Raw genomic sequence first — 135,987 nt, forward strand, 5'->3', positions numbered from 1 at the left:
GGTATGGAGTAAGGCTTGAAACTCAGTGGACATGGCTTCACGCCACTCAGGAAATTTTGCAGCTTCAGTGTATGAAGTGGGATCCTCAGGAATGGAAGAAACAACAGACGTAGTGAGAGAAGTGGATTTACGATGTGGGTAAGGTACTGTGCCGTCAGAACGAAGGCGAGGGCAGTGGATGTTGGTTTTTGAGCGAGTAATCATGGGATGGAAACCATGAAGTTGGATGGGAGGAGGAGCCGAAGGAGGTTGGATGGAAGAAATTTGTCTGGAAGAAGATGACTCTGTCGAAGGAGAAGATGGGTTCGGCGAAGGAGAAGAAGGAGGGGAATCAGTGCTGGAGTGAGCAAGTACGGGTTGAGAGGAAGTGGATACGAGTTGAGAGGAAGTGGATACGGGTTGAGAGTGAGTGGGCCGTGAGGATAATTGAGTGGGAGTGGGCCGAGGAGATGAAGTAATATCTGGAGGCCGAATGGGGGGAGAACGGGAGTCGAGTAAGTGATGAGACTCAGGAAAAGAATTCGGATGATTTAAAGTAGACGTAGACCCAGTGGAGGCGAAGGGAAAACAAGACTCATCAAAACGAACGTCACGAGATATATAGACACGACCAGTAGGTACATGTAGACAATTGTAACCTTTATGATCAGGACTATAACCAATGAAGACGCAAAGATGAGAACGAAGATCAATTTTATGCTTATTGTAGGGCCGAAGATTGGGCCAACAAGCTGACCCAAAGACACGAAAAAAGGAGTAATCTGGAATTTGTTGAAACAATTTCTGAAATGGTGAGGTATTGTTAAGGATTGGAGACGGCAAAGAATTAATGAGAAAAGTGGCCGTCTGAAAAGCTTCTATCCAATATTTATTGGACATAGAGGAGTGAGCTAAAAGTGATAGGCCGGTCTCAACGATATGTCGATGATGTCGCTCAACACTTCCATTTTGTGGATGAGAGTATGGACAGGTAATGCGATGAGTAATGCCAAAAGTTTGAAGTAGTGATTGAAGGGGTCGAAATTCTCCTCCCCAGTCAGTTTGTATGGCAATTACATTTGAAGAAAAAGTATTACTCACATATCGAAGAAAGGCAAGAAAAATAGCAACCACATTAGATTTGACTCGTAAAGGGAAAAACCAAATGTATTTAGTATAATCATCCACTATCGAAAGATAAAACTGAAATCCCTTAGAGGACAGTACAGGTGCTGGTCCCCAAACATCTAAAAATAAAAGTTGAAAGGGAAATTGAGAACGGGAAGGGGAAGGAGGATGAGGGAGAACATGAGATTTAGCTTGCAAGCAAGCTTGACACGTAAAAGTAGAATTTGCAGCAGAAACAGGTAAATGAAATTGATGTAAAGTAAAGGAGGTAACACGAGGATTGGGATGTCCTAAACGGAAGTGCCATGTTTGTGTGGAGGTTCGTTCACCAATTAAAGCTTGTGGTCGAAAAACTGAAGAAGGACGAGTTGATGGAAACTGCAGTTGTTTAGCCTCAGCATCAGGTTGAAGTACATAAAGCCCATCTTTAACAGGTCCTTGAAGAAGCACCTTCCGAGTATGTAGATCCTTCACAAAAAAACCAGAGGAATGAAACTCAAAAAATACAGAGTTATCAACACAAAATTGTCTAACAGATAGCAAATTTCTAGTAATGGCAGGAACATGTAAAAGATTTTTAAGGAGAAATTGACGAGAAGAAGTGGCAAGTTGAGCCGTGCCAGTGTTCTGGATGGAGAGAGAAGAACCATCACCAAGACTGACTTGATCAGCACCATAATATGGAGTAGGATCTATATGAAGATTAGCAAAGTCATCTGTGAAATGGTTGGTTGCAGTAGTATCGGGAAACCAGTTGGACATGGAAGGATGTGGATTAGGAAGGGCAGTGTAGTGAGCTTGAAGAGAGGATGGAGGACCAGATTGATAGGTGTGGTTAAAACGATGATAGCAGGACAACGCCGTGTGACCAGATTTTTGACAGACCTGACAGGTTGGACGAGAAGCAGAGGAGTGATTAAAAAAGTTGGAATGTGAAGAAGAGCCTCAGCCCCTGCCACGAGTACGACCACGATAGAATTCACGTCCACGACCTCTATTAGATGAAGAGGAAGAAGACTGAGATTGAGTGGTAGTGGAATTGATAGAGATAGGACTGGCCGAGAGCAGGGAATGAGTTTGATGAGCAAGTCTAGACTCATGATTGAGAAGGTAGCTGAAAATTTGAGAGGAGGATAAAGGTTCTGGTCTGGTGGTGATGGAGGTCACGATGGATTCATAATCAGATCCTAAACCAGCCAAAAGATAGATTGCAAATTCAGAGGGAGGAAGAGGATGGCCAGCAGCACTTAAAGAAGAGGAAAGAGCAGAAGCTTTGTTGAAGTAAGCAGAGATAGTTTCGGATCCTTTCTTTAGAGTGGCTAGCTGAAATTTGGTCTGCATAATATGTGCAGAAGATTGTGCAGAAAAAAGAGGCTGAAGCATGGTCCAAGCATCACGTGAAGTAGTGCATTCAAGGATTTGAGCAAGCACCGTATCAGTGAGAGAAGAGTTGATGGCTGATAGAATAAGTTGATCTTGTAAAACCCACTGATTGTAGTCGGGGTTAGGAATTCCATTAATGGTGGAAGGTGGGGCAGGGACAGTGCCATCGATATAACCAAAGAGACGATGACCTATGAGAAATGGTTGAATCTGGGCTTTCCAGAGCAGATAGTTGTCAATATTAAGTTTGACAGTGATCAAATTGGTGGAAGGGGAGGATAGAGTGGGATAAAAGGATTTCGGTGGAGAGGGAGGAGGGGTGGGTAATGTGAGCGGAGAGGTGGGTGATTCGGAAGTCATGACAGGTACCGAGAACGACAGACGCAAGTCTGTTTTCAGTCTCTTGATACCATATTGAATGGGTAAAAAGGACTAAAAAGAACTTGCACATAAAGTGCTTGACAGAACGTCTGAAAGGAAAAAGATTCTCAGAAAGATGTTATTATTGCTTGTTACTTTCTCATACAGTGAGTACAGAGTATTTATAGACTACTTTCATAACAGAAAGATATAGAGATCAAATCTACACTGTACACCTCAGCACAATCAGTTTGTCAATTTCTTCGAGAGTCTTCCTTTCTCAGTTGGTTATGTAAGAGCTGAGTCATGCAGGGCTTTTTGGTATTTCATCATGACTCTTTGCTTCAATAGTATTTTAGCAAAATATGGCAAGATCAGAATTATCAATTTAAATATTGTACATATCAATATACGTACATATATAGCTAAATTAAGAAATCATTTATGGATATTAAAACTTGTAAATTCTAAGAAAATGATATAATGAAACAATTAGCACAAAGATTTTTGTTATAAAATGAAAACTTTGAGGTGAAATGTCGTGCTTGACAGGTTCTTTGGGAGATCTAGTCTAGCAAGGTCTTTATGCAAGCTTCGGCCGCGTGTGATTGTCCAGTAATATAATTGAGCATAACGAACAAAACTTGTACGTACGTACCTGCAACTTTAGCGATAGCAAGGCCAAGAACAATTACTGAATACAGTAGGAACATCATAAGACACAGAATGGAGAAACTCATGCGCAGCTGGAAACTTGGGAATTTGAAAGAGAATTATTTGAGCAACGGCGAAAGCCATGAAGTATGGCATGGGATTAACATAACATGCATCAGCTGCGTTGCAACAATTAGAGAGCCCGTACTTGATATCCCTGTTTGATAACAACCACCCAAATGTCCCATAATTAATTAGGCTCTAAATTAAAGGATTAATCAAAATGATAATTAAGATATTGTACACAAGATTTCAAACCTAGCTACGTGCATCATCATTAGGGCTGCAAATACAGTGTACTCGCTGGCTGCTTCAAGAAGGTTCAGGTATTTAATCACCAAGCAGATCTTGAAGTACTTTGCCCCATCTAGAAAGTATTAAATTAAAACCATGAAAAGAAAAGAAAAGATACTTCAAGATCAAAGCTGCAATTAACAGTATTGTATTGATCATGATCATGAACTTGTTAATTTGATTGGAAAAAAAAACCTTACCCAAGTTGGATCGAATGGCTTCCATGTAAGTATCGTTTCTCTTGGCAGGGACTTCAGGTGAACGGTAGCAAGCGCACAGCAAAGCGGAGGTGCAGTAAGTCAAGAGGGCGAAGAAGATGATCACGGCTGGACCAGCAACCCAGCCAAGTTGTGCAACGTTCCCAGGCAAGGACATGAGAAACAAAGGGCTAGCCACAATAGCCGTTGTTAAGGAAACACTTGCACTCCAAACCGTCCCTGCACCGTTGAAAAGTTATATTGATATATATAATATATATACATCAAGAAGTGGCGGAGCTAGGAATTTATTTTAGAGGGGCCAAATAAAACTAAAACAATATATATATAATATTTTTTATTCTACTTTTATACAATTTTTTTTATGATATATAATAATTTAATAGGAAAATTTACAATAAACATAAAATAGGTTTAATATAACTTACGTATTAAAAAAATATTTGATATATCAAGAAAAATATATCATTAAAATAATATAAAGACATTCATACAAATATATTAAACAAAAAAATACAAAGTGTTTAAAATTGTAACTCGTGTTCTTTTAAATAAATAAAATCATCAAGTATTGAATCTAAATCAAAATTCTTATCTATTTCTCTTTTAATATAGATAATGAAAAAAGGTTAGAAATACTATTAGTTATAATTAGAATTTTTTTTATTTATAATAAAAATTATGTATTTTATTTTATATGAAATGTTTTTTATTTATTTCATATTTATATCAGATTAAATTTTATGGAGGGACCAAAATAATTTTTAGAGGAAGGCCAATACATGATAAATTAATATTATTTTATTAAATAAAAAAAGTAACATATATATATATATATATATATATTCAAATTTGTCACCCCCCTGCCCCCAATGTGGAGACTGACCACAACTATGACAGAAAATATTATTTCGAACTCCAGCCTGCCTTAATTACCTGCTCGCTTTGGGCTGCGGCCATCGTCGTCGACGGACTCAGAGTTGCTGCAGCGTCGTGGGAGCAGATCTTGTTCGGAAAGCTGGTTTTTTGTGGCAGTGTTCTGACTCTGATGCATCTTTATGAACTGCATATATGGTATTAAAAACGCATCATGAACTTAAACAAGAACGCGCGAGTTTATATAACATCTATGATGCATTTTTATGTATCCTATATAAAAATTTATATGAAATGATCAAAGTGACTCGGAAGAGCTCAATACAGAACTCCAGCGATTTTGGGAATTCCAGAACTTCCGTTGTGTGTGTGTGTGTGTGTAACGTGCTCATGGGCATAAACAAGAGAGAGAGAGAGAGAGAGAGAGAGAGAGAGAGAGAGAGAGACTAACTTCAGCGCCATCGCATGAGTTCTGATCATGACTGGGAGCTTGAGTTCCCATGGCTGTGTTCGCAGCAGATAATTGCAGTGAATGTGCAAGTAGTTGATGGCTGCAGCTTACAAAAATATATAACGACGAGTGGGGGAGAGAGAGAGGGGGGGGGAGAGATGAAGAGGTGGAAAGTTGACAACAAACTAGATCAGGCGATATTCTATTTTAGTAGACAACAGATGTTTTTTTTTTTTTTTCCTTAGGAATTAAAAAACACATGATTTAATTCCTTGTCCCTTCAAGTAATTTCACGTTAAAACCAATATAGAACCCAGAAGATGATTTTCTAATACAAAGAAATTAATTGTTTATTTAAAAAATGGATATTCATTTTCCTTTAGTTGTTGAAAACTTGAAATTAACGTACTCCAAATCATTTTTTTTTAAATGTATTCCAAATCATTATTTTTTATATATTTTTTAATATTTTTATAAAATTAAAAAAAATATCAATATACTAATAATCACATTCTTAACTATTAAATAAAAAACTAACATAAAAAAGAAAAGTTGCATTCCTCTGATCTCTTCTCCAAATTAATATTGCGGGCAACTGACCGAATTTTCATTTTCATTCGTAGGGTACGTGCGTGTCTGTGGTCATGAGCATCTAGAGTCTGACAATATGCTAGAGAGGACAAATGCTACAGACAGGGAAGTTGGATCTAGAGTCTGACAATATGCTAGAGAGGACAAATGCTACGGACAGGAAAGTTGGCGCATGAATTGCGCACACCTTCCATTATCTCATTTTTTACCTGACGTTTCCTTTTGTACGCAATTTCTGCACCGAAACACTTGTATCAATCAATAACTGTATCAATCATTTTTCTTTTTTTCAAATTCCGTATAAGAAATAATGATACACCACCAACTATTTTATTATTTATCTATAATTTTATATTTAAAAATTATATTTTTCACTTTAAATCAAAATGATTGTCCTATCAACAGTTTAAAATACAATAAATAAATAATTATTTAATACACAATTGTAAACCAACTGTAATATAGTTGAAATTATATCATTTTCCTTGTAGAAGAGTCAATATTTATACAGACTTTTCTCGTAACAGAATTCAATCACAAATGGATCACAAATTGAATAAGAGGAGGCCGTTTAAGGCTTTGTTTAGTTATAAAAATGAGATTGGATGATATAAAAGTTAAAAATTAAATAAAATATTGTTAGAATATAAATTTTTAATATAAAAATTTAAAAAAGTTGAATTATTTACTATATTTTATGTAAAAATTTAAAAAAATTATAATGATTAAATGAGAAGACACAAACCAAATGAGGCCTAATTATTAAGTAAGTTGGTTCTAAGTCCTATGTTTTGTAGAGAGAGAGAATTACAATCCTACTTCTCTTGGACTAAAACAAGGAAATATACGGATGATGGGGCAATCATGTTTATATGTTTTTTTCTCGCACGAGTAGAAATTTAGCCGTTCACGATTCATGCCAGTTGATACCATCTATCCAACTGAATTATTACTTTTTCTAACCGAAAATCTTGAGTTTGAGGATGCAGTCTCTTCTTTAAATATTCTATAACAACAAATTGTAGTGAACCACAACCAATTATCAAATTGTAAAAAACTGTCATTTAAGATACTGCTCTCTTTGCAAGGAAAAAGATGGGGATTCAATTTTTAGTCACCCCATCGGAAGCCAACCAGTTCATGATAAAAGCAGAGAGCTTGGAGCTAGACGAAAGGGAAGGACTGATAAAGTGGTGAAACTAAAATTTTCTACCTACAAGGAAAAATAGGAAAATAGGAAAAATAGGAAAATTTTCTAATTGGAGTTCCAATCCGAAACCCTAATTTGGTGGTTGGGGTTTCAATAATTGAAAGCCCTAAATTGAATTAGGGGTTTCAATCAATGAAACCCCTAATTTGAGGAAGGGTTTCGGATTGGAACCCCAATTTGGGGTTCCAATCCGAAATCAATTGTTTGGGGTTTCATTGAAACCCTCACCCCCAAATTGATTTGGCAATTTCATTAATTGAAACCCCCAAATTGATTTGGAGGTTTCAATCAATGAAACCCCTAATTTGATTTAGGGTTTCGGACTGGAACCCCAATTTGGGGTTCCAGTCCGAAACCCAATAATTGGGGTTCCAATCCGAAACCCAATTATTTTTTTGATGTATGCAGTTTTGTATGCAGTTTTTGTTGATTGTGTTGAATTGCACTTTGAATTTTTTTTTTTTTTTTTGTTGGATAATTAAGAATGTCTTCAGATTTCAGTGATAGTTCGCCTTCCCCAGCCAACACCCCTACCCCAGAAACTAACCCTACTCCTATCCCTATAACGAGTACACCTTGCCCTGCTCCGAAGCCCACACAGGGCAAGAAACCTGTATCCATAGTTTGGCAACACTTTACCAAACTAGAGGGTGGTGACCACAACAACCCACAAGCTAAATGTAATCACTGTGGAAAAATGTATGGATGTCACTATAGGAAACATGGTACATCCTAGCTGAAGGTCCATCTAGACAAACAATGCAAGAAGAGTCCAATTTTAAAATCCTTAGTAGAGAAGGGTCAATCTAGACTAGATTTTAAAATGGCGGATGGAAGTAGTGGGGCCGGGGGGCCAACATTGAAGGGGTATATGAAGTATAACCCCGATGAGTGTAGAAGGAAGTTAGCTCGTATGATTGTCATGGACGAGCTGCCTTTTCAGTTTGTGGAGGGTAAAGGGTTTCAAGAATTTGTCCAAGAGTTGGAACCGAGATTTGTACTTCCTTCTCGTCACACTGTGGCAAAGGATATTAAGAAGATGTACCTCCGTGATAAAGATATTTTGAGGGGCCAATTGGCGGGTTTGGTAGTTTGCCTCACTACCGATACTTGGACTTCTATCCAAAATATGAATTACATGTCGTTGACTGTGCATTTTGTTGGTGCTGATTAGGTTCTGCACAAAAAGATTATTAAATTTTGTCAAATAACTGATCATAAGTGTGAGACGATTGGGAAGGCATTGGAGGCCGCAATAAAGGAGTGGGGGTTGGAAAAGGTTTTGTCTGTGTCAGTTGATAATGCGTCATCTAATGATGTCGCATTGGGATATCTAAAGAATTATCTTAAAGATGCAAATAAGACATTCTTGGGTGGTGAATACTTGCATGTTAGATGTGTTGCACATATTTTGAATTTAATTGTGACTGAGGGGTTGAAAGATGTTGATGACTTGGTTGCACGAGTTAGAATGGTTGTGAAATGGGTGAGGTCTTCTCCTTCTAGATTGGAGAAATTCAAAATTGCTACAAAAGCTGCGGGCATAACATCGAATAAGGGTCTTTGTACTGATGTTCCTACTAGATGGAACTCAACTTTCTTGATGTTGGAGGCGATCCAAGAATATAAGGCAGCTTTTCAATTATTGGGTGATGAAGACATCCAATATGTCAAATGCTTTGATGAGCACGTGGGGTCACGAAAGCCTAATGATGATGATTGGGTGGTAGTTTCTACTTTCGTTGATTTTCTTGGATTATTTTATGATGTCACATTGAATATATCTGGTTCTTTGTACCCTACATCCCATTGGTTTTGTCAACAAATATGTAGGGTAAAAGAAGAATTAGAAGATATGCGTATGGGTTCCATGAGTGGGATGGCAGTGACCATGATGCTAAAATATGACAAGTATTGGAGAGATTTGACTAGAATGAATATTTTCTTATATGTGGTTGTTATTCTTGATCCCCGTCTGAAAGTTTTAGACTTGTTATATGGGTTGGGACTTATTCATAATCAGGTATGGACTGAACTTATTGGTGAATTGGCCTGAGATACCCTGAAAAAATTGTATGATGAGTTTAATGCAATTAAGGGTGGTACTACATCGAAGACACATATACCGACCCTAACGCCTTCTACAGACACCGTGACCGGGCCTCCTACAAAGAAGCGTAGAATGCCATGGACTAAGACTCTCGCACAGAATCCCACACTAGTTCATCAATCTACAGAGGTCGTTTCTGAGTTAGACAACTATTTGTCAGCGGATATGGTCCAAGATGATGATGATCATTTCGATATATTAGGATGGTGGAAGAATACCTCAAAGAAATATCCCATCATTTCTGAGATTGCCCGCTGTATTTTGGTCATCCCTATTAGCACCGTTGCCTTAGAATCAGTCTTTAGTACTGGAGGTCGTATATTGGATCCTTTCCGTAATTCATTGTCTCCTACAACTGTAGAGGCATTAATATGCATACAGAGTTGGACGATAGGAAATGATATTCATGTTCCAGATATTTTAGATTTTAAGGAGACCGATGAGGGTGGTGATCAGTCTGGATTTAGACCACCTGGTAATTATTTTTTATTTTATTATTTTAATTTATTTATATTCATTTCTATTTCATCGTTATTAATTTTAATATTAATTTTTGTAGTAACACATGAGACGTCTAGCACATCTGCAACATAAAAATGTGCTCAAACCCGGGCCGCCCCAACTGTCACATCCCTTGACTCAAAGACAAGTCACAGCTGACAAGCCTCTTTAGAATATTCAATTTTTAATTATTTGTTCAAATTTTATATTCAATGATTTGTAATGTTGATACAATGTCCCTTAGACACTTTTATATTCACTACAACAATACATGCTTTTTGCGGCGCAACCAAGCCGCCGTTATAAACTCATGAACTGTCGATAATACCCTTCAGCCACGCTTTCTTCATCGCAGACAAAACACTGTTGTTTAGCCCTGACATTTGCTCTGCTTTTCGCCGCTGATTGAACCGCCGCAGATACCCCCCCGTAAGCTGCGATTTACACGTCGGGAAGGGCAAAAATTTTCCTGCCGCTATTGATGTCCACCGAATCGGAGTGGGCGCCGCTAAAGCACGTACATTCCTCCTGCGGGCTAAAGCTCGCCGCGACTCGGATCAATTTTAATGGCGGCTTTTACAACTGCCAGTGAATGTAACTGGCGGTAGAGTATACCCCCGCCGTTGAAGATCTGCGAGGCGGCAGAAAAAATTTGCGGCGTTTGCCCAAAACGCCGTTTCGAAGTTCCAGAGGTAAGATTAAATATTAGGGTTTCAGGTCCATTTTGTGGGATTTAATTTGCCCCCCTGATTTTGGAATGTCTAACGATTATTGTAGTGATTCCAAAAATTGATCTCTAAAATTCCATAAAATTTAATAAATTGTATAATATTTCTGATAATCATGATTTGTGGAAGTTTTGAGCATGATGATTTGCGCTGGATGGATAACAAAGTAATTACTAATTAGCACAGCACCATATACATTCAAGCTAGTACCTTTTAAAACATATATTTTGATACATCTCAGAGGCTTTAGATAATACATCTCAGAGGCTAGCTTTAGCAATTTACACACATAACATGATCACACGTATATTCATATTATATATATATATATATATATTTATATATATATAATATATCATCATATATATCCCCATTAATTGCCATGTTCTGGCCAGATGCAAGCATACCAAACCATGGTTTCCAATGCCTGCATCTGGTTTTGCCCATGATATATATAGATCAGATAATTATAGAACACTTGGTCTATGCGAATATCTGTATACATGATTCAACCAAATTGCATGCATTTATAAATATGATGGGACTACCAATAAACCAGTACAAAACAACCTTAAGCTGGCAAAGACGTGAAAGACTGATATATCTGATAAAAAATCTGGAGGGCAGTTTGTCATTCAAGTCAGAAGCTTTAGATATTACTCTTTCAAATTTCAGCAAATGATAACTTAATTCGAACTGTCCCACAGTTCATACTTATATCTGCTATTACAACATGCCAGCAGTCCTACTAGCTCTACATGTATATGTACATAATTCATAGGAATTTTTACACTTAGAAGTTGTTTGGGGTATTGGCTAGCACATCCCAAAAAAGCTTTGCCCTTGGAAGGTGAATTTACCTGTTGCAATAAACATCAATGTCATCTAATCAAAGCATATCATATCATGCTTACAATTCCATATAACCGCCATGAAACTTTAAGTTATGCTTATCCCTATACCATTAGCATGCATATCCCATGATCTACTGAATTGGATATGTGCTGCTAAACATATACATTAGCAGGTGTAGTCCCATGCACATCCCTACACATGACCATATATATCCCTATACCATTAGCGTGCAGTACTGAATTTATATTATCATGATCTTATATTCCTTCAGCATAAAACAATCTACAAAATTCCCTCCATCTACTAAAAAAATCTCCAAATTTTCCTCCATTTGCTATTGGGATTGGTTTGTGGTTCAGTTATGTTCAGTAGAAGCAAGTCCTTACGGCTATAACTCATTTATATAAAAGATAAAAATGAATGGCATTTTCTAATCCATATAATGATCAGATTATTTGAAAGTCTTGTTTATATTTACCTTATGTTGACAGGGTCATTACCAACCTCTTGTATACCACCTTGATCACTAGAATACTAACTTGTTCCTTATGTGCCTTGCTTATACACTAGACCTACAGTAAAAAAATGCAATTTGGTTTAGATGAGGATTTTACAAATTTTGGTCAACATACATTACCAAAACTATTAATCTAGACCACTATAACATTAGACCATGATCCAATGAAACATGTATTCCAAACATCAAAATAAATTTAACCAACCCTGCAAATGCTTGCACTCCAACTTTCAGAAATGTTTTCATACATCATAGGTTATGATTTCAACAATGGCCACGGTAGCTACCATCTATATATTTTAATAGCATGTATGAGATATTAGGTCATAGTTTAAAACCATGCAGTAGGTCAACCATGCAAACTCACAACCCACTAGAAATGTTGATGTGCATTTTAAACCGTATTCCATTTAGATTATACACCACGTTAGCCTATCAAAGTGTACAGCTATGAATCAGCAAGGAACTTAAAATTATACACTGGTCACTTTGCTAATATAGAACATATATGTCATCACTTGAATTCAGTCATACATCACCTCTCAGATTTTCCATATACATGTACTATCCCTATTCCTACTATTCCTATTTCATTCATCAAACACAATTCGTCTCTTTCCCTCCCTTCAACTTGCAAACATTTATAAATACATACTATTCTTGAAAAAACATCGTAACTAACAAATGTCATGTGACCAGAAATTTATTGAAACAAAATTTTCAATAAAAGCATGTTTCCACATTACCTCCATGAAGCTCCTTCACGCTCTACAACAAGAGTATTAATTGAGAACATTGTCTTACTTCATTCAAGGCTATGCTGCTACCTCATTATCCCCACTAACAACTTCATCAAAAAGCGTAGCAAAAATATATGTAGACAAAAAAACATAATTATAGGTACTGCTAGCACATGGATGATGCCTAAGGAACTGCAGCTTGAGTCTCTCTTTGAGACTCTAATTCTGTTTCAACTCCTGACATTCTCATGTTTATACGTGCTTCATATGCTTGCATATTCTCTTGGATAGCCAGGACACCATTTTCAAGCTCTTTCAGCCGATTTTGATAATACTCAGCATTTTTCTTATTTTGTTCATTTTCCTTAGCAAGCCGTTCATACTCTTTATTTCTGAATGCCAGGTACTTTAGGAGATTCAGGCATAACAGAGTGCCCCATCCCTCTAGAATACCCTGGTCTATGTCCCAAGACCTCCCTAAATATGTTTGCTGCTGCTTCATCTGTGCGAGTATCTGGCTCTTTTGCATTCATCTTTTCAACCATCTGGTTCTGTTGCATGAGATCAGATCCACCATTACTTTCATATAACTAACAGCTTAGAACACAAGGTTACATACATACTTATTTCTAACACTAAAACAGTTCAATTGTTACATAATTGTCCATACAAAATAGAAATCTCACATAATTGTCTTCTGTAGTTGGTGTGATAAATCTCCCCTTTTTGTTTGACCAATGCACATCTTTGTAGAAATCAATCATATTTTTGTCCTTCTACTTGAACATCAAAATACCATATTCAGACATTAGTTTACCCAATATTGACCATCTAGATTTGGACACAGCAACTAGGACATGGAATTAGTATCAATACCTTTCTCTCCATTAGTACAACAAATGATGTCCTTCCGCTTGTGTGGTTGACCATCTGTTTAGCCCTATTTTCTTTGTTTTGCCTGGACATTTTCTGCAACAAAACATGTTATGATTGTCTATAATCCAACATCTGTTTTCCTATCTATAAAAACAGTTGTAAGTATTCAAAGATTTAGACCCAATGACATATGAATCCTACATGTAGGAAAGGTTTGGAAAAACCTTGAATGAATCACTTCCCCACCGGTTGCATAACCACTCCCAAACTGTTTGCTCTACCGATCCCCCTACATTAGCTTTTGCTGCCTCCTCATGTGTTGCATAACTCAAGTACTTTTTGTGTAGCTTGTAATGAAACGCATTATATGCACGAGATAGCTGACTCATGACAGTTCGACGATGATTTTTCAATGTCCAATCCAAGACAAAGTCAGCCTATCAATGTCATTGAGTTAAAAACCCTTCATAGATTGTTGAAAATACTTTGCACAATTCTGTCAATAACTCATAGCAGTGTTTTACATATCTATTTCCTTAGATTCTTTGTCAAAAAGTAATGGGTTTATACTCATAGCTTCATTCACTTACTTCACATTGGAATATGTTAATAAATGATATTCCAGTTCTAATAAGCAAGGAAATTCAAGGCATGTATATTAAAGAATTAAATGACATACAGAATACCATTATAATGCCTCTACCATCAAATGACTTATTAAAATTATCCATGCCATTACAATTTGGACACTGCATAAGCAAACAGTTCAAGTTGAAAGCCATACTCGAACTCGATCAATAAGTTCTTGTTTCTCCTTTTCATCAACAACATTCCAGCTAACATGCCTCATGTCTGCATAGTGCTTCACGATCCATGTCACTCTCGTTGTGTAGACTGTTCTATTGTTGCATGATGGACCTATCTTCCCCTCTTTGATCTCAAGTGGTATTTTGCCATACTTTCGAATCCTCTCAAACTCAGTACCTTTGGCCACACCCCTACCACGTTTACTAGTATTTGGTTCTATATGATCCCCACAAACATCATCCTGGTCTGTTAATTAAACCATATGTATAAACGATCATGCCAATCAACATAAAATGGACCTTCAATATATTTTCTATGAAATACATCTGGTTTGATGTCTACATTATACTTACTATTGCATGTGGTATTCACCTCTGCAGGAATAAATGGAGGCAAAAAAGATGGATGTAACTCATCTGGGGGTTGAGTGGAATCATCAGAGTCCACGCCTGCTTCATCCCTCAATATCCAACCTACTGGTTCTGGTTGTTGGTTTCGTCCAATAAGAGGAAACACTGATCCTCGCCCTGGTCCAGAAGGTCCTCTGCCTCTCTCTCTTTTTGCCTGACTCATTTATACTGCACCTGAAACCAACAATATTAACTAAATGAAGCAGTAAACTACCAACAACTGTCAACATAAAGATGTATTAATGCTGGAGTTGTGCAACAAGCTGAGAAAGAAAGTGGTTCTGCAATACTCTAGCCAAGCAAGAGTTTGGAAATCAGTTTTGGGTTCTTACTTAATCAGATAGGTGAGGCTGTCCAGTTCTGCTAAGTAAAAGAACTGGAGTGCTCGCACCTGTGTTTAGAATCCAGCAAAAATGGAGCAAATAAACACTAGTGTTTGGCCAGAATGTTTTGAAGACTTTTACGTGTGCATTGGTAATGAAAACAGAAATCCCGCTCAAATAAATTTTCCTGCTCCCGCGCGTTCTGTTTTCCTAGCAGCAGGGGGGAGTAGCATCTGCTTTTTCATAGCTAAAAGGCTGTGTGCAGCAGTTTTTTTTTTTTTTTTAAATAGCTGTGTGCAGCAGTTAGCTAGCCATCATTGCGCAGTAGTATACTACTTTCACAGTATCATAATGTACTGTATTATCACTCCTCTATGTTTTCACAGCTGTGTTTGTATTTGATTGTGGAGAAGACATGTCAAACAGTTGTGATTCACAGCCATTATATTACTATATTTTCCCGTCTGAACATTTCGGTGATAATCCATGAGTTCACAGTATGTAATATTCACAAATGGATTGTATATAAACTTTTGCATTTTATTCAAATGTATGTTTTCAATGTTTAAATCATCAATTGCTTATATATCACATTTTCTAATCGATGCATTTACATGATTCACATATATATATACACACAAATTAGGGGTGTACGTAATAAAAAACTGGTGAATCGGTAAACCAAACTGGACCTGACTATATATTATAATATATTATAATATGACTAACACAAATACGTACTAGTGTTAATATTATACTATATATAATACTAATGGTTAGACTAATAGTTATATTATATACCTTAATATATCACTATTGTGTATAATATGACAATTATAATGTCAATAATATAGCATGAGATGACTAATACTAATACTAGTAGTCTACTTCAATAATGTATAATTAAAGCATGAGATGAGTTCTGCTAATATTAGTAGTATACTATATCACTAATAGTTATACTAGCTAATACTATATCACTATATACTATAATATAGTTTAAAACTAATACTAATGGTATAAACTATCACTAATAAGTAGCATGGCTCTATATCACTATACATTATAATATACTATAAAATATCACTATAGTCTATATATAATACAAGTATGATATATATTATAACATATATCAATATATTATCATATATAGTAACATATACTATAATAGTATATATTATATATATTATAAAATACATATATAACCGGAGTACCGGTTTACGAGGCCATAACCGGTGCATAATCTGTTTTAGAAAATGGAAAACCAGATCCAACAACGGTTCGATCCTAAATGTTGTCCAAAACCGATTGATTGAGGAAGGTATGATAGTTTTAATTAAACTGTTTTGTTAACCTTTTTTAACTACACAATTGAGCAACGTACGTTGAATTCAGGGCATGACCTTGATGAGTTGACCTTAATCAATCTATGCTAGAGAATTGCACTACAAATTCCTTCATATTTCACAACCTGTTTCATTACATGGGTATTGTACATCTCATCCACATCTTGTGAGGAGTTCTAACACAAAATATCATTAAAACTATTCTGTATATATGTCCAGTACAACATTAATCATCCAACATTAATCATTAAAACTATTCGAATTGCAGAAGGTTCTGCAGTACAAGCCTTCTTTCACAGTTACAAAACACCAACCCCAACCAAGCACCACCTTCCTACCAATTGACAAGATGATAACTGATCCACGTGTTTCAGTATGGAACAAACTTCTTTATTCATTCCCATGTGCTGGGGTTTCCTTGATGGCTTCTTTGCGAAGTCCTTATTCCCCTACTGTACTCTGTTCGAGATCAACTTGAAAAAGGAATGGTGGCTTTCGAAATCAGAAGTGGTATTTTGGGTCAATAGGTCAAGAGCACTTGCATCTCCATTGGTGGCAACTACTAGGTCCGCAGATCCAGCGACAACCATAGAGCAGATGCCTCCACAGCTAGCCCCCAACTTTAAATCCCTTTTCCCAGCAACGATGCTAGGAGTTCTTCAAGACAGCACTCTAACCTTGTAGTTAGATTCTCTAAGGTTGACATCAATCATCTGCCACAAACAAGATAGAACTTTAAGTACAAGTAGAACGATAAAAGGCAAAAACTCAGGAGCAAAATCATTGGAAACTGAAGTTCCAAACATATTAGCTGCAACAACCTCAGACATCTCAGATTTCAAAGTTTTTCACAATCACGATAGTCAATGGATTCTACTTGACTCCAGATTTCACGTTTATGCATTGTTAAAGAGGTCAAAAATACCAGTAAGAAGAACAAATTTACTTGAGTTGTCAAGGATTGAGAGAAACTTTTATTCTAAGTTTACTATAACTCAACTTTTTTGCACAATATAACACATTGGACATTAGGAACGTAAATTATATAAGTACTACTACAACTGATTCATTTCAACTGACAAATCATTAGTCTTGGTAAGTAAGGTCGATAGAGTTAGACAAAACTTTTGGGATTTTTGGATAAACATGACATCCAAACAAGTGGGGGCCATATAAGACAGTAGTATGGCTCATGCAATGCCACAAACAGCTCCAGTAAAAACCAAATTAGAATTTACAAGGGATTACTTAGTCAAACTAGTAGAAGAGTAAAAAATGATGCATAAATGTTCTAGAACATAAATTTAAACATCTAATAAGCAAAAACTAATTACACAGTGAATTAAACAACTCCAATAAATTGGCAGCAAGCCACAAGAATCATATTTTCGGATGATAAAAGACATTTATATATATTTATAGATTGGAAGGCAAATTCTAGTTCTCCGAAATAAACGACTAAGTACTCACACACATATAGAATAAAGAAAAGGCAGGATGATAAAAGCTGAAATTACAACTACAAGTCTTCAAATTAAGTTCATATATCTACTTTGCATTCAGGAGATCCTATTAAGCTATATAGCTTAATCAATATACAGGAATCAAAGGGGTAAAAAAAAATAAAAACCTTATTAACTGATGGGCCTCTGTGCTGCTGACGGAAATTGGTTTCCTCTGAGTAACGGAAGTTGCTGCGCGAAAGTGTGTCGTGATTACCCACAGAATATTGCCGGAAGTCAGTGGCTTGCAAGATGGGATAAATACGACCTCATCTCGGTCCGACATGGGACAGAGATTGATTACCTCTCGACGGCCTAACGCAACGCAATTTTCAGGAAGGGGATAATTGGGGCTAGCCTCAATAACAAATTGGGGCTTTTCGGATGACAGTTTAATTGGTAGAATTTTCGGTGAAGGAGGGTTATAGATGCCGGATGCTCAAATCTGAGGTGAAGGAGGGTTAGAAGTTGAGAAACGATTTGGGGCTATAGATCTATCTAGCTTCAAACGAAATTCTAATAATGTCTTCAAAAAATTCTGCTGGAACGTTCAAATGCTTCTACGGATCGAAAATTGATGGAAAATATGGTTTTTACGGTGAAAATCTGGTGGACTAGTCTCATACCTGCGCAACTTCCCGTCGTGAGAAACTAGCGATTTCGCAGCACAAGCTAGTATTACATCAGCGTCCATTTCTGGTACTCGCCGATGTTTGGATTATTTGGTCTTAGCTTTTACGTCAGCCCAAACTCGCAGCAGTACATTAAGTGTCGACGCAACTACTTGGTGAACTTATCATAACGCAGTAGACGTCTATTTAACCGCGGCATTTTTACTGCGTACGTATATCGCCGTTGAAATGCTGTTTTTACGGCAAACTCAAGTCTGTCAAAAAATAAACCGCGGCAAAAAGCCACTAATGTTGTAGTGATTTGTAATTTTGTAATTGTTTAGTCTTTCAATTTTGTAATAGCTTAGTTATTATTATTAGTTTATTACGTATTAGACTCTTAGATTAGTAACTTTTATTAGCCATAAAATCAATTACCATTCATAACACTTTTTTTTTTTAATTTGATTTTTAATTTTTTTTCCTTTTTACTTATAATTTTATGGGTTGAAAAATGAAAATGGCATACAAGCTTTTTTTGAGCCAAAAATACAACTTTGTAAGCCATTTTTAGCCTATTGCTGAGGTTTCTGGGCCCAAAATTTTTGGGCTATTTTCGACTCAGAAAATGCTTCTGGGCCCAGAAGGGGGGTGCAGGGGGCGGACGGATTGCCCCCGCACACCGTACCCGTCATGCGGGACGGGGTACCCCGCCCCTGCACACCGAGGGCGGGGGACGGGGAATCATTTCCCCATCCGCCCCATGCGGGGGCGGGGGGCGGGGGGGCCTACCCCACACCGTACGGTGCATGTAGCACCCCTATCTACTGATTTGATAGAAAGGAAAGGTTTGAAGGAGCATTTCCTCAAAATAATAGAAGACAAATAGTTTAGGAACAGGAATTTATACTTTGTAGTACATATATAATACGTAATATTATTTTTTATAATAAATCATAAAATTTTGTGAATTTATTTTAATATAATACGTTTGTACATGTAACACAATTTTTAGGTTTGTTGGGTTGGATTGGATAAATAGGGTTTCATAAAAGAAAACTTCTAGACAGCAGCCCACACTTTTTCACACCATTAAAAAAGTGATTTTACTCTTTTACCCTCTTTCATTTTACACTTCAAAAATATTGATGTGTTGGGTGTGAAGCTGCTATGTAGCATGCCTCTTCCTAAAATTGATATAGATTTCCTAGTATTTTAAATGTTTGGGTCTTGCATTTGGGTTATTAACTTATTACCCATTTAGGTTTTAAGTAAGATGAATGCTATACATCATCCTATACTACACATTTTATGTATTAAAATATTATTTTTTATTTTATTATTTTTTATTTCATTTTATTCTCATTAAAATAATTGAATTATTCTATTTATCATCCACACACTATATATTTATTATAAAAAAAATATAATATATGAAATTATTGAAGTGCGAGAATAATAAGAAAAATTTTCTTTTTAAGTAAATAGGCAACAAAAGAAGCACTACAACTGGGCGTACGCTGGGACGATTTAAAAAAATATATACAATTTTATTAATAGTCAATTTTTTTAAGTATTAAATAAAAAAATTAAGAAAATAAACTATATTCGAATAATAATTTTAAACGATAACGTTAAAGATATTAAGTAGATTTTTTATACGAGAAAATCAGTTGCTCCATCTTTCATGATGAAAAATGCTTTGGCAACTGTGGCTCTCCTCGGGAGCCACCGTTGGCCTTTTATTTTTTTATTTTTAATGATTAAATATTATTATAAATATTTTATATATCTTTTAAAATATTTAAAAATATTAAAAAATAATTTAAAAAAAATATATATTTTTTTTAAGCTAGCTGTGGCTTTAGCGGGAGCCACCAGTGCTAGCATCGTCCTTCCATCGTGGCCATCCCAAAAATCAAGAAAAGAGGGCTACCAGAGACCCACGAGCTTTTGTCTGAGTAATTCTAAAGAGTTTGATACGCATAAATAAAATTACGTATTAATTTATATATTAATATTAATTTTTTTATATTTAAAATTTAAATTATTATTTTTTAATAAGATTTATTATTTAATTAATTACATTAAATTAATATATATATTAATGTACAATTATTAAAAAAATAAATAAATAAAATTTTCCATTTTTAATATCAGCTAACCCCACACCCTACACTTCGTACAAACACCTCTCCAACGTATTATTTTATGGACGGTGCTATAGTCACTGTTGGTGGCTCCCGCTAGAGTCACCGTTAGGCAAAAATAATTTTTTATTTTTTATTTTTTATTTTAATACTTTTAAACATGTTAAAAAAATATAAAAAAATTATAATAATATTAAAAAAATTTCTTAATCATTAAGAAAAAAAAAATTAAAAAAAAAAAATTTTGAGCCAACGATGTTCCCAGCAGGAGCCACCAGCTGTGGCCTTAGTGTTTTTCTTATTTTATTCTCTCTCTCAACTCTCTTCAACCGTTTATAGTTACCGTTAGTAAAAAAGCATCTTTTATTTTTATTTTTTTATATGTATTTTTTAATATTTTTTAAAAAAATTGACAATATTATTAAAAAATGTTATTTTAATTACGAAGTTAGAGAGATAGAGAAGATTTCCACCCAACGCGTAGAAACGAAACACTTCTTTCTTCTAGAGAGAGAATTCCGGAGAGAAGATTCCGTCCCCCAAGTGGGACTGTAGGCCCCATTTTTCGGGAGAATTAGCATTTCTCTTCTTCCAAAGCTGCGGGACTGTGGAAATGGGGCCACAGGAGTTGATCACACAATAAAACAAAGAGTATTTCCTATGATCACCTCTATCCACGCTATTTATATTTCTTGAACACAGAAATTCAATAAATAAAGAGTAGTCTAATATATATATTTACAATTTTATGTATAATATTATATATATTAAGTAATTTTTTAAAATTTCATAATCTATTATATATTAGATAAATGATTGTATGTCTCATCATTTTGATCTTTTATATGTTTAATTTTTTTTACTTAATCGTTAAGAAATTGATTATTAGTATATTGATTTTTTTAATTTTTTTAAAAAATATTTAAAAATGTTCAAAAAAATGATTTGGACGTTAATTTCAAGTTTTCAACAACTAAGGGGGAAAGAAGAAAATAAATATTGATTTCATAAATAACCAATTAATTTCTTTTTATTAGAAAATCATATTCTGGGTTCGTCAATGCCACAAATAAAATAATAAAAAACCACTTTTCTCACAATTGTTCTATCATGTATGATTTGATTTACGCAAAAATAAAGTCACTAGTGCGTCTAAGGATTGCATTCGGAAATATAGTCTATAATTTTAGTACTTATAGCTTATAATTTAAATAATAAATTTTACTATTAAAAATTTATTTACTGTTCAGTAATTATATATTTAAAAACTCTCAAACATGTTATATTTGGTTTGAAACAATTTTTAAAAAAATATTTTTTTGAGGTAGAAATGACATTAAAAAAATCATTTGATTTAATTTTAAAGAATATGACTATCTTCTTAAAAGTTTAAAAATTGTAATTATTTTTAAGTTGTATGAATATTTTCGCTAATTGAGATTGTTTTTAAAATTGAAATTACATTCCACATTATTTGAAAAATGACATTAATTTGAGGAAAAATATCAAAATTAAATTTACTTTTTAGTTTATTTAAGATAAAGTATTTTAATACGTAACACCATATATATGCTAGAAGGCTGGGCATCTACTATATATTGTACTTTGCAGGATAAATTTTGATGGAACCACTAATTGCTTGTTGTGTCAAGAACTCGTAAATCATTATACAGGTTTTTAGTTAGATTGTAGTCTTGTCCAGGAAATTGCAACTGTTACTTGTGTTATAAATAGTTGCTAGTAATGCTACTTTAGGGTTTTAATTGATCTTGTTGTGATCAGCTCATTAACGGTGTCTTTCCCACCACAAGGTCTTTATAAACTTGCAGTTCGATCCTTTTCTGATCCCATCCACCAGTTTTAGTGCATGACCAACCATATGCACGTAGTTGGCAGTTAGAGCTGCATTTCTGTATCACATGCGGTACAGAAATGGCAGTCATATCAATTCAACCCCAAGAAACATACTAAAAAACAGACTGAAGAAATAAAATATATTTTGTACTACAGACAAAAACCGAGTAGGAACGTGTGCGTGGAAGGACTGAAAGCGCCACCACTTTGCATCACGCAATTAATTATAAAGTTCCTTGATTCGGTCAGGTTGGTAGGCCAATAGCATGAATTACCAGCTCGCGCCAAAACACCCCACATATATGATTCTTATTTCCATACATATAAATATATATATATATATGTATGTATTATGTATATGTATTTAAGTATTCTATTACCACATATTGCGAGATGCATTCCAAAATAATGCTGTTAATAATAAAAAAACGTACATACGAATTGATTATAAATGATAGAAAATATAAAACCTAACGGATCCGAGAGACTTTAATAACTACATATTTGTCATTTTTAATTGTAACTTAATACAAAGCATTGATATCCGGCCATGAATATATAGGAAAATTACATGAAGATACACACCTTAATTTATTATATAAGGAAAATCAAACCTAAGTTTATTTAACCTGCAAAGTGTTTGATTTATGGCCGGCTAGAATCGTACTCCCATAGACGAAATGAAGTTGATCATGATCTGCCTAGAAATACTTTGGCTTGAAGGGATTATAATAATTAGACCCAATACTAACACTAGAGGCAGCAGCTGTGGCTATGGTACCAATGAGGGACCCGACACTGAGGATTTGAAGGCAAATCCATCTTTTGCTCCACTTTGGTATCTCCTTTTGCACGATATACATCTCCACTGGGAAGTAAACTGCCATAGGCCAAAAGGCCAAAATCTGAAAGAGTTTAAGCAGGTCGAGGTAGATTGGTAGAAACATTGATAACGCAGTGGTTGTGATCACGAAAAGTGTCCTCCAAACCAGTCGAAATAGGTTGAGTTTGTAGGGACCAAAATGCCTGCAGCCGGTCGGGATTTTAATGTCTTTGGTGATGAGTTCATTATCCGGGAATCTCTTTGCTAGGGTTTCCTCAACCATGGCCAAAATGGGTAGCAAATAGATCTGGTATCCTCCAGCAAATTGGAGTACAATGGCAGCAGTTGCTATCATGTTAAGCAGCCAATATGATTTATAGAAGCCATGAAGGAGGAATACAGGAGAGACGTTATTTCCAAAAGCAGCATAAAGCAAGCAGCCATGAAGCATGGAGACAAAGGTTGTGAGTATAAGGCTAACTCGAGTGGCCTTTTTCATTGTCTCGGCTTCTGATGGTGGGGATTTAACTGTATCCTGTTTTACATGATTTGTTTAATTAGTTGATCAACATCATGATATTAATCATGGATGTAAGAAAACACAAAAAAAAAAAAAAAAAAAAAAAAAAATGCTATGAATTCAATATATACTTTGGACATGAGATATATATTATACCATGATTTCGATAAGGACAGCTGATAAATCGTATGCAAGAGCTATTTCCCCGACTGCTTGGACGATCTTCATTATTTTTTGGGCTCGAGTCATAGTATTATTACTATCCGTTAATGCAAGGTGATCTGCATAATATACCCCATGCACACCTGACAAGAAAATATAGGTATTTTAGCAAAATATGGCAAGATCAGAATTATCAATTTAAATATTGTACATATCAATATACCTACATAGATAAATTAAGAAATCATTTATGGATATTAAAACTTATAAATTCTAAGAAAATTATATAATTAAACAATTAGCACAAAGATTTTGGTTATAAAATGAAAACTTTGAGGTGAAATGTCGTGCTTGACAGGTTCTTTGGGAGATCTAGTCTAGCAAGGTCTTTATGCAAGCTTTGGCCAAGTGTGACACATGTACAAGTTGTCCAGGAATATAATTGAGCATAACGAACACAACTTGTAGGTACGTACCTGCAACTTTAGCGATAGCAAGGCCAAGTCCAATTCCTGAATAAAGTAGGAACATCATAAGACACAGAATGGACAAACTCATGCGCAGCTGAGGAAACTTGGGAATTTGAAAGAGAATTATTTGAGCAACGGCGAAAGCCATGAAGTATGGCATGGGATTAACATAACATGCATCAGCTGCGTTGCGACAATTAATAGAGAGCCCGTACTTGATATCCCTGTTTGATAACAACCACACAATGTCCCATAATTAAGTAGGCACTAAATTAAAGGATTAATCAAAATGATAATTAAGATATTGTACACATGATTTCAAACCTAGCTACGTGCATCATCATTAGGGCTGCAAATACAGTGTACTCGCTGGCTGCTGCAAGAAGGTTCAGGTACTGAATCACCAAGCAGATCTTGAAGTACTTTGCCCCATCTAGAAAGTAGTAATATAAAACCATGAAAAGAAAAGAAAAAATACTTCAAGATCAAAGCTGCAATTAACAATATTGCATTGATCATTGACTTTTTTTACTTTGATTGGAAAAAAAAACTTACCCAAGTTGGATCGAATGGCATCCATGTAAGTATGGTTTCTCTTGGCAGGGACTTCAGGTGAAGGGTAGCAAGCGCACGGCAAAGCGGAGGTACAGTAAGTCAAGAGGGAGAAGAAGATTACCCCGGCGGGACCAGCTACCCATCCAAGTCGTGCAACGTTCCCTGGCAAGAACATATACTTGGGGCTAGCCACAATAGCCGTTGTTAAGGAAACACACGCACTCCGAACATTCCCTGCACCGTCGAAAAGTTATATATATATATATATATATATACACACATCAAGCCCACAAACCTACCCATGACAGAAAATATTATTTCGAACTCCGGCCTGCCTTAATTACCTGCTCGCTTTGGGCTGCGGCCATCGTCGTCGACGAACTCAGAGTCGCTGCAGTGTCGTGGGTCTTGGTATGGAAGCTGGTTATTTGTGGCAGTGTTCTGAATCTGATGCATCTTTATGGACTGCATATATGGTTTTAAAAACGCATCATGAACATAAACAAGAATGAGTTTATTTAACATTTATGATGCATTTTCAAAGTGACAAGGAGGAGCTCAATACAGAACTCCAGCGATTTTGGGAATTCCAGAACTTCCATTGTGTGTGTGTGTGTTCATGGGCATAAGCGAGAGAGAGAGAGAGAGAAAGAGAGTAACTTCAGCTCCATCACATGAGTTCTGATCATGACTGAGAGCTTGAGTTCTCATGGCTGTGTTCGCTGCAGATAATTGCAGAAACCCGACTGGTAGAAATGGCGTAAGAAAGTGTGAATGTGTAAGTCTGCGAGGAGTTTGGGAGTCAGATATATAAAGAGGCTTGTGCCATTTAGTAGACAACAAACAGGCATTTTGCTTAAAGAGGCTTATGCCATTTAATTAGTAGCGGGAGCCACCGATAGGCAAAAACAATTTTTTGTTTTTTTTTTTAAATCATTTTTTAATATTTTTAAACATTTTAAAAAAATATAAAAAAATTATAATAATATTAAAAAAAATTCTTAATCATTAAAGAAAAGAAAAAATTGAAAAAAAAATAAAATTGGGCCAGCGGTGCCCCCTAGTGGGAGTCTGTCTGATCATGAGGGACGTACATGAATCTTTAAATCTGATCTGCGGGTTAATTTCTAAATTTATAATAAGAGAAATACTATTCTCATCAAAGTTTTCTACCGAAAACTTTTACCGAATTGTGTTTTTATTTTTTATTTTTTTATAATGATTAAGAAAATATATTTTAATAATTTTATTATTTTTTCAAAATATTTAAAATGATTAAAAAAATGTGTAAATAAAATAAAGTAAAAGATAATAAAATAATTTAGCCTTTTCGGTACCCATTCGATAAGCATTTTTCGGTGTGCAGCATCTCTCATGGGCAGAGATACGTGCCTATGTTCTTTCGTAACATTAATTGTTAAAAGAATAATGATATATTTATCACTTTTTTATTATTATTTTATTATTTTTTTTAATTTTTAAAATATTTTTCTTTTACTTAATAATTAAGTAAATGATTATCACTAAAATTATATATTTTTTAAATTTTTTCTTAATAATTAAAGATGTTAAAACTATATTTAAAAGAAAATAATAAAAAAAAATACACTATAAATAATAAAATAATAAAAAAAAAATAATAAGTGTATCATTACCCTTCAACAAATCCTTCGTTCCATAGGCTCACGAAATGATGATCCCAGATTCCCCACCCTTCTTTCCGCTCTCTGTTCCTTTTCCATGATTTTTTTGTAAATTTTTCTTTTTCAAGAAATCCATCATTCCATACGTAGCTACATTCATAATTAGCTTTGAGTGATCAGGATGATTTTGAGGATAGACACAGAGAGAGAGAGAGAGAGAGAGAGAGGCGGCAGAGGTTTTTATGTTTGGGGGGGGGGGGGGGGGGGGGGGGGGGGGGGGTGTGCGAGCTGTGAGACACAAAGGGACGTTTTGCATGGCTTTATTTCTCCCGTTTCGCTTTCCTTTCTTGCTTGGTTGTCTACCTTGTTTCTTTGTGTGTGTGAGGCGTGAGAAAGGACAGCGAATCCCACTGACGTTTTATCTTTCAGTGGCTTGGTTGGCGTGGGATTGTCGTTTTCCCGTCAACCAAGCAAGAAAGGAAAACGACAATCCCACTGATGGCTTGGTTATCTTTCAGTGGGATTGTCACTGATCCCACGCCAATCGAGATAGACTGACGTTTGTTGCTGCAGTAGTCACCTGCAGGTGGATTCTCTTTTCCGACTACTCTGGAGCCCAGGCAACAGTGCGCTGGCCACCGTAATTGACTTCTTCTCTATCCTGCGCTGATATAACTGTTCTTCTATATAACACATGATCATTAGAGAGGTTCGTTTAAATCTAGTTGGTCAAACTCTGGTTTATAAACAGGATGGAAAACATGAAGCTCTCCAAGTCCTTAATTTATATATAGGAAAAATATAGTTACAAATATAATTATGAATTATGTACTAATCTGTGTATCAATGTGATGTGATTGATTAAAAAGTAGATTTTATTTAAAACAGTGTTAATTTAAATTTTAAGTATGAATAAATCAATATTGGTACACAGATTAGTGCGAGACTGTTCTTATATAGCAAAACTTTAATATATATGTGGAAAAAAAATTTTAAATTAGTTTTTTCCTATATATATATATTATTTTAAAGCTGCAACACATTTATTTTTAATTTATATCTAGAAACAAATTAAAAAGAACGTCTATATACCTCGAGATAATGCGTCTTTCATTAGATAAATTAATTAGTCAATATATAGCATTGAGTCATATAAAATTTATTGATTAGTAATTAATACCATCCAAAAAAGAACTTAATTTATAAAATGCTTGAGATCGAAAAGTATTAGCGTTCAGTTTTGTATATTCATAATAAATTAGCTAGCTATCTCAATTCTCGTGTATGTACTTTTTGTTCAGTCCACATGCGAGATTTTGAGAAATATTGTAAATATTAAAAGAGACCAAGATTGATAATTAGAGAAAATATTAAGAATGAATAAAAAATATTATAAAATATAATATTTAAATAATATAAAAAAATAAATAAATTAATATATGATATATTATAAAAATTAATATATAAAATTAAAAAAAAATTAATAATATATTTTATAGGATAAAGATAAAAAAACTTACTGCTCTTTAATTAGCTGGCTACCTCAATTCTCGTGCATGCACTTTTTTTTTTTTTTTTTTCAGTCCACATGCGAGAGAGAGAGAGAGAGAGAGAGGGGGAATGAGTAGAGGAGGAGAGGGAGAGCTGTGGGGTTTTCGCGGGAGGTAATCATACAAGCTTTTCTCATCTCTTTTAGGTCTGTCGCTTGTCTTGTAACATCAATCAAATCAAACAAAGAAGGAATTTCATATACGCATCATAAATGTTAAATAAACTCATTCTTTATGTGGTCAAGTCGGCTGTCATTACCCAATTACATACTATAAATAATAATTAGATAGTAAATTAATAAAAACCTTATCATTACCCAAGTACAAGTCGGCTGTCAACCGTCAACCCGACATATATGCAGACCGGACATTTAGGGCAGCATGAAATAAGATATAAAATTCTAACTTTATATCATTTAATTATTATAATTTTTTAAAATTTTTATATAAAATATAATAAATAATTTAATTTTTTTAAATATTAATTCAATTTTTTAAATCTTAAATAATAATAATTTTAAAAAAATAATATTTTAAACTTTTATTTAAAATAAAAACTTTTTTTCCCACTCTCCAAATCTCCCCTTAGTCAAACTTTAGATCCCACATCAACATCGTTGTACAGAAACCTTAGACGCCACATCAACAGATCCCACGTCAACATCGTTGTACAGGTACTGGTTGAAATTAATAAATTTTTGTAATTAATTTAAAAAATTTAATTTTTTTTATAATTTTTATATCTGAAAATTATTTTCTTAACTTAAAAATATTATTAAATTTTATTACTGAATTATTAACATTAAATTATTACTGAAAATATAATTTTTTAACCAATAATTTAATTAGAATATAATTAGTAATTAATATAGAATTAGTAGAATTATAAAATATTTAAAAAAAATTAAATTAATAATATTTTTTGACTAATTTGACTATCTATATTAGTTTAAGCCAAAATGGGGGAAGATTACGTACGTTGTTTAGCCTGGCATGTATAAACGTCAAATGGACGAATATTCGTTCATTTTATAAAACAACAGATTTCGTAGGAGTGGTCAAAAGCTTATTATCTGACTCATTCACTTAGATTTATGATATTATGGTGAATTATAAATCTCTGATAAAGTATTTTCCGCGTGAAGTACACTTTTCTGCATTGGGTGATCTTGGTCATTTCAAAATTTTCAATGTACATTGAAGCGAATATGAATATGTTGTCATGGGAAAGAAACTCGGTGCTGCATTTAAATTTTATCAAATTTAAAGTTTCCAGCACAGAATATGTTGTCATGGGAAAGAAACTCGGTGCTGCAGATGCATGTGCCTCGGGAGGGGTGGGAGAGGTGCCTTAGCAATAATATAGGTTACCATTCGTTAGAAATACAAGATTGCAAGATGCCTAAGAAAAACAAAAAATAACAAGAAAGGTAAAGACAAAAAAATCATGATTGCTAGCTATAGATTTTGCTTTTCATTACAACCAATTTAAGATCGGTCTTTTCCTCCCAGGGGATCTTTTCATTCTACGTGGTTTTAAAAAGAAAACAAACACAAGAAAACAAAAATGGATAACTAATAATTTTGACACATAAATGATTTTATCTAATCTTATTATTATAATTTTTTTTTTAATTTTTATATAAAATATAATAAAAAATCCAAAATCATGAAATCGGTCTTATATTTTTAGAATGCATTACACATAAGCTCATCAGCAGTCTTATGCTCATCCCTCCGACTAAAATTTATTAGAGGACACATTTTCTCGTCCCAATATATTATGTTTGAACACAAAATTGTACATTCAAATAGATAACAATATCTGTCAATTTTTTGAAATAAAATTTGAATTTTGTCCTTAAAAATCATATTTTGGAATGATTTTCATTTCGTCCCAAAAACAAAAATTTATTGTAGCGTATAGAAAACCTTTGACTACCTAATTAAGACAAAAATTTTAGATTAGTTTAATTAGACCTTTGTCTTTGTTGTCATTAACATTAAATTAGTACTGAAAATATAATTTTTTAACCAATAATTTAATTAGAATATGATTGTTAATTAATATATAATTTTTTTTATAAGAAACAAAATATCATTAATCCAAGGAAATAATGATTACAGACAATCATCAAGCTATACAGCTTGTGAAATACAATCTGGAATACAATCCCACCAAAGAGCAATATTATCAACCCTAGAGACATTCCGAGCCAACATGTGAGCTACCTGATTGCCCTCCCTATAGACATGGGAAAATTCACAATATTCAAAACATGAAGAAAGCTGTTTAATTTCAGAATATTTCCCAAGCATAGAATTATGCATACTATTATTCTCAAGAGTTTCAACACATAACAAACTATCACTCTCCACAATAAGCTTAGGAATCCCCATGGTAGTACACAATTGTAGACCTCTGAAAATAATCATTAATTCAATAGTTTTCGAACCATCCATATCCACTTCAGTTTTACTAAGCTTGGGAATCCTCATGGTAGCACACAATTGTAGACCTTTGAAAATAGTCATTAATTCAATAGTTTCCAAATCATCCATATCCACTTTAGTTTTACTAATAGCCATTAGAACTTTATCCGAATGATCCCTCAAGACAGCGCCCACACCATTTTTGCCCAAATTAGAAAAAACAGCCCCATCAACATTTAATTTCGATCAACCTAGGTCAGGGAGTTTCCATTTATGGTGAAGACGCAGCTCCCTTGTCGGCCTCTGGACCTGATTGAAACTACGCAACATAGCCAAAGCATGGTCTGCAACATGTTTGGGATGGAGTAATAACTGATCATGCACAAACTTGTATCAAAGAAAACAGAGAGTTTATCATGCAAAGGATTTTCACAGGTATCCAAAGCCATGTCAAAAACAGTGCGATTACTATTAAAACGCAGACCAGGAAAATATGTAGAGAATAAGCCATGCATAGAAGTACAAGTCACCAAAACATGAGTAATAGTTTCGGGGGCTGCCAAACACAGTTTACAAGTGGCATCTGTTAAAACAAGTTTCTGCACTAAGTTGGTCCCCGTAGCCAGCCCATTTTTGCATGCACGCCATGCAAAAATTTTAATCTTATTTGAAATCTTCATTTTCCATAAATGCTTCCAAAGGAGTTGCTGCCCCTGCCTATTTGAAGATTCAGGAAGAGGAATGCCTAGCTTATCATGAATGGCTCGATAACAACTTTTAACACTGAAAATCCCATTTATTTCATGTGACCACACCCTTCTATCTTTCATATTAATAGAACACAGTTGCACTTTAAGAACATCTTGCACCACATTTGGATCGAAGAAAGCCCTAAGCTTGGTTATATCCCAAACTCTTTCATTCTGCAGAAACAAAGAATGGACTGAAGCCATGCCAACTTCCTCCCTCGCCACTACCCCTTCAGCAGCAAGGGACTTATGCCCAGGAATCCATTGATCTCTCCATATATTCATAGATAAACCATTCCCAATTCTCCACTTGCAACTAGTCACTAGCCATTTCCTCGCCTCCCAAATACCTCTCCAAGTGTAAGAGGGACATCGACCCAAACCAGCGTGCATGAAAGTGGTATGAGGAAAATATTTAGCCTTAAGTGATCTGTGCAATAAAGAGTTCTCATCTTCAAGTAAACACCACCCTTGTTTTGCCAATAAGGCTAGATTAAAACTTTGCAAATCTTTAAAGCCCATCCCACCTTGAGATTTCCTTTGACATAACCTCTCCCAACTTAACCAATGTATTTTTCTCTCACTCTCCCGTTGTCCCCACCAAAATTTTGACATCATCCCCTCCAAATCAGAACATAAGCTAGAAGGAAGGAGAAAACAACTCATGGAATAAGTTGGAATTGATAAGGCTACAGCTTTCAATAAAGCTTCATTTTCACCTTGTGACAACAACTTTTCCTTCAAAGACTGTAATTTGTTCCAAACTTTCTGCTTAATAGACTCAAATGCTCGTGCTTTGGACCTCCCAACAATCGGATGCAACCCAAGATACTTTTCATATTGCTGAACCTCCAAGTTAGACCACAAATTCTTAATCTCAGTCCTTGTAGCAGCACTAACATTACCACTAAAAATAATAGTAGTTTTTTCCCTATTAATTTTTTGCCCCGAGACAACTTCAAACCTCTCCAACAACTGCTAAACCAGTCTATTCTCATCTACATCAGCCCTACAAAAAATGAGACTATCATCTGCAAAAAGAAGATGATTAATGGTAAGGGCCCCCCTGCATATCCGCAATCCTAAGATATCCTTTTCCCTCCGAGCAATGCTTAAGAGAGAAATTAAACCTTCAGTACATAATAAAAAGAGATAAGGGGACAAAGGATCCCCTTGTCGCAACCCTCTAGTTGGTACAATAGGACCTTTAGGCTCCCCATTTATTACCATAGAAAAAGAAACCGAACGAACACAACACATGATCAGCTCAATAAAGCGATGATGAAAACCCATAAACTCCATAACAGATTGTAGAAAGCTCCATTCGACCTGTTCATAGGCCTTACTCATATCTAACTTTAATGACATATAGCCCATCTTCTCATACATTTTCTGTCTGAGATAGTGTACCAACTCATATGCAATTAAAACATTATTAGAAATAAGGCGCCCGAGGACAAAAGCACTTTGACTCTCACTAATAACACTTAGTAAAACAGTTTTCAGTCAATTGGTAAAATAGTTGTCCATTGCAAAAAGTAAAAAATTGCCGCAAAAACTCAGTCTACATATTGTGATGAAATGTTTTGTTGCAAAAAATGAAAAAATCGCTGCAAAATATCAGTTTTAAAACTTGATGTTAAAATGTCGCATCAACATCAAAATCACGGAAATTGATGAGTTAATGCGGCGATTTTATTTTCAACAATACTAAAATTGTAGCAAAAAAACCTTTTTCTTGTGGTGTCTTTCTGTGCTAGAAACCTTCCTACCACTTCCTCCACCTCTACCACCCCTCCTTCCTCATATACCTTAGTCTCCCCTTGTAAAGCTCTTTGCTCACTTCCTTTCCCCATCAAAACCTCCCCCTCCCCCACTCCCCCTTCACCACTCTTCTCACTTGCTACAATTTTTTCCTCTGTTTAATGCCTTATTATTTCTTCAATTCCTCTTCTAGCCTCAAACCCTTTCCTTCTATTTTCATTAAAACCTCTCTCCTCCTCACTTCCTTCACTAGCACCCTCCCCGAACATAACTAATTTTTCCCCTTTAACTCCTACAAACCCCCTCTCTCTACCACCCCCTACTTCCTCACCCATCTTGCCTTTGTATTTCCCCTCCTCCCCTATTTGACTACTCTTCACATATCTCACACGAGGCCCTTGACTTGCTCTTAGCCATGTACCAAATTGATCTTCCCCTTCTCATTTACCTCCTGATTCCTACACCATTGATCTCCATGAACTATGTAGCCACATGAAAAACAAAAGCGAGGCAACTTCTTATAGCTGAACGGAATTCACACCCCTTTCCCTTTCACCATCACTATCCTACCTCTCGCCAAAGGCTGAGTAAAATCTAAATTAATTTGGACTCTAAGAAAATTACCCCATCCACTTCCATCCTCTTGAGTCTCCACCTCCTCCACTCTTCCTACTGATCCACCAATTTGTTCCCCCTTGCTTTTGTCATATATGCTAATGGTAGGTTATGCATTCTAACCCAAAAACTTTCCCGCTCAAAAATCATCTTCTGTGGTGGAGTAAATCCATCGAATGCCTTCAGTGCAAGTAGATGGCCATCAAAAAGCCACGGTCTACCCCCCCCCATACCTTAATTTTATCTGCGTGTGTTTCAAAAGTTATCACAAACACATTGACACTCACCTCTGTGAAAATCACAGCCTTACTCACCCTCCATACTTTAGCCATTGTTGATCCCAGTCTTCCTTATTGATACTTCTTGTCAAGAACACCTTCCCCACTAGGCTACGATCCTCCATGTAATGTAAATCATCTGCATCCTCTTCATCGAACACTATATTTTCTGCTTCCCCTTCTGATAGCCAAAATTTCTTCCATTTCTCTTCCAGAATGTTCATTTCCACCACCATTCTCCACCGTATCTAGCCATTCTTCCTTTCCTCGACTGCAGTCACTTCCACTAACCGCCTACCAAAAGAATCTTTTTTCTTTTTCCGTTATAACTAAACCCTCGTGTCTTTCACACACTATAGCTTCACCTTTTCCTTTTCCAAGAGAGAAAAGAGAGAGAACAATAACATTTTCCAACATGCAACTATTATTAAGAGAGTCGGATGCTGCAATCACCTCATAGCTCCACCCCGGAATCTTCATTCGTTGGGTACGTACGTAGGTGATCTTTTTTCTCTTTAATTAGGGGCCTTGGTAAGATATAAATATATATATATATATATATATATGTGGAAAAAGATTTCTAAATTAGTTTTTTCCTATATATATATAATTTTAAAGCAACACATTTATTTTTAATTTATTTCTAGAAACAAAAAAGAACTATCTCGAGATAATGCATCTTTCATTAGATTAATTAATTAGTCAATAGCAATGATTCGTATAAAATTTATTGAGTAATTAATACCATCCAAAAAAGAACTTAATTTATAAAAGAGAAATGATATTTGCAGTCGTGGTTGTACAAGCGTTACGCAGTCTCTTTGAAAAAAGTGAATTAATACGGGATCCATATGAAAAAAAAAACTAACTTTTTAATCGTGGATCCCACTCTTTCTCAAAATGATTGCGTAGCGTTTGCATACTTCACGACTGTATGTAGCATTACTCTTTATAAAATGCTTGAGAAAAGTATTAGCGTTTAGTTTTGTATATTTATGATAAATTAGCTAGCTATCTCATGCATGCACTTTTTGTTCTGTCCTCCCCATCGGAAGCCAACCAGTTCATGATAAAAGCAGGGAGCTTGGAGCAAGACGAAAAGGAAGGACTGAGAAAGTGATGAAACAGCCAGGTTTGGTTACCAAAAATTAAATAATCTCATCTCATCATTACAACTTTTTTAAATTTTCTTATAAAATATAATAAACAATTCAATTTTTTTAAATCTCAATACAAATTAATAGTAAAATAATTATATTATAATAATATTTTATTCATTACTTTTTAAAAAATATTTTATTTTATCTCATCTAAACTACATAATCAAATGGGAAAGGAAAAATAAGATTTTCTAGCTCCAAGGAAAAATAGGGAAAAAATAAACAGAAAGACAAAGAAGATCATTTTCATTTAAGAGCAAATCCATCTTTTGCTCCACTTTGGTATCTCCTTTTGCACCATACACATCTCCACTGGGAAGTAAACTGCGATAGGCCAAAAGGCCAAAATCTGAAAGAGTTTAAGCAGGTCGAGGTAGATTGGTAGAAACAATGATAACACAGTGGTTGTGATCACGAAAAGTGCCCTCGAAACCAGTCGAAATAGGTTGAGTTTGTAGGGACCAAAATGCCTGCTGCAGCCGGTCGGGATTTTAATATCTTTGGTGACGAATTCATTATCCGGGAATCTCTTTGCTAGGGTTTCCTCAACCACGGCCAAAATGGGTAGCAAATAGATCTGGTATCCTCCTGCAAATTGGATTACAATGGCAGCACTTGCTATCATGTCAAGCAGCCAATATGATTTATAGAAGCCATGAAGGAGGAATACAGGAGATACGTTATTTCCAAAAGCAGCAAAAAGCAAGCAGCCATGAAGCATGGAGACAAAGGTTGTGAGTATAAGGCTACGTCGAGTGGCCTTTTTCACGATTGTCTCAGCTTCTAATGGTGTGGATTTAGCTGTGTCCTGTTTTACATGATCTGGTTAATTAGTTGATCAACATGATATTAATCATGGATGTAAAAAAAATAAAATAAAGCTATGAATTCAATATATACTTTGGACATGAGATATATATTATACCATGATTTCAATAAGGACGGCTGATAAATCGAATCCATGAGCTGTATCCCCGACTGCTTGGACGATCGTCAATATTTTTTGGGCTCGAGTCATAGTATTATTACTATCCGTTAATGAAAGGTGATCAGTATATAATATCCCATGCACACCTGACCAGAAGATATATATAGGTATTTTAGTAAATTCACTACAACAAATAAGCGTATTTACGGCGAAACTTAGTCGCCGCAAAAACTCTATTTATCGCCGCAAAAAGACACTTGCGGCGGATAACATTTGTCCCGAATTCGCCAGTAATTTTGAGCCAAGATAGACTTTTTCCGGCTAGTGAGAGGAGGGCAGAAATCTATCATTATTTGCGGCGATATTTAGTCGCCGAAAAAAGCCTATCATTTCGCCGCAAATACATCTGTCATACCCAAATTTTTATTTTTATTTTTTTTTCTCCTCTCAATTATATTGATTTTTATCCACTCAAATCAAATGAACTTCTTTTCTTTCTTTTATGCAAATAAAATATTTCTTTTTCTCACAAATACTCTAAAATTAATTGAAATGTTGTAAATTTCATTTCAAGTAAAATTATTTTGGGCCAACAATAAATTTCTCAACAAAATAAAGTTCTAAAATTGCTCATCTAAAATCTTTATACACTTCATTTTTTTAAGTCTATAAACCATTAGCACTATTGTTAAGGTTTATTGATGTCATTAAGAAAAGTAAATGGTTTAAAAAAACCCACAAAACTACAAATTTATTTAACGATAAGCACTATTGTTAAACTACAAATCTACTATCCCTGAGTCTGCCTCTCTGACTCATATCTCTATAAACTTGTCGTATTTGGCTTGTAGTAACATGACATTCTCTCGTAAGTCATCAAGTTGTCCCTTATAATCTGCAGCCTCTTTCTCATGTCTTTCTGCACGTTCAGTTAATTCTGCTATTTGGGCATCAGTTGCTTGTCTAGATGATTCGGGAATAACCATCTCGCCGAGCCCTCTTACATATCCTGACCTTTGACCCAAAACTTCCTTGAAAATTGTCATTGCAGCCTCCTTAGTCTGCTTCTCAGGCTCCAACTTTGACATATTTGCAGCCATCTTATTCTATAAACCATTAGAAAATTACACATGTTAGTGCTCATAATATGTACTTATAGAATGAAAAATTATTTGATAAAACAATATGTATATTGCTTTTATTTAATACTCACATATTGCTTTTCCATCATAGGAGTTACAAATTTGTCCTTCTTTTTTGACCACCTCACTTCTTTAAAGAAATCAACCACAGTTTCATCATTCCCAGACTTCAAATGCAAGCAAATTACATTCAACTTAGACTGAATATATATAGGAAATCTTAAGGTATATTTCAACCAAAATGGAGACTTACCCTCATCTCCATTAGCCGTACAAATGACCTTCGTCCAGCTGTATGATTGTTTTGTTGCTTCTCCCTATTAAATTTATTTCGTTCAGACATTCGCTGCACTCACACGAGACATGATATAAATGAGAAAAATAGAAGTGTCAAGATGATTATATGACTATTTTAATTAAAAAAAATGCCACATAATGTTAATTAAGTATTGACCGGTAAATTACCTTGAAGTTCTCGCTTGAATATCGAGCGCATAACTTCACCCAAGTGGCTGGTGTCACCCATGATGGCACATTCGCAAGTGCTTCTTCATTACTATCATATAGCTTATAGGTTCTATGTAAATCATAGCGAATATGATTAAATCGCTTGCGTAGTGTCTTCGTAACCGCATCACGATGATTCTTCTTGGTCCAATCAAGGATGAAGTCATTCTAGAGACAAACATCAATCGAATTAATTCGATACTCTATTTGAATATGTATGAAATTCAATACTTTTACCTGAACTCTTGAAATCAATTCTTCCTTTTCATTAACTGGTACGTTGTGCCAGCTTGCATGACACAAGTCCATATAATGCTTAACCAACCATGTAATTCTTGTAGTAAAAATAAGTGCATTTTCACAACAAGGTGCAGTCTCACCATCCTTTATCCTCAAGGGTATCTTTCCATGTTTTCGCACCTTCTCAAATTCCGTGCATTTTGCTTCTCCTCGCCCACGCTTCCGACAAGGTGGTACTAAGTTCAAAAATCAAAATAACCAACATGTTAAGCATATAATGTAAAACAATATGTAACACTAATACCAATAAAAATTAGATTAATACCAGACGAGTTTGTGCTTAGTGGCACATCGACTGCTGGCATATCATTTGGGACGACATTGGGTTGCTCAGTTGAGTCATCTAAGCTTGAGAATGCATCATCTCTAAGAGCAGCAATAGGTACTCTATTTCGAACTTCATTTCTTTGAGATCTTCCTCCATTATAGTTCACGCCACATGCTCGGACTCTACCTCTACCTCTGCCTCTTTCAATTGTTGACATATTCCTGCAATGACACAGTTAGTATACCAATAAACTTTGCTAAATTTTTCAAAAAATAACAAACTTAATAATTTCAAGCAACTTACACAAAATGATACTAAACTGAAAATAATACTTATATTCAAGAGAAATAAGTGGCTAGTTCATCTCATCCTCCGTTGAGAGACTATCTTCTTCGATGCTACCCTCCAATTCGGCACTATCATTAGAACTGTCTTCACTAGTATCGTTCTTGATAAAACCTTGCTCAAATTGATCCCAATTTGACCTTTGCATTACTGATGTGTCAACATCAACCTACTCTGGCTCTACATTAGGCCTGTGCATATCTGTTTGCAGTGGAATGTCATCAGCATGGACACTCACGTAAACATCGCTAGAATTATCCTCTTGGTATGCATCATCGCTAGAATCAGATGCGTCATCTTCAATAAGGGGTTCTCGTGGAAGGTCATAAACATTTCTATGTATGACCTTTTGCACTACATACCAATCACCACGGATGCTACGATTTTTTAGGTAAAACACTTGTGAAGCTTGGCATGCCAAAACAAAAGGGTCGTCCTTATAAGCTGTACGAGACATATTCACACTAGTAAGATGTTGTTCCACACGTATCCCTCGTTTGGAATCAGAGATGTCAAACCATTCACATTTGAATAAGTAAACACGACGCCAACCCATGTAGCGGACTTCCAAAATGTCTGTTAGTCTACCAAAGAACTCGAGCTTCTCGGATCTTAGTTGTTCACTAATGACCATGACACCTGAGTTTTGGGTGCGACGATGTTTTTCACGATTTGTGGTATGAAATCTTATACCATTGCTTATGCAACCAGAATAGGACGCACCCCAAGGATCAGGACCACATGCTAGGGCATATAAATCGTCTGAAACTTCTCCAGGATTATCAGCACGCATACTTTGAATCTATCACAAGTTCAAACAAGGAACCGCATAAAGTAAACACAATACAAGTTTTGGCGTAAAACAAACATACTAAGAATGAGTTTGCATACATGTGACTTGAACCAGCCTGGGAATTTTGCAGCATGCATATTATCAGCATTATCGGGATACTCTTCACTCACCTGCAAGTAATGCTCACTAGACAAAAGGCCAACACCAGTTAATCAATACCAGTAAATCAATATCTTTATAAACTAAATTAGTAAGTAGTTTGGTTACTTACTTAAGGTATTTCCCAATCTCTATGCAATTATTAAGAACATACCATCTGGCTTTTATGAAAATGTTATCATCTAATCGGTGACGTGATGCAAAACCCATGGGGCGCACCTTTTGTGAAAAAACAGATAGTCCATCTCGTACACCCTCTTCTCCTTCATCAACGTTACGTTCAGGAGGATTGAATCTGGTCTCAATATCATTGAGGTACATGGAACAAAAATTCAAGCATTCTACATGAATATAGGCCTCAGCTATTGAGCCTTCTGGGTAGGCCTTATTCTTAACATATCTCTTGAATTTTCCAAAATACTTCTCGAAAGGGTACATCCACCTATATTGAACTGGCCCTGCAAGTAACGCCTCACGTGGCAAATGGTAGGCTAAGTGCACCATTATATCGAAGAAGGTAGGCGGAAAAATCATCTCCAGTTTGCATAGAATGATAGCGATATCAGCTTGAAGCTTCTCTAAGACATCAATCTTACATGTTCTAGCACACAATTCTTTGAAAAAAGTGCTCAACTCAGTTAGTGCCAATCGTACATCTTGGCGTAAGTATCCAGAAATTGCAGTAGGAAGTAATCTTTGCATAAAAATGTGACAATCATGACTTTTCATTCCCGAGATTTTGCAATTAGGTACACTAATACATCTGGCGATGTTCGAAGCGAAACCATCTGGGAATTTCACATCGTGCAACCAACTACAAAAACCAATCCGCTCAGCTCCATACAGTGTATAACATGCATGTGGCATGCTAATGCGTTGTCCATCCTGAATAAGGTGTAACTCCTTCCTTATGTTGAGATTGAAAAGATCACGACGTGCATTAGGATGATCTTTAGTTTTGCCAAAGATATTCATCAAAGTTCCTATGATGTTGTCACAAATGTTTTTCTCAATGTGCATTACATCTAGATTATGTCTAATCTTTATGGTCGACCAATATGGTAATTCAAAGAAGATACTTTTTTTGGTCCAATTGAACTCCTCTATAGTACGCTTTCTTTTTTTATGGCTTTACCAAAATTTGCATCAGGAATATTTTGGAGTTGAATGAGTATATCTTCTCCAGAATACACAGTAGGTGGGTCACGATGCTCTGAATTACCATTAAAAATAGTCTTTTTCTTTCTCCATATATGGCTCGATGGCAAGAATCGGCGATGACCCATATAACAATGTTTTCAGCTATATGTCAACCACATGGAATCTGTTTGTTCCTTGCACGATGGACATGCCATCTTCCCCTTAGTGCTCCACCCGGAAAGGTTTCCATAAGCAGGAAAGTCGTTGATTGTCCATAATAATGCTGCATGCAATCGGAAAGTCTCATTGGCCCTTGAATCGTATGTGCCAACACCATTATCCCATAGATCAATCAATTCATCTATCAAAGGCTGAAGATAAACATCAATTTCATTTCCTGGTGATCTTGGTCCAGGAATCAAGAGTGAAGTGATGAAAAATGGATCTTTCATGCATAACCACGGGGGTAAGTTGTAAGGGACAAGAACCACGGGCCATATGCTGTAAGACTTAGCTAAATTATTAAATGGGTTGAAACCGTCGCTAGCTAAACCAAGTCTGACATTTCTTGGATCATCTGCAAACCAAGCATGCTCTTGATCAAACGTTGTCCACACCTCAGAGTCAGCAGGATGGCTTAGAATTCCCTGCCGAATGACTCGTTGATCCCTGTGCCACCGCATATCAGCTGCTGTTTTCTGTGACATAAATAATCTCTGCAACCTTGGTTTTAAAGGGAAATGTCGTAGAACTTTTTGAGGAATTCTTCTCTTCTTACTTTCGCTGAATTTCCACCTAGAGAGTTTACATTTAGGACATTCATCTTTATCGACGTTTTCCCTCCAATAAAGTATGCAGTCATTCGGACAAGCATGTATCTTGTTGTAAGCAAAGCCCAAACCTTTTTCTAAATTACTTGACTCTTGATATGAGTTTGGCAAAAGAGCATTGGGAAAAGCTGACTTTAGCAAGTGCAAAAGCATGTCGAAAGATTTTACACTCCAACCACCAAGTGTTTTAATGTGCAGCAACTTGACAGTGAATGATAGTTTAGAATACTTTGTACAACCTTCATAAAGAGGACGCCGAGAATCAGCCAACAATTGATTGAAAGTGTGAGATGAATTAATATCAACCGATGGTGAACCCTCAGCATGGAAAGACTCAGTTATGGGAACATCAGGTAAGTCCCCAGCTCGAATATCTCGTAACATAACATCAACGTCATCAATGAAGTCATCCTCTTGTTCGGGATCATACAAATCATCATCATCATCACTTATGATTAAATCTTCTTCCTCACCATGAAAAATCCATACCGTATAATTCTTGTCAATACCTTTAATAAACAAGTGTCTCTCTACCTGACTTATTGGTCGAAAGTGATTATTTGAACATCGGACACATGGGCAACGGATTGCCTCACTTGTAGCATGAGACCGGGCAAAGGTAAGAAACTCATTAACTCCTTTAGCATATTCCCTAGATCCAAATCTATCAGTGATTTGCATCCAACTCTTGTCATTAGGTTCAACCCTTAGAATTAATCAAGATAATTCTAATATCTTTTAAAACATGGTTGTATATATAAACATGGTTGTAATATGTTTTCTACACAGAAACTAGTTCATAGTTCAAGATATACTCCAATATGCTTGCAATAAACTAAGAGAAACATGAACAGGATGGAAGCTTATGACAATAATAAAATTGTAAATACAGGATATATACATGACCAACCAAAATGGATAACTTAAAAAAAAAAAAAAAAAAAAAAAAAAAAAAAAAAAAAACTGAATAAATAGTTGAGATCAAGGTGAATAAATAGACTCAACATCTTAGAGTATAAAATATTAATATTTTTTACTTTAATTCAAGATTTCTGTACTTGCAACAGTTTAAAGTATATAAAATAATAAATATTTTATAAATATGCTTAGTTAATGATATACTCAAAGATGCTTGCAATAAATTGGAACGTAGTTGTGAAATTATTAGTTAGAAGTAATTAGGTATGTTAATAATGTTTCATACTATAACATTAATAATACGATTTTTGTTTTGCAATTTAATGTTTTTCTCACTTGTATTGCAAATGGAAGCCGGAAATGATTTTGTTTCCATTTTTAAATAAAGGGTTAAAAAAGAAACATGATTTATGATGAAGGTCATTTAAGGTATATTATGATGCTTTTTTATTTTTTATTTTAGCATGGCTTTTGCAAATTATTGGGGGGTTTTTGTAGGGCTTGCAGTATCAGGTAATTTTATGGCTATAAGGCTTTTGGGTATGATCAACTTGAATTGTGCTTAAGACAGCACGTTTGAATATCTTGCAATTCATAGCCAAATTAGTATGTTCACTGTTACTAGGGCACTACTGATTTTTTTATCTTTTTAAATGATTAGCGGCATGTTATAAGTTTGTACTGATCTCATGTACATGCTTTCGTGAGTATGAGTTTCCTTGCCATTTTTTATAAAAAAGAAACATGGTTGGTCATTATTACAACATAATAACATAACTTCCCACAAAACACATACAAAATACAAGAGTTTGATAGTAGCACTCCATGGACATCATAACAAATTAACCCAAATAACAAGAAGGCAAAAAAGTTGACAACAAAACTAAAATTAGTTACACACCATTTGGAGAATAGATACTGAGATGGACAGGAGCAGAAGATATCTACTTCGTCTTCCCAATTATTCTATCAGTCTCATCATACGTGCCAGGGCTGTACAAAAACATAAAAACCTAAAATATCAGTTACAATATAACCTAAGATATTTCTTTATTTCAACTGAAACAGTTTTTACTGTAAAAATACAGGAATCATAAGAATAGATAGAAGTCCATATCTACAAGAGCATCACCTGTTCAATTATACAAAAAATTCATGGAATCTTATTCCATACAAATCAATTACAACCGACTAATAAAGTATGGAAAAGTAATTTTCTAAGCTCTTCCATTCATCGCTTTCGATCTTTGAAGCTTTAGTCGTTCTTTTTCTTCCAAATGTACCATCTTAAGCATATTGGAACCATCTTCCATATTGTTACAATGTGTTATCTTGAAAACCTACTCAAGAAGCTAGAAGATCCATCACTCTTCTAGGCATCATTCAAATTAGTCCCACCCGAGTGAAGAAATCATTCCATGAGTTTGTGGTAATCTCGCAATGAAGTAATCAATAATCAATGAATTCTCCCTTCTTTTTGCATATGCAACAACGCTCTATGATAAATTGATAATGAATTGATTTTTCCTTAAATTGACAGGGATAATTTCTGCCACTTCTCAAACAGAACATCATCCATCATAAGATGGATAATTCCAAACATAACCCACAGAGAGGCATCAAAGTTGTATTAGTAACAAGAATCAACTCTCAAGTTACAGAAGCAGATAGACTACCAAAGTTAACCGAAAGAATTCCAGTAATTGCATGTGACCCAGAAACACAGGACAGAGAGAAGTATTAATGATAGCATAGGCATGATATAGCAAATATTCAACTTAAAAACAGAGTAGCTATGCATAAGCCAGAGTAATTCAGGCTTTCACAACTCTTGAAACTATATCAACTAAAAAATGAAAACCAAGAGTTCCTCAACCAACCAAAAGTATAATGTATGTAATTCTGCTCATTTATCACTATGAGTATCTATAACCAGTTACCAAAAGGAGAATAATTACTTCTCTTTGGATGGCTGGATGAAGTATATGGCATCCATAGAGGGTAATGTCTGCCTCTGCCTGTATATGTCTTCAACTATTTGTTTTATTGTCTTAGACTCTTACTAGCTAGCTAGCTAGCTAGTTGATGATTTCCACTCATTTCTTATCCCATGACATTTTTAATTCCAAAACTTTAGAATAATTTCACCCTTAAAATTTAATAACGAAAAGCATATGCACGTCAGCATCCAACATGATAAAGAACAGAATACTCATTTTATGAACGAAAATGATGCCATCCAATAAGGTGGAAACTCAAAGAATCTTGCTTTTTAGCATGAAGTAAAATAATTGTAAAACTAAAAGCAAAGTTAAACCAAAAAACAGCACTTCAGATGAACTTAATAATTTCCATCCCAAAATTATTTCAAGATTTGAAGATCATAAACAACAAGTCAAGTTCCATTATAAACAAAATATATCTGAAGCTTATATCATCATAGTTCATAAAAAATAAATATATAATGCTTGAAATAGGATATAACATCTGATACAAGTTTGCTTGGAGAAGAGGCATTTTTGACTACCACAAATTAAGTAGAAGAATATTGCATTAATTTCTTTTGGATTTTACTTAGACTTTTCTCATAGGAAAAAAATATATATAAAAAACTCATTACAATAGATCTTGGTTAAAACACGTGTCAAGTAATTACTGGCCAGAGTTTAAGTTAAGAAACCTTAAATTTAAATCTCAATTTTCTACCCTGAAATTAGAAGCCAAACTCTAATTTCTAACTCTCTAGATTTCATACAGATTGAGTATCAAAGTATTTTATTGTTCACAATAGAATAAGATGTTTGGAGGTTACTAGAATATGGAAGTCTATGGAAGTCTCTAGTCTTTGTTTATTCAGAAGCTTTAGGTTTATTGAGTGCAGGTTCGGAGCTTCAACTTTCACAAGTTCACAAAAATGGCACGAATTAAACTAATCTACCAAAAAATTCCGTGAGATAAATCTACCTCCAGTTTACATATTTTTATCACAAGAACAAAACAAGAATACAGATTTAAGAAAAAAAAAATCGAAGGAAAATCGGACTACTCAAAAACAAAGAAAAAGAATAAACATCTAAGAAAAAACTACACAAATCTAACACCAGATAAATACAAACAGAAATTTGTAAGCTCACAAATAGAGAGAGAAAGAGAGAGTAACCATTTCTCTCGGAATGCCTCGAATCCGAGCATGAGTTAGAGAGAGAGAGAGAGAGAGAGCTGATTGATAAAGTTAGATAAACTTACCGGCGTCGACGAGAAGACGGCGGCGAGAAGACGGCGTCGGTGGACCGATGGGAAATCCCCGTCAGAATCTGAAATCCCGAGAGACAGAGAGAGAGAGAGGCGCGAGACAGAGAGAGAGAGAGGGGGGGAAGTAGGGAAAGTGACGGAAATTAGGCGAGGGATAGGATTTAAAAGACTTATTACAGCGACTCCTAGTCGTTGTAATAAGTCAATTTTAATGAGGTATATATTGTGTCAAATTAAGTCGCTGTAATAAGTTATTAAAGCTACTGTATTGTCAAGAGTATTTCCGGCGACTAAAACTCACGGGAAAAAGTTTTTAATTCCAATGTTTTTTTCCAGCTAGCCACAAAGATCCCGATTTAGATGAAAAAATATATTATTTCCGGCTATATTAGTGTTGCCGGTAATAAAAAGAGCCCAATCTGCTCTCTTTTTTTATAGTGAAAATATGGCAAGATCAGAATTATGAATTTAAATGTACATATCAATATACGTACATATATAGCTAAATTAAGAAATCATTTATCGATATTAAAACTATATTCTAAGAAAATGATATAATGAAACAATTAGCACAAAGATTTTGGTTATAAAATGAAAACAGCTTTGAGGTGAAATGTCGTGCTTGACAGGTTCTTTGGGAGATCTAGTCTAGCAAGGTCTTTATGCAAGCTTCGGCCGCGTGTGATTGTCCAGTAATATAATTGAGCATAACGAACAAAACTTGTACGTACGTACCTGCAACTTTAGCGATAGCTAGGCCAAGAACAATTACTGAATACAGTAGGAACATCATAAGACACAGAATGGAGAAACTCATGCGCAGCTAAGCTGGAAACTTGGGAATTTGAAAGAGAATTATTTGAGCAACGGCGAAAGCCATGAAGTATGGCATGGGATTAACATAACATGTATCAGCTGCGTTGCAACAATTAGAGAGCCCGTACTTGATATCCCTGTTTGATAACAACCACACAATGTCCCATAATTAAGTAGGCACTAAATTAAAGGATTAATCAAAATGATAATTAAGATATTGTACACATGATTTCAAACCTAGCTACGTGCATCATCATTAGGGCTGCAAATACAGTGTACTCGCTGGCTGCTCCAAGAAGGTTCAGGCAGTTAATCACCAAGCATATCTTGAACTTTGCCCCATCTAGAAAGTAGTAAATAAAAACCATGAAAAGAAAAGAAAAAATACTTCAAGATCAAAGCTGCAATTAACAGTATTGCATTGATCATGAACTTGTTAATTTGATTGGAAAAAAAAAACTTACCCAAGTTGGATCGAATGGCATCCATATAAGTATGGTTTCTCTTGGCAGGGACTTCAGGTGAACGGTAGCAAGCGCACAGCAAAGCAGAGGTACAGTAAGTCAAGAGGGAGAAGATGATTATCCCGGCGGGACGAGCTACCCATCCAAGTCGTGCGACGTTCCCTGGCAAGAACATATACAACGGGCTAGCGGCCACAATAGCCGTTGTTAACATAATCCATGCACTCCAAACATTCCCTGCACCGTCGAAAAGTTATATATATATATATATATATATGTTGGGAATTTGGACCTCCAAATTCACCCCCCCTAGGATCTACCCTTTGCAGGAATAATAAGAAAAATAGAGAAATAATAACAACACAAGAAATTTACGTGGAAACTCCAAAACAGGAGAAAAACTACCAGACCCAGAGAAGAAAATTCACTATGTGAAAAATTGTTACAATCACAATTTTTCTCCTCACCACACCCACAAAGCTATCCCACTAGTAAAACTTTAACTTTACACCTCTTCTCTTTTTACAAAAGGTTAATAGAGGAATTTAACTAAAGTCAAAAGTTACTAGATAAGCTTTCAACTGGTGCACTTAAACTAAGAGGCTTAGCCTCTTATTTATAACTTCAAAATTCTGCCCCTTTGTTATTTCCCACCGGTGTGGGACTAAAAGGAGCAAAACATAACAATCTCCACCTTGCGACTTTGACTAGTCCCACAGCCAAACTCCACCTCAATGAAGATCTTCATAGCTTCCGCTATCATGCTTCACCATAAAAGCATACCCACTTAGAATAAACCAATTCCAAGCATTTCACTTCGGCCCATGTCGAAAACAACCTTGCTGAAAATTATGGTGTAACTTCCACGTTTGGCTCTCCTGGAAGTTCATCAGCCATCGACATGAATTTCCACCACACACCCTGCATCAATGCCAAACCAATGCCTGTGTGTAAACTTGTGGACCCGCTAATATTAACACATCCTCTATCATGGCAACTTTGGGAATTAGCGACATGCCATGAGGATGTACATGTCTCTTTTTAAAGAGCAAAATCTTCCATGGAGAGAGACACAATATTAGCATCATTTTCAGTATCTCCATTTACTGACTTGGAGCCACTTGCCGAACCTGCTCCAGCTCTTGGACAATTTTTCTTGACGTGCCCAGATTGTCCACACTCCCAGTAGACTACTTTCTTCTTCATGGAGTTCTTCATCTTCCCATTTTCAGCTGCTACCATCACTAAGTTCTCATGTGGAACATTACTTCCACTACTTAGTCTTCTCTCTTCAGAAAAGATTTTACTGGTAACCTCTGAAAAAATTATTTTCTCCTTCCCATGTATCAAAATAGGCTTCATGTGCTCATAGGAAGGTGGAAGAGACCAGATGAATCTCAAGGCTTGATCCTCATCATCAATTTTAACTCCAATAGCTTCTAGCTCAGCGACAATGCCATTGAGAACACTTAAATGATCTGAAATAGTTGTACCTTCATTCATCCGCAGTGTATGAAACTGCTCCTTCAGGTACACACGATTTGAGACGCCTTTCGTCTGATACAACTCTTTAATTTTTCCCAGAGTTCTTTTGCCGTAGATATTCCATGCACATTTGCAAGAACATTTTTGGCCAGACACAGACGTATCGCACTTGCTGTTCTCAAATCCAGATCCTCCCAATCTTCGTCGCTCATTTTAGATCTGCTCCTTTCACCAGTCACACTAGTACTAGTGCTGACTTCAGGTGTTGGTCTGCCCTTCAATGCCTTGTGTAATCCTGATTGAATCAAGACATCCTTGACTTGTACTTGCCACAAGCCAAAATTGATTCTCCCATCAAATTTCTCCACCTCAAATTTGACAAGATTTGAAGGCCTACTTCCTGACATTACTTTGATGAATTTACTGTAGAAATGAATAGTACCTCACTAAGTCAGTTCCCAAGAAAGATTGGAGGGTCACAATGGACACACTTAAAATTTTCAATCTCCTAGACAGAACCTCCTTAGACTGTACGTATCCACACTACCACACCAAAGCTCCACCCCACAAAAAGAGCCTAGTGGCTCTGATACCAATTGTTGGAAATTTGGACCTCCAAATTCACCCCCCTAGGATCTACCCTTTGCAGGAATAACAAGAAAAATAGAGAAATAATAACAACACAAGAAATTTACGTGGAAACTCCAAAACAGGAGAAAAACCACCAGACCCAGAGAAGAAAATTCACTATGTGAAAAATTGTTACAATCACAATTTTTCTCCTCACCACACCCACAAAGCTACCCCACTAGTAAAACTTTAACTTTACACCTCTTCCCTTTTTACAAAAGGTTAATAGAGGAATTTAACTAAAGTCAAAAGTTACTAGATAAGCTTTCAACTGGTGCACTTAAACTAAGAGGCTAAGCCTCTTATTTATAACTTCAAAATTCTGCCCCTTTGTTATTTCCCACCGGTGTGGGACTAAAAGGAGAAAAACATAACAATATATACACACATCAAGCCCACAAACCAACCCATGACAGAAAATATTATTTCGAACTCCGGCCTGCCGTAATTACCTGCTCGCTTTGGGCTGCGGCCATCGTCGTCGACGGACTCAGAGTCGCTGCAGCTTCGTGGGAACAGATCTTGGTATGGAAGCTGGTTATTTGTGGCAGTGTTTTGAATCTGATGCATCTTTATGGACTGCATATATGGTATTAAAAACACATCATGAACATAAACAAGAATGAGTTTATTTAACATTTATGATGCATTTTCAAAGTGACTAGGAAGAGCTCAATACAGAACTCCAGCGATTTTGGGAATTCCAGAACTTCCATTGTGTGTGTGTGTTCATGGGCATAAACGAGAGAGAGAGAGAGAGAGAGAGAGAGAGAGAGAGAGAGAGAGAGAGAGAGAGAGAGAGAGAGAGAGAGAGAGAGAGAGAGAGAGAGAGAGAGAGAGAGAGTAACATTCATTGAAATCATCTTTAAAATTTATAAATTTTTTATAAATTCAAAACATTCTTATCTATAATTTCACATTAAACTAACCATTTAATTCATCAAAATAATAATATAATATGTTTTTTAATAATAATATCTTTTATATTTTACAATTACACTTACCATACTAACCATATGTACATTAATAATTTAATGTGATACTTCAATTATTATTTATCATAAATAGTGATTTTGTACTAAAGGAAAGTGATATTGTAATTGGAGGAAGTGATTTTATAATAAAATAATAGGATAGATCTTGAATAGTGAGTCTTGAAAAATTATTTTTTCTAAAGAAATGTCCGAAAGACTCACATTCCATCAAATCTCATCAAATAGTTGCATTCTTGATGGCAAAGCCCTTGGTCGCCGGCGGCAATGCCAGATCGCACAAAGTCGGCAAAATTACTATGGCTTCGTGGAGAACACGAAGAGTGGACTCTGACGTTGCAAAGACGGAGATGGAGATGGGAGGAGAGGGAGGGGGAAATGAAATTTCGAGGGAGAGAGAGAGAAGGAACGAAATGGAGAGAAAAGAAGAGAAAATGATATGGGTGAAACCATTTTATTAAATGACATGGATACTACGGTTGCATGCCGCTTTCACCAGGCAGTTGTATGCATCATTTTTCTTTACAAATTCATGACGCAAGCATGCATGTGGTTCCATCAAAATTTATCCCACAAAGTATAATATATATCTATTCTATTATAATAAATATCTATTCCACACGAATAATAATAAGGACTGTAATCGAGTCGAGCCGAACCGGTCTTTGGCTTGCTGAGCTCTACTCGACTCAAAATACTTGAGCTCGAGTTTGAGATTTTTTTTTCTTTGTTCGAGTTCAACTTGATAAGCTAAACTCTCAACCCGAGCTCGAGCTTGAGCTCAAGCTCATCCCACAAACAAGTTCAAGTTGAGCTAAGCTCAAACTTGAATTGTTTTTTTGTTTTTGAAAAAGATTTAAGAATTAATAAATTAAAGAAGTAATATTGAATTTATACAATAAACAAGTAGAACCTCTATTGAATTGTAAAATTTTAAAAAATTTATAAATAATTAATATCTAACTGGTCAATATTTATCCAAAATAATAATATATTATATGTCTACATATATTATTAATACATACAATTAATATGATAGCATATATCTATTTCATATATGGTTCACACATAGTAGTATATGAAATTATTAAACTTTATCAACTAATTATTATACAAATTATAAAATATACCTATGAAGTATATTCATTATATAGACATAAGTAATTCGATTACATATTATATATTTAATTAAGTGGTATGCTTATATTATTAGCTAATACATATATACACGTATATATATATATACATACATATGTGTATGTATATATTTATTAATATATGAATGAGTTTTAATCGAGTCGAACTAACGAATCGACTCAAGTATAAACGAGCGAGTTTAAATGAGTCTTAGCCGAGTTGAATTAAGTTTTGTTGGGTATGTGTCATTTATAAATCAAGTAAGTATTTGTTTTCATGAACGAGCTTTTTTCACGAGTCGAATTTAATTTGAGTTTAACCGAGCAGACTATTAAACAGATTGATTCATTTACAATCCTAAAATTTATAAACAATATTTTTTTATTTTTATTATATAGTTATATTTTTACCCTGAATTACTTTTTCTTTTAAACCAATGAAAAGTTTTATAATTGGTTGGCGAGGTGTTGTGCTTTTGTAAGTTGGATATAATTATTAGGTGTTGATCTGTCAAGAGAGGACTTACACCACCGGCCTCATTCCCCTCACGTGCATCTGCAGCACCGAGTTTCATTCTCGCTGACAATATCTACTATTAATATAATTATTTATATCCCGCTGCTTTTGAAATAAGCATAAGCATAGGAACAGCCACATGTATAAGATTTATCCATGTAAGTATTGGCTGGGTGAATGTATCATTTTCATCATTTATTTATAATAATGGATAAATGTGATCTACATTTTAACTTTTAATTTTCTGCCATTCATCATGATATTATTGCCATCATTCTAGCATTTTGCGAGCTGAGATTGTGGCACATGAGCCATAAAAGGACATCGATCGATCCCCATCAATCTGGCCAACGGCTCCTATGATCAGTGATCAATGATAGTACTCGTGTGTCTGCATACTAAATTTGTGAGATACAGGTTCAATTGAAACGTTAGATGATCTCCAGGCTTCTTCTTCTTCTTCTTTTTTTTAGTAATATCAAATACTCCAAATTAACTTTGCCGTTGGTAGTACTGATCGAATAACAAAGCAGTTCAATTACATGATCTTCAAGGAGCATTCATATTGATTTTTATATGGATATGTATATGCAAAATCACATCTTTTGAAGATCTATTTTGCCATTCAAGCAAAACTCTCATACTGGCTTATGTAAATTTGAGACAAAATAATAATAAAATATTATTATTTTATTATTTTTTTACCCATTTTTTTATATAGAGTTTGTAATTTCCATGTATTGGATTAATACATTTACTGTTTTAATACATGCAATTAGCATCTAAAGAAATTCTATTAGCACCCAGAACCTGTGAGAGAGAGGTGCATGTTTTTGATCTTCAAATATGTAAAATATTTGAGTAAAATATATAAAGGTAAAATATATAAAAAGAGAGTGGGAGGAGAGAGAAAGAATGAATAAAATATATTTTAGAGAGTGAATAGTAGATCTTCATATATATAAATATACTATTCATAAATATGTAAATATTTGAAAATACATAATTCAATATAGATGAATTTAGACTCATATTATATAAATATGATTTTACATATGTATATGCATAGACCAATGTAGTTGCTCTAGCTTATTTGTGCCTAATAATTGCCACTTGGAGGGCTTATAGAAAGGATATATAATCGATCTAGTTAGTCTGTGGCAGATTAAAACTAGAACAAGATCATACGTAGAACGTCATTGTGATCCGAACTATAAGATTCATATATAATGGGTGGATATATAATTATCAGAAATGGTACAACATACGAGTGCTCGGTGTACATTACTTGTAGAATCAGAAAACGTGGGGACTGGTTTTGTTAGGGTTAGGGTTTGGTTTTGAAGGGGCAAATGCAGACCATTGGTGAAGATCAGAAGAATCTATTATATATATTGTATCATAGGCAGTGCACTCATGTGCAAATGTCTTCTTGATTATTTTTATATTGGTTATATATGCGATGTATTGAGATTTTATTTTTCAAAGTTTGCATGATTTTTTTTCTTTTTTTTTTTGTTCTCCTTTTGTTTTCTCACTCTTATCCTTTCTTCACATAAACTCTCAACCGAGGATCTTAATTTAATGGGTCACGTATAACTGTATAAGAATTTTGAAATTGTCAATGATTATCAAGTGCCTTGAACAAGCCCATTTTCTTATTTTTTCAATTCTGCCCTAAAATATTAAGTGTCCAGTCTTACCCCACCGCTCCTATATGTTTTGTCCTACATTGAAAATTATAGCATATGCTCCTATTATCCTATACTTACTAATCATTTCATTTATTTTTTAGGCATAACTTGTAAGTAGGACTATTTGAAAGTTTGTTACATTTATTTTATTGTTGTTTGGAACATTTGTTGAGCATTAAAAAATTTGTAAATTTATTAAAAAGTTTATAAATTTATTAAAAAGTTTGTAATTTAATTTATTGTGTGTGCATTTGTAAGTTCATAATTTGTTATTATATATAAGCGAAAGGGGCCAATAAAAGTAAGAGCTTGGACCACTGTGGGACACCAGTAGCTGCACCATCACGCATCAACAACGTACTGTCTCTGCTTCCAGGCGGGGAAGCCTTCAGATCCGGCAAGATCACCCGCGTGATGGTGGGCCGGGAAGACTCGTTCAAAATAAATAAAGTGGAAATTAACCGCATCAGACTCCTAGCGCGTGGTTGAACCTCCTGGAATAATTCCTTGTATCACATTATAACATGACATCAGTGCTTACTTAGCAGCGGATGGTATGAATTTACTGGAGGCCACCGCTGGTTTTTTTTTTTTTAATGATTAAAAAAATTGTTTAATATTATTATAAATTTTTTATATATTTTTAAAATATTTAAAAGTATTAAAAAATTATTTTAAAAAAATAAAATAAAAAAAATATTTTTTACCTAACGGTAGTTGTACTCTTATGTTTTTTTATTTTTAAATATTTTTTTAATTGGTTGCCGTGGAAAGCAAAATCTATAGCTAGGCTGCTAGCTAGCAATCATGATTTTTTGTCATTACTTTTGCTCAGGCACTTTTTTTGCATTTTTTTGTGACAAATAGTAGCAAAGAAAAATATAATTACAACTATAATTATGTATTAATTTATATATTAATATGATGTAATTGGTTAAAAAGTAAATTTTATTAAAAATAATGTTAATTTAAATTTTAAGTATGAATAAATTAATATTGATACACAGATTAGTGTGCGACTGTATTTGTAGATAACAAAACTTAACCTATAAATATATATTTGTGTTTATATATATATATATATATAAAAGCGTGGCCGGGGCTCATGAATGCACTTCTTAGATCGGACGATGCTAGAGGGTCGCTGTAGCACCGCTAGGCTGAAAAAAATAATTTTTTTAAAATAATTTTTTAATATTTTTAAATATTTAAAAAAATATAAAATAATTTATAATAATATAAAATAATTTTTTCTTAATCGTTAAGAAAAAAAAAAAACAAAGCCAGCGGTGGGCCATCAGACCACCCGACCGCGTTCTGGATGTTCCAAAATATTCTGGTACTCGATTGCCTCGCAAAGGAATTTTTTTTGCAGGGCCTCTGTACAAATTCACGTCTCGGTGGGTCATGTAGACGCATCGTTATGTAAAATGAGACAGAATACCAAAGAGGATCGAGCTTTGTCCTTGGAAAATTCGAAACGGCTTTGCAATCTATAAAAAAATATATATCAGTGGAATATTGCATGGCAAAGAAAAAGAAAAAGGAATGCAAATATAAAAAGGCAAACAGAGTTTTTGCCACGAAGCATCCTAAGTCATTTTCCCTCTTTCTTTTATTACGTGGATCGATAAGGAATGCCGGTAAGATTCCTCTAGTGGCCCTTAGAACAAATTATCAGTGCTCATAAACTGACCAAATACATGCATCGATCACGCTCCAAGCTCAATATAATATAGACTTATAGTTCACAAAATTACCGAAATTATTTAATATGTGATATATATATATATATATATATATATATGAAGACAATAAATTAAGTCAAAATTAAAGTATATTTATATAATTTCCTTCTCATCCAAGCAAACTATATATGGACGAAATCTCAAAATCAAGCATTGTAATTATAGTTTGTAACCAATCAAAGTTCAAACAGCTAAATATATATGTCAAGGACCAGTAGCTAGAACCCAATGCAGAAAAGATATAAACACTTTAGCTGCGAGCCATGCAGTTCATCATTAATGATAGGAATCCATGATCGTATGATCAATATTATTAGCAATTACCATTAATATTAATCCTTTACAAGATTCTCACTTTTAGGAGTATATACTTGATCATCTCCATTTTAAGAGTAAAATACTTCTTGGTGTCTTGTTTGTCTCGCTTCTCTGTGTAGGGTGGGTGCAAGGACCATGAAAGTAGCAAATCTGGGATGTCACTTTTGTGCAAATGACAAAACTGTTTGGGGCAAATTTGTTGTTGGGATACCAAATATAGTATACACATTGAAGAAGTTCTATTTAATTTTCAGTGGTGTTTAATTTTCAGATCTAGTTAACCTTTTCCCTCCAGATCTAGGCGAAATTACCCTCCGCAATGGAAAACCTTAGAAAAAATTGGCAAAACAAGATGTTCTTATTTAGATGTATATGTAATTAGTGGGCTGTTTTCATGTAGTACTTAGAAGGGAATTAATTAAAGAGAAATCAAAGTGATGCAAAAGAGTTGTGATTAAAATACCATATCTGTACGTTATAAATCTGTACAGATATATATATATACACCAAATATATGCATGCTAGATTTCTTATTAGTACATCCATCTATTAATATATCTAAATATATATGTCATGACTTGATTAGCATGCACATTTGGTTGTCTAGTGTTTAGAAATTATATTGGTTTTGACTTCAATGCCTCCTGCTTTAATACTTTAAGATCATAAACTTATATATATATATATATATATATATAGACACACACCTACTATTGTTAATTTCAGAGTATTAGAGCCTTGAAGAGATGAGGATATTCAGCTATTATTGGTGGCCATATTGGCTCTTGGTCGGTTTAGACTTTAGCAGCACTCGTGAATTTTTATATAAATTTTGCATAAAAATGAAAATATTAGTGCATATTTTTGTACCACACATGACATAAACCCATATTTCCAGTTAATAACAACGCCTCATGAGGCTCTTAACATTTACGAATTGAAGATGAAACTATTTTCTCAAAATAGCTCTAAAGTGATTAGAAAATATTTTCTAAAAATGGCTTTTAAGTGAACTTTGTAGATGAGAAAAACATTTTTTAAAATAATTTTGGACGAAACAAAAGAAAATATAACGACTTTTCCAACAATAGTGACAAGTACAAAAAAATAAAAACTTGTTACAATTGTTAAAAAAAAAAAAGGGGTATCTTAGCACGAATGCAAGGTACAAGAAGAAATGCAAGAAGAATATGGTAATTCCAATAGTGCAAATTTATTTGAAATGAGACTTCGAAAATTGTGGCTAAGGTCTCTGAAATGCACATTAATATGATTACATAGTTAAATATGGCTAAAACAACCAGTCTTCTGATTGGTGGTATGATTTGTGTGCTACCAACCATGTTTGCGACCAAAGATCTCAATTTAAAAATTATGAAAATGCAGCAGATGGATATATAGTACTAATGAAAAATCACAACTTTGCAAAAGTTATGGAAAAATGAACTATGGAACTTCAGTTAACTTCTAGGAAGAAATGTATTCTTATCAATGTTCTTCATATCCCAGAAATAAAGAAAAAACTTGTATCCACAAATTTACTTTGTAAGAAAGATGCCAGGACCGTAATCGAGTGTGATAATGTAATTATTTTCAAGTGAGAGTATTTGTTGAAAAATGGTATTCTTGTTATGGCATGTATAAACTAAGTATTAATAAAACAAGTTATATGATTCTGCATATATTGTTGAGTCTTCTACTTTGTGACACTATCTTTTAGCACATTTGAATTTTAAATCTTTAAATTACATGTCTAAACATAGTTTAATTTCATATAGTCATGAACATAGTGTAAAATATAAAATTTGCATTCAAGCGAAAATGAAAAATAAACATTTTCCTAAAAAATACAAAAATACACAATTACTAGAACTTGTGCATTCTAATATTTGTGAACTAAATGGTATCTTTTAACTAAAAGAGGTAATATATATTTTATTACTTTTATTGATGATTTCTCAAGATATACATATGTATATTTAATGAAAAGTAAGATGAGGCCTTCAATATATTTAAATGTTATAAGCCTTTGTTGAAAATCAAAAGGAAAAGAAAATTAAGATACTTCGTAGTGATGGAGGTGGTGAATATTTTCCTACTAAATTTTCTTTGTATGGAGAAAAGAATGGTATTATACATCAAACTATTGCACCCTATATCCACAACAAAATGGTTTAGCAGAAAGAAAAAATAGGACATTAGTTGATATGTTAAATGCAATGATTTTGAATACAAAACTATCTTTTAATTTGTAGGGAGAAGCTTTGTTCACGGCATGTCATTTGCATAATAGAATACATTCTATGGAAGTTAAAAGTTTCACCATATAAATTGTGGAAAGGCAGGAAACCAAATTTAGAATATCTAAGGGTATGATGATATTTAGTCTTTTATAGAGTTCCAAACACATAAAGAACAAAATTAGGTCTAAAGACAATGAAGAATGTTTTTGTAGGATATGCTGAGAATTCAAAAGTATATTGATTCTGTTATAGTAGAATCAAATGATGTATAATTTATTGAATATAAATTCTATAATGATTTTAAAACAGTATCAAATCCTAATCAAACACTAGAAACTAACTTGAGTCAAAACAAGAATTGTATAATTTTTGACATATTGATTGAACAGAGGAGAAGTCAAAGAGTCAGAAAAGAGAAAAGTTTAGATCCATATTTTGTGTCATCTCAGATAATTGTTTTCCTTCTGAAATGAAACGGGGATGATATTTTAAACAAGTAAAGACTATCTTGGTGCGTATTCCCCAATGGTTAGATTTACATCCATTAGGATGCTTATGACGCTAGCTTAAATAAATAATTTATTTGTACACCAAATTGATCTTAAAACTGCTTTACTAAATGGTGAAGATAAAAAGGTGTACATGTTACAACGAAAAGTATTTGTTATACCCGGGCAAGGAAATAAAATTTGCAAATTAATCAAGTCATTGTGGGAAAAGGATGCTTCAGAGACCTTTTTGTGCCACAAACTCTATTTGCGTCTTTATATTTGCATTCTTTTTTCTTTTTCTTTGCCAGGACCCTTCTTTTTTTTGGGCGATAACTGCGCATTCCGCTCTTAATAACAGGCAAAAGTGGCAACCCACGTTGAAGCCAGATGAAATAGTATGATATATCCAACCACGCTAACATGATGAGAACTTCCAAAAGCGATCTACTGCTGCAAATAGCATATAGACTCAGTATAATTAATGGTGTAAGCTTTTCCTCTGGAACATGTGGAACCTGGGCAGATCAAATAGGGATTTTGAAATCATTCTACCACTCATCATCAAAACGCATTCTTGAATTGATTTTGGAACATAACATGATAACACATGATCGTTAGAGAGGGGGACCCCAACTAACGTTTAAATCTAGTTGGTCAATCTCTGGTTTGTGAACAGGATAAGTGTGCACAATTGGAAAAATTAGGGCTAGCAAGCAATAACGGGAAAGGTCATCAAAATGAAAGAGTTAGTTCATGATCAAATGAGTTCCTCATAACAAACCTCGACATTATACAACAGAAGTCAATAGCAGAAACCAAAGGACCTTACTTTGATCCAACGCCAGCTCATCCTTCAAATGAACCAAGGTTTCATCTCTATATCTTTCATCTCTACAATAACCACAAGCTTGTTCATTAGCCTGGACAGAAATGGCATCACTTTGATTACTAATTGACCATCATTGTATTGTGAATTTATGCTGAATTCTTGAATTATAATCCGAAAAAATTGCTCAAGTATGGTAATGCTTCTAGAAATAAGAATGGAAACAAGGTGTTCACACTTCACTCAAAGGGGACAAGGCAAATCATGATCATGGCCCAATGACTTTTTATGCACAAACTTTGCAAGACAACTTTAGGACTTGTCACAATGGAATGCAGACAGAGAGCTCCAATCAGGCCATAGAAGATTACAAATGATAAAAGTCACCGGACGTGACACAGAAATGAAGCTCTAACTGCCAACTAATACATATGGTCAGTCATGCACTTCTACTGGTGGAAGGGATCAGACAAGGACTTCAAGTTTTTTTTTTTTGAATAGGTAATAAGAGATTTTATTCCAAGTAAATAGGCATAGCCCAATTACACAGGAAGTATACAAGAGAATACACCTAAATACAAGCTAAAGCAAAAAAGAACTAAAATAAGGCATTTCAAATATTCATATCCCTCACTAGATTGTTCACCCAAAAATTAAAAGTGCTAAAGAAAAAATCCCTAAATTCCCCCATTGCGCGTACACAATCTTCAAAACGCCTCCCATTTCTCTCAAGCCATAAACACCAAAACAAACACATAGGAATAATCCTCCATTCAGCTGTACTGCCTCCACATCCCGCTGCACCTTGCCAGCTAGCCAAGAAATGCACCTTGCAAATAACTCATTCCACAAGGCAGTCACCATTTCACAATGAAGAAATAGGTGGTTAACAGATTCGCCATTTTTTTACACATGAAGCACCAATCCATCACATATAAACTCCTTTTCCTCAAATTATCAGTAGTTCAAACTTTCTCCAGCAACACCAACCAGCAAAAAAATGCAACTTTACTGGGCACTCTAGCTTTCCAAATGCATTTCCAGGGGTATCTTATATTACCATGACTATTTAACACCTTGTAATGGGATTTCACAGAGAATCTGGACTTATTATCATGAAACCACTGCATCCAACCCTCCCTGATCTGATCAATCTTTGAATCATAAAGTTTTACATAGAAATCAGCAGCTTCACTCACTTCACTCAGCTTCACAGACTTCAAGTTTATAAAAGACCTTGTGGTGGGAAAGACACCATTGACAGGAATTAAAATCCTAAAGGAGCAATACTGGCAACTACTAACACAATTAAAAGTTGCAATTTTCTGGACAAGACTAGAATGAAACCTTGTGATATAAATCTATTTCACTGAAATCAGTACATGTTAAATTTAAGGGCTCAAACTACAATCTAATTGCCTGACTAAACCAAATCTGATAACGACTAACAAATTCATGACACAACAAGCATGTGGTTTGAACAAAATTTATCCTGCGAAGTACTATTCAGGTGCCCAGCCTTTCTAGCAAACGTGGAAGAAAAATTGCCATCTATAGTTGCTGCCCACTTCTTGCTGGTTAAAATCAAAAGGGGTCTCCAGTTGTTCAGGAAGCCCCCGATATCCACAAAATTGAGAACCAAGTCCCTAAAAATTATCTATCCGTTGTATAACTATTATGCTGCTGCAGAGGACATGATTATCAAAAATGAGTTCTTTTTACAACAACAAATAAAAGCATGTTGCTGATAGTACCTATATTATATAATCTACTTGGTCCCTGGGCACCCTGGGAAAGTTCCTCTCAACTGCTACAATCCACTACAGTCAGAAATAAATCATAGAAAGTATAACAAAAAATGCAAAATACAAAAAAGCTTGACCAACAAAACAAGGGTGCAGTAGCACTCAAGAATTTTTTATAAGTTTTGCATAAAAATGAAAATATTAGTGCATGCTTTTGTAGCACACATGCATAAAACCATATTTCAAGTTAATAATAGCGCCTCATGAGACTCTAATATTCTCATCTATACTTCTACTCTCTATAGTCTGTTTACCGCGCCCACCTTTATGATCACATTTTCCAGATCCCACTTCTTCAATACCAGGTAATCACAGTATGTGCCACTAAAACACAACTTTTCTACTGAAAAAGAAATAGCTTTTGCAGTCCCAATTGATCACGGATTTCTTTTTTATTTGGTTGAATAGGTAAATCAGCCTCTCAATGATTACCTTCACCTTTGTTTTTTTATATCCTGGGAGCAATAAAAGTAACAGCTTGGATCACTCTGGTACACCAGTAGCTGCACCATCAACTGGGCTTCCAGAATCATCTTTAATGGCCGCATCGACAACAGTCTCTGCTTCCAAGAATCGACTCAGATGTTTGTCATCCAAATGTTCCTGATCAAAAAAATAAAGCAGCATAACGAGATGAAATATAGAATGATATGGGTTTACATCTTCACAATTGTTCGAGAGGCGGAAACACAAAAGTACATAATATTTGAATTCAATGGGTAATTTATAGAAAAAGTAGAATCAAGGAACGTACAGAAAGGCAAGCTCTGTATTTTTGCCACTCCGAAATACATTCCTCTTTCTCCCAGTGCCCCTTGACGAACTTCTCTGAATACCACCTGTAGCCAAGATTTTGTTCAGCAAAACCCTTGCTTAAATAGAGAACAGGAAGAGGTTTTAGGTGGAATTGGGCACGGCCCTTTTGTCAATAGAGACCCAGAAACCCAAAAGCACAATTGAAAAGTTCGAACCTGTTGAAGCAATTGTGGTAAGCAGCTCTGAGATGCGAACAAGGCGATGTTGACGAATGAGAGCTATTCTTCTCCCTTGTTATTCCCATTTGAGTATCTGACCGATTCTCGATGTTTCAGTGCTTCTCTTCCGTTTGATCAGCATTCGACATGTCGAACCATCCCAAACAGATCCCATATTTAGGGTGTCCGAGTTGTTCGGTTTAAAGTAGAAAAATGGTATTATAAAGATAATTATAAATTAATTGGATTGATTTCCAATTATCATCCTTTATTCATTTTAATCTATTTAAATCAAATTCAAATTTATTAATTTTGTATTATATTCGTATTAAATTTACGAATTGTATTAAATATTGCCATTCTTAATTAATCGAATTAAGCAATTCGATCATTAGTATGAATTTATTAAAAGATATTTGACTTCAATAATGATATTTATCTTAATAATTTTATCCTATAATCTTGATTAATAATGAGCTCGAACTTAATTTATACAATAAAGAAAATGCTTTAATTTTACTTCAAACCATTAAATTAACGTCACCTTTTCAAACTCTACCTAATTAAAAAAAATGTTTGAGCATCCAATATTATTAAGAATGTGTTTGAGGCTGCGTCACAAGTAGTAAAAAGTGTTTAAATAATTTAAAAAATTTTTAATGATAAAATTAAATTGTTTAATTATTACATATTAACATATTTTTTAATCTCAAAAAATTTTAAAAATATATTTTAGGAAACAAAACCGATGCTCGCTACAAGGACTTATTATTGGAGATTAATGAAAATGTGCTACATAAGGGTTAATGAAGACACAGGCATCTCTACGATGTAGGGGATCCTTTCTCCCAAACCCCTCTCTCTCTCTCTCTCTCTCTCTCTCTCTCGAGGAGTTTGGTCTGCAAAAATCCCTCTCTCTCTAGTCTGTACAAAATAAAAATAAAAATCAAATTTAACCATTACAGTCACGTAAATGAACAATTACGTCCCAAAAAAATCAGAAATAAACCATGGGAGAAAAACATAAGAATGCAAGAGAAAAGAACGTGATTTCGGAAGAAGATAAAAAAGGGACAAAATCTATAGAATCCAACAAAAAATAAAAGAACTGGAAAAAGGGGACCAAGAAGTAAGCAAAACGAAATACCAACAACCTTTTATAAGTTAGTACATGTTGAAAAATAAAAACTGGATGTAATTCATTTTCTTATTATCACCATCATCATCTTAGAGAGAGAGAGAGAGAGATGGAAGCTTTTTACACTAGTTCAAATAATCAATAGATACTGCATCAATGCTCTATGTAAGGGAACATTTGCCTACTTCCTCGGTTCTTCCTAGTACTATGATGATGCATATGAATTCGGGTTCATACTCGGATGCTTTCGTTGGGAATTCTCAGGAGAGAGAGCAAAGAGAGGGGGGATGGGGAAAAGAATCCCCTGCAGCGCAGAGAGGCTATGTCTTCATCAATCCCTTACGTGACACGTTTTCATTATTCTCCGATAATAAGCCCTTGTAGGAGATACTGGTCATAAGTTATTCTAAAAAGCATCCTCAAACTTGTATATGGAAATTCTACTTATCATCATACACTACACGCCACACATGATTTTTTATATTTATATTTTTTTCCATAAAGAAGTATGGTATATGGATGATGAGTAGTATAACTCAATTAGTTTATCAAGAATAAAACAAAGAAAAAAAGGTGTGATGTGTGGTGTGTGTGATGATAAGTAGCAAAACTCTTGCGGATAATGCGGACATAGTTCCAATTTTTAAAAAAATGGTTAATGAACAAAAATATCCATACAATTTTCAAATAATTATACCTTTGTCTTGATCTTATCATAGGCATGACACTAGTCACACTACCTCAAAGGAAATTTTTGATTGTAAGCAATTATACGCACCAATACATGCACATATTTAATGTGATTAGTTAGAAAGTTAAACTTTAATAAAAATGGTACAAATTTGAATTTTGAATATGAAGGCAACAGAACTGATACGCAGATTGGCACATGAATTCGCTTGTATGTAGCAAAATTTTACCTCAAATGACCATTTATGTCATTTCTATCTCAAAAAGTACTTTTTGTATTGTTTTCAAACAAGTGCATATTTGAGATTACGATGGAAAATATAGCTTATATCATTAGGAATTATAACTTATAGCTTAAATAATAAATTCTATTATTAAATAGTTATTTATTATTTGATAACTATATATTTAAAACACTTTCAAACATATTACATTTGTTTATAAACAAATTAAAAAAGTATTTTCAGAGGTAAAAATGGATGATCATTTGATTTTTTTAAAGATAATGACCATATCTTTAAAAGTTTAAAAGTTGTAATTATCAGAAAATTATATGTGCATTTTCACCCATTGACAATCTTTTTAAAATTTGAACTATATTCCGGATTATCCAAAAAAGTGTGTTTCAGGAAAAGCATCACTCAAACGTACTTTTTAGCTTATTTAAAATTAAAAAATATTTTAATAAATAATACCTAAACAACCTAATTTTTTTCATTATAGAGCTTATAAGGTTATTTAAACACTTTTTAAGATTCCTAATGCAATCCTAAACAGGCTTAAATGTAGTATGTTTGAAAGTATCTTAGACATATGATTACTAAATAGTAAATAATTTTTTAATAGTAGAGCTTATTAATTAAACTCTACAATTAAAAGCCCTAAAATTAAAAGGTCTATTAGCCACTAGAATCTCAAACATGCACTAATTATAGGTTTCATTTAGCAGCATTGATTTAAATAGGTCAAGATCTCAAAAGTAATTAATTTTTATTGCAAGGTGTAACATAAAACATCTTAATTCATGTTTTATGTATCAATCAAATCTTCTTATATACTTTTTTAAAAGAGAATAATATTTTAATTTTATTAATAACCGTCACTTATATACCGCTGAGGAATACCTTGTAAATAGGGACCAAGAGGGAAAACTTCATGTAATTTATTATGCTAAATCTTTTCAAAACATATGTAGTTTTTTGAGGATTCAAACTATAATTTTCCAAAAAAAAAATTAAATTTAATTTGACTCGATTAAGACTTTAGATTTAAGTTTTCTCTAAGAATCAAGACGTAACTTTCTTTAGATTTAAGTTTTATCGAGGAATCAAGACGTAACTTTCTTTTTCTCGAGAAAAAGGTTGGAAAGTCATTGTTTATCTTATATGAATAGCGTAAGCATTAATCTTTAATTTGCCTTATGGATGATGTGACGATGAGCAAATTTAAATCACTTAGGCTGAGTTGGCTCCTCCCAACGTAGTTACCAAAAGCTTGATAAGGGAGAAGAATAAGATGAACCTAAAATAGAAAAGTATAGTTCTCACGATAAGATTAAAATTTAAAAAATTCTGTTATATACAGTCACTTTTACGTAGTATTTATCCACTTCACTGATATGATTAATCAAAATATTTATTTTATATTAAAAAAATAACGCAGCCAATCACATCAGTACTGGAGTACGCAACATAACTACACATAGAGTTTTTAAAATTTAGAGCGTAGGAAAAAAAAAAAAAAAAAAAAAAAAAAACAAGGTTGAAGAAGTATTTTCATCCTATAAGCTACAACGTAACGAGGAGAGAGAACTCAAATTATTAAAAGAATTATTCTCATATTAACTTTTGTAAGAGTTACACCATTTTCATCTTTTTGGATTCCATTCCCAAACCGTTAAATCGAGTCCATTTACAAATCCACTTTGAGTGTTCATGAATAGAGTTGGATTCGCAATTTGGAACTCAAATTACTCCAATGGCATAATTAAAATTAAACATGGTACGAGGAGGAGCTTCTCATAAAGTTGTCCTGAACAAGAATTTTATAGAAAAGGATAAGAGCAAGGTATCTTAGAAGAGAGAAACTTCAAACCAAACCGGTGTGTAGTTATATTTTACACCGTCTAATAACAATCAGACAAATGGAAAACCTAATAAAAATAATTTCTCAACCTTTCGGTCTCTCTCCCGAAGCCTTTTCTTCCTCTTTCCCTTTCTCTCCCTAAGCTCTCCTTTCTCTTTCCATCAGTCTCTCTCTCATATCTAACCTGAGCTAGTATTACTAAGTACTCCTCAATGAAAAAGTAACACACTTATCAAACCAAAATCGCAACGGTACTTCTGCTTAGACATGAAGAATCAGTACTTGATGATTAATCATATAATATCAAAGTAGAGATGATTTTTTTATTTTTCTTTATAAAAGTTAAGAAAAGTGTTGTTCATCAGTAAAGCATCTATTCGTCCCTACGCACCGTAAAGAATGCAAAGTAGCTGATGCCTCAAACCATCATGAGTGCCATCCAAAACTTATATGCATGTAAATATTCTCGATCCCTTCGTGGCCCAAGACATGTCACTTTGTTATTTACTTTTATGAGAATTTTATTTTTATGAATGTAGCACCTCTGATTATATATATATATATATATAGAAATTAAACTTCTATTCATAATCCCCACATATCACAAATCATTTATTTATTTATTTATTATTTTACTATTTTTAAATTAATTGAATTTTTCTACTAATAATCTATATACTCTATATTTAATAATAAAAAAAATATAATATACGTGTGGTGTGTGAAGATAATAAATAGCAAAACTCATATATATATATATATATATACACACACATACAGAGTGTGAGAGTGAGAGGGATTTTGCATCTTGACCACCCTTTACTCATTTGTCATAATTCTTGACTGTTGCAAGAATCATGTTTAAGATCGACTGATCATATCATGCCTGTGAATTTGGATTTCATGGATTTTTTTCTCTAAATTATAAGGCACATGATATAATGGTAGCTAGAGAAAGACAAACAAATTATAAGTATTCTCACAGGATTTGTTAAGCAAGCATTCAATACTGTCCAATAATCTACACAGATTATAACATAAATATAGTAGAGTACTCTATTTTACATCTCTGTTTCTCTTTGGCCTTAATCTTGACGTACCTTTCATTATCACATGAAATGATATCGTAAATCCGTAATTACAAGTATGAGATATATACACATGGAGTTATGTTATATATAATCATTTTTGTGTATTAATTATACACTTTGCTGATATGATTGACTAAATAAATTATTTTATATTAGAAAAATGACGCATTTAATCACATTAATAAAATACGTAAAAATAATTGTATAGAATTTTTGATACAATATGCATGATTTAAAAAATGGTACAAGAAAAGAATAAAGGGAAGCAAAAAAAATACTACTTCCTTATTCCAAGAGCAACCTAATTGATCATGCAAAGAGCGACGATGTCCGGTCTTTATATGTTTCCTTGCTCGAAGCCCCCTATTCTTCATCTGCTCATGCTCTCATCACTCTCCCATGCATTCTGCATTAAAACCAATTGGATCCTGTTTGAGCTAAAGATAAGATATCTTTGCAACTCATGGTGATGATGATACATGAAAACCCTTATTTTTTTAACCCGTTTCGATCGGCCGCTCTCTCTCAAATCTGTACAGAATTAAGATGCTTTTCTACGTACGTCGCTGTAATTATTGCCATCACCTTCGGCTTAGGGATTATCATCGCCTTCGCTCTCTACGGCTATATCCAACGCAAGCCTCGTTTCAAAGTATGTACTACTATCAAACTTCTATTAATTTTTTTTTTTTTTTAATCCATTTAGCCATAATTAGTCTTGAAGAAAAATCTTTCTACAAGTCATTATTATAAATCGATATAAACAACGCATCATCCATATTATTAATATTGCACGATTTGATTAGTAAAATTTAAATTTATAAATTTTTATTAAAAAGTAATTCATATCACATCAACAATATGCAATGTGTGTATGCTTAACCGGTTTAACGGCGCGATTTATGAATAGATTTTTACAATCTGTACATATATATATATCATTATTCAAAGAATTAATCAATCAAGTAAAACGGTAGTATCCTTTGGAACTTTAACTTTAGATAAAGAAATACAGGGTCTTGGACCTTTCATATTAAAGAATAAATCCGTGACATCAAGATTTCAAAAAAAAAAAAAAAAATCCGTGACATCAATCTATTTTTTTTAATACATTTTTACATAGCAAGATCTGCCTTTAACAAAAGATTTACATTATACTTGTATACTTAGCTCAGGTACAAATCTTTATTCGTACTCATAACTTCAGCTTTGTTACACATAAGTCTACATATCATATACAATATTTTTTTTATTTTTTTATTTTTACCAAATATTTGATATATAGATAATGAGGAAAAGAATTTAATTAGTTTAAGAAGAATAAACTTAATTTTTTTAATTTAATTTTTTTTTTGTTTATTCTTCTTAAACTAATCGAATTATTCTATTCACTATCCATATACTAAACATTTGTTAAAAAAAAAAAAGTGTGGTGTGTAGATTTATATTTAGAATTTTTCTTCATAACTTATATTATATTTAGAAAAATGATTCTTACAATTTTAAATTGTAAAAGTCTCGTGTATTTCTTTTTAAAAAATAAGATAAATATGAGATTTGCATAAAAAATTATCTTTTTAATAATACATCCTACTTTTCAAAAAAAAGAAATCTCTTTTTGTACTAAAATTTATGCCAACTTTAAAAGATGCTGTTACTGTGTCTTAGATACATTTATTTTTAGTGATGAATAATTGTCCGAAAGTTGCAAGATGCTTAAATCCAGCTTTCTACAATTATTTTATTTTATTTTTTAAAATTTTCTCGTGATTTAACAATTTGTCTATAAATATAATCTCTCTATGCTCTGTTTTGGCACATCAGGCAAAAATGCAGCAGTTCAAAGGCCAACCTCGGCTCCCGAAATTCGCAGTCCCGAGACGCTACGACATACGCCTCAAACCGGACCTCGACGCCTGCAAGTTCGCCGGCTCCGTCGCTATTGACCTCGACATCGTTGACGACACAAAGTACATCGTCCTCAATGCCGCCGAACTCTCTGTCGATACCGACTCCGTAATGTTCACCAACCGAGACGTTTCTGAGGTATCTTGTTAAGTCTAGTACTATTACTGCTGGATTTCGATGCTGCACCTGTACATGAAGTTTCTCGGGATAAATAAAAAAAATAGAACGGACAAAGTAAATACAGTTACTATATATCAATTCGCAACCCTTGATTATAATTCGAGACTACAGAGGAATTCAAAGCAAACGCACTGTCGTTAATGCTAACCCTGAATGAATGAACGGACTTTCCTGCAGGTGTTAGAGCCTTTGCAAATTGATTTGGTTGAAGACGACGAGATTTTGGTTTTGGAGTTCGCCGAGACACTTCCGATTGGACCCGGAGTTCTGAGTATCGGGTTTGAAGGAACCTTGAACGACAAAATGAAAGGCTTCTACAGAAGGTAGTAATAATACTTCAAAACTTTTCACCTTGTTTTACATGAATTTTAATTATTAAATTAAGGCCATGTTTGGACATCAGAAGAGAAGCGTCTCGTCTCGTCTCATCTCATTATTATAATGTTTTCAAATTCTTACATAAAATATAATAAATAATTCAACTTTTTTAAATCTCAAAATAATATTCTAATAATATTTAATTTAATTTTAACTTTCATCTCAATTCATTTGATCTTAAATTACTATCCAAACCGTAACTAAAAATAATATTATATATAATTTAAGGTGTACAAGTCTCGTAACTCTATTTAAAAAAAAGTAGGGTAAATCAAATGTGATAGTGAACCCTAATTTTTTTTTAAATAGTGTGCAACAGTAACATATTTAAAACTGCAAATTTTAATTTTTTTAAAATTAATATAAAGCTACGGATAACATAATTTTAACTATGAGAAGTTAATCGCGATAATTTAGTGTGAGAATAAAAACCAATGATATTTGAGGCTCAAAATTTTGAAGGAAAATGTGATAATTTGGGAATAGAAAAAAAATCCTACTTTATTTTATTTTATTTTATTTTTGGTTGGTGCGTAGACTAATTACTAAAGGCAATAATCTATTATTCGACCTTTAGTGTACATTTTATGCCCTAAATCATCAAATAGATATATTAATGCATTTTCAAATTATCAGAACATTAATATTTTGATGATCAAGATTTGATTTGATCATCAGTTAAGATTTGATGATCAAGATTGTTTTTTTTTTTTTTTGTTTTTTTTTTTTTGAGAAATAGAGTTCATTCATTTATAAAAGTGAAGTTACAGTTGTGACTTGATACAATTACAAGTCACTCACAATTGGGACTCCTCTGGTACATAAATTCATATGTGATTGGTATGATCAAAATTGTTCAGATCGCTTTTTCTTCATCAATATTAACGGCCCTAATTAGGCATGGCATTGCTTCTTAGTTTTTGATAATTAGAATCAACTTTATAATTTGAAGTGAGAAGTATATATAATGCAGTGTTAATTGGAGTTTGAAACCGAAAATGTACTTTATCCTTAAAGTTGCAATATTTTTTAAAAAAAAAAAATTGAGGTTGACATGATAGGAGTAACTACAAATTTAACAATATTAAATTTCATATATTAAATATATTAAAAATATACCATCCACGGCGACTTAAGAGTAATTTAAAAAAAAAAAAAAGTATAATAAAAAAGAAAAACCTCTAGGTACTAAGTGGTCGAATCATGTTTTGTGATGTTGATTGAGATTATCAAACAGGCCTAGAACTTCAAGTTAATATTGGTCCTATTAACTTTGGCTAGCTTGATGTAATATGCAATTTTTGAAGTCTCTATTTGCATCTTTTTTTACATGCAATGGAGCTAAATTTCTTCTGTTTATAAGAGGCGGTTTTACTACTCACCTATGTATGCCTAATAAGTCTTCGTTTTGCTTTCCAGTACGTACGAACATAATGGTGAGAAGAAGAATATGGCAGTAACTCAATTTGAACCCGTTGATGCTAGGCGATGCTTTCCCTGTTGGGATGAGCCAGCTTGCAAGGTCTCTCTCTCTCTCTCTCTCTCTCTCTCTCTCTCTCTCTCTCTCTCTCTCTCTCTCTCTCTCTCTCTCTCTCTCTTATGTTTAGCTGATTACAATCTTTTGCATCTTTTGCTGAAAGCATATCTTATGATGCATCACAAATATAGAAACAACAAGAACTTAACTAATAATGCATGTTTGAGGAAATGCCGTTAAACAATCTGCCTCTCATGAAGAAGCTAGTAATTTTTTTAATTGTCATGGCTAAATAATTTTGGGGTTGTGAATACATGTGACTGATTATGTTTCAAATGAATGGAAACAAAAGCTTAGTTGGCCCTTCTCTACTGCCACTGGGTGTTGCAGGCTACATTCAAGATCACATTGGATTTGCCATCTGAGCTGGTGGCTCTTTCCAACATGCCAATTGTTGAAGAAAAAGTGGATGGGCACCTGAAGACAGTTTCATATCAAGAATCACCAATAATGTCTACATATTTGGTGGCGGATGTTGTTGGTTTGCTTGATTATGTGGAAGATCATACATCAGATGGTAAAATCATACGCTATGTCCACTGTTTCTTGTTAAAGTACAACCCTCGTTCTTGATGGTGTAATTATACGTCTCTGTACAGGGGTCAGAGTTCGAGTATACTGTTAGGTTGGCAAGGCAAATCAAGGGAAATTTGCATTGAGTGTTGCTGTTAGGACACTTGAATTATACAAAAGGTGACTTTATTACTATTCTTAAGTGAAACATACATTTAATTGGATTCAGGGTTGTGGTTGCTAGTGATCCCTTGAGTAGTCACTTTCTGTTGCTTATGTTGCATTATCTGGAATTTGGATTAACCTTGATTAGTTTTACAGATACTTTGCCATGCCATACTCTCTACCCAAATTGGATATGGTTGCAATCCCTGATTTTGCTTTTGGGGCTATGGAGAATTATGGTTTGGTTACATACCGTGAAACTGCTTTGCTCTATGATGATTAGCATTCTGCGGCTGCCAATAAGCAGAGGGTAATGTGCAGTTGCACTTTTTGTTAGAATTTAGTTTGGCAAATGTAATGTGTAGTTGTTCTAATTACTCCCACGAAATCATTTTTGGTCACTATAAAGGTTGTGACTGTGGTAGCCCACGAACTGGCACACCAATGGTTTGGCAATCTTGTAACAATGGAATGGTGGACTCATTTGTGGCTGAATGAGGGGTTTGCAACATGGGTATGTAGCCTTGTCACGTCTACATGTAATCATCCTTATCACACCACATGATTTTGATTTCTTTGTCAATTATTGCACTTTTGCAGGTTAGCTATTTAGCATCTGACAGCTTGTTCCCAGAATGGAAAGTATGGACTCAATTTCTTGATGAACCTACAGAGGGTCTTAAGCTGGATGGGCTTGCAGAGTCCCGTCCCATTGAGGTAATTTTGCATCGGTATTTTTTTTTTCCCTTCTTGGGTGTTATCTTCTTTGAGAAATTATTGAAAAAATACAATCTAGCAAACTATGGGGAGTGGGAACGCATAGGTGCTATTGACTGAACTAATGGTTTTCCACAACTTATTTTATCTCATGTGCTCAATCATTAAATAAATGAAATTACTAGATTTTGATTAGATATTTACAGCAAATTTATTCCAACAAGATAAAACACGTGTCCTTAGTAAACACAGTTAAAAGGCATAATAGAGCAGATGATAACAAATTCTCACACAAAAAGGTAGACGATAGTTTTATGAATTTTTATTGGAAAAGACCAAACAGAAAAAACCACAGTATCTAGTCTACGCAAAATGATATCTCTACTCTAAAAAAATGAGTATAAGGCTAATGAAACATAGACTTATGGATCAACTCAACGTATGTGAGACATATGCTATACCATTTCTGCTTTCTCATCAATTGTTACCTTCAAAGTCTTGCTTTCTTAACTTGCTGAGTCCACGATGCACTTTGAACACCATTTTCAAACTTGCTTCCCAACATCTTCTGCATGGAAAAATCACAGTTCTTTCTAAACCACTCAATTGAACTATATTTCAAAGGGACCCTGAATTATCAATTTACCTTCTATTTGAACAAGGCGATCTTTTTATAGATGGAGTTCACAATTTGAACATAAAAGGTACGCTTTGGACATTGATGAATAGTTTATTAAAATTTTCATCTTGAAGCTAAAACTTAAACTATTGATGTGAAACTCATGTCATCTTTTTACCTAGGCTACATGTAGTTCAATCTAGCTACCTGGAGGCAAATCTTTTACGTTTTTAAATCACTTGCCCTGAAATAATTCAGATTGTAGCTTGTGACAGCATCATCAAAGTACATGCAATAGGTTTTCACTAACACGAAACACAACTTTCTGGACTTAAGAGTTAGACCTTGTGTTTTTTGGGTCATGGAGTATGCCAACATAATGTGAACTTGACAGTTAGTATTATTGCTCGTTCAAGTATCTCTCAATTTAAGGATACATTTGTTCAGGTGGAGGTAAAGCATGCTGGCGAAATCACTGAAATTTTTGATGCGATAAGTTACAAGAAAGGTGCATCTGTCATCCGAATGCTGCAAAGTTATCTTGGTGCTGAATGCTTTCAGGTTGGTAATTAGGTTTGTTACTTGTATATGTTTCTTATACAAGTTAAGATATTTCTTGTGATTTAAGAAACTCTTCTTCTTTTTTTCTCTTAATCTCTTTCCCAAATTCACATTAAGTTTGTTGTCTGTCAGTTAATTCTCTTCTTTTCTGTCTGTAAATTTTCCCTGATTTTAGTTGGCTGTTTTTTCTTCTTTATGCAATCAGAGGTCACTTGCTTCATATATAAAGAAATATGCTGGCTCGAATGCAAAGACACAAGATTTATGGGCTGCCCTTGAGGAGGGATCTGGTGAGCCTGTGAACAAGTTAATGAATTCATGGACAAAGCAAAAAGGATACCCAGTTGTCTCTGTGAAATTCGAAGATCAAAACCTGGTCTTCGAGCAGGTTTCTTGTGTCTGATCTCTTTCACGCATTTGGTCTCGAAATAATACATCTTAACTCAGATGCATAGGCAGCTCTTTCATTTTGTAATGTTTCACTTGATAATATTCTGGTGGAATTACTGAGTTCTAACAGATAAATTTAATAATGGCAGTCTCAATTTTTGTCAAGTGGTTCCCATGGGGATGGGCAATGGATTGTCCCAATAACATTCTGCTGTGGCTCATATGATGTGCGAAAGAATTTTCTACTGCAGAAGAAGAGTGAAACTCTTGATATCAAGGAATTCCTGAGTGATAAAAGGGATGCAGCATCTGCCTGGATAAAAATAAATGTGGATCAGACTGGTTTCTATAGGGTGAAATATGATGAGGACCTTGCAGCCAAACTCAGATATGCTATAGAGAACAAATATTTATCTCCAACAGACAGATTCGGTACTCTGGATATTTGCACTCATACTTGCTTGTCACATTGACGGTTGAAAAGAGCACTTAACAACATCTTCATTTAACAGGCATTCTGGATGATTCATTTGCCCTTTGTATGGCTCGCCAGCAGACTTTGAGCTCATTGCTTACCTTGATGGGTGTATACAGGGGGGAACCTGACTATACTGTGCTGTCAAATTTGATTAACGTAATGCTCACTTCCTAACCTTATTTGAGTTTGGTTTGGTTATTTTCTTAGTCCTAATTCTTGTTCCTGTATTGACAGATAAGTTATAAAGTTGCAACAATTGCTGCTGATGCGGCCCCTGAGTTACTGGACTATGTTAAACAATTTTTTATTAGCCTTTTCCAGTCTTCTGCCGAGTAAGTAATCTTATATACAAATGATTGAGTATCCTATGTTCTCCTTGGTTTTAAGCCATTGGGTGGTCTCTTTGAAGTCAATTATATTCCAGTTGAGTGGGAAAGCCCTATTGGATGTTAACTAATGGGTTAGTTTAAGGTACTAGAACGTGTGAAAATAAAATTATGCTTACTTATAGCATGAGATTTTCATTTCTCTTATACAATGGATAATTATAATATTAAAAGGTGATTAAGATGCTAATATCAATAAACATATAATGTGAAATTTTCAGAATTAAGTCATTTTTTTTCTTTCTTTAGAGCTTCTAATAGCAAATAAATAGCAGATAGTGTTACTTTTTCTTTGCATCTTGCATATATTGGTATCAATAAAGCAAAATTTATTTATTTTTTTACTAATATGGAAGAAGGACAGGTTTAAGGAAGAATAAAAAGACCAATAAACAAAATTACATTCACTAAAGTATTGTTTTGATTCCCCGTGGAAGTTGTATGGGTATAAGCTTACAGAGTTTTAACCCAAGATCTAGGAGTATATATTTCTTGTATGTATGCGATAGGCAACTGGTATGTGTATGTTTCTATCTTTTATTTGAATATACTCCCAATAATGAGCACTCTGAAAATTTCCTTTGAGCAAGAATAGTCGTTCGGATTTCACTCTTCTATCTATTATTTTCTTTCATGTCGAACTCCTTTGCAGGATGCTTGGTTGGGAGCCTAAGAAAGGAGAGGGCCATCTAGATGCAATGCTGAGAGGAGAGATTTTGAATGCACTTGCTGTGTTTGGACATGACCTGACACTAAATGAAGCAAATCGGCGTTTTCTTACATTCTTGGGTGACAGAAATTCACCACTCCTCCCTCCTGATATAAGAAAGGTTAGTGAAAGAAGCATTGGTCAATTGCTAGTATTTAGCCATTTAACTAATGAAGTTTATTGTTTGACTGTGATTGCAGGCAGCTTATGTGGCTGTAATGCAGAAGGTCAGCACCTCAAATAGATTGGGTTATGAATCTCTTCTGATAGTTTACAGAGAGACAGACCTGAGCCAGGAGAAAACGCGCATTCTAACTAATAAAATTTTATTATTTAAAATGACATAGAACATATGAGTCTCTGTAGTGTATTGAAACTGTGTATATGTTTGTACTTGTAGGTTCATTAGCATCTTGTCCAGATCCCGACATAATTCTTGAACTTCTGAACTTTTTGTTGTCTTCTGAGGTATCTGAGATTTATGTAATTTTGGAGGTCAAAGCTTTTTCGTAACAACTTGATAAATTATGGTGCCTTATGGAGCTTGGGATGCTGACGCGGATCTTATTTCCCATGAATCTAGGTTCGTAGCCAAGATGCTGTTTTTGGACTTGCTGTTAGTAGAGAAGGACGCGAAACAGCTTGGACATGGCTTAAGGTATTGCTCGATTCACTAATGTAGTACATGCACTATATGCATGTGTTACATTGAGCAAAATTATCATTAAAAAATAAACAGGCTGGTCTAAGAGCTTGCATGTTGACTTAAGGAAGACAAATGTTTAAGTAAACACTCGCCTTTCATGGTCCACCTCATGCATTTGTTGATGATAAAAAGTAGAGAGACACAAGAACTAAATATTTGGTTGAGAAATGTGGGGAACTGGGTTCTCCCACCCACCCCCACCCCCTCCCCCCCCCCCCAACAAAAAAAAAAAAAGTTCAGATAGGTAAAAAGGTAACATTATAAATCATCCCCAAATCCAAAGAAGACAAGTTTGTTGGAGGCGTTGCTACGAATGCCTGTGGTGTTCTCCATGTATGATTGATTGAAATCAGATAACTTTGGTCTGGAGAAGTTGAAGTTGTCTGTGAAAGTAACAAGTTAGTGAATCATGGGGCTTGCATGCTTAAGGTGAAATGAGTAATATATCTTGGAGATTGTTTATATTTTGGAATATATCTCGCATTTTGTGTCAGAAAAGTCAAGTGAAGGCACATCGATATTGGAATTGCTAGCTAAACATAAGTACTCTTTTGATTGATCTTGATCGGTCAATATCTTTTTGGGGCCAGATTGAGCTGACAGGGAAACCGACCACGGTGCCCAACTATCTAGTTATTCCACGATGCTAGTCTATAACCATTCTTTTTTTTAGCTTCATGTTGGTGAAGTATTTATGTATAACATGAAGGTAGGGGAGACATGTTTTGATTTACTGGGTCAATGAGCCCCCTTTTAGTCTATTCTTGAGCGAGTTCACATTAATGCAAATTGGGTTCAGAGTATTCAGAATGAGGAGCATCTTGTTCAGACCTTGAAGAAGTTGGCACAAAGGAAGTAAGTACTAGGAAAGACCCGTTCGGTCTTCATTGTGAAAAAGAAATAAAGTGGACCAGATGTTACCATTAGTCTTTTTTTTTTTTAATAGATAAAAGATATTTTATTGATCCACGTAAAAAGGCAAAGGCCGAGTACACAGGAAGTATACAAGAAAAAGACTAATTACAAACTACGTGCTACGGATAGTAGCATAAAAGTCACTAAAACTCCTTCCATTTAGTACAATAGAGGAGGCCCACAATAACAAAGTATGAAAGAAAAAATCCCTAAAACCGGCCGGGGAGCGTTCCTTATCCTCAAAACAGCGACTATTTCTTTCGTTCCAAGTGCACCACATTAGACATAACGGCACCATTTTTCAAACAGCGGCAATCTGTCGATTTCCTCCAATCCTTTGCCAGGAGTACAATAAATCTATTACCCTCTTTAGCATAACCCATGCGATACCAAGTCTTGAGAGAATTTCGTCTCATAAGGCCTTGACTATTTCACAGTGAAGCAGAAGGTGGTCCGCTGATTCACTGTCGTGTTTACACATGAAACACCAATCCACTATAATTAAACCGTGCTTTCTTAACTTGTCTATTGTCAGTATTTTGCCATGAGAAGCCAACCAAACGAAGAAAGCGACCTTGAGAGGGGCATTACTCATCCAGATGCTCTTCTAAGGGAAGGTATTAGGGGAGTGGGTTGTCAAGGCCTTGTAATATGAGCGAATTGAGAATTTCTTGTTCCCGGTGCATATCCATACTAATCTGTCCTCCCTTCTTGCCCTGTGTTTCAGTGCATATAGCCTGCTGTAGAAATCTGTGATGTCTCCCACCTCCCAATCCTGAGCAGCGTGAGTGAAACTCACAGACCAATGAATAGGCTCAGTAGTACTACACATATTCTCAGCCACTGAGGAGTCCGAATCAAGCGCAATCCTATAGAGAGAAGGAAAAGCGCTTTTTTGAGTTACATCCCCGCACCAAATGTCATGCCAAAAACTGATTCGCGTGCCCCTTCCCGTCTCGTATTTGCAGTTGCCGAGGAAGTCATTCCAACCATTCCGAATAAATTTCCAAACTCCCACTCCATACGCACCTCTTACTTCCTTTGTACACCACTCACCCCAGATGCTTCCATATTTGACATCCAAAATATTCTTCCAAAGAGCATTTTCCTCATGCATATAGCGCCATAACCATTTCCCAAGAAGTGCCTTGTTGAAGGTTCTTAGTTTTCTTAAGCCCAATCCTCCACAAGCCAAAGGAGTACATACTTGGTCCCATTTTACCAAGTGGAATTTCTTTGTGTCTTCTAGACCTCCCCAAAGGAAATCACGGAAGATCTTTTCCATCCTATTTGCCACCCCTGCAGGCAGAGGGAATAGAGAAAGAAAATACGTTGGGAGATTAGATAACGTGCTCTTAATAAGTGTGATTCTCCCTCCCTTAGACAAGTAAATCCTCTTCCAACCCTCCAATTTGCTTTCCATTTTCTCGATGATCCCTTCCCACATTACCTTGGATTTATGAGGGGCCCCCAAGGGAAGTCTAAGGTACCGCATAGGCAAGGATGAAATCTTACATTCCAAAATGACAGCCACTTCATTTAAGTTATAGACCCTGCCAACCGGGACTACTTCTGTCTTTGCTAAGTTCACTTTAAGGTCTGAGACGGCTTCAAAACCGAAGAGAAGTCCTCTTAGAGAGCGAATCTGATCCGGATCCGGGTCACAAAAGATCAATGTGTCATCAGCGAAAAGAAGGTGGGAGATTGACATGCTTCCCTGGGAGGAGCCTCCCACTGAGAAACCTGAGATGAGTCCCCTATTCACCACCCCTTCCATGATTTTGCTCAGTACATCCATGACAAGAATAAAAAGGAGCGGTGATAGAGGATCTTCTTGTCTTAAACCCCGAGAGCTGTTGAAGAAACCTTCGGGAGTGCCATTGATTAAGATAAAGAATCTGGCAGTTGTAATACAATGCTTGATCCATTGGCACCATTTTTCCCCAAAGCCATACCTACCAAGAACATATAACAAGAAGTCTCAATTCACATGATCAAAAGCCTTTTCCATATCCAATTTACACAAGATACCTAGGATGCCATCTCTGACTCTGCTCTCCAGACATTCGTTGGCGATGAGGACCGAATCTAGTATTTGTCTTCCTTTTACAAATGTATTTTGCGACTTCAAGATGAGCTTCCCCATGACTTCACTCAAGCGCTTTGCTAGGACTTTAGAGATGATCATGTAGGTCCCACTTATCAAGCTTATGGGTCGGAAATCACTTACTTCTACCGACCTCGCCTTCTTGGGGATGAGGGCGATAAAAGTGGCATTAAGGCTCTTCTCGAATTTCATAAAAGAGTGAAATTCCGAGAAGACCTTCATTAGGTCCTCCTTAATGATATCCCAACAGGTTTGAAAAAAAGCCATTGGGAATCCATCTGGTCCTGGGGCTTTATCCTTGTCCATACCTTTTACCACACCGGATACCTCATCCTCTTCGAAAGGTCTCTCCAGCCAAGATGCGCTTGTGTGGTCGATGGAGTCAAAAACTAGACCGTCCACCTTGGGCCTCCAAGGATACTGTTCTGTGAGAAGCCTATCATAAAAATGGACAATATGATCCTTAATGGCATCTCGACCTGAGATAACCCTGCCCTCCTCATGGAGGACCTCTATGGCATTGTTCATTCGATGAGAGTTTGCAACCTTATGAAAGAATTTTGTACTTTTATCTCCTTCCTTTAACCAAAGTGTCCGTGATTTTTGTCTCCATGAGATCTCCTCCATAAGGGTGATTTTTTCCAGCTCAGCGACTACAATCAATTTTCTTGCCCTATTTTCAGTTGATAACCCCATTTCAGCCTCTCTTTCATCTAATTGTTTCAATTCCGTAAAAAATTTGTCTCGCTAGTCGTTAATGTTCCCAAAGGCTTCCAAATTCCACTTCCTTAGATCATTCTTCAAAGCTTTCAGCTTTCCTGCTAGGACATAGTTAGGGATGCCTGTGAATTGGTAGGATGCCCACCACAAGCTGACTTTTTCAATGAACCCATCTGCCTTTAGCCACATGTTCTCAAACTTAAAATATCTCCTTCCCTCCGGAAGGCCCCCACAATCTAGTAAAAGAGGAAAATGATCCGAATATAATCGAGGGAGGCGTTTTTGACACAGCGTAGGAAAACGAGTCTCCCACGAAGAGGAAACGACAAAGCGGTCTAAACGCGACCAGGCCCTTCCATTTGACCAAGTGAAATCTCCTCCTGCCAAAGGAGATCCATCAGGTCTAACTCGAAAAGAAGTGCTGAGAAGTCCGCCATAGCTGAGCCCAAACAAGAAAGTCCCTACCGCTCGCTCGGAAAGCGAGTGATATTAAAATCGCCCCCTATGTGTGATGCCCCCAAATTTCGTTTGGGATCGGACGGACATTTGAAGCGTCGAGACATGCAACACAAGGTTACCTGCCCCCGTTCATGACATATAAGATGCAATGTTCCTAACATGCATCTAACATTATGCAATATTCACAGCGGATAATTTTTTTTTTCTTTAGCAATACTATGCACCAAATTGAAAATATCTCAAATGCTTAAAACATACTTCATACATAAAGATCCATTGAATAACTAAGATCACAACACTAGTCCAAAATAATTATGATCCAAAAGTACTGGAGATGCAACTCCATCGTACAAGTAGTAATTTAACTACTATATTAACATTAACGGCGCACCGTCGTTCAGTCGATTGTGTCTAGTTGGTCAGCTCCTGATCCTCCTTCAGGTCCTGTATCAAGATCTACCATTCGGGGGGAATGGTAGTTGGGACTACCATAGTGAGATTTGATTACAAATCTTAGCAAGTTAACAAAAAACTTCCATACAGGCTAATGATGCATGGATGACAGTAAAAGCATAAATGCATAATCAAATTCATAAGTAGTTAAAACATAACTTAGCGTACAACATAGCATAATTGACATAACTTAAATTGAAACATGAACTGAACTTGACTTGACATGAACTTGATCTGAAACTTGAATTAACATGAAAAATACATACTCCACAGTTGTTGTGGCCCCATGTATTCTACGTGTAAATACATACTCCACAGTTGTTGTGGTCTCATGTATTTTACACAAACTTGACTTAACATGAAAAATACATACTCCACAGTTGTTGTGGCCCCATGTATTCTATGTGTAAATACATACTCTACAGTTGTTGTGGACCCATGTATTCTACACATCACAATGCAGTTAAATACATACTCCACAGTTGTTGTGGCCCCATGTATTCGACGCATCACAATGCAGTTAAATACATACTCCACAGTTGTTGTGGCCCCATGTATTCTACATAAACTTGACTTAACATGAGAAATACATACTCCACAGTTGTTGTGGCCCCATGTATTATACACAAACTGAATGTACTCAAGATGAAACGTGACTGGAATACGAAAGGACTGAAGCCATGACGTAACATAACGTGACTTGAACATAATTTGAAATACATGACCAACTTGAGATAGAAACATTTCGTAACATGGCATAACATATAACAGACAACATATTTAACATGACATACTCGTAATGTACAGTAATACATGACAGAATATATTATGTAACAGATAAAAATTGATGACAGAATAATTTCTGTATAATAGACAATTACATGATAACTTGGCATGGCATGACATATATGATAACATACATACATACACTGTAGTTCTTTTACTTAGCACATATACACAGTAGACTGCTAGTAAGTTAAAAGCTAACTTACCTCGATCTCCGCGTTTCTTATAAAACCTCAAGCTCGATCACGAGGAACTGTAATTAGTGATTCTAAAAGTTAACACTAAATCACTAATAAATTGAAATATGGAAAATACTAACTTAAAGAGTAAAATTTCTATTTTACTCTCTGCATGTAGGAAAATGACCGTTTTATCCATAACTTAAGGATTTTGCATACTAACTCCAAAAGTCACCAAAATTTGCATGTCTCATGTAAATTTTATCCTCAATTCAAATATCGATTTATAAAAATTTAAAACTAATCACAACTATTAAAACTCCATAGGGTCGAAATTCTCATATGCTATTTCTATTGATTTTTGTTTCCAACTTGTTTTGATCAACCTTTTGATCTATGACTTATAAATATGTGATCTTCAAACCAAACCATCACATGGTTTAAAAAGATGTCCTAAAACATATATAAGCTTCTAATTCAAGATCACATGGTTAAAAATTAACCAAAACATAAATTTAGCCAAGAACATCCACACTTTGGCTTATCTGAATATCTCTTTACATAAAATTTCATATCTTTGAAACTAACATCAAATATCTTCAAAATAATAATATAACATGTATATAAGATGCTTAGGATCCTCCAATAAAATTATCAAAATCATTAGAATAGGTTTAGACCACCAAAGAGTTAAACTTTCTCAAAACAGAAACTGTTTTTCCTTTTCCAATTTCTAAGTTTCTAAATCTAAGAAAATCTTTCATCAAAACCTTTAATCATGCAAAACTACTCAACCAATAGTTATATATACATGTTAACAATACTCCATAAAAATTTCGGACCAATATCTATCCATTAGCTTGGTCAAAAACTCCAAACTATAACATATTCTCCAATTTATCTCCCAGAATGACCTTTCTATAGTTTACACAATATTTGACTGACCAAATGATCTTCAAATGGGGCAAATAAGATATCCATGTAAACTAGACTCAAAAAGGAACAACTTAGATGAAGGATACTTTATGATAAAACACTTACAAAAGCTTCAAAATGGGCGTGCAAAAGAACTCATAAAAGCTGTCCGAGAGAGAGTGTTTGATAATCTTTTATTGGAAGGTGTAATTGAAGATAAGTTCGTGGGTGCTGGCTGGAGACATTTATGGAAGAGATAAGGGAGATGATAAGGCTGGAGTTGAGAGTTGAGTGTGGTTTTCTCCTACCCAAAATATCTATAAAAGATTATCTCAAAATATTCTATCCAATAATATCTATAAAAATCAGCTCAAAATATTTTCCAAATGTGGAGTAGACTTGGAAGAGTAAGGTGGCTAAAATATTTCCATGTGTCCAAATAAAATTTCACTAACCTAATTTAGACATTACACACTATGATTTTGAAAACACTGCGCTTACGTTTACCGATGTTACTATTCACTCCAAAAATAAATGTAATAAACTTAGTACTGAAAAATCTTAAATATTCAATTAAGCCTAGTGGTGTAGACTATAATGTATTCTGACACTTCTAACTATCTCAAATAATTAAAATCGCATTTCTGGCACCATAGTGAGTGATAACACTAACTATGTTGACAGGCTAAAACCTATGCGATTAGTCGATTCGTGTAAACTTACGGAGTTTTCACGAGATTCCTAAAATCAATAGAAATTCCTTAATTGAATTTCTAGCGGGCTGTTATACTATGCACCATGGGATGTCCCACCAACTGCATAAGCCAGCTATTTCATCCCAAAAATATTTCCTTCTGCTATCCTCATTTGGCCCGTAGACACCTGCAAACCCCCAAACAAAATCATCGCCAACATTAGAGAAAGAGCATGCAATCGAGAAATCCCCAACACAGTCCTCAACAAAATTTACTACTCTCTTATCCCACATCACCAAAATACCCCCCGAGGCACCCTTTGAAGCAAGTGTGGTCCATCCTGCATAAGAGCAATTCCACAAACTTCTTATTATATGCCTGTCAACGAACTGTAGTTTCATTTTCTGCAAACAGATGACATCTACATGCCAATCCCTTAGTAGGTTCTTCACCCTAAGTCGTTTGTTCGGGTCATTCAGGCCACGAACATTCCATGAAAGAATCTTGGGCTTCATGGATCGCCAAGATTCACCCTATCCTTAGTGCGTCCCCTGCTCGCGCTGCCCTCCCTTGTGCCATAGTTTATAGAGCAGGTAAATCTCCGTAGCTCCCTTTCCTTTTTTCCCACGGATTTGGCAAGAGAGGGTTGGCCTGCTCTTATTGCGATGAAAAGAGCTTGCATTTGATCCTCAAAGCCTTCGCAAACATCCCCATGTATTGACACATATCATTAACCTTCTGAATGACCCAATCAAGTTGCGAAACATCCCAAGGAACTGTTGGTGGTAGAGAGCAGAGGGGACTAGGTATGTCCTCAGTTTCATTCACCTCGGTTAAATGCAAATCCGTCCCAAACTCCCTACATGTTAACTGCAGGTCTAAATCATAAGGATCTTCTTCGTCCGAGGTCCTCCCATCTGCAAGAGAGGCTTCCATTTCAGTACATAGGACCCTAGACAGGTCTTTAGAAAGACCCAGATGTGAGAAGAAAATTTCGGAAGCTTCACCCGTACCTGGCCCAGATGAAGGGCAGTCCTCGGCCGCTGGGATGTGTTCGGAAAGGCTCGTGAAGGGGTCACAAGTCCCCATCGGCTCCATCTGGGTCGATTCTGTGTTGACAGTAGCCTGGGAAGCACCGACCGTGGAAAACCCAGCCATCCCGACGTGCTGTAGCATTTTCAGATGGTTCTCATGACCATCGGAGGGAATCTCGGTGGCCGTCGGAGGCTTCTGCATCGCTGATGCAACCGCCGGCACCGTCTGGGTCGATTCTGTGTTTACAGAAGCCTGGGAAGCGTCGACCGTGAGAAACCCAGCCATCCCGACGTGCTGTAGCGTTTTCGGATGGTTCTCATGACCGTTGGAGGGAATATCGGCGGCCATCGGAGGCTTCTGCGTCGCCGGTGCAACCGCCGGCAGGGGGGGTTGACCCAGATCCGGCGTAGAAGAGGTGGAGAAGGTCTGTTGGTCCGTTTGTGTAAAACGGGTGCACGACATGCTGGTTACAGGGCCGGGTGATGGTTATGGGCTTGAGGCCCGTGAGCCCGTGAGGATGGGGCCCAAGCACCTAGGGCTCGGGCTTGAAGCCTTTTGAGAGCTGGAACCCGTGTGGCTAGAAGACCTGGAACCCGTGTGGCTAGAGGACCTGGGGCGTGGGCTTGAAAGCCTTGGAGATGGGCTTAAGGCCCTTTGAGATAGTGCATCCAGTCTATTAATTCCACTTATGACCCCTTACCTTTTTTTGTCCACATGCCCAGCCCATCGCCCTTCCCTTTATATTCTTTCCTTGCAGAGACTTGCATCTCTTTTGGAGATGATTGCCCAGAGACGTGCGGCGAGTCAGAGCTATGCTTTCCTATTTCCATCACATAGCTTAGACCCAGCTCTACTTTTTTCATCAGAGTATAAACTTCCTGAAAAATACTAGAAAGCCTTGCCCTGACATCCCAAAAAACACCCTCTATTTCCCCTAGCTTTACATTTCTGACAGATAGCCGTAGGAAAAGACTAGTCTTTCCTTCCGTCTCCACCATGGCAAAGCTGTTTTCTGCCTTAGAACCAACCACAACTGCAGCATAAGAGACTGCCTTTCCATCCTGACTCGTGCATCCCACGGTGGGCACCACCTTGTGTTCCGCCACCTTTTTTAGATTATAGGCAAACCCCTCCCAGCCGCAGCTCTTAACTCCTTCTGGGATAATCAGTGATCCTCTTCTCCGGCCGTTGTTGAACTCCTCCAGCAGAAGGTAGCAGCCCCTAGCATTCCTAAGAAGATGCAACGTGAGAACCCCATTGTTACCCACCCTTAGTTTTTTGAAGAAAGACTCACGCCACCTATACTCGGTGGCTTCCTCCACTATTTTAACCACCCATGAAGCCGCTGTCCCGCTGATGAGAAGAAAAAGGGCCATATGCCTGTTTCTTTCAGTGATGCGGAAACTATTGTTTCCTTCCTTTGAAAAGATGAAAGTTTTTGCTTCCACTGAAAAAAATCTAGTATCTGCCATCTATCCTTAGCAGGGGAATGAAGAGCAGAGAAGAGGTAGGGGATGCAGAGCAGAGAAGAGGGGGGAAGGAAAGGAGGATGAAACGGAGGGGAAGAGATCAACTCCGGCGAGGGGTGCCGGAGTGAGGATTACGTGCATGCATGCAGGGGTTGTACGGAGAGAAAACTCAAAAAGCAAATAAACTCAAATCCACAACCATTAGTCTTGTTAATAATGTATCTTCTAAACTAGGTCTTTCTAATTATGGCTTTGTATTTCTTATCTAAACAAAAACATATTGCCAACTTCTCCACCAAAATATATCTATATATATATTTACATTTTTTCTGTTTTTATTTTCTTTGACACTATTTTATTGATTTGACACGTAAAATGGACACATGAGACACCGATCATTTTTGACACTAGATTAATGGTGAATGTTTATTTGATGAGAGGTCAAAACCTAAGCCTTTCATTGTCGAAAGTAAAAATACAGATCCTGATTTGGCAAATAAAGGGAACTCAGTGGTCAAGCTATTTCTTTATGCTCCAACACAAAGTGAGGAAAGTTGTGAATTATAGCGGTAATTTTGAAGAGTTGGAATCATCATAATATCATGTACTTGTTCAAATTTGCTGATGAATGGATTACAAATTTACAATTTGTCAAACAAAAGAGAATTTATGTAGGTGAATGGTATATTTTGACGATGCAAGGGGTGAGGGGACTCAGTTCCTATGCATTTTCAATGAGAGAATAACAAATGCCATCTGACACCACCTTTGGTGGTGGCTCAATGTTTTTTTATTTACTCCCAAGTGATTTGGCATACAAGGTCATGGATTCGAATCCTACTATGTATTCACCTTAGACTTCTAGCATTCATCGCCATATCAATTACCAAAGCTCCTCATTGTTAACAATCTCGAGACAATCCTTGTGCTCCAAGTTAAGGTATTAGAGAAATATTTTAACTACAAAAGTATTACATAAAAGTAAAGTCACAAATTGACGTAATTTGATGTGATGTGTCAGACTATAAAGTCACTTTTAGTATAAAGTAAATCTAATAGATCTTCTGAAGTCGTGTCAATTTATAGGTTTTACTTTTGTATAATCTTTTTGTGTCAATAATTGTTCTCTACCAAAATTTATGAGATGCTTCACAACAAGCAACACCCGAATTTCCATTTGAGATTCTATATATGTTAGAAGAATTCATCTTAGTAATACGACATACAAGCGTACAAGTTTCGCGTAAACTTTTTGAATAACCTTATAAGGTAAAAAATTAGGATTTTTTTTATACTTTTACATCAATAATGTGTTGGGTATATGAATTAATGGGTATGTTTGTAGGCATTTTCAAAATTAAAATTATATAGACAAAAAAGTAGATAATTGGATGCGGATTACATTTTAAAAGTTTTTGTTAGAATAAAGAAAGTAATAAATAAGTTAATAACACCTTCTAAAACTCAGAAAAAAATAGACAATGCAATTGGTCTAGTTCAAAATTCCTCAATAAATTGATAATTATCTCGAATTTAGCAATGTTTAATTAAAATATGGTGGTTATCTATAATATTTTACTAACTTGGGACTCAAGCTGAATATACTTTAATTATCTTTCGCCTTGTTTAAATAGTAAAATAAGATGAGATGATATGTAAATAATATTGAAATAATTTAATTTAAGATTTTTATGAGATTTTAAAAAATAATAGAGAAAAAATTGAATAAAAATATTATAAATTTAAATATTATTATAATATATTTTTTTAAAAATATTTTTGTTTTGTTTTGAGATTTGAAAATATTGAATTTTTTTTGTGTTTTGTTTGAAAGTTTGAGAAAATTGTAATTATTAGGTAATAATTAGATGAAGAAGTTGAAAATTTGAAATTGAAAAAATATTTATATTTGTGGTATTTGGATATTGAAAAAAGATGGAATTAGATGAGATGAGATATGATGCTTTTACTATAAAATTAGGCCTTAGTGTTTTCAATCTAAAAAATGTAAAAAAAAAAACAAAAACAAAATACAGATTCTAATCTTTTACCGACTTTTTTTTTTTTTTTTGAAAAGTCAAACTTGACTTGTAAGTTTATTCCATCGAATCAAAATGTTCATTACAATCCTTATCCTTTTCCTTCAAAATTGAAGAAAAAACTTGACTAGGACATTCCTCTAACCATACTTTCTCTTCCCCTATACTTAAGGCTAGCTTTGCAAGTAAATAAGCCACTGAATATGCTTCTCTATGAACAAACTTAATTTTCCAATCTTCCCTTTCAAGCAACAATTTTCTAACATCTTCAATCAACATACCATAATCAGTACCTATAACTTCCTTGCTTTTTACTGCTTTGACTACTGTCTGAGCATCTCCCTCTAGACAAAGGAGTGACATAACAAGCTCAATACAGAAATTAACTGCCCTTCTTAGTGCAGCAGCTCCAGCAACTGCTGGTTTTGAGCAATTATGGACCACATCACATAGTGAAACTAAAACTTCACCTTCTGCATTTCTAATTATAACCTCAATTCCTATATGTTTGTCCTTTGAATTCACAGCAGCATCTCAATTGGTCTTCACATACCTACCTTCTAGTTTCTTCCATATGGTTTTATGTCTTATTGCATTCTTCTATTGAACAGCATCTTGCATCTTCTTGTGGGCCGATTGGTACTCCATGAGGCTTTGTTTTGCTGAGCTAAATAATTGTCTTAGATTTTCAAAATTGTCTTCAATTATCATACAAACCACCGGTTCAAGTTCAGACAATTTCAATTTTTCAGTAATCTGTTACCATATTGTCATAAGTTATGTCCCAACTATTGATAGTTTCTTAATTAACTTTTCAACTTCACTCCAAACATCTGTTCCACTAGGGCACTTCCAAAGAACATGAACTATAGATTCCTCTTCTCTCTGACATGTAGGGCATAGGTTTGTGTCAATTACCTTCTTCTTCCATAAATTAAATCTTGTAGGCAGTATTTCATTAACAACCTTCCACATAAAGTGTTTTGCAGCCCCAGGCACCTTAAGACTCCAAATTAACTGTCTATCTAACATATCTTCATAGCATCTCGATGACTTACCCTTCTTACCTCTTTCTCCATTCATTTCTACATGGTAGGCATTTTTAACAGTAAAAATGCATTTTTCACTTGGGCCACAGATCATCATATCTTTAACCCTAGTCATACTCAAATGGATGCTTTTTATTGCCTTTGTCTCCTTAGTCTAAATATCTCATTTACTACCTTTCAAAAAAAAAAAAAATATCTCATTTACTAGGCTGAGATTCCATTGCCTTGTGTCTTTATTAATTAAGTCACAAACTCTTGCCACTCTTTCTAGCATATGAACTGGTGAGCAGATTTTTCGATTAAAGGTTATTGGCAACCATTTATCAAACCAGATCTTGGTACTTCTTCCATCTCCATCTCTCCAACACAGCCAGTCTTTAACATGCTTCTCCACATCAGAGATAGCCTTGCCACTAACTTGGCTTCAGTTAATTCCACATTTTAAAAGTATTTCTCCTTTAAAACAATTGTAACCAAAGATGAGAGATTTTGAATCAGTCTCCAACATTGCTTAGACAATAGTGCCTTATTAAAGTTGTACAAATCTCTAAATCCCAATCCACCAAATTTTTTTGATTCTCTTATTTTCTTCTAACTTTTTCAATGGATCTTTGAGCCATTCTCCTCTAGACCCCACCAAAACCTAAACATCAAGGCTGTTATTTCAGTACAGAACTTATAGGGTAACTTGAAAACACTCATTGAGTAGGTAGATAGAGCTTGAATGACAACTTTTACTAATGTTTCCTTCCTGCTTGAGAAAGAGTGTTCCTCCCGCTATCGATCTTGGTCCAAACTCTATCCTTCAAATGTTTGGAGGTATTATACTTGGATATACCAACAAAAGATGGTAATCCAAGTATCTTTCATAGCTGCCACTTGTTGAAACTCCTAATATCTCCAGAATTTGTTTTCTTGTAGCTTCTACAGTATTTGAACTAAAAAAGTTCAAAAATTGTCCAATCTTTTACTGACTTAACACATCAATAAAGTATACTAATAATAATAACAATATTTTGTTTCTTTTTATAATTATGTTAAATTTAATGACAAATAAGAGGAATGACATACGTATAATTTTTTTACAATTTCTTATATAACGATGTTTTAAATTAAGGATGTTTTTCTTAAACGATATCATTTTTATAAATTTATTTTACAAAAATATATTATATTTAAAATATAATTATGTAAAAAAAATATAAAAATAATAGTAAGGGTATCAGTTTTCATAAAATAAAATAAAAATAAATAAATAAATAAAGAGAGGATATTTTAAATAAAAAAATATAAAAATGCATTTTATTTAAAATATAATTATGTAAAAAAATATAAAAATAATAGTAAAGGTATCATTTTTCATAAAATAAAATAAAATATTTACTAAATTACTAGAGTCAAGATCTGTAAACAGTTGGCCCAAGCAAGCAAGCAAGATGCATAAAGGTCCCATAGCTCTGGATCATTTCGATTTACAACCCTGCTTTTGAAACTTCCTGAGAAACAGTGTGCTTCCGAGTCTTGAAAATATGGAACAGTTCAAAGGACAGCCTCGGCTCCCGAAATTCGCTGTCCCGAAAAGCTACGGCATACGCCTCAAACCTGACCTCACCGCCTGCAAGTTCGCCGGCTTCGTCTCCATCGACCTCGATGTCGTCGACCACACCAAGTACATCGTCCTCAATGCCGCCGAGCTTTCTGTCGACTCTGGCTCCGTATCTTTCACCACCCGAGGCATTTCTAAGGTACTGTTGTCATAACTCTAGCGCCCGATTTGTTTTCCGTCAAGTTTCTTGATAAAATTTTGATCCTATCATTTCGCAGCGATTTTGATTACAAACGCACTGTCTTTTATGCCAAATGAATGAGTGAATGGCTTTTTGGGCAGGTGTTGGAGCCTTCAAGGATTGATTTGGTTGAAGAAGACGAGATTTTGGTTTTGGAGTTCGCCGAGACACTTCCGATCGGGATCGGGCTTCTGAAGATCGGGTTTGAAGGAACTTTGAACGACAAAATGAAGGGATTCTATAGAAGGTAGCATTAAATGTTTTAGTTTAGTTGACGATAAAGATTACTTGAAAATTCGTTTTAATAACTAGATTAGTTTTGTTTCCTTCCTAATAACCTGTAAGGAAAGGAAAGAGATTGGAGTTCCACATTCTAAAAGTTTCCTTGAAGATCTTGGAGGTGAATTGTTGGTGCTGATGAAGGATGGATATAAGAATTGAATCCAATTAGAAATTTTTTGATAAATACGGTTGGAAGCCTGAAAATCTTCTTCTATGATACCGGTATAGAGCATTTGATAAGAAAATAGAGAGCCACAAAAACTCAAGACGAAAGATTTTGTGGTAAAGGGTGTTGTTGGGGCAGTGGTGGTGATGATGGGTGGTGAAGTAACGGTTGTGTTATAGCATTCGTTATTCTCCTCGGAGGTGGTGATAGTGGTCTTAAATGATGTCAAGATGATGATGACAATGTTACTGATGATAGTGGAGACAACATTGGTACTATAAAGATTTGGCAATTATTATCACACTTGTGATGCTGGTGGGATCAATCATCAAGTTGTGTTTATGGTGGTGATGTCATAGAGTTATACATGCATGCTTGATGAGAAAATATGGGGATTAAAAATATTCTTGGGAATGAGAATCATTTCAATGAAATTATACCAATGATTTGCATTCAGACAAAGTGAGTAGGATATGAAACACATAATTTCTCAGATGTTATTTTTTTCATTAAAGTGCCTTGTTTTGGATTTTTAAGCAGATGTCAAATGCAGTAAAAAAAATCATAACTTCACAAGTGCTAATAATTGTGCTTAAAATCATTGAATTCTTCCAATACTGATAGCGATTTTAAAACCGACCAGTTGTTGTGACTATAGCAATTAGAAGCTCAATGTTGACATTTTCTGAAGACTTCTTCACCCTTCACAATTCATGTATAGACGAAAAGGTTTTCTTTATTGGCACCGTGTGTCCGGAATCAAGTCCTAACTAATCCCAGTGGTGCACAGGCCCTTGGGAAGAAGTTTCCTCCAAGTGCACCTTGGGTAATTCAAGGGAAAATTTCCCGTCCGATGGCCCTAGAAATTATTTACACCCAAGGGTTCAAACCTTAGACTTGGAGGGAGCATACCACCAAGACCAAGGCTCTTACCACTTGAGCCAACCCCTAGGGGTTTTATAGCAGAGAAGTTTTTATTTGGTCCTAGGGCTTTATCTCGATGTAATATCTATATTTGAATTCTCTGTATACTTCTTCTAATGGACTTAGTCAGCAACTAAATGCAGCTAAATGTCTTCTGTTTTCTGATAATGAAAACTTTATAAGTTGCATATGTATATGTATGTAAGCATACCATTTAAGTTGTTATTTTGCTTTCCAGTACATTTGAGCATAATGGTGAGAAGAAAAATATGGCTGTTACACAGTTTGAACCAGCTGATGCTAGGCGATGCTTTCCATGTTGGGATGAACCTGCTTGCAAGGTATTGCAATCTCTCTCTCTCTCTCTCTCTCTCTCTCTCTCTCTCTCTCTCTCTCTCTCTAATTTTGCTGATTGAAGATGTCATACTTCTTTGCTTTTTTGCTGAATCTAATCTTATTTTCTATACACTTTACTATGCACATTGGAAAAAGTCTGTAAAAAAATGATTTATCTGTCTATAGAGCTAGTGTTTTGATTTTTCATGGCTAATAACTTTTTGCATTGAAAATAGATAAGCCTCATTAGTTTTCAAAGAATTCAAACAGTAAGCTTGTGTGGCCCTTGTTTTCTGCTACTGAATGTTGCAGGCTACATTCAAAATCACATTAGATGTGCCATCTGAACTAGTAGCACTTTCCAACATGCCAATTATTGAAGAAAAAGTGGATGGTCATCTGAAAACGGTTGCATATCAAGAATCACCAGTAATGTCTACATATTTGGTGGCAGTTGTTGTTGGTTTGTTTGATTATGTGGAAGATCACACATCTGATGGTAAATCATAAACTGTGTCAATTATTTATTGTGGTAGTACAACCTGTTCTCTTGATAGTGTAACCACACATCTGTCTTTGTATAGGTGTCAAGGTTCGAGTATACTGTCAAGTTGGTAAGGCAAATCAAGGGAAATTTGCACTGAATGTTGCCGTCAAGACACTTGAATTATACAAAGGGTAAGTTTTACCGTTCAAAACCAAATTATTGATAGCTACTCACAACATTGCACTAACAAACTTGTTGAACATGGAATTGGGGTTACTTGTGATCTCTAAAATACTTACATATCAGCGTTTATGCTGCATCATCTGGAATTCAGTTTAACCATAAGAGTTTCTACAGATACTTTGCCATGCCTTACTCTCTCCCTAAATTGGACATGGTTGCAATCCCCGATTTTGCTGCTGGGGCCATGGAGAATTATGGTTTAGTTACATACCGTGAAACGGCTTTGCTTTACGATGATCAGCATTCTGCAGCTGCCAATAAGCAGAGGGTAATTGAATGTTGTGAATGTTTATTTTTTAGGTTGGTTTGACTAATTTAACATGGAGATATAGCATTAATAACACTCCATTATTTTTTGCTCCTGTAAAGGTTGCGACTGTCGTAGCCCATGAACTGGCACACCAATGGTTTGGCAATCTTGTAACAATGGAATGGTGGACTCATTTGTGGCTGAATGAGGGGTTTGCAACATGGGTAATTGCATGGTTCATATGTCTATGTGTTACTATACCTAATTCAATGACATGCTTATAGATTATATATCATATTTGTTCAGGTTAGCTATTTAGCAACTGATAGCTTATTCCCGGAGTGGAATATATGGACTCAGTTTCTTGATGAATCTACAGCGGGTCTTAGACTAGATGGGCTTGCAGAGTCCCATCCAATTGAGGTAATTTTGTATGGACGAGGGTGTTTTTGTGTGGGTATAATCTGCCTTAAGGAATTAGTATTATTGCTTGCTTGACTATAGCTCAATTTAAGCATACGTTTTTAGGTGGAGATAAATCACGCTGGTGAGATAGATGAAATTTTTGATGCAATAAGTTACAGAAAAGGTGCATCTGTGATCCGGATGCTGCAAAACTATCTTGGTGCTGAAGGCTTTCAGGTTTGTCATGTTTTTGTTTGTTTTCTTTTTTTAACAAGTTCTGCTTGTTATTTGTATACGTTTCTTGTACTGATTAAGATGTTTCTTATGATTGAAGAAACTCTTTTTTTTTTTCCTGTTCTTCAGAAAATAGTTGGATGGCATGTTGAATTATACAATTTGTTTTTATTAATAAGGTCTATGGGATAACCTTACATGCGATGAATACCATTTAATTAATTATTTGAAAAGTAATCAGTTTTACATGTGTGCGCCCATATATATGAGATTTTTTTTTATTTTTGTATTATGATGTCAATATCCTGCTAACAAGGGATCAGTCAATTCAGTGTAAGAGAGTGGGAAAGTATCTCCTTGTTTTCTTTTTGCTTTCAATGGCTTGGTGAGGAAATAAGGTCGCTGCAAAAACGGTTTTTGCTGCCTGATATTATTTTATATAAATAGTTGATCAAATGATTGTGGAAAGAAACTAGGAAGCACAATATGACTTTCATTTCATAAACATTTCTGATGTAGTTGTCCTCCTTTTTTTTTTTTATGATAATAAAATTTTATTGAAAAGTGCTGAGGTGCAACCCTGTCTTTAGTCTTGCATTTGTAAATTTTCTATTTTTCAACCCCTAGGGGATGGCTCTAGTAGTAAGGGCCTTGGTCTTGGTGGTATGCTCCCTTCATGTCGAAGGTTCAAACCCTCTTAGGCGTAACAATTTCTAGGGCCGTCGGACTGATAGAATTTCCCTGTGAATTATTTGAGGTACGCTTGCGGGAAACTCCATGCTAAGGGCTTGTGCTACCCAAGATTAGTAGGGACTTTGTTTCTAGACACCCGATGCCAATAAAAAAAAAATCTATTTTTTTTCCTGGTTTTAATTGACTGATTTGCTTCTTCTTTATTCCCGTCTTTCTGATTTGTTTATTTAATCAGAGGTCACTAGCGGCATATATAAAAAGATATGCTTGCTCAAATGCAAAGACAGAAGATTTGTGGGCTGCCCTTGAGGAGGGATCCGGTGAACCTGTCAACAAGTTGATGAATTCATGGACAAAGCAAAAAGGATACCCAGCTGTCTCTGTCAAAGTCAAAGATCAGAAATTGGTGTTTGATCAGGTTTCTTGTGTCGGATCTCTTTCACCCATTTTGTCTTAAAATAACATATTTCTTGATTAGATGCATGACTGCTGTTTTCATTTGTTATCTCTTGGAGAACTTGCTGAGTTCTGACAGATAAATGTAATAATGGCAGTCTCAATTTTTGTCAAGTGGTTCCCAAGGGGATGGGCAATGGATTGTCCCAATAACATTGTGCTGTGGCTCATATGATGTGCGAAAGAATTTTCTACTTCAATCAAAATCTGAAACTCTTGATATCAAGGAATTCCTGAAGGATAAAACTGATGCAGCCTCTGCTTGGATAAAACTTAATGTGGATCAGGCTGGTTTCTATAGGGTGAAATATGATGAGGATCTTGCGGCTAGGCTCAGATATGCAATAGAGAATAAATTCTTATCTGCAACAGATAGATTTGGTAATTTCGATATTTTTACTCATAACTTGCTTATCCCATTGATGGTCAAAAATAGCACTTAACAACATCTTCCTCTAATAGGCATTCTAGACGATTCATTTGCGCTTTGTATGGCTCGCCAACAGTCTTTGACCTCATTGCTTACCTTGATGGGTGCTTACAGGGAGGAACTTGATTACACCGTTCTGAATAATTTGATTAGTGTAATGTTCACATCCTTATATTGTCTATGCTTATTTCAGTCACAATCTTAGCCCTAACCATAATCTTTCTCTTCACAGATAAGTTGTAAAATTGCTAGAATTGTGGCTGATGCAGTCCCTGAGTTACTAGACTACATGAAACAATTTTTTATTGGCCTTTTCCAGAATTCTGCTGAGTAAGTTTTCAAAACTAGGTATTTGAATTTTCTACAGCGACCCTTGTATCTAGGCCAATGGGTTTTCTATGCCTACTGTTCTTTTGACATTGTGTGTTTTATTGAACTCGTTTTTTTTCCATTTGATACTGAAAACCCCGTGAGAAGTTAACTATTTGGTTGTTTTAACAGTTTGGAGCATACAAAAATAAAATTACACAGATTCAGAGTGCATAATCTCTTATTTGATGAATTGCAATATCCAAAGATGATTAAATGCTACTGGTGTGTAATATGACATTTTCTTGAAAAGAGCTGCTTATCCAATCTTAAAGCAAATAAATAACTGAGAGGTGCTTTTGTATCTAGGAGATGCATGTGCCCAAATATTACCCGGTATTGTTTTTAAGGAACAAGAGAAATTATTATCCACACCCCCACCCAAAAAAAAAAAAAAAATGCTCGAACAAAAAATTGCATTCACTCAAAGATTGTCTCCATTCCCCTTTGCCGGTATGGTTGCAGACCCTCAATAAGTTATACCAGACCTTACAAGCTAAAAGAAACCCAATTTGTATTGCTGCTTGGAAGCATTCCAAAACTTTCTTTGAGCAAGATGAGTCTAATTTCATTCATCCATTTCATCCTTTTCTTTTTGCTTTTTTTGTGTCTTCCTTTGCAGGAGGCTTGGTTGGGAGCCTAAGCCAGGTGAGAGCCATCTAGATGCAATGTTAAGAGGAGATCTTTTGACTGCCCTTGCTATATTTGGACATGATCTGACACTAAGTGAAGCAAGTAGGCGTTTTCAGTCATTCTTAGAAGACAGAAATACACCACTCCTCCCTCCTGACATAAGAAAGGTTAGTAAAAGAAGCAATGGTCAATCACTAGTATTGCTTCATTTGCAATCCTTGTTGATGTTTATCATTGACTTTCGTTGCAGGCAGCATATGAGGCTGTAATGCAAAGAGTCAGCACCTCAGAAAGATCGGGTTATGAATCTCTTCTGCGAGTTTACCGAGAGACTGATTTGAGCCAGGAGAAAACACGCATTCTAAGTAATAATATTTCATTTTTAAAATGATGCAGAACATCTGAATCTCTCTAGTGCATTGGAATCATTTATCTTTTGTGCTTGTAGGCTCATTAGCATCTTCTCCAGATCCCAACATAACTCTTGAAGTTCTGAACTTTTTGTTGTCTTCTGAGGTATCTGAGTATTATGTAGTTGTAGAGGTCAAAAGTTTTTTAACAAGTTGATAAATTATGGTCTGATTGCGTTTGGGATCTTAATGCTGACTCTACTTCCCACTGTATTTAGGTTCGTAGCCAAGATGCTGTTTATGGACTCGGTGTTAGTAGGGAAGGACGTGAAACAGCTTGGAAGTGGCTGAAGGTAATTATTCAAGCGTGTTGTGCATGAATTTTTAATGTTTATGGACATGCACCATATATGAGTGATACAGTGGTCAAAATTGTCCGTAAACAGTTAGGATACTGGTCTAGGATCTTCAATGTAGATTTAAGGAATACAAGCAAACATGGTGGACAGGGTACTCACCATCTTTCCTGAAAGAAAAAAGGGGCATCATGGTGCATCTCATGCATTTGTGCCGATTAGAAGGGAAATAGAGAGACTGGAATTGTGAATCGGGTAGATAAATGAGGGGCCTGTGTGCTTTTATGTTCTGCATAATGTGCTAGGAAAATTTAGAATAACCTAAGAAATTCCCGCCTCCCTTCCCCCCACCCACCCCGCCCAAAACCAAAAAAAAAGAAAGAAATAGAGAAAATAAAGATAAAGCCATATGAATTGACATGGGAAGCAACCAAGGTGGCCCATCTATTACTGAATTTGTTGTTCATCACAGCACTACAATCTCCCTCCACAGGGTTATGGTAACAAGTTGATTTGGGATTTGTGGACAACATACTACCGTTATCTATTGCCTTTTTCCCCCTTTAAAATTTGATTGGAATACAGGATAACTGGGAGCATATTTCAAAAACCTGGGGTGCTGGATTTCTAATAACTCGCTTTGTCAGTGCTATTATCTCCCCGGTTTGTCTCTCTCTCTCTCTCTCTCTCTCTAGTCCCATAAGTATCATATTTTGTTGCAAATTTAAATTCAGTACAGTTAAGGATATATTATCAACGCTTACTGTTTTTATCATTTTTCTGGTTTGGTTCGCCGCATTCCCAGTTTGCTTCATTTGAGAAGGCCAAGGAAGTAGAGGAGTTTTTTGCAAGCCGTAGTAAGCCCTCCATTGCTAGAACCTTGAAGCAGAGCATTGAGCGAATTCACATTAATGCAAATTGGGTTGAGAGTGTCAAGAATGAGAAGCATCTTGCCGACGCTGTGAAGGAATTGGCTTACAGGAAGTACTAGGAGCCACTTGTTTGGCCTTTGTTCTTGAGAAGACTAGCAAGTGGATCAAATTTCAGAGTTTCGTGACTTAAAAATCTGCCAGAATAAGGTGTGACAAATGAAACAGGGACATGGGCAAACATTACTCTATTAAGATACATCTTTTGGAGTTGGATCTTTCTAATAATAACTTATGCTTTATTTTCCCTTCATTTTGTTTGTATCTTGCCTGAATGCTCTCTCTCTCTCTCTCTCTCTCTCTCCAACCACAATGATAAGAGACCAGGGCGAGTCGGGCGACGCATCATGCCGAGGTGATTTCCATTTTTCCATCATTTCTGAGAGCCTGTTTGGACACTGGGAATTCTCAAAATTTTACATAATTTCATTCCTAAATATCTTTCAAAATAAAAATTATTTTCAATTTTTAACTTTTTTATCAAATCATTATCTAATTATTATTCAAGTATAAAAATCAATACAACTTTTACAAATTTTAAAATAAAACAAAAAAATTAATACAATTTTTACAAATTTCAAAATAAAAATAATATTAAATTTTTTAACTTTATAATACTTTATTCAATTGTTTCTCACATTTTTTTAAATTCAATAAAATATCTTCACTCAAACAAACAATTTCATTATACACAAAATTCTGAGATACTCATAAATGTCCAGACATGCCAGAATCTCCATCTTTTATCAAGTTTACCAGAAAATTCCACATTGCCTTGTGAGCAGGAATATGAGCTCAAGATATTAGAAGATAAATGCCTTCCAAGTCTTTGATACTGGTTGGTTTGGTTATACAAAACCAAATTATCTCATCTCATCTCCTATAATCATTATAATTTTTTTAAATTCTTACACAAAATATAATAAATAATTCAATTTTTTCAAATCCTAAAACAAAACTAATATTAAAAAATTATATTATAACAATATTTTATTTAACTTTCAATAAAACATTTTACCTCATTTCCTCTCATCATCTTGAGAACTGCGTAATCAAATGAGTGTACCCTCTCCCACGCACCATAACCATCACTACCTTTCAAGATAAGCAGAAAGTTCCACCAAAAGCGAGTAAAAATATGAGGCTTTTCCAAATAACCTAATTTTTGTTACCACACGTTTAGAAATATGTTTTATTGTCCTAAAGCATAAAAGAATGAAATCATGATTCGAATTCAGGTCTAATGCTATGATCATTTGGAAGGAGATATATTTAATCATAATAATATTATAACAAATTAATAAGAAGTAAATACCTCGCAGAGCCTTTTTAACTCGGAGGCATAATGAATACAATTTCTCCATGATGGTAAAAACATGAAACTGTCACCGTCTAATACAAGCTGCTAAACTTTACATAGCCAGAATTCAGCACAGTGCACTTTGAAACAGTGAAGAGAGTTCTTGAACCTAGGTTGTTCAATGGTAGATACAGAATGCTATCTCAATAAAAATATAGCCCAGGTGAAAAACAAATGAGCAAAACTATACTAGATGATTTTCCAAATTGTACAATCATGGAGCAAAGCTATTAGGAGGATGAAGGTACCCTCATGTTTTGCTTTTGAACTTCCTTTGAGCTTTCAAATCTACCACAATCACAGTGATGTTGTCTTTGCTTCCTTTTTGAGTAGCTCGGTTCGAGAGAAATTCTGCCGCCGCTTGAGCTGCGGGATCTATCCCCTCACCCCTTATAGTCGGAAGTGTAGTCCCATTCTTTTTGTGCCACAGAAGTATTCTTTTCCGAGCCAAGTCGCACACCTCTTCATTTGTCATGACATCCCATAGCCCATCACTAGCTAAAATAAGGCATTCATCATCTTTTGCCCGTGGAAGAAACATTACCTCTGGTTCTGGAATTATCCATGGTTTCAAATATCTGTCACCTGAAACCAACAAGCAAGGTGGGAGCAAACTGTGTGTATTAGTAATTCGATACATATGTCTGCAATAAGTAACTCCACATAATGTGACAAATTGATGTACGAACCAAAACATTATAATTTTCTGATTGACATGGACATAGAACAGACCAACTGTAGAGTACAAATGATGGAAGTTGATGACTCCATGGATGAGAAACTGTAGTTTTGTCTGGCTAGATTTAACTGTACAGAACATTGGTTCTCAATCTACATTTGAGATATGAATTCCACATCCATCTGAATGGAACATGTCCAACACTACAATAATTTCGTGATGGGACATGAACATACAAAATATTTCCAGCATTGCCAAGTTCTCTTGACCGTATGAAAGTTTTTTTTTTTTCAATGAAAACTGCCAAAGGAGAGAAATGAAGCATCATCTCAATTGCCACTGCCAGTCATCTTCAGATTGTAACCTTTACAAGAATATGACTAGATGCATTGTTCTGAAAATCATTTTTAGAATTTTCATAAGTTGCAGTTACATGAGGGATTTTGCGGCTTGCTTTTACTTGAAGTTGTAAACTGGAAAATTCATTGTTGATTTCCTCTTTTTTGGCCAACAATATTCAGTAAAAATTCAGTGGCATTTTGAGCTCAGCATTTTTAAGCATCCAAATCTCGATTTTCAAATTCCACAGTGGAAGGCATCATTTTACAAATTAGATCAACACAACTATTCTCATAACACTACCACTAGTTATTGCCACCACCATAGTCATTGCTGCAGCCACTACCACCGGCATAACCAACATCATACCACTACTACCATCACTCGATCATTGCCCCATCACCTTCACCATCATCATTATAACTGCTTTAATACTCTAATTACTATTTTCCAAATATATTAATCTAAACAAAGAAACTTTCATTTGATGGAACTGACATTCTCAACAACTCAAATCCTGTCATTCTGAATATTTAAGAATATTGCAAGTTCTTCATCCAAATAAAACCTAGAAGAATAGTGTTTTTCCAGGATGTTCTATTTTGCCCACCCAAAGCTGAGCAGATTTAGAACACTGTCCTTTCATATGAAAAATACAATCCACAAAAGAGTTCATCATGATAAAACAGATATTTCCCACACTTTCTACTCTTTGACAGGGCATGTGATAGCAGGCACTTTCAGAAGCAGAAGAATCAGAAACTATAAATGACAATTCAAAAGTTGCTTCATATCAGAAAGTCATAATTTGAGTGAACCAGTTCATAAGCTGCTTAAAACCCTCAGGACTTCCAGTCCGTATCCTAATTAGTGGGTCATCCTGAAGCTTGAACCTTGAGGAGAGTCCCGAGAAACTTCTGTGAAGCTAAATTAGCTCTTTAACCACAACAAATAAAAATACCTTAAATTAGCTCACCCCTTACATTACCTAAATTAGCTCTTTCACGACAAAATATAAATTAGGAAACTCCTTTCTGATCTTTATTTATATAAAAAGATTCAGAAAGAATTGTTCAACACACACCTATACTTAATTTTACTGCCCTGAACAAATTAAGCAATATCAGGGTAAAAGCTTGACTCAAAACAAACTCCAATCAATTTGTAAACTGAATTTCAGGTCAGCATCCAAATTTCCAAGTGCAGAAGGAATTGGTATTCCTGATATGACCACATAAACTACTTCAATTTAAGTGGTGATAAACATCGTGACAGGAAAGAGCATCTAGGATATGAAAATTAGTGGCATGGAGTCTTTTCCCCAAAGAGAAGGTAGTCAGGGTATCCTTGATTTTTTTAAAGGTTATGGCAACCAGATCATGGCAATTTGTTGAAAAAAGAAACCCCCTTCGAGGGGCAACTCAAAGTCCAAGCATGCTATTGTGATAGGAAACGATCATGGTGAAGTACACACCGATAGACCTTGACATTGCCAGAACTCCAAAAACACGATGCCCATTCCACTGTATGACTTTGCCTCCCGCTGCCTCAATTCTCGCATATTCATCTTCTCGATCTGGCTGAGATTGTATCAACAACAAAATGTTTTAAATGGATATCAGTTTCCTATAATAAATTGTTACTAAAAAAGAAATAAAATTACGCATAACTTCTGTTAGGGATCTCTTACTTTATGATCAACTGACAATGCCATAGGTTTTTTCCCACGACACAGAACTGCTCGAGAATCTCCACAATTTGCTACCATGATATGTGAGGAACAAATAACCGCGACCACTGCAGTAGAACCAACAGTTTCTGGAGCGAGAGGCTCAAGACTCTCTTTCCCTCCAACTTCGTCATCAACCTTGAGAAAACAATTGGTGAATGCTTTCTTCCACTGCTGTTGGCAATTGCCCTTGATCGTTCCATCTCCTAAGCCTTCCTTCACACATTCTAGCTCCTCAGCCAAGGCCACATGCATACGATCACGACAATAATTTGCAACCTGAAAAAAATAAATACCTCACACGAATAAACTACTTACATAAATAAGATATATGCATGATTTGAGAGTAAGGAAAAAACATCAGAAGAGAAACCACAAGTTAAGGAGGAGAATTAAAATAAATGATACCTGAGAGCCTCCATGGCCATCATAGACTCCAAAGAAATGCAGAGTCTGGGGAGGTAAACAGTTAGTCAAACCATCGACTACCCTGTCACCAATTAGCATTTGAATAGGAATCCTCAGAAAACGAGGAACAGCAGCAACTGCATCTTCCATCTCGGGTCTTCTTCCGCATACAGACATAATTCCCCAAAGAGGCACATGATCCACCTCAAAAACGCTGCGGCCCGAGGCTCCACTCAGCGCTCTTTCCAGAGACAGTGGAAGAATAACTGCAGATGGCTTTGGATCCGAGACATCACCATTCACTTCCTCAAGACTCACAGCCACAGCAACAGAATCACTCACGATCTCAATCCCATCATTTGGTCCCTCTGAATCGGTGGCCTTAACAACAACATTATTAACACAGCATAAGCTCTTCTCTCTGTCTATGGAACTCAGTGTTACCATATCGGTAGCAGCCTCAATAACCATGATGTCCTCTCCACACAAACTGCTGCACTCACTCCCTACAGAAAGAGAACAAGAGCTATCAAGAATCCTATCACCCTCCAATGATAAGGAATCGTCTTCCTCACTTTCCCGGGCCATCACATCGTCAACAGCAACCCATGAACTTTCTTTTTGAGATACCATATCCAACAAAGAATCCTCTTTCGGCACCACGGCCGGGGCAACACTAACTTCATTCGCCAAATCACCACAATTACAATCTTCATCACCACCAGTACTCGTCTCAGGGGAAGTCTTAGTTATAGAGTCGGATAACAGAACCCCAGAATCCGCCATTAGCTTAAGTCTAGTGACATCCAAATGGGTAGCAATGGTTGGGTTATCACAGACCGAGTTACCTCCTCTAAATGGCACCGCGACCGCCGGAGACATCTCCTCCATCAATATCCCTATCTAGGCAGTATGAAAAGTTACTCAAAATCAAACCGCCTGTGAATGCTGGGTTTCAACGGACCATTTCTCATGCCTAAGAAAAGGAATTTGACCAATAGAGGTAGCAAAATTCAGCTGTATCTTTCAGCTTTAGGGGGAAAAATAAGTAGTCAGATCCGGTCAACAACAACAGATCCCAGCTTCCATATATGGAAGTACCACCCTAAAAGTTGAAAGCATAGACCTGCTCAAGCCTTATCAACTTCTTCTTCTCTGGAATCTTCTTTATCTAACTCCATCAACTACAATGACAGAGAAACAGCCAGAAAAGAACTGAAGTACACACACGCAACCCAAAAAGAAAAGGAGAAATCTTTTTTTTTTAAAAAAAGAAGTGACAGTAGAATTAAATTAAACTTGAAACCATCCCATTATGCCTAACACAAGAAAGAAAGAGAAAAGTGGATCATGAGAAAGAAGCAATGAAAGGCAGTGTCCCAAGAATCACAGGAAAACCCTAAAAAGATATCACACTTTTCTCACAAATTACTTGGGTTCCCTGGATATGAGGCAACTCATCTCAGCCTCTCATGCTTTAACCAGTTCCCTCTCCCTCTCGGCTCTCTCTCTCTCTTTCTCTCTTCCAAACAGTTATGACAATTAAAAAAAAAAAGTTAAAAAACAGTACCGTCTTCTCTATTCCTCTCTATTGTTTTCTTACTCATTTCTCTCTTCCAGAGACTTTCTGAAAGTCCAGTACGGAATCGAAAGAAAAACCAAGAAAAGAAAAAATACAAAAATGGGTTAGTTGCTCACCATTGAAAATAACAACAATTCAAAATTCTCATCACTAAAAAGACTTCATTTTCTTTATATTCATTTTCAGTGTTGAAATTTGGAAGAGCATGAAAGGGAGTGGTGAAGAAAGAGAATAAAATAATTTTTGAAAAATATAATAATCAGAAAGCTAAAGAAAAAAAAAAAAAAAAAACGCAAGAGAGGTGCGACGGTGCGTAAGATAGCGATGGATGAACAGATGTCAAATCTAAAAGAGCATATTAAAGCATTTCCACCCATGGGCATGCCTTTTTTCCTGCCCTTTCCATTCTCCCAGCCCAAACTCCCATCATCCAAAAGCGACTTTTACTACGTACTATCAGAGTGTAAAAGTGTGCAGCCACTTGTTTGTTAGTTAGATACGTACATAACAGTATAACGGTATAGTTCTGACCAAAGGGATACGCTGTGTTTGAACGTTTAGCTTAGTTGAATTTTTTTTATAAATAGTAATAAGTTGAATTAGTAGAATGTGTTATGTGCGACTCGTTTAATATGAATTTAGAGGTGTTTAAATGTTAAGATAAGTTTAAAAATATTTATAGAAAATTGAAAAAAATTATGAATTTTGTGTATAAAGAAATATTAAGTTGAAAAATATAATGAGTCTCGTATCTAAAGAAATTTTGAGTTAAAATAAATTTAATAATTTAATAATTAAATGCTTAAATATTAGACTCAATTTAAAATTATATTGAACTGACCTGAATTTAGTTAAGTTTAATAACCAAACGAGCACCTATTAAGTATCCTAAAGATATTGGAGGCATACAGAAACGTTAAATAGATATCACAGTATAAGCATTTTCGCAAGAAATGAAGAACGGAATGTCCTTCCTCCTATAGTTGTCGGTGTATATCTCTCGAATAGTATTCCTTATACTGCCCCAAAAAAGGTAAAATGCTTAAGAAAAAGACATATTTTTACATAAATTTAGCTCCAATTAATAATGAAAAAGAAGGAGATGACGAATAACTGATTTATCAATCTTGCAAAGTTAATTTCTGTTTGCATGATCTGAAAGAGAGATGGATTTGGTAACTTTAAATTATATGATTGCAAACTACAAATTTGAGCACAAGGATGTTTCAATTTAAAAGGTGACAGACACATCGTAAAGTCTTATATTTATCTGTAACCAAAACTGAGATCCAATGACACAACATATGGACGTTACTTTCTTAATAGTCACTTTATACATGTGAGTTGATATGTCGGATCGATGTTTCTTAGTTTCTTCATCAATGAGTTCAGCGAGTCACGTTCTTCTTTTATGTGAAAATTTTTTCCAATTTGAGCCAAATCAGTTCTCATATGAACTAGAAGAATGGCTCAAAACAATTGGTTCTCTCATGAACAAGAAGAAGAATGTATACAGACGGCATTGCTGCGACAGAAAGCAGGGATCACACATGGCAGTACTGGGGTTATAATCTCATAAACAAGTGTGTGTTATGGTTTGATGTTATCCCAAGAAGTAGGGTACTGGGATGGGATGGGATGGGATGGGATGAGTGATATAAGAAGCATGACCAAGACAACGATGCCAGTCTGCAACAGAGACCCAAGCACCAACAAAGGCAAAAGGAAGACAGCATTGAAGAGATGGAAAGAAGCAATAAAGGTCATCAGACATAGATCCTTTATGAAGGACGTTCCCTGAGTAATCCTTAAGCAAAAAAAAAGAACTGTGAAACTCAAAATAAACATGATTATCTTGAGTAAATTTTTGAACTGAGAGCAAATTTTTTGTAATTTGTGGGACAACAAGAATTTTATCAAGAAGAAAAGTAGACGATGAATTATAAATAGAAGTAGTTCCAATATGAGTAATTTTCAAACCTGTACCATCACCAATTTGAATTTGATCATTGCCAGAAAATTCATCAGTTTGGATATTGCTTTTGCAGTATACCGAGTTAGCAAAGAATTTGCATGAACCTAAAGATATTCATTGGCAAGCCGTCAACGAATTCTTCGGTATCTAAAATTCACAGTTGACTATGCATTTCATTTCCATGCTAACTTTGATCATTCTCTTCAAGGATTCAGTGATGCAGACTGGGCTGGCGACAAAGATGATAGATGTAATATTGAAGCCTATTGTATTTTACTATTTTTCATGGATCAAATATAATCAGTTGGAGCTGCAAACAATAACCAATAGTTGCTTGAAGTAGCACAAAATTGGAATATAAATCACTCTCCAACATGGTAGCAGAATTAAGTTGGATCAAATTGGTTTTGCACGATCTACAACCACCCTTAAAAACCAGTCCAAAATTGTGGTGTGATAATATTAGAAGAACTTACCTGTTATCTAATCCGGTTTTCCATACAAGAAAAAAACATATTGAAATTGATTTTCATTATGTTTGGAATCAAGTTTTGGCAAAAATACTTCATGTCTCTTTTCTTTCCACAAAAAATCAGCTTGCTGATTTACTAACGAAACTGCTATCCTCAGTTCGCTTTCAATATTAATGTGATAATCTTCATGTTCAAGAGCTGCCCATTCGATTGAGGGGGCATATTGGAGATAAAAGTTGAAGTATTCAAAGATCCACCAGACCAAAATCGGTTTACGTTGCTGTTACTACTATTGCGCGCATTAGATTTGAATTATTCAAAGATCCATAGATCATTAGTTTACGTTGTAGCTGTATTATATTTTGATTTTCAAATTGTTGATATGTAGGAACAAAGTTACTGAGAGATCTCCATAAAATTATACACGCTGTATATACTTAACATCAATAAAATATATTTTTTAACTCTTTCGTCTGCTAAGTTTATATAGTATCATTGCAAGGGAAAAGGATGCTGCAGTGTCAGAGATTATGGAGATTGCAGGGGGACAGATAATTTGGAACATTAATTTTACTAGGGAGGCACATGATTGGGAAATAAGCAGCTTTGCAGACTTCTATGGACTCCTATACTCCATAAGACCAAACACGCAACAAGAGGATGTTATGTGGTAACAGGCAAAGGTACTTTTTCGGTTCGCTCTTTCTATAAAGCCCTAACCCAGGTGCCTAACACTCAGTACCCTTGGAGGAAGATTTGGAGACACAAGGCCCCTCCCAAAGTTTCTTTCTTTGTATGGACTGCTTCTTTGGGAAAGATTCTTACCATTGATAATTTGAGAAAAAGAAAGATCATCATTGCAGATTGGTGTTGCATGTGCAGAGGTGGGGGAGAGTTGGTAGAGCATCTACTTTTGCATTGTGATACAGCTAGGACTCTTTGGAATGAGGTTTTTGCTAGATTGGATATGCCCTGGGTTATGCCAAAGACAGTAGAGGCAGCTTTGGCTAGTTGGTCCAACATAAGAGGCAAACAACCAATTAAAAAAATTTGGAAGATGGTCCCTCTATGCATTATGTGGTGCTTGTGGCAGGAGCGCAATACGCGGACTTTCGAAGATCAAAAGAGATCGTTAGGGGAGCTTAAACTTTTATTTTTTAGAACTCACTGTAGTTGGGCTATTGCTGTTGATTTTAAAGGCATGGCCTTTCATGATTTTCTTGTCTCTAATGTGCCTACCTAGTTAGGGCATTAGAATTGTGTACTGATATTTCCACTTTTTGATCAATATACCTTATTTATTCATCAAAAAAGTTTTATATAGTATCAGAGCAGGCTAATCTATGATCGATGATGAGCCCCTGCAACATACCCACAATGATAGTACTGGAAATACCGGCCCACACGTGAGGGAGTGTATTGAGAAATCCCACATGACTTGAGAATAAACTCATCTTAAGTTTTATAAAGAGTTACGCTACTCCTCTAATTAGGCATTTTAAGGGGAGAATTGAGTGTTTCTATATGATATCAGAGTATGGGCATTAAAATGAATCCATTCTAAGCATTTAGTACTTAGCCCCAAAGGTACATTCTCATGCAGTAGAAATAGCCCCAATGTGCACAAACGTTACGTATAGACTTAAGAATCAACTATACACAAACCTCGTGCGGAATGATAGCAATGTTTCAACAGTCAGGTTTGCATGAACACAACCTTCACACCAATCATCCTCAGTAACTAGATTCCACAGCTAGAGTAATCAAATTCGAAAGTAGCATGCAAAATATAACACCTCAAGAGTCATACCTCGAGGCAACATATTCCAAATAGCTCTTTTCTTTTGCCATTAATATACTTCAATAGCTAGTTTGTCCAAGCTTGCGCACACTCACAAAGTAATTAACACGTCTATTGAGTTTCCTGGTGATTTGGCATCCATTAAAATTTGACCAAGAACTGCCACTAGAGAAGGCAAATATACCACTGCCAACCTGGGCAGCCAGGACACATGTTCCAACTCTCTGCTCTAAACTCTTAACTCTAATACACAAATTGTTCTAGCCAAAGTCTCCTCTTGCTCTCAACTGGCCTCTTAAGCTCTTAAATATTGCTGTACACTAAGATGTGATTATGGCAATTGCATGTCAGCCAATTAAGAAGAAAGGAAGATTTACAGAAGCATCAGGCATATGCAGATCCAGATGATGAACTTGCCATTTTGTCACCACGTAATTTTATTTTTATAATAACATGGGATCGCTTGATGATGTGAGTATCTGCGCCTCTGTTTCCCCAGCAGTTCGTTTAGTAGTATAATCTGTCGCAGAGTCACCTACAAATATTAGCTATCAAATTTCAATCCATTTAAATCACATGAAACTTGCTGGTTGTAGTGAAGATCCTTTACTTGGAGGAGGAAAAAATAATGATTCCTTACTATGTATAGAATCAGTTGATGGCTGTTTCAGCGACATGCTTCTTTTGAGACCTGCAAAGGTTCAAACCGTTCATTCCATATTGCTGATAGAGAGAAGCACAGATGTAGGTTAACTTGTAAAAGTAACTAATAATTACCTTTCCAAGAAATTAAAAATTACCATAAGGACATTCGGATATAATTCGTAAAGTCATAGCACAACATCCAAGGGATTAAGCAAATAGACATTCTGTTTTCCATATATGCTTATTAATAATTTCCAAATCTCATATTATGAGCTGAGTGTGCCAACTATATCTCAAGACATAGATTCCATTCCGAGGATGAACATGAAATTGAGGCACCAAAAAGAATGCTACTTGAACTCTGAAACGAATAATTACAGAAGGGCTACTTTGGTGGTCAGATTTCACTGAATTGTCACACCATTATCTGGGGTTCACTCAAAGAATTTAAAGAGTTGCCTTAAAACTTATGCTTGGTCATATGCATCTGAGGGAGGCACGGAACCTTCTGTACCCCCTGATGTGGATTTCAGCAATGCAAGTGCACTACCTGGGAATCCTCCTACAGGCTAACCCACACAAAGGGGCATTATTTTAGCCATGACTGGGCCCAAAACCACTGTTGGCTTGGTTCCATGTCATAGTTCCACTCATTGTTGTACCCTGGTGGTCAAATCTAAGTGCATCTAGATCCTAATGTCCACTTAGCCATTGATAAAGATTGTAGCACCAACTCTCTGTTTCATTTCTCATGGTAATTATGTCATTCTATCGCTCAATTGTGAGACACAATTCATTAGATTTTGTCTCCACACAGACAAAAAGGAGGACCAGCAACTTATGACCCACTTAACTGCCCAAACTATCCGACCCAGAGGGAGAGACAAGTTGAAAAAACTATTCCTAGCTGAAAAGGGGCATATTACTCTCAACAGTCTGTCCACCCAAGCCCGAGCTTTATAATGACATCTTGTTCAGCATGGGAAAAATATTGGGGTTAGGATGGGACCTTCATGTTCCAACATTGATATAATGTGGAACAAATTTCAAGTCAACCCACCCCCTTCCGCAGTTGTTCATTTTTTGCCAATACAGCAAATACAGGAAAGAAAAATCTAGTTGCAAGCACAATTGTGCACTAATATGTGCACCAATCTATTGTGATTGGTTAAAAAGTAGATTTTATTAAAAATAGTGCTAATTTAAATTTTAAGTATGAAGGAATCAGTATTGGTACGCAGATTGGTACGCGACTTTGATTGTATATAGCAAAACTCATACAGGAATCAGTAAAAAGAAAGGCATTTTTTAGTGGGATGCTCAAAATCTTGTATGGCAGATGTACACTAAGAGGAATGCATGTATGTTGACTAATACAAGAAAGTGATTGCATATTCTTCTAGCCAGAAAACATAAATGCTGCACTCAAACATAAAAAAGGAAAAAAAAAAAAAAAAAAGTACCTCGACTACTTAGATCAGAAGTAAATTGCATACCAGAAGAGCCTTTCACAGCATCAAAATTCTTGTATGTATAGCCAACAAAGCTTAGATCTTTTGTCGTTAATGGCATCTACATGGTATAAGAAGCAAAACCATCAAACTTCATACTAATTATAAGAACAATAACAGGCTTAAAAATGTAAGTATTCACATAAATAGTAGACAGAATCTGGATAAACTGACAAACTTTTATAATTACAATGAGCACTAAAACCCAAAAGAAAGGAAGATTTTGTGTTGTTCTAGCATGAAAAAATCTTTCTCCAAACCAAGTCTTAGTATTTTGGGGGCAATGCCCACCACGGTGGATGCACTTTTGGCCAGCTGGACAAATTTATGAGACATTAGACAAATCGAAGCGGAGTGGAAAATGGTCCCTATCTGGATTTTGTGGTGTCTGTGGCGGAAGCGCAATGCACGAACGTTCGAAGACAAGGAGTGCTCAATAGAGGAACTAAGAGCTTTTTTTATTAGAACCTTATGTACATGGGCCATAGCTATAGACTTTAATCGCCTCAATTTGCATTTCCTTGTCTCTATTGATTCCACATAGATTGAGCGTACCTCTGTACATCTTCTTGTGTACTTAGATTATGCCTATGATTATTTAATAAAATCGTTTACTTATATAAAAATAAAAATAAAAAAGGTATTTTGGGGGCAATGTGGATATAGACAATATATATTTTTAGTATAGAAAATCAAGCATGCCAGGTAATTATCAAAGCACCACCATTTTCTGCCTCTCAATTAATCCACATTTCTAATTACAAGTTAATGCCCATTGTTGGCTACACAGAAGCAAAAGCATAAATAGTGACGAACCTTCCTTGAGGGGCCCGAGCCACTCCTTGCAGGGGTTGGAGGATCCAACTAAAAACAGATTCCAAGTTTTTAATTCATGAGAAGAAATCTATAAAGGAATATTACATGCACATGTATAATGAAGCAACATCTGGACATTAGTTTTTTAATGTGTAACATCTTGACATTAGTACAACCAAAAAAACAGAAGGAAGACCTAAGAACATCAAAGTTTAGAGGATCCTTGTTGGCAAAATAATTAAAATGCATTTACAGAGACGAAGTCATGAAATTCCCACTGGCCTGCCCTGTCTCTGTTTTAAACCTCTGACCAATTTTTTAAGATAAGCAAATAATAATACATATTGAGAACACATAAAATCGAAAATAATTTCAAGAAACATATATCCTTGGTTATCATTTTGCAATTGATGCAGTTCTTTAATTTCACTTGTTTATGAATCTTGCTTGCCATTGTTTTTTTTTTTATAAGTAATATGATATTTCATTGATAAAAGGATAGGCATAGCCCAAGTACACTAGAGGTATACAAAAGCATACACCTTTTTAAGAACTAGTAACAGTTACAAGAAAATCATGAAAACTAAGCCCATTTAAATCCAACCCAATAGCCCACATAAATAGAGTCTTCCAAAAGAAACTCCTAAACTCTTCCAAGGAACGTTCATGGTCCTCAAAGAGTCTCTCATTACGTTCACTCCAAATACACCAAAGAATACAAATAGGGGCCATTTTCCAAACAGCTGCAATCTGTGGTGTCCCAGTAATACCTCTCCAGCATGCCAGAAGATCAACCACCCGGCCTGGCATCACCCATGCTATTTCCATCTTGCTGAAAAAGTAGTTCCACATGTCTCTAGCATACTCACAGTGTAAAAGTAGATGATCCACCGTTTCCCCACTCTTCTGACACATACAACACCAGTCCGTGATAACAAGGCCCCTTCTCCTCAGATTATCATTAGTCAGTATCTTGCCTAATGCTGCTGTCCAAACAAAAAAGGCAGCCTTTGTTGGTGCTTTAGTCCTCCAAATGTTCTTCCAGGGGAAAGAATGTCCTTGTTGCCCAGTAATAGAATTATAAAACGAGCGTACTGTGAATTTTCCTTTCCTCGAAGGTCTCCAAATCATCACATCTTCAGTTGTGGCAGCAATAGGAATGTTATACAGCAAATTAAAAAAATCCACCAGCATGTTCACTTCCCAGTCGTGTACCTCCCTATTTAGGCTGATATTCCACTCTTGTGAACCTTGTATAATTACCCTCAAATCAGCTACCATGGCATCTGGATCCCTTGCAATACTGTAAATAGCGGGATAAGCCTCCTGCAACACTGTGTCACCCACCCAACAATCCTTCCAAAAGCGTATCCTTCTTCCATCCCCCAAGCTCAATCGAGTATTACTAGCAAAAGAATCCCATCCTTTCCGTATGAACTTCCACAACCCCACTCCATAGGACCCCCTTCCCTCTTTTGTACACCAACTCCCCATTTCACAACCATATTTCAAATCTATCACCCCTTTCCATAAAGCTCCACTCTCATTGTTATATCGCCAAAGCCATTTTCCTAATAAAGACCTATTAAGAATCCTCACATTCCTAACCCCCAATCCGCCATCTCTCAAGGAAATGCACACCTTATCCCAGCCCACTAAATGAAACTTAAACTCCTCTCCTATTCCACTCCATAAAAAATCACGTTGAAGTTTTTCCATTCTACATGCAATGCTAGCAGGAAGAGGGAATAGAGACAAATAGTATGTAGGAAGATTTGAGAAAGTGCTCTTAATAAGAGTGAGCCGCCCCCCTTTGGATAAATATAACCTTTTCCAACCAGCCAACCTAAGCTCAAATTTTTCCAAAACCCCATCCCAAATAGACTTAGCTTTGAAAGAAACCCCCAATGGGAGCCCAAGATACTTCATCGGCAAGAAAGAGACCACGCATCCCAATATGTTAGCCAATCTGCTCATGTTACTTACATCCCCTACTGCGACCATTTCTGTATTATCAAGATTAATCTTCAATCCGGAAATAGCTTCAAAACAAAGTAGAATGGCCTTCAATGATTGAATATGTCCAGCATTTGCCTCACACAATAGCAAGGTATCATCTGCAAATAAAAGGTGAGAAATAATAGTTTGGCTATGTGAATCTCCCACAGAGAAACCAGAGAACCCTCCTCCTACAGCCGCCGTCACCATTTTACTCAGAGCCTCCATGACTACTACAAATAAAAGTGGTGATAATGGATCTCCTTGACGTAGCCCTCGCGAACTATTAAAGAAGCCCACTGGTTCTCCATTTACCAAGACCGAGAAGCGTGCCGTTGACACACAATGCCCTATCCACTTCCTCCATCTTTCCCCAAACCCACATCTACTCAACATGTACAACAGAAAGTCCCAGTTAACATGATCGTATGCCTTTTCCATGTCTAGCTTACAAAGTATACCTGGAATTCCTTATCTGATTCTGCTGTCCAAACATTCATTGGCAATGAGAACCGACTCTAGTATTTGTCTCCCCCTAATAAAGGCATTTTGCGATTTAGAGATAATCTTTTCCATTACCGTGCTCATTCTATTTGCCAACACCTTCGACAATATCTTATATACACTGCCAACAAGACTGATCGGTCTGAAATCTTGTACCTCTATTGCCCCAGCTTTTTTAGGGACTAAGGCAATAAAGGTAGCATTTAGGCTTTTTTCAAATTTTCCATGAGTGAAAAATTCCTGGAAAACCCGCATAACATCTTCTCTCACCACCTCCCAACAAGTTTGGAAAAAAGCCATGTTAAAACCATCCGGGCCTAGAGCTTTATCTTTATTCATTTTCCTAAGAACTTTATGTACTTCTTCCTCTTCAAAAGGTCTCTCCAACCACACCCTACTAACTTGGTCAATACTCTCAAAAGTTAGGCCATCCACCTTAGGTCTCCAAGCAATAGGTTCTGACAATAAGTTTTCAAAATGTGCAGCTACATATTCCTTCATTTCCGCCTGATCTGACGAGGTAATACCATCAATATTCAGAGACTCAATGGTATTGAACCTCCTATGTGCATTAGCTACGCGATGGAAAAACTTAGTGCATTTATCCCCCTCCCGAAGCCATAACGCCCTTGACTTTTGCCTCCATGAAATCTCCTCCAATAAGGTAAGTCTTTCGAGTTCAGTTACTACTTGCTCTTTTCGATTGATCTCATCACCTACTCCCTCCAAACTTTGTAATTCTTGAAGTAAGCAATTTTTCTGGTTAGTTATTTCACCAAACTCCTGCTCATTCCATGTCTTCAAATCCTTCTTCAAAGCTTTCAATTTTCCAGCCAACACCTTACTCGGATTACCCTCAAATACATAAGAATTCCACCAATTTCTAACCAAATCCACAAACCCCTCCTTTTTTAGCCACATATTTTCAAACTTAAAAGGCCTCTTACCCCCTTGCACACCACCCCCATCTAGTAAAACAGGAAAATGGTCAGAACATAACCTCTGGAGCCTCTTCTGGGTCAGATCTGGAAATTGCATCTCCCACGAAGGCGAAATAAGAAACCTGTCCAATCTTGACCAAGTGTGATTATTAGACCAAGTGTACTCCCCTCCCATTAGAGGAATATCCATAAGGCCTAGTTCAAAGATAAAGTCCGAAAACTCCACCATTGCTGAATTTTGAAGTCCCCCCCCCCCCCCCGATCTTTCGGTAGGGAATCTTGTTACATTAAAATCCCCACCAATGCACCATGGGACCTCCCACCAAGAATTAAGTCCAGCCAGCTCATCCCACAACCTTTTCCTCTCCCTATCCGAATTAGGCCCATAAACCCCAGCGAATGCCCATACAAACCCATCTTCCAAATTTTTAAAGCAACACCCCACTGCATACTCCCCCATAAACTCATCAGTACACTCCACAACCCTCTTATCCCACATAACCAAAATACCTCCCGAGGCCCCTTTCGATGGTAAATATATCCATCCTGCATATTGACAACTCCAAATGCTTCTAATAATTCTTCTACTAATGATTTTCAACTTTGTTTCCTGCAAACAAATGACGTCCGCCTTCCATTGCCTTAACAAAGCCCTTATACGAAGACGTTTATTCGACTCATTGAACCCCCTAACGTTCCAACTCAGAATTTTTGGCTTCATTTACAAACTGCTCCAGCCCTTCCCTTATTTCTGCCCCTACTCGCACTTCCCTCCTTTCCTTCATAATTTATAGACCACATCAAGCGTTTCAGCTCCCTATCTCTTTTTGACCCTACTCCCTGATGTCCTGCTGCAATGGCTGTAATCAAAGCTTTAAATTGCTCTTCATACCCCTCACAAGATATTCCCAAACAGCTTTGAAGGTCCTCAACCTTTTTTAAAAGCCAGTCAGTGGAAATATTAGGGGGAATCACATTTAAAGGTGTGGGATCCTCTCCTACAGCCTCCTCCTCCTCTGTTGGAATACTAGTAGGATCATACAACATCAACATACCTTCCTCCTTAGCTGAAGAGCACCCTCCCTCCACCTCTTCCACTGTTTTTTCTTGTATCCCCTCACACGGCACCCCCAAGCCCTCTAGTTTCTCACCAGACTGCACTACAGGTAAAAACACCTGCTCTAATGGTTCAGAACAAGTCACCGAAATGTTCTGTACAAACCCACTCGATGAAGACCCTCCCTGGACAGCTCCCGAACCCTTGCTGAAAAGAATGGGCTCAATCCCGTTGCTTAAAGCCTCCATTTCATTTTCCGGCGACTGTACTACCACCAGCGGGACCTCACCTGAGCCGCCGCACGTGGTCGATCGGTTCTGTGCCAGAACCACCCCAAGACTCGGCCCTAGAGGTACTGTATCGGACTCCCCAAACAGACCCTCAATCTCGGCCCCCTCCCTTTCCGGCGACTGTACGACCACCGGCAGGACCTCGCTTGAGCCACCTTCCACCATCGGCCGGTTCTGTGCCAGAGCCACCCCAGGACCCGGCCCTATAGGTGCCATATCGGCTTCAATGGTCAAACCCGAAACACACTGTTTCGGGTCTTTTACACGCCAGTTCAGGCCTGAGTTTTTACTCCGGCCCAGCCCATGCACACCCTTGCCCAGGCCCAGCCCGTGAACCACACCTTTGCCCTTTGGATCTTCCTCTCCCCCCTGGCCCACTTGTATCTGTTTTCCAGCCCCCATCTCATTCTGTCCCTGCTTTCCAATCCGTGGGCCACAGCCCACTATCTGGCCTAACTCTACTTCAACCCCTTTATTCTCCTCAGCACACCGTAACAGCCTACTTAAGTTGACTTGCAAAGCATCAACCTGACACTTTATCTCCTGTAAAGCACTCAACACGGTTTCCTCATTCATACTAGCTCTACTAGCTTCCCCCTTAGCCTGCAACCCATCCTTTAGCAGACCTACCCCTCCTCTAGCACCTGCCATAGTCTCAGAGTGATGTGACCCCCTGACTGTAGCTTGGAGCACCTCCCTGTAAGACCTGTAGGAAGAGCTTTGTGGTGGCTGTGAAGCTGCACCACCAGTACAGCCAGCTTCCCTCAGTGCCTCCACCATTTTCCTCCACCCCCTTCCTTCCTTATCCTCTGGAATAAACAAGAAATTCCGATATCCTCCCCCCCCATATTCCATCAGCTCTAAAAAACTTCCTCTAGAATTAGTACGTTTCTGTGCAACATACCCCCTATCACCTTCTCTATGCCCAGAAAAAAACTCCTTCCTACCAGCTTTCAAGCAATCCTCTAGAGCTTTTAAGAACCACCTTCCCGTGCCTATCCTCAGTCTAACCTTTTTCACCACCTTCCAACCTTTTTCAGTAAGATGAACCCAACTTCCCTCCCTTACTACCTCAAAAATCTTAGATTCAATCACCACCCGTTTCCTCATAACTCCACTAATCTACTAACTCTCCTCTATAATCACCAAAGCTTCACCAGAATGGAATAGTTTTCATCCTCAGGGTTTTGGTTGTCTAGGGTATGGTTACATGTAAAGATAACATCTGGTGGGTGAAAAAGTAGAAGTTGGGAGGAAAAGTTGCCATTGTGAAACCATAATAACAACTATCAAGCTTTTTAATTTATGAGAGAATTGTCCACAAATTAAAATCAAAATCAAAATCATTATAATAATTGTGAAAATCCTTGAATCATAATGAGCAAGATTGAGGGCTAGTATCCCAAAATAAAATATGCTGCAACTGGTGGCAAGCTAGATTAAGTGATAGTAGTATTGGCAGAAGAATGTCAGAAGCAACAATAATTTATGATGAAGAAAAACTAGAAGTGTTAATAGGAGCTGTGGAAGATGAGTTATACTTCATCAAACTTCATAAAGTTCTGTGTATCTAGCTCCCCGTTGACTTCTGGCATGAATGCTGCCTCCATTTCATAGAGTTTCTCCCATAAGACATCCTTGAACCAAGGATGAGCCTGATAAAACTGAGTCGTCATAAGGCAGAACAGAAGACTAGATGAAATCTTTGTGACATTTTGGCAAACAAAAAGACTTACTTTAATTTGGTGTGCACCTCCAGTACCTAGCCTATGTTCAACATCACACAGCAACCTGCAAATAAGATCCTTAGCCTCAAACGTCAACTTTGCTTCTTCTGGAAATTTTAATTGATTTTTCCAGTGAACGATCTGGGAAAAAACAGTTGTCAGAAAAACTTGATATACCTATTCATCAAAATAGACCATGATTGAAAGACCTTAAATATTAAAGGCAAATTCAAGGAGATAGTTAAGAAAACTGGCAACAGCAGAAGCAGCAGAAGAAAACAGGGAAATGGTAATGATGTCAAAAGAAAAGTCTAAGGCCTCATTTGGGAACACATTTCATTTCATCTCAAAATTTTTCATAATTTCCTTCCCAAACATCACTCAAACACAAACACTTTTCAATTCAAATCTTCAACTTTTTCATCTAATCATTACCTAATCATTACAACTTTCCCAAACTTCCAAACAAAACACAAAAATCAATTCAACCTTTTCAAATTCCAAAACAAAATTAATATTAAAAAATTATATTCCAACAATATTTTAACTTTATTATATTTTTATTCAACTTCTTCTCTTCTTTCCCAAAGCCCAATAAAACCTCTTAACTCAAACCATTTCACTGCTATTTACAACCATTTCACTACTATATACAAATCATTTCACTACTATTCACAAATTTATCATCTCATCTCATTCCGCAAACTAGGCCTAAATGTTGTATAAAGATGTTCTTACAATAACATCATAGTACAGTAGAACACACTAGACAATCAACCACTTGGTACAAAAGTGACCCAGACATGCTCAAAACGTGTGGAAAGGATAATCTTAAGTCTAGGGCACCACAATTGACCGAGAGCCTAGCCCACACAAACTCTGAAGGTACCTGAGCAAATGTATTGACTAAACAAACGTAATCATAGTCCCATGAGATACATGGATACCAGAAAAAAGATTATGTTTTAAAGACTATATATAGGAATGATTCAAGTGTTATCAGTCAGCTCAAAACTAATTGGAGATGAAGAGGATTTATACTTGCAGAAATTCTATGTTAAAGAATTTTGAGAATGCTACCTTTCTGCATGTGGTTATGGGGTCATCTGAATAAAATGGAGGGTAACCAACAAGCATTTCATACATTATTGCTCCCAGTGACCACCTGTTTAAAGTACAAATAACATTAATACATGCAGTATCACCAGAAAGGGCAAACAAAACTAACATAAATACATGCAGAGAATATATGAAACTGTATACATGTCTTAATAAGTTTGAACATCATTTTCCTTTGCTCAAAACCAAAAGAAATATGGATAAATGTTAGCTTTCGACAAGGAGAACTAGGGTTTTTCTTGGACCTGTACTGAAAAGCTAATACAATCTTCTCAATGGTTTGACCACACTAACAAATAAAGATCAATCTCAGAGCCGTAGACATAAACTTGCATAAGAATTAGCAATGCTAGTAATTGTTTTCTCATTAAAGAAAATTGTACATGAGAACTAGACATGGAAGTAGTGACACTCTTATCTATTGTGTTACGTTTACAGAGTAGCAATACAGTTAAAATCCTCATTATCAAGGCACCTTTTTTATCAGTAAATAAGAATTTTATTAATGATAAATAGGCATTAGCCCAAGTACATGGGACATATACAAGAGCAACATCTAAGCATGATTACACTCATTATCAAGGCACTTAAGATTTCTCCAAGCCTATATCAGCCTCAACAAAAGCAAAATAATGACACTTTGAAGTTCAAGGTCACACCTTGCTCATCAAGGACAAAAAAACAAATAAACTGAAGCATTTACAGCCATCAATCTGAAAACAGAAATTGAAGACTAAATGCAGAAAGAAAATGTCAATACTCCAGAATGAGCACCACCAATGGAAACTGTGCAAGAATTGAAAAATAGAAAACATTTAAGTATAGACTAACCAGTCACATTCCATTCCATATCCCTTTTTCAGTAGTACTTCAGGAGCTATGTAATCTGGTGTTCCCACAGTTGAAAATGCCTTCCACAACAAAACACCATCCATGAATAAAGAAGTGTTCTACAATCTTAAAAAACACAAAAACAAACCAAAAAGTAACCACATGACCATGCTATAGACATGTTTATTGTTGTGTAGCTGGGTGTTAAAGTTTAATGATTCTACCTTTCAGCCAAAGTTATATTATTTTGTGATTCCACTTCCCAACAAAGCTGACATGGGAATTAATTAACATCTTGATGAGTGCACGGGTGGGTTTATATGGATGGGTGAGAGCAGAATAATGTGTCTGCAAATGTGCCATTAGATAGAAGGAGGCACACTCAACTAACAAATGAGCCACACAGTAGGAGATCCATGCAGGGGGCAATTGCCTCAACAATATATCACATTACAGTCAGTTAAGGAAGAAAAAGAGCATGTTTTCACCTACAAATTATCTGCAAAAGCTTGTACTCTTTTTAACTACAACTTTTGCATAATTTTTGAGAGATTACCATATTTGTCTAACTATAACTGAAATTTACTTTGAAGAAACATACTACAAATGTAGTAGAAAATTATCTTGCTGAAACTACCATACCAACTTTCTTCTGTTCATTTGCCAGTGCTGAAGCTGTTCAAGAGGGCTTTTCCAAGTATTCCCATTACCCGCATCAGGAAAACAACCATCAATGTCCATTGGATCTCTCGAGTTTTCATCATCCATGACACTATTTTCATGCAGTGTAGATAAAGTAGTACAATCAAGAGGCTTGCAGAGGCCAAAATCTGAGAGCTTCATATGGCCATATTTGTCCAGGAGAAGGTTGTCAGGCTTAATATCCCTAGAAAGACATTGAAGGTATACTTATGAGACATTATTAAACAAAATAAAGTACTGTCCAAAACTACAAGAGTCCCAGCATCTACTAGCACATTAATTTGATGACATGACACCAACAGTAGAAATTCACCTGTGAATGTAATTATGTTTGTGAATAGACTCTATGGCCAGGACACTCTGTGCAATGTAAAATCTAGCCACATTTTCTGTTAAGGTGTCTTCCCTCATCAGTAGAGTCATGATGTCGCCACCAGGCAGATATTCCATAATCAAATATAAGTACTCAGCATCCTGAAATGAGTAATAAAGCTTCACTATGCAATGGCTGGCAACTTCTGCCAGCAAGTTCCTCTCAGCTCTGACGTGTTCCACCTTTGACCAAAAAGAACTATTAACCAAACATTTACAAGAAATTTGAACTCTACAGAGCTTTAGGATATAAAAGGAGAAAATATACTACAGAGAATGTAGCAGCATGGTTAATGAATTAGACATAAAGCACAGAAAACTTAATTTTACTATATCAGAACCCCGACTCATAAATATAACATAAACAAACTGCTTTCCCAAATGCTAGTTAGATACTACTACGGCCATAAACTACTGAGAATTAATAAATTCTCTTTTCCCTGGCAAAAGACAAAGGAAAGAAAAGGACATCCTTTCATTTTAAAGGAAAATCATAAATGATCCGACAACAGCCAGAGCACTTTAGTCAATAGAAATGATAAATTGAAGTGAGAAGAAAGCCAGTACATATACATGCCATAATTACTAATACTAACTCTTGTAGATGAATGGATATTTGTAAACAATGGCTGAAAGGTGCATAGAGTTGATTTTTAACATCCAAGAACTTCAATAAGCATAAGCGTGCATCAGGTTGATAGTTACACAAGAACCTAGTAATAAAAGTGAAAAGGGGATGACTATATGGTGCAAATGGTAATTAATGGGCGAGTCAGGAAATGCGAAAGCAAGGCCCTCAGGTCAAGCTGCAGCTTTAGGTTCCATGGGAAATGTGAGTCTGTATGTTCTCACCTGTCCTCTCTTAACCATCTCAGATTTCTTCAACTTTTTCATGGCATAAATATTGCCAGATTTCTTCTCCCGGCACAATCGGACCTGTAGATTGAGGAAGCATGAGCAAAATGTGCTAAAGTAATAACAAGCTACCATAAGGAGCAAAAGAGCATCTAGCTCCACAAATGGCAGTCGACCAACTAGTTGAAATGAGTACCAAAACAATTACGGATTTTTATATGAGCTGGAAGTATATTATTGAAAATCCTGACCTCACCAAAGGCCCCCCTCCCAATGATTGTTAAAAGCTCAAAATCATCAACACATATCTTGTGCCTTTTTAGTCGCATAAATTCTGTCTCTTTTCGCTCTAAATCTTTGATTAGATTGATCTTTTCCTCCTTAGGCACATCTGTAGATGCTAATTTCCTCTCTAACACCCATCGTCTGCAATGGAAACAAAATAAACATTGGTTATTACTTATCTAGCTGAAGTTTTGCATTTACTATTTTATTCTTTTTATTGGGCAAGGGTATCAGTGACCCATTTGAGTTAGACCTATCTCCATGAATGCACACAGTCCCAGAATAACCACATACATCATGGCAATCCAGAAAGTTGAACCTAAGCTGTCTGTTTCTTTAATTTCAAATTTCAATTCAGTCTTCAAAATTTTATAACCTCAAATTCTTTGATTCATCGTCTTGCCAATCATTATCTGCACAGAGTAACTTGTATCCAAACATTAGGAGTCATCTGAAAACTATGGGAAAGTGAAGCAACTTTGAAATCAGTTGCAAACATGGTCTTGTTTGGTTTGAAGTTCCAGTGAAGTGACAATGTTTTGGAACTTAAATATTCTTCATTTGTCTGAAGATAAATCGGTGTCTTTGCCCAAGATTTTTTCCATATAATTTTTTTTTTTTCTCTTGGTTCCATCTAATCTAGTTGATATTGTAGCACATAGATGTATCACCCATATCAGAAAAAGACAGAAGGGCCAAATAACACATTAACTTAGCTGAATGCCTGGATCAGAATTAAGAACCCCCTTTTGATTGATGAGGAAACTAGGGAAGAATCATCTGATATTTCAAACCTATATTTTATGCAACATTTACTTTATGTAAAAGGTTGAGGGTGTACAGCACTGAAGTCAACACTCAAATTACCGTCTCAGAGTTCACTTGAGGAGTGAAGCTGCCTGTTCCTAAATGCCCAAGAACTAGATTTTTCACTCACCCTTTATTTTCATGGCTACCGAACAAAGAATTCGAAATAAAAAAATAACAAGATCTAGGCAATGTACTTGCACTTTGCCCAGTTCAATGCAACTAAAAGCCCAAGCTTTGTAGTGGAAATGGATTTCGATTCCTACATTTTCGTCTACAGTAAAGTTAGTTCAACATAGTATAACAACAAAAGCTTTTTTCAAAATTAACTGCTACTCCCATGAAAATATCAAATCACCTCTCTTTGCGCTCTTGAATGTTCTTCATCTGAGCTCTATAGTGGTTCTCTATGAACTGCTTCGCTGCCGCCACCTTCTCCATCGTCAAGCTCGACCCCATCACCTCCTCTTCCTCCTCTCGATCCTCCATCCTCGCTAGGAATGTACCAGCCGTATCTATCGGTGGTATCAATGTGTGCAGACGCCTGAGATCCTCTCTCTCTAGAAGAACCACTTTCTCACTCTAAAACTCTCTCTCTCACTCACTCGCTCACTCTGACAGAACAGAGACTCTTATTTATTGCGACAACGAGGAGATGATGTTAGAAGCCAACCCAATTGTTGGGGCTCTTTCTATCCACTGCGTCGGCGGCGTACGTGCACAACAACTACGACGGCCTTCATACGATGCCACGCGGCACTTCAGAATTTTGGGCAGTGACTTTTGAGAACTTGGAGGCATTTGATTGGCTGACTCGGCTTTAGACGTTTCGTAGGGAAGGAAAACTCATTTATTAGACTTTATCAATGAGTTTCACCATTGTTGTCAGACAGATGCGTGGGAACACTCCACGTTGTCTCAGGGCAAAGTGCAGCTATTAATTATTAAAAAAATCGAGTTATTAATATTATATTTTTAAATCTGACCCATAATTTTATATTATTAAAATTATTTCGAAATCACAAATTTTTAATAATTTGATAATCATATTATTGAGAATACGATTTGTATAGACTTGGATTTTCTACAACCACTTCCTTTGTGGGCAATCATATAAAAATTTGTAAGTTTGTAGACATTTATGAAAAAACAAGTCGTAAATACATAGGACTCGATGTCTCACAACGTTATACTGGGGACCTAGGTGGTTACCCCACCCACTCGTAATGTATATATTTATTTATATACAAGGTGGCCAAACGGTGATGATATGAATATCAATCTATCCCATATGCGGACAATTAGGGATGTGGGCGAATGCGAGGTGCGGGTGGGAGTGTTAATGTATGACATGACCAATAAAACTTGTTTTTTTATATTGATTTTATATAAATAAATTTTGATTAAAAATAGATTGACTCGATAAGATATTATTACTAAATAGATCAATTATAGGTCAACCCGTAAATCAACCCGTATAATATGAGTAAATTATATTTCTAAATTTTATAAATATTTAGTTTTGTATGTATTTTTGTTGTTGTTAGGATATAACATTTATATTAGTATATAACTACCTAACATCGTTAAACTCTTTTGTAATATGTAGTTTTATTTTATGAAAATATTGATTTTTTTATATATTATTAGATTGGATATTGATAATAAAATATTCTATCATGAATTTAATTATAATTGTGAAACATTTATACAGTTATCCTTGTATTATATATAGAATTATATTAATTTAATTAAAAATTAAATATACAAGTCAGCTCAATAAATATAAGAGATGGGTTGGAATGGGCTAAATGAGTTTAGACGGATTGTAAAGGTTGTGCTTAGATTAATCTAATAAAAGTTAATTATTAAACAATTGTAAGCGAGTTATGTCGTGTCACCTATTATTTATATGGATAAATTTTAAAATTTGACTTATTTAAATAAATAGATCGTGTTTGGATTGATCTATATAATATAATATTTATGATTTAATATCATACGAATACAACTATGGAACATGAACTGCCACCCTTAAATACGGGTGAAGTTTAACGACGTGCCTAGACAAGGACGGGTGCAAAAGGGGTGGCTAACCAGATGCATAGAGCAAATGGCACCCTATTTGTGACCGTAATTTTGCTATTTAATAATATTAGTAATGAACTAGCCAAAGTTAAAATTTAGCCAAGATCTAGCCTCCTCTACAAAAAGTCTGCTGGTAAAAACTGAAAACACAAAACGTCTCCTTCTCTATATGCATTCTCTCCATAGAAAACCCATTTTTCTATAGATTTTCTCATATTTTGCTATGTGGGGACTTTGTCATTTTACTAATAATCTTTGACTTGGATTATTTTTATGGAGATAGTATTTTATGGTTAATGCTTTCTGGTGAGAAATTCTATAAGAGCATTCATCAGAAAAATATATTTGTTGAAAAAATATGATCGTTATAAAAAAATATCGTTAAAAAATTATATTTGTTGAAATAATATAAACGTAAGAAATTAATGTGCACTTTTTTAATAACGAATAAATATTCTTATTAGCATTAGAATTAAAATAAATGAAAATATTAAAATCAATATTTGAATATAATAATAATAGATTTAGAGAATTTTTTATTTGAAGTTGTTGAAAAGTGATTAGATAAATTTAAAAAAGTAAATTTTCTAATCAAAATTTAGCCAAAGAATGACTAGGCCACTACTAGTGCTCCTTAGCTATTGCATATCGAAAGATACTTTGTGCTTTCTTGTCTGGCTAGGATTTGATCCCTGAATCATAAGTTCGAGCTGATCTTCCTTAACGAGAGGACTACTTTCATAGGAAAACTCCACTTTTTCCAACTCCGTATTTTCATTTAAGGAAAGCAAGAACGTAATGGGATAATTAAAGGTCAAAAAGATCAATCCATGACGAGCACCCAATGAATACCGGTGAGTGTACTCACGTACCAGCAGAGAATGGATCGGAGTTGCATGGAATGCATTCTGAACTTGTAAGGCTAGGGAATTTGCTTGTGTTGCGCATGTAATCATTAGAGTCACGACATCACGACAGTGCATGAAGGTCACAAGTGGTATGGGCAACGCGTGTGCCACTCACATTGGTCAAATGATGACAGGTCTTGGCCTATCTTGTAGATTGGTGCTTGAGGAGTTCTGTGGTGTGGCACCTGTATTCATTTTGTGGTTTGAAAAGTGATAAATCAAGCATTTTTTCTGACCTTGTAGAGAGAAAGAAGAGAAAGAGAAGTGATGTTACAAACCATATTCTCATTTCAATCTCATCCAATTATGTAAAATGTGTCACTTTTATCACCATTAAATCATCTTTTATCTTTTCAAAAGAAAAAAAATTAAAATATTGATGAATAATATCACCCATCATACTGAAATGGGAGTAATCACTCATAATATGCCTTTAATATTTAGCCACTGATCTATTCAAGGCCGTGCCACTATGCCTCTAAAGGCGGCATGCGTGGTACATATGTATTTGGCATCTTCATATTTGAATAATTACTCATATCATAACACTCCTGCGTGGGACATGCCATCCTAACACCCTTGTGTGTGTGTCACACATGCACGATAGGTTTTATTAGTATCTCGTTATAAAAGGGTATTGGTGTTCCTATAGGAACTCCCCCTCCCTTTACGAGGGCATCCTGCATCTCTAATTCACCATCGGTATAGGTAAGCAGAGTGTTGAAAAAGCTTGTGAGAAGTAGAATGAGCTCACATGACACTTTCGAGGTCTCTATTTGTGGAAAAGTTTTTTCAATCAATGTCGATCCAGGCTGCCTTTAGCTGTCCATCCAGCTATATTAATGTTTTACTTAACTGAAGACTTGAGAAAGAGGATGCGTGACTCTTTATCGGCCAGTGGAAAGCAATGAAACATAACGCTATGCACCTGGTCAAAAGTCTGATAGTTGCACCATAAAAGACCACCATTTAAGCTAGCTTGCTTCTGTTTCTGTCTAATGAAATGCATACTTGCTTAGGAATCACTAATCCCACCATCACATGCAAAGTAAGTAGTAAACAATCTCAATTGAATAATAATTCTAAAATATCAAAAACAATTTGGTTCAATGAGTTCTATATTTAGCTTTGGTAACAACTTTCTTATTCTAGTAGTAATTTAAAAAATGGGGTAGTGAATGGATTGGCTTGGACATTATTTTGGGAGTTGGAAATACTTAAAATAAGGCTAGAATTGTTCAAACAACTAAGTGTGGAGAAATTGGAATTATAAGTTAAAAGAATTCAATACAAAGGACTTTCCATTCCTATCAAATATGGTTCTATTAATCTAAGGTTGTACTCAACAATCCACCATTTTTCTTTCAAAGCAATGGCTCACCAAACTTCAACCTCCAAGTAACTTTGCTTTAATGGTGAGTCGTTGACCCAAAATAACATTCGATCTCTAAGAGAAGACTAACCAACAACAATCTTGAGGTCATTCTGAAAAGAAATTTATCAAGTATTCTCAAAATATGGATGACGTGATACGTACTCTCATCCTATCATAACATGTCAAGTAATTAAAATTTATTTATGTAAACATAAATCTTAAGTGACATAGAATCCTATCATAGGACGATAGTATCACGTGTTTATGCTCTAGGAGTATTTAATAATTAATCATTTAAGGGCTATAAACATGAAGGTTTTGGTAATGCATGCACTAGTTGTTCTTTGTTTTATTATTCAAAGTACTTAATAATTAAACAATTTGGTAATGAAATCCAAGCTCAATCTAGATTTAAACCTATAAATATAAAAACAGTCATGCTACATATAGTCATAAAGTGTCGTATAATCACTTTAAAAAAGAGTGAAGTGTACTATTAAAAAATTAATTTTTTTACATGTAAGTCCCCTTTTTATTCATTTTTTTCAAAATAATTACGCGACACTTACATACTCATAACTGTAAGTATCATTTATTATATAAAAAATACTACTTTCATAAATATAAAAATATAAATATAAAGCAAATCACAAAAACTGAAAAACTTTCCCCTACAAGTATGAAGCACAGGGGAGTCTCTTATCTTCGAAACTGCGTCGTTTGAACGGGGGGACAGATCTGCATTTATCAATGGGCTTTTAGGCCAAGCACAAAAAAGTAAGCTCAAGTTGACAGAAGCCAAGGCGGATCCTCACTATAGATACGATGCAGCCGCCGATAAAGGAAACCTCTTCGCCCTTTCCCTAATCTTGCCTATGCTAATTTTATAGAACCCAATAATCATTAAACCCTGAGAAACATGGACAATTCTCTATCACTCATTTTGGCTGAAAATAAAATGGAATTTTAACTAATATGTTTATCAATTAGGGTTTTTTTTTCATTGTATATGGACACCAAAACAAGAATAGGAAACAGCATTAAATGCTTTAGTCTCCTCTGTTTTCTCAAACTTCCGGTTACTTCAAGAATTAGTATAGTGTTGAGCATGGTAGCGGATATAGATTGATGAAGTACATTTGCATAATCAAGCTTGTAGAGTGCATTATTGTTCAAATTTATAGAAGATTGGACTGTTCTGATTTAACTTATTCAGAGTTGGTATTGTACTTGATAAATTATAGTTTGTCTTGCTATTCATGTATTGCTATGCAATTGATCACAACCCAGATTTCAATGGCATTTTTCTTAATAGCCAGTTTTGCAAGGCCTAGCTTTCCAGGCTAGCTGCCCTCCGAAGCACCTCCATTGGCATTTCGTCCTATTTTGGGCTCTACAGTTACGATTGGTGCTTCTTCTGCTTTCCCGTAGAATAATATATTATTGCAGTGCTGAGCAAGGTTTCGAGATATTATATCTATAATGCACATAACTAAGATATGCGACATTTAGTTTCGCTTGCAGATAAACTCAATGCAACCTGGAGCAAACTGCTTTGATAATGTTGCGGGTATTGGAGCTTCTCCTGATCCTGGTCTTGGTGGTGTGACTGCAGGAGCTAGCATTTGGCACTACCCATCTCCTCTTGAGGATCCGAACCAAAGACAGGATGCTGCACCAGGCATTAGTCCCAACATTCATGATGTGAGCACTGATATACATAGCTCTTTGAGAGTCAAACATTCTGTTTGTTCATAAACTTCCAACTGACTCTGCCAGAAGAGAAGTCCAGAAGAGAAGTGGGACGTATCCTTTTCCTTTGCATTGTGTTTGCATGCAAGCTTGCTTGGTTGTGTTACATAGGGTTGCTTTGTGCTAGAGTGCACTATTGCAACAGAGAGGGAATTCAGATACCGCTGGGGAATGAGATTATTGCAGTCCACCAAAGCTACAAGTCGTGAATCACCTTCTGATGCAGCTACAAGTCGTGAATACTAGAATCTTCTTTTTTTTGACATTCTGTTTTGCTATTTTGTCTTCATTAGTGAGCTGTACAGTTAGTTATTTCAGTTAGTGTCAGTTAGGCTATTTACAACAAGCTGTATATATGAGCCTCGTTAGCCTGTACAGAATCATTGATTTGGAATATACAATTTGACAGAGCATTCTCTGCACATCCATAACGTGAAGCTTTCTCTTCCATTTTCTTTTAGTTTGTTACATGGTACCAGAGCGCCAGGTTCATTGAATCTGCAAAACCTTCTTCTCTTCTCTTCATTTTCTTTTCAGTCATGGCAGAAGAATCACCAAAACCTCAAAATACCCATCACCAGATTCCCCCTTTCCTCAACCTCACAGACCCAAACAACCCTTACTGAGTTGAAAATGGTGACAACACAGCACTTGTTCTTGTTGTACACCTCCTCACCACTGATAACTACGCTACTTGGTCTCGGGCAATGCGTCGAGCACTTAGAGCGAAAAACAAACTGGGTTTCATTAGTGGAAACATTTCTAAACCGACTAGTGAAGATGACCTTTTGTTTGATCAATGGGAGAGATGTAATGACATGGTGGTTTCTTGGATTCAAAATTCCATAAGTATGGATATCAGATCCAGCATAGCCTTTGTCAATGATGCACAAGCTGTATGGATAGAGCTGAAGGACCGATTTACACAACAGAATGGTCCTCGCATTTTTCAGCTCAAGAGGAATTTGGCCAGCCTTCGTCAAGACAGAGACTCGGTAAGCACTTATTTCGGTAACCTCAAAACTCTTTGGGATGAAATAGCCATTTATGACCCTATTCCTACTTGCACTTGTGGTCAGCTAAGTATTCTGAATGATAGACACCAGAGAGACCGTGTCATACAATTTCTTATGGGTCTTAATGATCAATATGATAATGCTAGGGATCAGATAATGCTCATTGAACCACTCCCCACTGTTAATAAAGTCTTCTCCCTAATCCAACAACAAGAGCAACATCACCAACTCACAAATTTTTCTCCAACCCCTGACTCTATGGCATTAGCTACTAAAACTTCCTTCAAGACCAACACAAAGAACCAACTCATGACTCAAAAAAGGGATAGGCCCTATTGCACTCATTGTCGAGTTCAGGGGCACACCTTGGAGAATTGTTTCAAAGCTGGAAATGCACCAGCCCCTGTATGCACCCACTGTAATATGGCAGGACACGTTGTTGAAAGATGCTACAAACTCCATGGATATCCCCCTGGTCACAAACTATACAAAGGCAAGGGATCAAACACCTTTGCAAATCAGAGCAGCTTATGTGTTGAGTCCTCTCAAGAGGAAGTGCAGGAGGACAGGTTTAATTTTACTAAGGAGCAATTTCAGCAACTAATCACCTTACTCCAATACAAGGATCTTTCCAGCTCTCTTCCTTCAGTAAACCAGGCACAAACCATGTATAAAGTCACTCCAACAGCACCCAAGGCTTCCAAAGTGTCTGGTATCGAGTTTCTGTGCTGCACTTCTTTACTTTCTAATTCTTTCAATCCAAGCAATATTCCTTGGATTATTGATTCAGGAGCTACAGATCATATGATCTGTAGCCCCTCATTTTTTACATCCAATGTCACAGAAGTATCATATAATGTCAAGCTGCCCAATGGCACTTGCATGCCTGTAACCCACTTAGGCACTGTTAGGCTCACAGACAATATTATTCTTAGTAATGTTCTGTGCGTGCCTTCTTTTTCTTTTAACCTTATTTCTGTTAAAAGACTCACAGAGAATCTGACCACTTGCTTATTTTTTCTGTCTAACACATGCTTCATACAGGACCTTCCCACTTGGACCACGATTGGGATGGCTGAAGTGAAATGCAACCTCTATCAGCTCCTACCAGCTGTTGTTCCACCTGCTACATTGGCTGATGCTTTATCTCATTTGTCACCTGTTTTTCCTTCAATTTCCATGTCTGTCAAAACCAGTAATGATGTTAATGACCTTTGGCATTGTCGCCTAGGTCATATTTCAGATTCTAGGCTTAGTTTGATCAAGGACCCCATTGTAAAAGATCACATCATCTGGAATAAAAATTCTCCTTGCTATATTTGTCCTCTTGCAAAACAACACAAGCTTCCTTTTCCTATAAGTTCCCATGTGTCCTCTACTTTGTTTGAATTGATCCATTGTGATATTTGGGGCCCTTGCTCCACTGTAGCTTATGATGGATCAAAATATTTTTTAACCATAGTTGATGATTTCTCTAGGACCACTTGGATTTACCTGCTTCAAGCAAAATCAGAAACAAGAAAATGCATAGAATCTTTTTGCAACATGATAGAGACTCAGTTTAACACCAAAGTCAAAATACGTCGAAGTGATAATGGTCTTGAGTTTAAAATGATTGATTTCTTCAACCAAAAGGGAATTATACACCAAAGATCTTGTGTTGAGACTCCTCAACAAAATGGCATAGTAGAGAGAAAACATCAACATCTTTTGAATGTAGCCCGTGCACTGTTTTTCCAATCTGGTCTCCCTTTGTGTTATTGGAATGACTGCATTCTTACTGCAGTCCACCTCATAAATAGAACACCAACTCCTTTGCTGAAAAATAAAACTCCACATGAAGTTCTTTTCAATGTCAACCCAAGTTACTCTCATCTTAAGGTGTTTGGATGTCTCTCTTTTGCATCAACCCTTTCACATGGTAGAAGAAAGTTTGATCCGAGAGGGAAGAAATGTGTTTTCCTGGGTTACCCCTTTGGGGTAAAAGGTTATAAGTTGTTGGACCTTGAAACCCACACCACTTTTATTTCTAGGGATGTCATTTTCCATGAGACTATTTTCCCTTTCCATGTTTCTTCTGTTACTGAATCCATTGGTCAATCTCAACATAACTCTAGTTTTGTTTCCCCTTTTCCAGAACCAATATCATCTTCTGAACCAGTGTCACATTTTCCTTTAGAGTCCACTAATACCAACTGTCCATCACCCATTCAAGTCATTCCTGCTGACTTTCAATCCTTTGACATCGAACCAACACCTGATCCACCATTTGTCCTTCATGACTCATCTGATACCAGTAATTCTTCACCTCCTACTCCATCCTCACCACCTCTTCGTAGGTCATCTAGGATTAGAACAGCACCTAGTTATCTACAAGATTTCCACTGTCAGCAGGTTGCATTCACTCCAGAATCTCAAGCAATGGTTCAGGTATCTCCCCTTACCACTAGTTGTACTTTTCCTTTGCATGATTATCTCTCTTATCACTCTCTCTCTCCCACTTTACAAGCCTTTTCCTCTAATCTTTCCACTAATTTTGAACCAAACTCATACTTCCAAGCTGTTAAAGATCCTAGTTGGTGTAAGGCAATGGAAACTGAGTTGTCAGCCTTGGAACAAAATGATACTTGGACTCTTGTTGACTTACCTCCTGATAAAGAAGCCATAGATTGCAAATATGTTTACAAAATCAAGAGAAACTCAGATGGCAGCATAGAAAGATTGAAAGCAGGGCTTGTTGCAAAGGGGTATACTCAGCAGGAAGGGATTGATTACCACGAGACATTCTCACCAGTGGCCAAGTTGGTTACTGTGAGGTGTCTCCTTTCTCTTGCTGTGAATAAGGGGTGGCATGTACATCAATTTGATGTAAATAATACCTTCCTCCATGGAGACTTAGAGGAGGATATTTATATGAACAAACCACCAGGTTATACAAAAGGAGGACCTCGACAAGTTTGCAAACTTTTAAAAAGTTTATATGGCTTAAAGCAAGCCTCTCGGCAATGGTATGCCAAACTTACTTCATGTTTGCTGGATTTTGGTTTTGTTCAATCAAAGGCTGATTATAGCCTTTTCACACTACAAAATGGCACTTCTTTCACAGCACTATTAGTATATGTGGATGATATTTTAGTGGCTAGTGATTCCATGGACTCTATCACTGCTGTCAAAGACTGTTTGCATGCAAAATTTCAGATTAAGGATCTTAGGGCATTGAGATACTTCTTAGGCATTGAAGTAGCCAGATCCCCCAAAGGAATACATATTTGTCAACGCAAATATGCGCTTGATATACTTGCTGATTCAGGAGTTTTGGGCGCAAAACCTGTGAAAGTTCCTATGGAACAAAATCTGAAATTTAGCAAAGATGATGGTCTACCACTTGCTAATCCTTCTGTGTATCGAAGATTAATTGGCAGGTTACTTTACTTAACCATCACTCGACCAGATCTTAGCTATCCTGTGCAGACCTTGAGCCAATTTCTGGAAAAACCAACCACAAGTCATCTAGCTGCTGCACACAAAGTTTTGAAGTACATTAAATCTGCACCTGGCCAAGGTCTACTGCTCTCAGCTTCTTCTGAATTACAATTGATAGCTTATTGTGATTCTGACTGGGCATCATGCCCAGACACCCGTAGATCAGTCACTGGATACTGTGTGCTTTTAGGCAACTCCTTAATTTCTTAGAAATCTAAGAAACAGAATGTTATATCTCGCTCCTCAGCTGAAGCTGAGTATAGAGCAATGGCTACTACCTCTTGTGAACTCACTTGGATTCGATTTCTTCTTGCTGACCTACAACTAATTCATCCTCAAGCAGCTGTACTATATTGTGACAACCAGGTTGCCCTTCACATTGTAGCCAATCCCGTGTTCCATGAAAGAACTAAGCACATCGAATTGGACTGCTATCTTATTAGAGACAAGATTCTTGAAGGTTCCATTGTTACAGATCATGTGTCCACTCATCTTCAACAAGCTGATCTTCTTACAAAAGCCCTACCATCATCTCTTCTTCAATCTCACTTGCTCAAGCTGGGAATTGTCAACATCCATTCTCCACCTTGCGGGGGGGTATTGCAGTCCACCAAAGCTACAAGTCGTGAATCACCTTCTGATGCAGCTACAAGTCGTGAATACTAGAATCTTCTTTTTTTTGACATTTTGTTTTGCTATTTTGTCTTCATTAGTGAGCTGTATAGTTAGTTATTTTAGTTAGTGTCAGTTAGGCTATTTACAACAAGCTGTATATATGAGCCTCGTTAGCCTGTACAAAATCATTGATTTGGAATATACAATTTGACAGAGCATTCTCTGCACATCCATAACGTGAAGCTTTCTCTTCCATTTTCTTTTAGTTTGTTACATTTCCTTTTCCGATTCTGGTATTTAAATGGCATAACTTTTCCATTCATCATTTGTCAGAACCGTTTATAGTTGAAACAAGTTGTTCTTAGTTTTACTAGTGAAAACAAGAAATAGAAATGTACCTCTAAAAAATGTTACCGACATGTGAGTGAAATTTTCTTGAGGATTTCTGAGTTTTATTGCTTTCTGCCATCATTTGGAACCTTCACTTACGACAAAAGATCTCTTCTGTCCATTTATTGGCTATAAAGATATTAAAGTCGTGCACAAGGAAGCCAAACGTGTCAGTCTACATGTTAACCTTCTGTCTTTTTTCCATTCTTGTTTTGCCAGTCTTGAAGAGTGGGAAACCTTTGATCATGTGCGTGAAAAATTAATTTCTTTGTGCTTTATCTTGTTATTGCATTGATGAATCTAGGTCTTGTTCATTGCCTACCATGTTATCATCTATTTTTGAGTTTATATTATTGGTTTGTGTTTTGTTGCCTGCCTAAATAATTGCTAGAATCCACTTAAAGATTCTGATAATAAGTTTTTTGCAATTCCAAGCAAGTAAACCATTTGCTTTGAAATTGTTGCCCAAATGACTAACACAAGAGGGGGGGTGAATTGAGTTGTATTAAAAAAAATAACAATTATAAATCAAATATATAATATAAAATATAAACAAAATATGAAATAACAATAAATATAAAGAGTAAGGATAAGAGAGAAGCAAACTCAGTATGTTAACGAGGTTCGGCCCCACTGCCTACGTCCTCGCCTCAAGCTACCCCTTGAGGATTCCCAAATTCACTATTCAACCTCCTTCAGGTGGAGATAGAAACCTATTACACCTTTGAACAACACCGTTACAAAGGATCCGTGTAGAACACCCTCTACACTTGCAATCACCTTACACGTGGTGATTCAACTATTCCCCGTGTAGAATACTTTCTACACGCACAAGGGTTATACACACCCTTTTTCTGATACAAAAGCGGATAGTGGGTAGGTTATCAAAAAACACTTCTCAATGAGTGAAATAAAAACAATACAGCGCAAACTATATCTCTCAAAATGAACAAGGATTAAGGCTCAATGCTTAGAGAAGAGAGAATGAAAGCTTTGAATGAATGTTATATACTCTTAGTGTTGTAAATGTGAAGCTCTCAAATGATCTATTTATAGGCATATGAGACTTCATATTCAAATTTAAAAAGATTCACATGTCAAAGACAACATCATTCACTTTTTCAAAAAATTCAAATAAAATGTTCTTCTTTTTCAATTGTCAAAGACAACATCAT

At 35.8% G+C, this 135,987-nt stretch overlaps 11 protein-coding genes and 1 pseudogene across 25 annotated transcripts; 2 read left to right on the forward strand and 10 right to left on the reverse strand.

The window, feature by feature from the left end:
• Positions 1-11,175: 11,175 nt before the first annotated feature.
• Positions 11,176-15,201, reverse strand: LOC122297630. 2 transcript variants are annotated; one of them, XR_006238842.1, is made up of 9 exons: positions 15,081-15,201; positions 14,692-14,922; positions 14,316-14,584; positions 13,756-13,968; positions 13,532-13,624; positions 13,342-13,431; positions 12,662-13,206; positions 11,877-11,970; positions 11,176-11,403 (listed from the first exon to the last, which is right to left on the reverse strand). XR_006238842.1 is itself a non-coding variant. In XM_043107740.1 (7 exons), the coding sequence occupies exons 2-7, from the start codon at positions 14,909-14,911 to the stop codon at positions 13,042-13,044; spliced, it is 1,050 nt and encodes a 349-aa protein (XP_042963674.1). In that variant the 5' UTR covers positions 14,912-14,922; positions 15,081-15,201; the 3' UTR covers positions 11,176-13,041. The 2 variants fall into 2 exon arrangements, 1 of the variants encoding a protein (XP_042963674.1); XM_043107740.1 differs by having other exon boundaries at positions 11,176-13,206.
• Positions 15,202-23,052: 7,851 nt separating this feature from the next.
• On the reverse strand, positions 23,053-25,837 carry LOC122297584 (amino acid permease 3-like). Its single transcript, XM_043107694.1, has 7 exons — positions 25,725-25,837; positions 25,409-25,529; positions 25,065-25,298; positions 24,834-24,942; positions 24,516-24,733; positions 24,034-24,182; positions 23,053-23,892 (listed from the first exon to the last, which is right to left on the reverse strand). Exons 1-7 carry the CDS (start codon positions 25,773-25,775, stop codon positions 23,236-23,238), a joined length of 1,539 nt encoding a protein of 512 aa, XP_042963628.1. The 5' UTR covers positions 25,776-25,837; the 3' UTR covers positions 23,053-23,235.
• A 9,669-nt stretch (positions 25,838-35,506) lies between these two features.
• Positions 35,507-36,274, reverse strand: LOC122296595 (amino acid permease 3-like). The gene is made up of 2 exons (XM_043106397.1): positions 36,182-36,274; positions 35,507-36,064 (listed from the first exon to the last, which is right to left on the reverse strand). Exons 1-2 carry the CDS (start codon positions 36,272-36,274, stop codon positions 35,507-35,509), a joined length of 651 nt encoding a protein of 216 aa, XP_042962331.1.
• Positions 36,275-36,982: 708 nt separating this feature from the next.
• On the reverse strand, positions 36,983-46,248 carry LOC122295785. Of its 2 annotated transcripts, XM_043105040.1 has the most exons (8): positions 45,833-46,248; positions 43,488-43,579; positions 38,399-38,622; positions 38,071-38,309; positions 37,792-38,001; positions 37,580-37,672; positions 37,398-37,493; positions 36,983-37,290 (listed from the first exon to the last, which is right to left on the reverse strand). In XM_043105040.1, the coding sequence occupies exons 3-8, from the start codon at positions 38,616-38,618 to the stop codon at positions 37,000-37,002; spliced, it is 1,149 nt and encodes a 382-aa protein (XP_042960974.1). In that variant the 5' UTR covers positions 38,619-38,622; positions 43,488-43,579; positions 45,833-46,248; the 3' UTR covers positions 36,983-36,999. The 2 variants fall into 2 exon arrangements, with proteins under 2 accessions (XP_042960974.1, XP_042960975.1); XM_043105041.1 differs by lacking the exons at positions 43,488-43,579; positions 45,833-46,248 and adding an exon at positions 38,705-38,889.
• Positions 38,907-40,731, reverse strand: LOC122295784. Its single transcript, XM_043105039.1, has 3 exons — positions 39,811-40,731; positions 39,638-39,725; positions 38,907-39,548 (listed from the first exon to the last, which is right to left on the reverse strand). Exons 1-3 carry the CDS (start codon positions 40,716-40,718, stop codon positions 38,916-38,918), a joined length of 1,629 nt encoding a protein of 542 aa, XP_042960973.1. The 5' UTR covers positions 40,719-40,731; the 3' UTR covers positions 38,907-38,915.
• On the reverse strand, positions 40,997-42,349 carry LOC122296596. The gene has a single exon (XM_043106398.1). The coding sequence runs from the start codon at positions 42,347-42,349 to the stop codon at positions 40,997-40,999; it is 1,353 nt and encodes a 450-aa protein (XP_042962332.1).
• Positions 46,249-46,661: 413 nt separating the features above from the next.
• LOC122296597 (amino acid permease 5-like) lies at positions 46,662-49,803 on the reverse strand. The gene is made up of 4 exons (XM_043106399.1): positions 49,686-49,803; positions 47,119-47,280; positions 46,892-46,997; positions 46,662-46,791 (listed from the first exon to the last, which is right to left on the reverse strand). Exons 1-4 carry the CDS (start codon positions 49,801-49,803, stop codon positions 46,662-46,664), a joined length of 516 nt encoding a protein of 171 aa, XP_042962333.1.
• An 8,480-nt stretch (positions 49,804-58,283) lies between these two features.
• Positions 58,284-62,260, reverse strand: LOC122296098 (uncharacterized protein At4g33100). 8 transcript variants are annotated; one of them, XR_006238396.1, is made up of 4 exons: positions 61,975-62,260; positions 61,758-61,875; positions 61,436-61,606; positions 58,928-59,263 (listed from the first exon to the last, which is right to left on the reverse strand). XR_006238396.1 is itself a non-coding variant. In XM_043105524.1 (4 exons), the coding sequence occupies exons 1-3, from the start codon at positions 62,061-62,063 to the stop codon at positions 61,487-61,489; spliced, it is 327 nt and encodes a 108-aa protein (XP_042961458.1). In that variant the 5' UTR covers positions 62,064-62,260; the 3' UTR covers positions 58,928-59,263; positions 61,442-61,486. The 8 variants fall into 8 exon arrangements, 5 of the variants coding, with proteins under 5 accessions (XP_042961461.1, XP_042961458.1, XP_042961457.1 ...); XR_006238395.1 differs by having other exon boundaries at positions 58,928-59,292; XM_043105524.1 differs by having other exon boundaries at positions 61,442-61,606.
• A 5,169-nt stretch (positions 62,261-67,429) lies between these two features.
• Positions 67,430-77,154, forward strand: LOC122296096 (annotated as a pseudogene).
• Positions 77,155-90,472: 13,318 nt separating this feature from the next.
• LOC122296095 (aminopeptidase M1-like) lies at positions 90,473-98,632 on the forward strand. Its single transcript, XM_043105520.1, has 19 exons — positions 90,473-90,794; positions 90,938-91,083; positions 92,447-92,549; positions 92,857-93,043; positions 93,129-93,222; positions 93,389-93,542; positions 93,644-93,748; positions 93,831-93,947; positions 94,053-94,166; positions 95,092-95,274; positions 95,411-95,693; positions 95,775-95,896; positions 95,975-96,072; positions 96,734-96,911; positions 96,995-97,109; positions 97,193-97,260; positions 97,373-97,447; positions 98,036-98,113; positions 98,256-98,632. Exons 1-19 carry the CDS (start codon positions 90,579-90,581, stop codon positions 98,439-98,441), a joined length of 2,622 nt encoding a protein of 873 aa, XP_042961454.1. The 5' UTR covers positions 90,473-90,578; the 3' UTR covers positions 98,442-98,632.
• Positions 98,633-99,648: 1,016 nt separating this feature from the next.
• Positions 99,649-104,767, reverse strand: LOC122296097 (protein phosphatase 2C 53-like). Its single transcript, XM_043105521.1, has 4 exons — positions 102,895-104,767; positions 102,448-102,765; positions 102,232-102,337; positions 99,649-100,324 (listed from the first exon to the last, which is right to left on the reverse strand). The coding sequence occupies exons 1-4, from the start codon at positions 103,783-103,785 to the stop codon at positions 99,990-99,992; spliced, it is 1,650 nt and encodes a 549-aa protein (XP_042961455.1). The 5' UTR covers positions 103,786-104,767; the 3' UTR covers positions 99,649-99,989.
• Positions 104,768-108,746: 3,979 nt separating this feature from the next.
• LOC122296161 (serine/threonine-protein kinase 38-like) lies at positions 108,747-123,820 on the reverse strand. 6 transcript variants are annotated; one of them, XM_043105612.1, is made up of 13 exons: positions 123,544-123,820; positions 122,345-122,519; positions 122,091-122,174; positions 121,180-121,421; positions 120,807-121,050; positions 120,165-120,244; positions 119,295-119,379; positions 118,224-118,355; positions 118,029-118,142; positions 111,698-111,745; positions 110,834-110,942; positions 109,366-109,416; positions 108,747-109,245 (listed from the first exon to the last, which is right to left on the reverse strand). In XM_043105612.1, the coding sequence occupies exons 1-13, from the start codon at positions 123,672-123,674 to the stop codon at positions 109,169-109,171; spliced, it is 1,572 nt and encodes a 523-aa protein (XP_042961546.1). In that variant the 5' UTR covers positions 123,675-123,820; the 3' UTR covers positions 108,747-109,168. The 6 variants fall into 6 exon arrangements, with proteins under 6 accessions (XP_042961546.1, XP_042961544.1, XP_042961543.1 ...); XM_043105610.1 differs by having other exon boundaries at positions 108,747-109,260; XM_043105609.1 differs by having other exon boundaries at positions 109,336-109,416.
• Between the last annotated feature and the right edge of the window lie 12,167 nt (positions 123,821-135,987).

This window comes from Carya illinoinensis, chromosome 15 (genome assembly GCF_018687715.1).
Source record: "Carya illinoinensis cultivar Pawnee chromosome 15, C.illinoinensisPawnee_v1, whole genome shotgun sequence".
Taxonomy (NCBI): Eukaryota; Viridiplantae; Streptophyta; class Magnoliopsida; order Fagales; family Juglandaceae; genus Carya; species Carya illinoinensis.

What these genes read in the sequence shown, in the direction of transcription:
- LOC122296161 (XM_043105609.1), bottom strand. Translation starts at nt 123,674, where the DNA reads ATGGAGGATCGAGAGGAGGAAGAGGAGGTGATGGGGTCGAGCTTGACG. An exon ending in AGATGGTTAAGAGAGGACAG is followed by an intron (nt 121,422 to 122,090) that starts GTGAGAACATAC and finishes TTTTGGTCAAAG; the next exon opens with GTGGAACACGTCAGAGCTGA. An exon ending in AAACATAATTACATTCACAG is followed by an intron (nt 121,051 to 121,179) that starts GTGAATTTCTAC and finishes ATGTCTTTCTAG; the next exon opens with GGATATTAAGCCTGACAACC.
- LOC122297584 (XM_043107694.1), bottom strand. Translation starts at nt 25,775, where the DNA reads ATGAGAACTCAAGCTCTCAGTCATGATCAGAACTCATGTGATGGAGCT. An exon ending in ATGATGATGCACGTAGCTAG is followed by an intron (nt 24,734 to 24,833) that starts GTTTGAAATCAT and finishes GTTATCAAACAG; the next exon opens with GGATATCAAGTACGGGCTCT. An exon ending in TGCTATCGCTAAAGTTGCAG is followed by an intron (nt 24,183 to 24,515) that starts GTACGTACCTAC and finishes TTTTCTTGTCAG; the next exon opens with GTGTGCATGGGGTATATTAT.
- LOC122295784 (XM_043105039.1), bottom strand. Translation starts at nt 40,718, where the DNA reads ATGCACATTGAGAAAAACATTTGTGACAACATCATAGGAACTTTGATG. An exon ending in GAGATTGGGAAATACCTTAA is followed by an intron (nt 39,726 to 39,810) that starts GTAAGTAACCAA and finishes CCTTTTGTCTAG; the next exon opens with TGAGCATTACTTGCAGGTGA. An exon ending in CAGGCTGGTTCAAGTCACAT is followed by an intron (nt 39,549 to 39,637) that starts GTATGCAAACTC and finishes AACTTGTGATAG; the next exon opens with ATTCAAAGTATGCGTGCTGA.
- LOC122296097 (XM_043105521.1), bottom strand. Translation starts at nt 103,785, where the DNA reads ATGGAGGAGATGTCTCCGGCGGTCGCGGTGCCATTTAGAGGAGGTAAC. An exon ending in ATGGCCATGGAGGCTCTCAG is followed by an intron (nt 102,766 to 102,894) that starts GTATCATTTATT and finishes TATTTTTTTCAG; the next exon opens with GTTGCAAATTATTGTCGTGA. An exon ending in CATTGTCAGTTGATCATAAA is followed by an intron (nt 102,338 to 102,447) that starts GTAAGAGATCCC and finishes ATACAATCTCAG; the next exon opens with CCAGATCGAGAAGATGAATA.
- LOC122296098 (XM_043105524.1), bottom strand. Translation starts at nt 62,063, where the DNA reads ATGGGAATAACAAGGGAGAAGAATAGCTCTCATTCGTCAACATCGCCT. An exon ending in TACCACAATTGCTTCAACAG is followed by an intron (nt 61,876 to 61,974) that starts GTTCGAACTTTT and finishes TCTCTATTTAAG; the next exon opens with CAAGGGTTTTGCTGAACAAA. An exon ending in AATACAGAGCTTGCCTTTCT is followed by an intron (nt 61,607 to 61,757) that starts GTACGTTCCTTG and finishes TTTTTTGATCAG; the next exon opens with GAACATTTGGATGACAAACA.
- LOC122296596 (XM_043106398.1), bottom strand. Translation starts at nt 42,349, where the DNA reads ATGCAAATCACTGATAGATTTGGATCTAGGGAATATGCTAAAGGAGTT.
- LOC122296597 (XM_043106399.1), bottom strand. Translation starts at nt 49,803, where the DNA reads ATGCATCAGATTCAAAACACTGCCACAAATAACCAGCTTCCATACCAA. An exon ending in CCGCAGCCCAAAGCGAGCAG is followed by an intron (nt 47,281 to 49,685) that starts GTAATTACGGCA and finishes TGTTCTTGCCAG; the next exon opens with GGAACGTCGCACGACTTGGA. An exon ending in TGCCATTCGATCCAACTTGG is followed by an intron (nt 46,998 to 47,118) that starts GTAAGTTTTTTT and finishes ACTACTTTCTAG; the next exon opens with ATGGGGCAAAGTTCAAGATA.
- LOC122295785 (XM_043105040.1), bottom strand. Translation starts at nt 38,618, where the DNA reads ATGTCAACAATTGAAAGAGGCAGAGGTAGAGGTAGAGTCCGAGCATGT. An exon ending in AATTGATTTCAAGAGTTCAG is followed by an intron (nt 38,002 to 38,070) that starts GTAAAAGTATTG and finishes GTTTGTCTCTAG; the next exon opens with AATGACTTCATCCTTGATTG. An exon ending in TACGGCTAATGGAGATGAGG is followed by an intron (nt 37,494 to 37,579) that starts GTAAGTCTCCAT and finishes TTGCATTTGAAG; the next exon opens with TCTGGGAATGATGAAACTGT.
- LOC122296095 (XM_043105520.1), top strand. Translation starts at nt 90,579, where the DNA reads ATGGAACAGTTCAAAGGACAGCCTCGGCTCCCGAAATTCGCTGTCCCG. An exon ending in CAGCTGCCAATAAGCAGAGG is followed by an intron (nt 93,543 to 93,643) that starts GTAATTGAATGT and finishes GCTCCTGTAAAG; the next exon opens with GTTGCGACTGTCGTAGCCCA. An exon ending in GGAGAAAACACGCATTCTAA is followed by an intron (nt 97,110 to 97,192) that starts GTAATAATATTT and finishes TTGTGCTTGTAG; the next exon opens with GCTCATTAGCATCTTCTCCA.
- LOC122297630 (XM_043107740.1), bottom strand. Translation starts at nt 14,911, where the DNA reads ATGAGTCAGGCAAAAAGAGAGAGAGGCAGAGGACCTTCTGGACCAGGG. An exon ending in AACTTATTGATCGAGTTCGA is followed by an intron (nt 13,969 to 14,315) that starts GTATGGCTTTCA and finishes TGACATTGATAG; the next exon opens with GCTGACTTTGTCTTGGATTG. An exon ending in GGGGAAGTGATTCATTCAAG is followed by an intron (nt 13,625 to 13,755) that starts GTTTTTCCAAAC and finishes GTTTTGTTGCAG; the next exon opens with AAAATGTCCAGGCAAAACAA.
- LOC122296595 (XM_043106397.1), bottom strand. Translation starts at nt 36,274, where the DNA reads ATGACTCGAGCCCAAAAAATATTGACGATCGTCCAAGCAGTCGGGGAT. An exon ending in CCGTCCTTATTGAAATCATG is followed by an intron (nt 36,065 to 36,181) that starts GTATAATATATA and finishes CATGTAAAACAG; the next exon opens with GACACAGCTAAATCCACACC.